The sequence below is a fragment of the Phyllobates terribilis genome, unplaced genomic scaffold (assembly GCF_046119375.1).
Source record: "Phyllobates terribilis strain yellow unplaced genomic scaffold, ASM4611937v1 Scaffold_6__1_contigs__length_29720123, whole genome shotgun sequence".
Classification (NCBI taxonomy): Eukaryota; Metazoa; Chordata; class Amphibia; order Anura; family Dendrobatidae; genus Phyllobates; species Phyllobates terribilis.
The window spans coordinates 18,386,064-18,530,242 of record NW_027362766.1 but is presented as its reverse complement, the minus strand read 5'-3'; the positions used below and the strand labels follow the sequence as shown (position 1 = coordinate 18,530,242).

The window sequence follows — 144,179 nt, the reverse complement described above, 5'->3', positions numbered from 1 at the left end:
CAGCTGAGACTGAGTTGAGACGTTTAAAACAAGGATCAGGTAATATGGAAAAATATTGTACACATTTTCGTCGTTGGTCCACTCAAACAGGGTGGAACGATTCTGCTCTGAAAAGTCTATTTCTTGCTGGGCTCAGTGAAAAGGTTAAAGACCTGCTAATTGCTTATCCTACACCTGAGGATTTGCAACAGGCTATGCAATTAGCTATACGGGTGGATAGAAGACTGCGTGCTAGGGTTAATGAGAGCAAATCCTCTGCTATGTCAGTTTCTGGTTATGATAATGTGTGTACTAACAGTGGTGAACCGATGGAGATTGGATCGGTGGCACCTCGCTCTCAAGAAAAACACCGTCGTTTTTCAGAAGGCTTGTGTTTCTATTGCGGGAAATCTGGTCATTTGATTAAAGGCTGTGAGCTTCGTATGAAGAAAGAAAAAAAAATGGTCAGTCACGCCCGTATTGCCTGTTTAAATTCCAAGGGTATATTTTTAGCTGCTTCCACGATTGCTCAGGAAACATTAATGGAATTTCGGGTGTTTGTTGATTGCGGGTCTACACTGAATGTTATTGATGGGGGATTCGTGGAAAAACTCAATTTAAAACCTGAACCTTTATCATCCCCCATTGCTGTGGTTTCTGTGGATGGCTCCCCTTTGAAGAATATTACTCTCAAGGTCAGTGAATTTCCTCTCACTATTAATGGTGTTCACCATGAGAAATTGGATTTGGTAGTGTTGAATAACTTGCCTTCTCCAGTAATATTGGGTTTGCCCTGGTTAAAATTTCACAATCCTGTACTGGATTGGTCTACCAGTGAAATTAAATCCTGGAGCCATAAATGTTATGACAAGTGTTGTAACGGGCGTATTGCAGCTTTGGATAGGGGAGAATTGCCTGTTCCTATTCAGGATTTTTGGAGAGTTTTTTCTGAGAAAGAATCGCAGGTTTTGCCTCCCCATAGAGACTATGATTGTTCTATTGAATTTGTCCCTGGAGCGACTCTTCCTAAAAGTCGTTTATTTAACCTTACTATTCCTGAGAGGAAGGCTTTGGAGGAATACATACAGACAAGTTTGGCCGCCGGTCACATTAGGCCCTCTAAGTCTCCTGTGGCGGTTGGATTTTTTTTTGTAAAAAAAAAGGACGGCGGTTTACGTCCTTGTCTAGATTTTCGTGAGATTAACAAAATTACGGTACGCAATCCTTACCCACTGCCATTGATTCCTGATCTGTTTAACCAGTTATTGGGGGCCAAGTGGTTCTCTAAAATTGACCTTAAGGGGGCATACAATCTGTTGCGCATGAAGGAGGGTGATGAATGGAAGACTGCTTTTAACACTCCTGTGGGTCATTTTGAGAATCTGGTTATGCCTTTTGGTCTTACTAATGCTCCTGCATTTTTTCAGAATCTGATTAATGACATCCTTAGACCTTTGATCGGTAAAAATGTGGTTGTGTATTTGGATGACATTTTGATTTATTCGCCAGATCTGGAGTCTCATTGGCGGAGCGTGCGTGAGGTATTACAGTTATTAATGGACAATTCGCTTTTTGCTAAGCTGGAGAAATGTGAGTTCGCTGTACAGAGAATTAGTTTTTTGGGCTACATTATCTCCAGCAAAGGTTTTGAGATGGATCCGGTTAAGGTTCAGGCTGTACAGGAATGGCCTAGGCCTATTGGTTTGAAATCGATACAGAGGTTTTTGGGTTTCGCCAATTACTATAGAAAATTCATAAAAAATTTTTCTAGTATTGTCAAACCTCTGACTGATCTCACCAGGAAAGGTGCTGATGCGGTTCAGTGGTCTTCTGAGGCCATTGAAGCTTTTGTGTATCTCAAGGAGAGGTTCACCTCTGCTCCCATCCTTATGCAGCCTGATGTTACTAGGCCGTTTTTGGTTGAGGTTGATGCTTCCTCTGTGGGGGTTGGCGCAGTATTGTCTCAGGATAACGGGGATGGATTACATCCCTGTGCATTTTTTTCAAAAAAATTTTCGGAGACTGAATTGAATTACGATATTGGTAATCGGGAATTATTGGCTATTAAACTCGCATTTGAACACTGGCGCCACTTCTTGGAAGGTGCGGAATTTCCCGTTCAGGTTCTTACGGATCATAAAAATCTGATATATCTTGACGCTGCCAAGCGCCTGAATGCCCGTCAGGCTAGGTGGGCACTGTTTTTCTCGCGGTTTAATTTCTCCGTTACTTACATCCCTGGTACTAAGAATGTTAAGGCGGATGCCTTGTCTCGCAGTTTTTCTCCCATAGTCGGTGCTGAGAAAGAGGAAAACATTTTACAAGAAGGTGTTGTGATAGCTGCTTTAGACTCCGTTTTGGAAGATGAGATTCTTAAAGCTCAGGAGAATGCCCCATCTAACACTCCTCATGGGAGGTTGTTTGTGCCTGGGACCTTTAGGAGAGATTTGTTTGTTGAGTGTCACGAATCTCGGTTGGCAGGTCATCCCGGAATCTCTGAGACCAAGAGACTGGTGGGTCGCAGTTTTTGGTGGCCTGGATGGCAGAAGGAAGTCATTAAGTGGGTGCGCCAATGTACTATATGTGCTAGATCTAAGTCCTCACATACTCCTGCTGCGGGGTTGCTTTGTCCTTTGGAGGTCCCCAGTGCTCCTTGGACACATTTGGCTATGGACTTTATAACTGACCTTCCCCCCTCTGAGGGTTTTACTGTCATCTGGGTGGTCGTGGACCGTTTTAGCAAGATGTGTCACTTGGTTCCCTTCGTCAAACTGCCCTGCGCTAAAACTCTCGCTAAGGCCTTTGTCAAGGAAATTGTCAGACTTCATGGCGTTCCTACTGACATTGTTTCTGATAGGGGTCCTCAGTTCGTGGCTCGTTTTTGGCGTGCCTTTTGTGACAGGTTGGGAATTCATTTGTCGTTTTCGTCCGGATATCATCCTGAATCTAATGGCCAGACAGAAAGGAAAAACCAGGATGTTGAGCAGTTCTTGCGTTGTTTTGTGGCAGACAATCAAGAGGGGTGGTCTGAGTTTCTGCCACTTGCCGAATTTGCTCTGAACAATCATACATCTTCTTCTGCTGGTTGTTCGCCTTTTTTTTGTTGTTCTGGGAGACATCCGTCGTTTGGGTCGTTCTCCAAGTTGGGATCTGCCGTGCCTGAGGAGGAGAATTTTTCCGGTGATTTGGAAAGAGTTTGGACGGATGTGCGTGGTAATCTTCAGGAGGCCAACAGAAAATCTAAAGACTACTTTGATAGGAAACGACAGGAGGTTTTGTTCGCTGTTGGTGACATGGTTTGGTTGTCCTCTAGGAATCTGCGGTTGAGGATTCCTTCTAAGAAATTGGGTCCCAAGTTTGTAGGGCCCTTTAAGGTGCTTCAGGTTGTCAACCAATCTGCTGTTAGGTTGGAGGTTCCTACCTCCTGGAGAATTAATCCGGTCTTTCATGTCTCCCTGTTAAAAAAAGCTGTTGTGTCGGATGGTGACGCCTCTGCCTCTGTTCCTCCGGTGGTGGAGGACGGGGAATATGAAATTTCTCGCATCCTTGACTCTAGACGGTATAGAGGTAGTTTGCAGTATCTTGTGGCCTGGAAAGGTTTCGGACCCGAGGATAACTCTTGGGTGAGGTCAGATGATGTTTCCGCGTCCAGACTTATCAGAGCGTTTCACAGGAGATTTCCTGATAAGCCTGGTCCTAGGGGATCCGGAGGATCCTCTTAGAAGGGGGGGTACTGTTAGAACCTTGCTGTTAGGTTTTTTTTCCTTTGCTGGTCACATGACCTTGTTGGCCTATTTAATCCTGCTCCGCCCTTCTGGCTTTGCTGGACTCCATTGTATATCTACTTTCTAGCTAGCCTGTGCTCTGTATCTAACTCTGTTAGTTTGCTTGGTCTACGGACCTCTATGTTCTATCTATTTTGTTTGTTCGTCTTTCTGCTACTATTTCTGTTAGGAGGTGTCCCATATTCCTCCCAGTCCTTAGTACTTGTAGGGATTCCCTCCCCAAATCTATAGGTCTCCGTACAGACTAGATTAGGACTTTAGCAGGTCTGATCGCAGGATCAGGTTCCCTGTTACATCGTAGGGATTCAGCTGAGTCTTATAGTAGGGACAGATCTCCTCTCTTTCCTTAGCTTTGGTAGCAGAACATAACAATTATACTGTATGGGGGACTATGTGGTGCCATTATACTGTATGGAGGACTATGTGGGGATCAATGTACTGTATGGAAGAGTATGTGGGGCCATTATACTGTATGGAGGATTATGTGGGGCCATTATACTGTATGGAGGACTATGTGGGGCCCATAGTACTGTATGGAGGACTATGTGGGGCCCATTATACTGTATGAAGGACTATGTGTGGCCATTATACTGTATGGAGGACTATGTGGGGCCATTATATTGTATGGAGGACTATGTGGGCCCATTATACTGTATGGAGGACTATGTGGGGCCCATTTTACTGTATGGAGGACTATGTGGGGCCATTATACTGTATGGAGGACTATGTGGGCCCATTATACTATATGGAAGACTATGTGGGGCCCATTATACTGTATGGAGGACTATGTGTGGCCATTATACTATATGGAGGTCTATGTGGAGCTCTTATTCTGTATGGAGTGACTATGTGGGGCCATTATGCTGTATGGAGGACTATGTGGGGCCCATAGTACTGTATGGGGGACTATGTGGGGCCCATTATCCTGTATGGAGGACTATGTGTGGCATTATACTGTATGGAGGACTATGTGGAGCCATTATTCTGTATGGAGGACTATGTGGGCCCATTATACTGTATGGAGGGCTATGTGGTGCCCATTGTACTGTATGGAGTACTATGTGGGGTCATTATACTGTATGGAGGACTATATGGGGCCATTATACTGTATGGAGGAATATGTGGGGCTATTATACTGTATGAAGGTCTATGTGGGGCTCATTATATTGTATGGAGGACTATGTGGGGTTATTATACTGTATGGAGGACTATGTGGGCCCATTATACTGTATGGAGGACTATATGGGCCCAGTATACTGTATGGAGGTCTATGTGGGCCCTTTTTACTGTATGGAGGGTTATGTGGGCCCATTATACTGTATGGAGGGCTATGTGGGCCCATTATACTGTATGGAGGACTAAGTGGGGCCCATTATACTGTATGCAGGACTATGTGGGGCCCATTATACTGTATGGAGGACTAAGTGGGGCCCATTATACTGTATGGAGGACTATGTGGGGCCCATTATACTGTATGGAGGACTATGTGGGGCCATTATACTGTATGGAGGGCTATGTGGGGTCCATTATACTGTATGGAGGACTATGTGTGGCAATTATAATGTATGTAGGACTATGTGGGGCCATTATACTGTATGGAGGACTATGTGGGGCCCATAGTACTGTATGGAGGACTATGTGGGGCCCATTACACTGTATGGAGGACTATGTGTGGCCATTATACTGTATGGAGGACTATGTGGGGCCATTATACTGCATGGAGGACTATGTGGGGCCATTATACTGTATGGAGGACTATGTGGGTCATTATACTGTATGGAGGTCTATGTGGGGCTCATTATACTGTATGGAGGGCTATGTGGGGTTATTATACTGTATGGAGGGTTATGTGGGGTCATTATACTGTATGGAGGGTTATGTGGGGCCATTATTCTGTATGGAGGGATATGTGGGCCCATTATACTGTATGGAGGATTATGTGGGGCCATTATTCTGTATGGAGGGCTATGTGGGGCCCATTATACTGTATGGAGGGCTATGTGGGGTCATTATACTATATGGAGGACTATGTGGGACCATTATTCTGTATGCAGGGCTATGTGGGGCCCATTATACTGTATGTAGGGCTATGTGGGGTCATTATACTGTATGGAGGACTATGTGGGGCTCATTATACTGTATGGAGGGCTATGTGGGGTCATTATACTGTATGGAGGGTTTTGTGGGGCCATTATTCTGTATGGAGGGCTATGTGGGGCCCATTATACTGTATGGCGGGCTATGTGGGGGGCATTATACTGCATGGAGGGCTATGTGGGGTCATTATACTGTATGGAGGACTATGTGGGGCCATTATACTGTATGGAGGGCTATGTGGGGCTATTATACTGTATGGAGGGCTATGTGGGGCCATTATACTGTATGGAGGGCTATGTGGGGCCATTATACTGTATGTAGGACTATGTGGGGCCATTATACTGTATGGAGGACTATGTGGGGCCATTATACTGTATGGAGGACTATGTGGGGACATTATACTATATGGAGGGCTATGTGGGGCGATTGTACTGTATGGAGGACTATGTGGGGCCCATATTACTGTATGGAGGACTATGTGGGGCCATTATACTGTATGGAGGACTATGTGGGCCCATTATACTATATGGAAGACTATGTGGGGCCCATTATACTGTATGGAGGACTATGTGTGGCCATTATACTATATGGAGGTCTATGTGGAGCTCTTATTCTGTATGGAGTGACTATGTGGGGCCATTATGCTGTATGGAGGACTATGTGGGGCCCATAGTACTGTATGGGGGACTATGTGGGGCCCATTATCCTGTATGGAGGACTATGTGTGGCATTATACTGTATGGAGGACTATGTGGAGCCATTATTCTGTATGGAGGACTATGTGGGCCCATTATACTGTATGGAGGGCTATGTGGTGCCCATTGTACTGTATGGAGTACTATGTGGGGTCATTATACTGTATGGAGGACTATATGGGGCCATTATACTGTATGGAGGAATATGTGGGGCTATTATACTGTATGAAGGTCTATGTGGGGCTCATTATATTGTATGGAGGACTATGTGGGGTTATTATACTGTATGGAGGACTATGTGGGCCCATTATACTGTATGGAGGACTATATGGGCCCATTATACTGTATGGAAGTCTATGTGGGCCCTTTTTACTGTATGGAGGGTTATGTGGGCCCATTATACTGTATGGAGGGCTATGTGGGCCCATTATACTGTATGGAGGACTAAGTGGGGCCCATTATACTGTATGCAGGACTATGTGGGGCCCATTATACTGTATGGAGGACTAAGTGGGGCCCATTATACTGTATGGAGGACTATGTGGGGCCATTATACTGTATGGAGGGCTATGTGGGGTCCATTATACTGTATGGAGGACTATGTGTGGCCATTATAATGTATGTAGGACTATGTGGGGCCATTATACTGTATGGAGGACTATGTGGGGCCCATAGTACTGTATGGAGGACTATGTGGGGCCCATTACACTGTATGGAGGACTATGTGTGGCCATTATACTGTATGGAGGACTATGTGGGGCCATTATACTGCATGGAGGACTATGTGGGGCCATTATACTGTATGGAGGACTATGTGGGTCATTATACTGTATGGAGGTCTATGTGGGGCTCATTATACTGTATGGAGGGCTATGTGGGGTTATTATACTGTATGGAGGGTTATGTGGGGTCATTATACTGTATGGAGGGTTATGTGGGGCCATTATTCTGTATGGAGGGATATGTGGGCCCATTATACTGTATGGAGGATTATGTGGGGCCATTATTCTGTATGGAGGGCTATGTGGGGCCCATTATACTGTATGGAGTGCTATGTGGGGTCATTATACTATATGGAGGACTATGTGGGACCATTATTCTGTATGCAGGGCTATGTGGGGCCCATTATACTGTATGTAGGGCTATGTGGGGTCATTATACTGTATGGAGGACTATGTGGGGCTCATTATACTGTATGGAGGGCTATGTGGGGTCATTATACTGTATGGAGGGTTTTGTGGGGCCATTATTCTGTATGGAGGGCTATGTGGGGCCCATTATACTGTATGGCGGGCTATGTGGGGGGCATTATACTGCATGGAGGGCTATGTGGGGTCATTATACTGTATGGAGGACTATGTGGGGCCATTATACTGTATGGAGGGCTATGTGGGGCTATTATACTGTATGGAGGGCTATGTGGGGCCCATTATACTGTATGGCGGGCTATGTGGGGGGCATTATACTGCATGGAGGGCTATGTGGGGTCATTATACTGTATGGAGGACTATGTGGGGCCATTATACTGTATGGAGGGCTATGTGGGGCTATTATACTGTATGGAGGGCTATGTGGGGCCATTATACTGTATGGAGGGCTATGTGGGGCCATTATACTGTATGTAGGACTATGTGGGGCCATTATACTGTATGGAGGACTATGTGGGGCCATTATACTGTATGGAGGACTATGTGGGGACATTATACTATATGGAGGGCTATGTGGGGCGATTGTACTGTATGGAGGACTATGTGGGGCCCATTATACTGTATGGAGGACTATGTGGGGCCCATTATACTGTATGGAGGACTCTATAGGGCCCATTATACTGTATGGAGGACTATGTGTGGCCATTATGCTGTATGGAGGACTATGTGGGGCCATTATACTGTTTGGAGGACGATGTCGGGCCCATTATACTGTATGGAGGACTATGTGGGGCCCATTATACTGTATGGAGGACTATGTGTGGCCATTATACTGTATGGAGGTCTATGTGGAGCCATTATTCTGTATGGAGGACTATGAGGGGCCCATTATACAGTATGGAGGACTATGTGGGGCCATGATACTGTATGGAGGACTATGTGGGGCCCATTATACTGTATGGAGGGCTATTTGCATTCCATTATACTGTATGGAGGACTATGTGTGGCCATTATACTGTATGGAGGGCTATGTGGGGTCCATTATACTGTATGGAGGACTATGTGTGGCCATTATAATGTATGTAGGACTATGTGGGGCCATTGTACTGTATGGAGGACTATGTGGGGCCCATAGTACTGTATGGAGGACTATGTGGGGCCCATTACACTGTATGGAGGACTATGTGTGGCCATTATACTGTATGGAGGACTATGTGGGGCCATTATACTGTATGGAGGACTATGTGGGGCCATTATACTGTATGGAGGACTATGTGGGGTCATTATACTATATGGAGGACTATGTGGGGCTCATTATACTGTATGGAGGGCTATGTGGGGTCATTATACTGTATGGAGGGTTATGTGGGGTCATTATACTGTATGGAGGGTTATGTGGGGCCATTATTCTGTATGGAGGACTTTGTGGACCCATTATACTGTATGGAGGACTATGTGGGGCCATTATTCTGTATGGAGGGCTATGTGGGGCCCATTATACTGTATGGAGGGCTATGTGGGGTCATTATACTATATGAAGGACTATGTGGGACCATTATTCTGTATGGAGGGCTATGTGGGGCCCATTATACTGTATGTAGGGCTATGTGGGGTCATTATACTGTATGTAGGGCTATGTGGGGTCATTATACTGTATGGAGGACTATGTGGGGCTCATTATACTGTATGGAGGGCTATGTGGGGTCATTATACTGTATGGAGGGTTGTGTGGGGCCTTTATTCTGTATGGAGGGCTATGTGGGGCCCATTATACTGTATGGCGGGCTATGTGGGGGGCATTATACTGCATGGAGGGCTATGTGGGGTCATTATACTGTATGGAGGACTATGTGGGGCCATTATACTGTATGGAGGGCTATGTGGGGCTATTATACTGTATGGAGGGCTATGTGGGGCCCATTATACTGTATGGAGTACTATGTGGGGCCATTATACTGTATGGAGGGCTATGTTGTGCTAATTATACTGTATGGAGGGCTATGTGTGGCCATTATACTGTATGTAGCACTATGTGTGGCCATTATACTGTATGGAGGACTATGTGTGGCCATTATACTGTATGGAGGACTATGTGTGGCCATTATACTGTATGGAGGACTATGTGGGGCCCATTATACTGTATGGAGGACTATGTGGGGCCATTATACTCTATGGAGGACTATGTGGGGCCCATTATACTGTATGGAGGGCTATGTGGGGTCCATTATACTGTATGGAGGACTATGTGGGGCCATTATACTGTATGGAGGGCTTTGTGAGGCCATTATACTGTATGAAGGTCTATGTGGGGCCATTATACTGTATGGAGGACTATGTGGGGCCCATTATACTGTATGGAGGACTATGTGGGGCCTTTATACTCTATGGAGTACTATGTGGGGCCATTATACTGTATGGAGGGCTATGTTGTGCCCATTATACTGTATGGAGGGCTATGTGTGGCCATTTTACTGTATGTAGCGCTATGTGTGGCCATTATACTGTATGGAGGACTATGTGTGGCCATTATACTGTATGGAGCACTGTGTTTGTCCATTATACTGTATGGAGACTATGTGTGGCCATTATACTGTATGGAGGACTATGTGGGGCCCATTATACTGTATGGAGGACTATGTGTGGCCATTATAGTCTATGGAGGACTATGTGGAGCCATTATTCTGTATGGAGGACTATGTGGGGCCCATTATACTGTATGGAGGACTATGTGGGGCCAATAAACTGTATGGAGGACTATGTGGGGCCCATTATACTGTATGGAGGGCTATGTGGGGTCCATTATACTGTATGGAGGACTATGTGGGGCCATTATACTGTATGGAGGGCTATGTGGGGTCCATTATACTGTATGGAGGACTATTTGTGGCCATTATACTGTATGGAGGACTATGTGGGGCCATTATACTGTATGGAGGACTATGTGGTGCCAATTATACTGTATGGAGGACTATGTGTGGCCATTATACTGTATGGAGGTCTATGTGGAGCCATTATTCTGTATCGAGGGCTATGTGGGGCCCATTATACTGTATGGAGGACTATGTGGGGACATTATACTGTATGGAGGACTATGTGGGGCCCATAATACTGTATGGAGGACTACGTGGGGCCCATTATACTGTATGGAGGACTATGTGTGGCCATTATACTGTATGGAGCACTATGTTGGGCCCTTATACTGTATGGAGGACTATGTGGGGCCATTATACTGTATGGAGGACTATGTGGGGCCCATTATACTGTATGGAGGACTATTTGGGGCCATTATACTGTATGGAGGACTATGTGGGCCCATTATACTGTATGGAAGATTATGTGGGGCCCATTATACTGTATGGAGGACTATGTGTGGCCATTATACTGTATGGAGGTCTATGTGGAGCCATTATTCTGTATGGAGGACTATGTGGGGCCATTATACTGTATGGAGGACTATGTGGGGCCATTATACTGTATGGAGGACTATGTGGGGCCATTATACTGTATGGAGGGCTATGTGGGGCTATTATACTGTATGGAGGTCTATGTGGAGCCATTATACTGTATGGAGGACTATGTGGGGCCATTATACTGTATGGAGGACTATGTGGGGCCATTATACTGTATGGAGGGCTATGTGGGGCTATTATACTGTATGGAGGGCTATGTGGGGCCATTATACTGTATGGAGGGCTATGTGGGGCCTTTATTCTGCATGGAGGACTATGTGGGGCCTTTATACTGTATGGAGGGCTATGTGCGGCCATTATACTGTATGGAGGGCTATGTGGGGCCATTATACTGTATGGAGGGCTATGTGGGGCCATTATACTGTATGAAGGGCTATGTGCGGCCACTATACTGTATGGAGGTCTATGTGGGGCCATTATACTGTATGGAGGGCTATGTGGGGCCATTATACTGTATGAAGGTCTACGTGGGGCCATTATACTGTATGGAGGACTATGGGGGGCCCATTATACTGTATGGAGGACTATGTGGGGCCATTATACTCTATGGAGGACTATGTGGGGCTCATTATACTGTATGGAGTACTATGTGGGGCCATTATACTGTATGGACGGCTATGTGGTGCCCATTATACTGTATGGAGGGCTATGTGTGGCCATTATACTATATGTAGCACTATGTGTGGCCATTATACTGTATGGAGGACTATGTGTAGCCATTATACTGTATGGAGCACTATGTGTGTCCATTATACTGTATGGAGGACTATTTGTGGCCATTATACTGTATGAAGGACTATGTGGGGCCATTACACTGCGTGGAGGACTATGTGGGACCATTATACTGTATGGAGGACTATGTGGGGCCTATTATACTGTATGGAGGACTATGTGGGGCCCATTATACTTTATGGAGGACTATGTGGGGCCATTATACTGTATGGAGGACTATGTGTGGCCATTATACTGTATGGAGGTCTATCTGGAGCCATTATTCTTTATGGAGGACTATGTGCGGCCCAATATACTGTATGGAGAACTATGTGGGGCCATTATACTGTATGGAGGTCTATGTGGGGCCCATTATTCTGTATGGAGGGCTATGTGGGGTCCATTATACTGTATGGGGGACTATGTGGTGCCATTATACTGTATGGAGGACTATGTGGGGATCAATGTACTGTATGGAAGAGTATGTGGGGCCATTATACTGTATGGAGGATTATGTGGGGCCATTATACTGTATGGAGGACTATGTGGGGCCCATAGTACTGTATGGAGGACTATGTGGGGCCCATTATACTGTATGAAGGACTATGTGTGGCCATTATACTGTATGGAGGACTATGTGGGGCCATTATATTGTATGGAGGACTATGTGGGCCCATTATACTGTATGGAGGACTATGTGGGGCCCATTTTACTGTATGGAGGACTATGTGGGGCCATTATACTGTATGGAGGACTATGTGGGCCCATTATACTATATGGAAGACTATGTGGGGCCCATTATACTGTATGGAGGACTATGTGTGGCCATTATACTATATGGAGGTCTATGTGGAGCTCTTATTCTGTATGGAGTGACTATGTGGGGCCATTATGCTGTATGGAGGACTATGTGGGGCCCATAGTACTGTATGGGGGACTATGTGGGGCCCATTATCCTGTATGGAGGACTATGTGTGGCATTATACTGTATGGAGGACTATGTGGAGCCATTATTCTGTATGGAGGACTATGTGGGCCCATTATACTGTATGGAGGGCTATGTGGGGCCCATTGTACTGTATGGAGTACTATGTGGGGTCATTATACTGTATGGAGGACTATATGGGGCCATTATACTGTATGGAGGAATATGTGGGGCTATTATACTGTATGAAGGTCTATGTGGGGCTCATTATATTGTATGGAGGACTATGTGGGGTTATTATACTGTATGGAGGACTATGTGGGCCCATTATACTGTATGGAGGACTATGTGGGCCCATTATACTGTATGGAGGTCTATGTGGGCCCTTTTTACTGTATGGAGGGTTATGTGGGCCCATTATACTGTATGGAGGGCTATGTGGGCCCATTATACTGTATGGAGGACTAAGTGGGGCCCATTATACTGTATGCAGGACTATGTGGGGCCCATTATACTGTATGGAGGACTAAGTGGGGCCCATTATACTGTATGGAGGACTATGTGGGGCCATTATACTGTATGGAGGGCTATGTGGGGTCCATTATACTGTATGGAGGACTATGTGTGGCCATTATAATGTATGTAGGACTATGTGGGGCCATTATACTGTATGGAGGACTATGTGGGGCCCATAGTACTGTATGGAGGACTATGTGGGGCCCATTACACTGTATGGAGGACTATGTGTGGCCATTATACTGTATGGAGGACTATGTGGGGCCATTATACTGCATGGAGGACTATGTGGGGCCATTATAGTGTATGGAGGACTATGTGGGTCATTATACTGTATGGAGGTCTATGTGGGGCTCATTATACTGTATGGAGGGCTATGTGGGGTTATTATACTGTATGGAGGGTTATGTGGGGTCATTATACTGTATGGAGGGTTATGTGGGGCCATTATTCTGTATGGAGGGCTATGTGGGCCCATTATACTGTATGGAGGATTATGTGGGGCCATTATTCTGTATGGAGGGCTATGTGGGGCCCATTATACTGTATGGAGGGCTATGTGGGGTCATTATACTATATGGAGGACTATGTGGGACCATTATTCTGTATGCAGGGCTATGTGGGGCCCATTATACTGTATGTAGGGCTATGTGGGGTAATTATACTGTATGGAGGACTATGTGGGGCTCATTATACTGTATGGAGGGCTATGTGGGGTCATTATACTGTATGGAGGGTTTTGTGGGGCCATTATTCTGTATGGAGGGCTATGTGGGGCCCATTATACTGTATGGCGGGCTATGTGGGGGGCATTATACTGCATGGAGGGCTATGTGGGGTCATTATACTGTATGGAGGACTATGTGGGGCCCATTATCCTGTATGGAGGACTATGTGTGGCATTATACTGTATGGAGGACTATGTGGAGCCATTATTCTGTATGGAGGACTATGTGGGCCCATTATACTGTATGGAGGGCTATGTGGGGCCCATTGTACTGTATGGAGTACTATGTGGGGTCATTATACTGTATGGAGGACTATATGGGGCCATTATACTGTATGGAGGAATATGTGGGGCTATTATACTGTATGAAGGTCTATGTGGGGCTCATTATATTGTATGGAGGACTATGTGGGGTTATTATACTGTATGGAGGACTATGTGGGCCCATTATACTGTATGGAGGACTATGTGGGCCCATTATACTGTATGGAGGTCTATGTGGGCCCTTTTTACTGTATGGAGGGTTATGTGGGCCCATTATACTGTATGGAGGGCTATGTGGGCCCATTATACTGTATGGAGGACTAAGTGGGGCCCATTATACTGTATGCAGGACTATGTGGGGCCCATTATACTGTATGGAGGACTAAGTGGGGCCCATTATACTGTATGGAGGACTATGTGGGGCCATTATACTGTATGGAGGGCTATGTGGGGTCCATTATACTGTATGGAGGACTATGTGTGGCCATTATAATGTATGTAGGACTATGTGGGGCCATTATACTGTATGGAGGACTATGTGGGGCCCATAGTACTGTATGGAGGACTATGTGGGGCCCATTACACTGTATGGAGGACTATGTGTGGCCATTATACTGTATGGAGGACTATGTGGGGCCATTATACTGCATGGAGGACTATGTGGGGCCATTATACTGTATGGAGGACTATGTGGGTCATTATACTGTATGGAGGTCTATGTGGGGCTCATTATACTGTATGGAGGGCTATGTGGGGTTATTATACTGTATGGAGGGTTATGTGGGGTCATTATACTGTATGGAGGGTTATGTGGGGCCATTATTCTGTATGGAGGGCTATGTGGGCCCATTATACTGTATGGAGGATTATGTGGGGCCATTATTCTGTATGGAGGGCTATGTGGGGCCCATTATACTGTATGGAGGGCTATGTGGGGTCATTATACTATATGGAGGACTATGTGGGACCATTATTCTGTATGCAGGGCTATGTGGGGCCCATTATACTGTATGTAGGGCTATGTGGGGTCATTATACTGTATGGAGGACTATGTGGGGCTCATTATACTGTATGGAGGGCTATGTGGGGTCATTATACTGTATGGAGGGTTTTGTGGGGCCATTATTCTGTATGGAGGGCTATGTGGGGCCCATTATACTGTATGGCGGGCTATGTGGGGGGCATTATACTGCATGGAGGGCTATGTGGGGTCATTATACTGTATGGAGGACTATGTGGGGCCATTATACTGTATGGAGGGCTATGTGGGGCTATTATACTGTATGGAGGGCTATGTGGGGCCATTATACTGTATGGAGGGCTACGTGGGGCCATTATACTGTATGTAGGACTATGTGGGGCCATTATACTGTATGGAGGACTATGTGGGGCCATTATACTGTATGGAGGACTATGTGGGGACATTATACTATATGGAGGGCTATGTGGGGCGATTGTACTGTATGGAGGACTATGTGGGGCCCATTATACTGTATGGAGGACTATGTGGGGCCCATTATACTGTATGGAGGACTCTATAGGGCCCATTATACTGTATGGAGGACTATGTGTGGCCATTATGCTGTATGGAGGACTATGTGGGGCCATTATACTGTTTGGAGGACTATGTCGGGCCCATTATACTGTATGGAGGACTATGTGGGGCCCATTATACTGTATGGAGGACTATGTGTGGCCATTATACTGTATGGAGGTCTATGTGGAGCCATTATTCTGTATGGAGGACTATGAGGGGCCCATTATACTGTATGGAGGACTATGTGGGGCCATGATACTGTATGGAGGACTATGTGGGGCCCATTATACTGTATGGAGGGCTATTTGCTGTTATGCACACGCCCGGGCTAAGCGGCGTGTGCGTGTGATTGGTAGTGATTCCACTGGACCGTGCCGGAGAGTGAATGCCTGGAGGGGCGTGACTAAGTATTCACCCGATCCGACCAGGGTAGCACGACGGCATACGACGCCAGTGCACCAAGGAGGAACCGAGCAGAGGGACCAGGTGCTACTCCAGGACAGACCCCGGACACGGCTGTTGACCCACACAGGGGAATACAGGAACAGGCTGGTAGGCTGGCACACAGACTGGTGGGTATAGGCAGGCACGACTGGTATGCAGGCAGGCGGGTATGCAGGCAGGGGGGTAAAGACAAGCACAGCTAGAGTGCAGACAGGGAGGCACTAGCAGGTAGGAACACAGGCGGGATAGGACCCAGTACACACCGGGACTCAGGAACAATACAGGCAGAGGGTTACAGGCAAGCACAGCTAGAGTGCAGACAAGGCTGAGCAGGGAGGACAGGGCTCTGTTCACACGGAACAGACAGGAAGGGAAAGACAGAGCCAGATACTCACACAGTACTTGCAGAGACAACAAGCAGGAGTTAGGTACGAGTTCAGACTCTGCAGAAAAAGGAAGGGAACGGACATAGAGGCAAAACAGGTAAAGGACAGGAGAGAGTTCAGACTGGAACTGAGTGTACGGAGGAGACCGACACTGCAGAGGGATACAGGAGCGGGTCTGGGAATACGGCCCCCAGAGAGGCAGGACGAACAGGCAAGGAGCGTGTTCAGACAGGACAGACCAGACACAGGAGCGGGTCTAGGAAATCGGCCACTAGAAGGCGAGAGGAACAGGCTAGGAGCGAGTACAGACAGGTCAGACAAGATACAGGAACGGGTCTAGGTAATCGGCCCCTAGAAGGCAGGAGGAACAGGCTAGGAGCGTGTTCAGACAGGACAGACAAGAGAACACAGAAAGGACTCAGTTCAGACACGGGAGCTGATACCGCAAAGCAGGAGACATACAGGACTCAGTTCAGACACGGGAACTGATACAAAAAGCAGGAGACAAGAGACGGGACCTGGCACCTTCAGAGTGCAAGCACACACTGAAGGAAACACTATGCTCAGGCAGGGATAGAAGGGAGCTGCTGAGCTATATACCAAGTGACAGACAGCAATAGGCTGAGGACGCACAAGGGGTGTGACCCACAGCAGGTACAAAAGGCAGGAAGTGATCGGGCGCCGCCCTTAAGCAGCAGAAACAGACACAAACAGACAGCATGGAGGGAAGCCAGAGAGACATTCTGAACAGGAGATCAAGTGCGCCCTCTTGCACAGTGGGAGATGGACCACCATGCAAGGACGCCGCCAGGTATGTTACAGTACCTCCCCCCTTACGCCCCCTCTTCTTCAGGCCTGCCAGAATCTTCCGCAGGGAATTCGAGGGCCAGTCGTTCACTGGGTTGGAGGGGGACAGAGACTTAAGGGTAATCTCTGCTTCGAGGTACATCTTGTCAAGCTCACAGGAAGAAATAGACGGGTTATCACGTACATAATGAGGAAAAGTCACTGTCTCTTTGTTATCTGGTGGTATCCCGGAGGATTCAGGAAACAACTGGAGGTCCTCCGCCGGGTCAGAAGAGTGCAGAGGCTCAGAGAAAACAACTGCTTCAGAGTACACTAGGTCGGACTCACTGGAGGAAGCAGGCGAGGTATCGGGTACCGAGTATAGGAAAGTCTCTGTCCATTCACCACCAGGTGGCACCCCGAAGGGTTCTGGAGACAGCTGGCGGTCCTCCGCCTGGTCAGAGGGGTGTAGAGACTCACGGGTAACCTCTGCTTCAGAGTACACTAGGTCGGACTCACTGGACGAAGCAAGCGAGGTATCAGATCCAGGATATAGGAAAGTCTCTGTCCATTCACCACCAGGTGGCACCCCGAAGGATTCTGAACACAACTGGAGGTCCTCCGCCTGGTCGGAGGGGTGTAGAGACTCAGGAGTAACCTCTGCTTCGGAGTACACTAAGTTGGACTCACTGGACGAAGCGAGCGAGGTATCAGGTACAGAGTATAGGAGAGTCTCTGTCCTTTCGCTACCAGGTAGCACCCCGAAGGGTTCAGGAGACAACTGGAGATCCTCCGCCTGGTCGGAGGGGTGTAGAGACTCGGAGGTAACTACCACTTTGGGGTACCCATTGTCAGGCTCACAGGACGAAGCGGACAAAGTATTGAGTACCGGGTGTAGAGAAGTCTCTCTCCATTTGTCATCGAGTGGTATCCCGGAGGGTTCAGGAGGCAACAGGGGATCCTCCGCCAGGTAGTAGAGGTGCACAGACTCTGAGGTAACCACAGCTTTGGAGCATCCTTGGACATGCACACCGGTTAAAGAGAAAGAAGCATCTGATGCCGGGTGCAGGAAGTTCTCCTGTGTGGAGTCTGGATGGGCAGAAGTCTCTTCGGCCAGGAGAACTGGTGCACTACCCACGCACATTACCCATTGGGGTTTCTCCGGGATACAGGGAGATGAAGCTTCAGTAGGGACTCCAAGGCTGGGGTCAGGAGGTCTCAGGGAGGACAGACCCTGGCGTGACGGCTTGCCTCTAAGTCTAGCACGTCTGGACTGCCTCTTGAGGTTGAGAGAAGTATTCCGGAAAGCGTAGTCACCCTGTGAGGATTCTGGGTGGGCAGTAGTCTCATTGGGCTGGAGGACTATTGCGCTACCCACACACATTACCCGTCGGGGCTGCTCCGGGATATTGGGAAGTGAAGCTTCAGCAGGGGCTTCAGAGTTAGGGTCCTCGAAGACCATACGAAAGGCCACCAGGAAGGCCTGCAGGTCAAGGATGACAGGATCCCATGCTTCCCATAGGGGGGTGACCCATTTCAAGGCATCACCCGCTAGGTAGTCAATCATAAAGGCCACTTTAGCCCAATCGGAAGGAAAATAGAGAGGGTAGGCCTTAAAGTGTAGCATGCATTGCTCCACAAATGCACGACACTGTCTTGGATCCCCATAGTAACGTGGCGGATCCGCAGGAACGAGGGCTGATAGATCCATCTGGACGGGTGCGTAATTCGCCTGGAACTCAGCTAAAGGGGGAAAAAAAATTTATTTATTTTATTTTAATGCATGTATTCGCTGGAAAAACTTCTCAAAGAGCGAAGGCCGTGGGGCTCAACGGGAACCATGGCCTGAGCATGCTGTTATGCACACGCCCGGGCTAAGCGGCGTGTGCGTGTGATTGGTAGTGATTCCACTGGACCGTGCCGGAGAGTGAATGCCTGGAGGGGCGTGACTAAGTATTCACCCGATCCGACCAGGGTCGCACGACGGCATACGACGCCAGTGCACCAAGGAGGAACCGAGCAGAGGGACCAGGTGCTACTCCAGGACAGACCCCGGACACGGCTGTTGACCCACACAGGGGAATACAGGAACAGGCTGGTAGGCTGGCACACAGACTGGTGGGTATAGGCAGGCACGACTGGTATGCAGGCAGGCGGGTATGCAGGCAGGGGGGTAAAGACAAGCACAGCTAGAGTGCAGACAGGGAGGCACTAGCAGGTAGGAACACAGGCGGGATAGGACCCAGTACACACCGGGACTCAGGAACAATACAGGCAGAGGGTTACAGGCAAGCACAGCTAGAGTGCAGACAAGGCTGAGCAGGGAGGACAGGGCTCTGTTCACACGGAACAGACAGGAAGGGAAAGACAGAGCCAGATACTCACACAGTACTTGCAGAGACAACAAGCAGGAGTTAGGTACGAGTTCAGACTCTGCAGAAAAAGGAAGGGAACGGACATAGAGGCAAAACAGGTAAAGGACAGGAGAGAGTTCAGACTGGAACTGAGTGTACGGAGGAGACCGACACTGCAGAGGGATACAGGAGCGGGTCTGGGAATACGGCCCCCAGAGAGGCAGGACGAACAGGCAAGGAGCGTGTTCAGACAGGACAGACCAGACACAGGAGCGGGTCTAGGAAATCGGCCACTAGAAGGCGAGAGGAACAGGCTAGGAGCGAGTACAGACAGGTCAGACAAGATACAGGAACGGGTCTAGGTAATCGGCCCCTAGAAGGCAGGAGGAACAGGCTAGGAGCGTGTTCAGACAGGACAGACAAGAGAACACAGAAAGGACTCAGTTCAGACACGGGAGCTGATACCGCAAAGCAGGAGACATACAGGACTCAGTTCAGACACGGGAACTGATACAAAAAGCAGGAGACAAGAGACGGGACCTGGCACCTTCAGAGTGCAAGCACACACTGAAGGAAACACTATGCTCAGGCAGGGATAGAAGGGAGCTGCTGAGCTATATACCAAGTGACAGACAGCAATAGGCTGAGGACGCACAAGGGGTGTGACCCACAGCAGGTACAAAAGGCAGGAAGTGATCGGGCGCCGCCCTTAAGCAGCAGAAACAGACACAAACAGACAGCATGGAGGGAAGCCAGAGAGACATTCTGGACAGGAGATCAAGTGCGCCCTCTTGCACAGTGGGAGATGGACCACCATGCAAGGACGCCGCCAGGTATGTTACATTTGCATTCCATTATACTGTATGGAGGACTATGTGGGGCCATTATACTGTATGGAGGGCTATGTGGGGTCCATTATACTGTATGAAGGACTATGTGTGGCCATTATAATGTATGTAGGACTATGTGGGGCCATTGTACTGTATGGAGGACTATGTGGAGCCCATAGTACTGTATGGAGGACTATGTGGGGCCCATTACACTGTATGGAGGACTATGTGTGGCCATTATACTGTATGGAGGACTATGTGGGGCCATTATACTGTATGGAGGACTATGTGGGGCCATTATACTGTATGGAGGACTATGTGGGGTCATTATACTGTATGGAGGACTATGTGGGGCTCATTATACTGTATGGAGGGCTATGTGGGGTCATTATACTGTATGGAGGGTTATGTGGGGTCATTATACTGTATGGAGGGTTATGTGGGGCCATTATTCTGTATGGAGGGCTTTGTGGACCCATTATACTGTATGGAGGACTATGTGGGGCCATTATTCTGTATGGAGGGCTATGTGGGGCCCATTATACTGTATGGAGGGCTATGTGGGGTCATTATACTATATGAAGGACTATGTGGGACCATTATTCTGTATGGAGGGCTATGTGGGGCCCATTATACTGTATGTAGGGCTATGTGGGGTCATTATACTGTATGTAGGGCTATGTGGGGTCATTATACTGTATGGAGGACTATGTGGGGCTCATTATACTGTATGGAGGGCTATGTGGGGTCATTATACTGTATGGAGGGTTGTGTGGGGCCTTTATTCTGTATGGAGGGCTATGTGGGGCCCATTATACTGTATGGCGGGCTATGTGGGGGGCATTATACTGCATGGAGGGCTATGTGGGGTCATTATACTGTATGGAGGACTATGTGGGGCCATTATACTGTATGGAGGGCTATGTGGGGCTATTATACTGTATGGAGGGCTATGTGGGGCCCATTATACTGTATGGAGTACTATGTGGGGCCATTATACTGTATGGAGGGCTATGTTGTGCCCATTATACTGTATGGAGGGCTATGTGTGGCAATTATACTGTATGTAGCACTATGTGTGGCCATTATACTGTATGGAGGACTATGTGTGGCCATTATACTGTATGGAGCACTATGTTTGTCCATTATACTGTATGGAGGACTATGTGTGGCCATTATACTGTATGGAGGACTATGTGGGGCCCATTATACTGTATGGAGGACTATGTGTGGCCATTATAGTCTATGGAGGACTATGTGGAGCCATTATTCTGTATGGAGGACTATGTGGGGCCCATTATACTGTATGGAGAACTATGTGGGGCCAATAAACTGTATGGAGGACTCTGTGGGGCCCATTATACTGTATGGAGGGCTATGTGGGGTCCATTATACTGTATGGAGGACTATGTGGGGCCATTATACTGTATGAAGGGCTATGTGAGGTCCATTATACTGTATGGAGGACTATTTGTGGCCATTATACTGTATGGAGGACTATGTGGGGCCATTATACTGTATGGAGGACTATGTGGGGCCCATAGTACTGTATGGAGGACTATGTGGGGCCCATTATACTGTATGGAGGACTATGTGTGGCCATTATACTGTATGGAGGACTATGTGGGGCCATTATACTGTATGGAGGACTATGTGGGGCCATTTTACTGTATGGAGGACTATGTGGGGCCATTATACTGTATGGAGGACTATGTGGGGTCATTATACTGTATGGAGGACTATGTGGGGCTCATTATACTGTATGGAGGGCAATGTGGGGTCATTATACTGTATGTAGGGTTATGTGGGGCCATTATTCTGTATGGAGGACTATGTGGGGCCATTATTCTGTATGGAGGGCTATGTGGGGCCCATTATACTGTATGGATGGCTATGTGGGGTCATTATACTGTATAGAGGACTATGCGGGGCCCATTATACTGTATGGAGGGCTATGTGGGCCCATTATACTGTATGGAGGACTAAGTGGGGCCCATTATACTGTATGGAGGAATATGTGGGCCCATTATACTCTATGGAGTACTATGTGGGGCCCATTTTACTGTATGGAGGACTATATGGGACCCATTATACTGTATGGAGGACTATGTGGGGCCCATTATACTGTATGGAGGACTATTTGGTGCCAATTATACTGTATGGAGGACTATGTGTAGCCATTATACTGTATGGAGGTCTATGTGGAGCCATTATTCTGTATGGAGGGCTATGTGGGGCCCATTATACTGTATGGAGGACTATGTGGGGCCATTATACTGTATGGAGGACTATGTGGGCCCATAAAACTGTATGGAGGACTACGTGGGGCCCATTATACTGTATGGAGGACTATGTGTGGCCATTATACTGTATGGAGCACTATGTTGGGCCATTATACTGTATGGAGGACTATGTGGGGCCATTATACTGTATGGAGGACTATGTGGGGCCCATTATACTGTATGGAGGACTATGTGTGGCCATTATACTGTATGGAGGTCTATGTGGAGCCATTATTCTGTATGGAGGACTATGTGGGGCCATTATACTGTGTGGAGGACTATGTGGGGCCATTATACTGTATGGAGGACTATGTGGGACCATTATACTATATGGAGGGCTATGTGGGATCATTATACTGTATGGAGGTCTATGTGGAGCCATTATACTGTATGGAGGACTATGTGGGGCCATTATACTGTATGGAGGACTATGTGGGGCCATTATACTGTATGGAGGGCTATGTGGGGCCATTATACTGTATGGAGGGCTATGTGGGGCCATTATACTGTATGGAGGGCTATGTGGGGCCATTATTCTGCATGGAGGACTATGTGGGGCCATTATACTGTATGGAGGGCTATGTGCGGCCATTATACTGTATGGAGGGCTATGTGGGGCCATTATACTGTATGGAGGGCTATGTGGGGCCATTATACTGTATGAAGGGCTATGTGCGGCCACTATACTGTATGGAGGGCTATGTGGGGCCATTATTCTGTATGGAGGGCTATGTGGGGCCATTATACTATATGAAGGTCTACGTGGGGCCATTATACTGTATGGAGGACTATGGGGGGCCCATTATACTGTATGGAGGACTATGTGGGGCCATTATACTCTATGGAGGACTATGTGGGGCTCATTATACTGTATGGAGTACTATGTGGGGCCATTATACTGTATGGACGGCTATGTGGTGCCCATTACACTGTATGGAGGGCTATGTGTGGCCATTATACTGTATGTAGCACTATGTGTGGCCATTATACTGTATGGAGGACTATGTGTAGCCATTATACTGTATGGAGCACTATGTGTGTCCATTATACTGTATGGAGGACTATGTGTGGCCATTATACTGTATGAAGGACTATGTGGGGCCATTACACTGTATGGAGGACTATGTGGGACCATTATACTGTATGGAGGACTATGTGGGGCCTATTATACTGTATGGAGGACTATGTGGGGCCCATTATACTGTATGCAGGACTATGTGGGGCCATTATACTGTATGGAGGACTATATGGGTCCCATTATACTGCATGGAGGACTATGTGGTGCCATTATACTGTATGGAGGACTATGTGGGGCCATTATATTGTATGGAGGACTATGTGGGCCCATTATACTGTATGGAGGACTATGTGGGGACCATTTTACTGTATGGAGGACTATGTGGGGCCATTATACTGTATGGAGTACTATGTGGGCCCAATATACTATATGGAAGACTATGTGGGGCCCATTATACTGTATGGAGGACTATGTGTGGCCATTATACTATATGGAGGTCTATGTGGAGCTCTTATTCTGTATGGAGTGACTATGTGGGGCCATTATACTGTATGAAGGACTATGTGGGGCCATTATACTGTATGGAGGACTATGTGGGGCCCATAGTACTGTATGGGGGACTATGTGGGGCCCATTATCCTGTATGGAGGACTATGTGTGGCATTATACTGTATGGAGGACTATGTGGAGCCATTATTCTGTATGGTGGACTATGTGGACCCATTATACTGTATGGAGGGCTATGTGGGGCCCATTGTACTGTATGGAGGACTATGTGGGGTCATTATACTGTATGGAGGACTATATGGGGCCATTATACTGTATGGAGGAATATGTGGGGCTATTATACTGTATGGAGGTCTATGTGGGGCTCATTATATTGTATGGAGGACTATGTGGGGTTATTATACTGTATGGAGGACTATGTGGGCCCATTATACTGTATGGAGGACTATGTGGGCCCATTATACTGTATGGAGGTCTATGTGGGCCCTTTTTACTGTATGCAGGGTTATGTGGGCCCATTATACTGTATGGAGGGCTATGTGGGCCCATTATACTGTATGGAGGACTAAGTGGGGCCCATTATACTGTATGCAGGACTTTGTGGGGCCCATTATACTGTATGGAGGACTAAGTGGTGCTCATTATACTGTATGGAGGACTATGTGGGGCCATTATACTGTATGGAGGGCTATGTGGGGTCCATTATACTGTATGGAGGACTATGTGTGGCCATTATAATGTATGTAGGACTATGTGGGGCCATTATACTGTATGGAGGACTATGTGGGGCCCATAGTACTGTATGGAGGACTATGTGGGGCCCATTACACTGTATGGAGGACTATGTGTGGCCATTATACTGTATGGAGGACTTTGTGGGGCCATTATACTGTATGGAGGACTATGTGGGTCATTATACTGTATGAAGGTCTATGTGGGGCTCATTATACTGTATGGAGGGCTATGTGGGGTTATTATACTGTATGGAGGGTTATGTGGGGTCATTATACTGTATGGAGGGTTATCTGTGGCCATTATTCTGTATGGAGGGCTATGTGGGCCCATTATACTGTATGGAGGATTATGTGGGGCCATTATTCTGTATGGAGGGCTATGTTGGGCCCATTATACTGTATGGAGGGCTATGTGGGGTCATTATTCTATATTGAGGACTATGTGGGACCATTATTCTGCATGGAGGGCTATGTGGGGCCCATTATACTGTCTGTAGGGCTATGTGGGGTCATTCTACTGTATGGAGGACTATGTGGGGCTCATTATACTGTATGGAGGGCTATGTGGGGTCATTATACTGTATGGAGGGTTTTGTGGGGCCATTATTCTGTATGGAGGGCTATGTGGGGCCCATTATACTGTATGGCGGGCTATGTGGGGGGCATTATACTGCATGGAGGGCTATGTGGGGTCATTATACTGTATGGAGGACTATGTGGGGCCATTATACTGTATGGAGGGCTATGTGGGGCCATTATACTGTATGGAGGGCTATGTGGGGCCATTATACTGTATGTAGGACTATGTGGGGCCATTATACTGTATGGAGGACTATGTCGGGCCATTATACTGTTTGGAGGACTATGTGGGGTCCATTACACAGTATGGAGGACTATGTGGAGCCCATTATACTGTATGGAGGACGATGTGTGGCCATTATACTGTATGGAGGTCTATGTGGAGCCATTATTCTGTACGGAGGACTATGTGGGGCTCATTATATTGTATGGAGGACTATGTGGGGCCATTATACTGTATGGAGGACTATGTGGGGCCCATTATACTGTATGGATGGCTATGTGGGGTCCATTATACCGTATGGAGGACTATGTGGGGCCATTATACTGTATGGAGGGCTATGTGGGGTCCATTATACTGTATGGAGGACTGTTTGGCCATTATACTGTATGGAGGACTATGTGGGGCCATTATACTGTATGGAGGACTATGTGGGGCCCATAGTACTGTATGGATGACTATGTTGGGCCCATTGTACTCTATGGAGGACTATGTGTGGCCATTATACTGTATGGAGAACTATGTGGGGCCATTATACTGTATGGAGGACTATGTGGGGCCATTATACTGTATGCAGGACTATGTGGGGTCATTATACTGTATTGAGGACTATGTGGGGCCCATTATACTGTATGGAGGACTATGTGGGGCCATTATACTGTTTGGAGGACTATGTGGGGCTCATTATACTGTATGGAGTACTATGTGGGGCCATTATACTGTATGGAGGGCAATGTGGTGCCCATTATACTGTATGGAGGGCTATTTGTGGCCATTATACTGTATGTAGCGCTATGTGTGGCCATTATACTGTATGGAGGACTATGTGCGGCCATTATACTGTATGGAGCACTATGTGTGGCCATTATACTGCATGGAGGACTATGTGTGGCCATTATACTGTATGAAGGACTATGTGGGGCCATTACACTGTATGGAGGACTATGTGGGACCATTATGCTGTATGGAGGACTATATAGGGCCCATTATACTGTATGGAGGACTATATGTGGTCATTATACTGTATGGAGGACTATGTGGGACCATTAAACTGTATGGTGGGCTATGTGGGGCAATTATACTGTATGGAGGACTATGTGGGGTCATTATACTGTATGGAGGACTATGTGGGGCCATTATACTGTATGGAGGACTATGTGAGGCCATAATACTGTATGGAAGGCTATGTGGGGCCATTATACTGTATGGAGGACTATGTGAGGCCATTACACTGTATGGAGGGCTATGTGGGGCCATTATACTGTATGGAGGTTTATGTGGGGCCATTATCCTGTATGGAGGACTATGTGGGGCCATTATACTGTAGGAAGGACTATGTGGGGCCATTATACTGTATGGATGACTATGTGGGGTCCATTACACAGTATGGAGGACTATGTGGAGCCCATTATACTGTATGGAGGACGATGTGTGGCCATTATACTGTATGGAGGTCTATGTGGAGCCATTATTCTGTACGGAGGACTATGTGGGGCTCATTATATTGTATGGAGGACTATGTGGGGCCATTATACTGTATGCAGGACTATGTGGGGCCCATTATACTGTATGGATGGCTATGTGGGGTCCATTATACCGTATGGAGGACTATGTGGGGCCATTATACTGTATGGAGGGCTATGTGGGGTCCATTATACTGTATGGAGGACTGTGTGGCCATTATACTTTATGGAGGACTATGTGGGGCCATTATACTGTATGGAAGACTATGTGGGGCCCATAGTACTGTATGGAGGACTATGTGGGGCCCATTATACTGTATGGAGGTCTATGTGTGGCCATTATACTGTATGGAGGACTATGTGGGGCCATTATACTGTATGGAGGACTATGTGGGGCCATTATACTGTATGGAGGACTATGTGGGGCTCATTATACTTTATGGAGGGCTATGTGGGGTCATTATACTGTATGTAGGGTTATGTGGGGCCATTATTCTGTATGGAGGGCTATGTGGGCCCATTATACTGTATGGAGGACTATGTGGGGCCATTATTCTGTATGGAGGGCTATGTGGGGCCCATTATACTGTATGGAGGGCTATGTGGGGTCATTATACTCTATAGAGGACTATGCGGGGCCCATTATACTGTATGGAGGGCTATGTGGGCCCATTATACTGTATGGAGGACTAAGTGGGGCCCATTATACTGTATGGAGGAATGTGTGGGCCCATTATACTGTATGGAGTATTATGTGGGGCCCATTATACTGTATGGAGGACTATATGGGACCAATTATACTGTATGGAGGACTATGTGGGGCCCATTATACTGTATGGAGGACTATGTGGTGCCAATTATACTGTATGGAGGACTATGTGGGGCCATTATACTGTATGGAGGTCTATGTGGAGCCATTATTCTGTATCGAGGGCTATGTGGGGCCCATTATACTGTATGGAGGACTATGTAGGGCCATTATACTGTATGGAGGACTATATGGGGCCCATAATACTGTATGGAGGACTACGTGGGGCCCATTATACTGTATGGAGGACTATGTGTGGCCATTATACTGTATGGAGCACTATGTTGGGCCATTATACTGTATGGAGGACTATGTGGGGCCATTATACTGTATGGAGGACTATGTGGGGCCAATTATACTGTATGGAGGACTATGTGGGGCCATTATACTGTATGGAGGACTATGTAGGCCCATTATACTGTATGGAAGATTATGTGGGGCCCATTATACTGTATGGAGGACTATGTGTGGCCATTATACTGTATGGAGGTCTATGTGGAGCCATTATTCTGTATGGAGGACTATGTGGGGCCATTATACTGTATGGAGGACTATGTGGGGCCATTATACTGTATGGAGGACTATGTGGGGTCATTATACTGTATGGAGGGCTATGTGGGGCTATTATACTGTATGGAGGTCTATGTGGAGCCATTATACTGTATGGAGGACTATGTGGGGACATTATACTGTATGGAGGACTATGTGGGGCCATTATACTGTATGGAGGGCTATGTGGGGCCATTATACTGTATGGAGGGCTATGTGGGGCCATTATACTGTATGGAGGGCTATGTTGGGCCATTATTCTGCATGGAGGACTATGTGGGGCCATTATACTGTATGGAGGGCTATGTGCGGCCATTGTACTGTATGGAGGGCTATGAGGCGCCATTATACTGTATGGAGGGCTATGTGGGGCCATTATATTGTATGAAGGGCTATGTGCGGCCATTATACTGTATGGAGGGCTATGTGGGGCCATTATACTGTATGGAGGGCTATGTGGGGCCATTATACTGTATGAAGGTCTACGTGGGGCCATTATACTGTATGGAGGACTATGGGGGGCCCATTATACTGTATGGAGGACTATGTGGGGCCATTATACTCTATGGAGGACTATGTGGGGCTCATTATACTGTATGGAGTACTATGTGGGGCCATTATACTGTATGGACGGCTATGTGGTGCCCATTATACTGTATGGAGGGCTATGTGTGGCCATTATACTGTATGTAGCACTATGTGTGGCCATTATACTGTATGGAGGACTATGTGTAGCCATTATACTGTATGGAGCACTATGTGTGTCCATTATACTGTATGGAGGACTAAGTGTGGCCATTATACTGTATGAAGGACTATGTGGGGCCATTACACTGTATGGAGGACTATGTGGGACCATTATACTGTATGGAGGACTATGTGGGGCCTATTATACTGTATGGAGGACTATGTGGGGCCCATTATACTGTATGGAGGACTATGTGGGGCCATTATACTGTATGGAGGACTATATGTGTCCCATTATACTGCATGGAGGACTATGTGGGGCCCATTATACTGTATGGAGGACTATGTGTGGCCATTATACTGTATGGAGGTCTATCTGGAGCCATTATTCTGTATGGGGGACTATGTGCGCCCCATTATACTGTATGGAGAACTATGTGGGGCCATTATACTGTATGCAGGTCTGTGTGGGGCCCATTATTCTGTATGGAGGGCTATGTGGGGTCCATTATACTGTATGGGCGACTATGTGGTGCCATTATACTGTATGGAGGGCTATGTGGGGATCAATGTACTGTATGGAAGAGTATGTGGGGCCATTATACTGTATGGAGGACTATGTGGGGCCATTATACTGTATGGAGGACTATGTGGGCCCATAGTACTGTATGGAGGACTATGTGGGGCCCATTATACTGTATGAAGGACTATGTGTGGCCATTATACAGTATGGAGGACTATGTGGGGCCATTATATTGTATGGAGGACTATGTGGGCCCATTATACTGTATGGAGGACTATGTGGGGCCCATTTTACTGTATGGAGGACTATGTGGGGCCATTATACTGTATGGAGGACTATGTGGGCCCATTATACTATATGGAAGACTATGTGGGGCCCATTATACTGTATGGAGGACTATGAGTGGCCATTATACTATATGGATGTCTATGTGGAGCTCTTATTCTGTATGGAGTGACTATGTGGGGCCATTTTACTATATGGAGTACTATGTGTGGCCCATAGTACTGTATGGGGGACTATGTGGGGCCCATTATCCTGTATGGAGGACTATGTGTGGCATTATACTCTATGGAGGACAATGTGGAGCCATTATTCTGTATGGAGGACTATGTGGGCCCATTATACTGTATGGAGGGCTATGTGGGGCCCATTGTACTGTATGGAGGACAATGTGGGGTCATTATACTGTATGGAGGACTATATGGGGCCATTATACTGTATGGAGGAATATGTGGGGCTATTATACTGTATGGAGGTCTATGTGGGGCTCATTATATTGTATGGAGGACTATGTGGGGTTATCATACTGTATGGAGGACTATGTGGGCCCATTATACTGTATGGAGGACTATGTGGGCCCATTATACTGTATGGAGGTCTATGTGGGCCCTTTTTACTGTATGGAGGGTTATGTGGGCCCATTATACTGTATGGAGGGCTATGTGGGCCCATTATACTGTATGGAGGACTAAGTGGGGCCCATTATACTGTATGCAGGACTATGTGGGGCCCATTATACTGTATGGAGGACTAAGTGGGGCCCATTATACTGTATGGAGGACTATGTTAGGCCATTATACTGTATGGAGGGCTATGTGGGGTCCATTATACTGTATGGAGGACTATGTGTGGCCATTATAATGTATGTAGGACTATGTGGGGCCATTATACTGTATGGAGGACTATGTGGGGCCCATAGTACTGTATGGAGGACTATGTGGGGCCCATTACACTGTATGGAGGACTATGTGTGGTCATTATACTGTATGGAGGACTATGTGGGGCCATTATACTGTATGGAGGACTATGTGGGGCCATTATACTGTATGGAGGACTATATGGGTCATTATACTGTATGGAGGTCTATGTGGGGCTCATTATACTGTATGGAGGGCTATGTGGGGTTATTATACTGTATGGAGGGTTATGTGGGGTCAATATACTGTATGGAGGGTTATGTGGGGCCATTATTCTGTATGGAGGGCTATGTGGGCCCATTATACTGTATGGAGGATTATGTGGGGCCATTATTCTGTATGGAGGGCTATGTGGGGCCCATTACACTGTATGGAGGGCTATGTGGGGTCATTATACTATATGGAAGACTATGTGGGACCATTATTCTGTATGGAGGGCTATGTGGGGCCCATTATACTGTATGTAGGCCTATGTGGGGTCATTATACTGTATGGAGGACTAAGTGGGGCTCATTATACTGTATGGAGGGCTATGTGGGGTCATTATACTGTATGGAGGGTTTTGTGGGGCCATTATTCTATATGGAGGGCTATGTGGGGCCCATTATACTGCATGGAGGGCTATGTGGGGTCATTATACTGTATGGAGGACTATGTGGGGCCATTATACTGTATGGAGGGCTATGTGGGGCTATTATACTGTATGGAGGGCTATGTGGGGCCATTATACTGTATGGATTGCTATGTGGGGCCATTATACTGTATGTAGGACTATGTGGGGCCATTATACTGTATGGAGGACTATGTGGGACGATTATACTATATGGAGGGCTATGTGGGGCTATTGTGCTGTATGGAGGTCTATGTGCAGCCATTATACTGTATGGAATACTATGTGGGGCCATTATACTGTATGGAGGACTATGTGGGGCCATTATACTGTATGGAGGGCTATGTGGGGCCATTATACTGTATGGAGGGCTATGTGGGGCCATTATACTGTATGTGGGCTATGTGGGGCCATTATTCTGCATGGAGGACTATGTGGGGCCATTATACTGTATGGAGGGCTATGTGGGGCCATTATACTGTATGGAGGGCTATGTGGGGCCATTATACTGTATGAGGGCTATGTGGGGCCATTATTCTGCATGGAGGACTATGTGGGGCCATTATACTGTATGGAAGACTATGTGGGGCCATTATACTGTATGGAGGGCTATGTGGGGTCATTATACTGTATGGAGGACTATGTGGGGCCATTATACTGTATGGAGGGCTATGTGCGGCCATTATACTGTATGGAGGGCTATGTGGGGCCATTATACTGTATGGAGGACTATGTGTGGCCATTATACTGTATGGAGGACTATGTGGGGCCCATTATACTGTATGGAGGGCTATGTGTTCCCATTATACTGTATGGAGGACTATGTGGGCCCATTATACTGTATGGAGGACTATGTGGGGCCCATTATACTGTATGGAGGACTATGTGGGGCCCATTATACTGTATGGAGGACTATGTGGGGCCCATTATACTGTATGGAGGACTCTATAGGGCCCATTATACTGTATGGAGGACTATGTGTGGCCATTATGCTGTATGGAGGACTATGTGGGGCCATTATACTGTTTGGAGGACTATGTCGGGCCCATTATACTGTATGGAGGACTATGTGGGGCCCATTATACTGTATGGAGGACTATGTGTGGCCATTATACTGTATGGAGGTCTATGTGGAGCCATTATTCTGTATGGAGGACTATGAGGGGCCCATTATACTGTATGGAGGACTATGTGGGGCCATTATACTGTATGGAGGACTATGTGGGGCCCATTATACTGTATGGAGGGCTATGTGCATTCCATTATACTGTATGGAGGACTATGTGGGGCCATTATACTGTATGGAGGGCTATGTGGGGTCCATTATACTGTATGGAGGACTATGTGTGGCCATTATAATGTATGTAGGACTATGTGGGGCCATTATACTGTATGGAGGACTATGTGGGGCCCATAGTACTGTATGGAGGACTATGTGGGGCCCATTACACTGTATGGAGGACTATGTGTGGCCATTATACTGTATGGAGGACTATGTGGGGCCATTATACTGTATGGAGGACTATGTGGGGCCATTATACTGTATGGAGGACTATGTGGGGTCATTATACTGTATGGAGGACTATGTGGGGCTCATTATACTGTATGGAGGGCTATGTGGGGTCATTATACTGTATGGAGGGTTATGTGGGGTCATTATACTGTATGGAGGGTTATGTGGGGCCATTATTCTGTATGGAGGGCTATGTGGGCCCATTATACTGTATGGAGGACTATGTGGGGCCATTATTCTGTATGGAGGGCTATGTGGTGCCCATTATACTGTATGGAGGGCTATATGGGGTCATTATACTATATGGAGGACTATGTGGGACCATTATTCTGTATGGAGGGCTATGTGGGGCCCATTATACTGTATGTAGGGCTATGTGGGGTCATTATACTGTATGTAGGGCTATGTGGGGTCATTATACTGTATGGAGGACTATGTGGGGTTCATTATACTGTATGGAGGGCTATGTGGGGTCATTATACTGTATGGAGGGTTGTGTGGGGCCTTTATTCTGTATGGAGGGCTATGTGGGGCCCATTATACTGTATGGCGGGCTATGTGGGGGGCATTATACTGCATGGAGGGCTATGTGGGGTCATTATACTGTACGGAGGACTATATGGGGCCATTATACTGTATGGAGGGCTATGTGGGGCTATTATACTGTATGGAGGGCTATGTGGGGCCATTATACTGTATGGAGGGCTATGTGGGCCCATTATACTGTATGTAGGACTATGTGGGGCCATTATACTGTATGGAGGACTATGTGGGGCCATTATACTGTATGGAGGTCTATGTGGAGCCATTATTCTGTATGGAGGACTATGTGGGGCCCATTATACTGTATGGAGGACTATGTGGGGCCATTATACTGTATGGAGGACTATGTGGGGCCCATTATACTGTATGGAGGGCTAAGTGGGGTCCATTATACTGTATGGAGGACTATGTGGGGCTATTATACTGTATGGAGGGCTATGTGAGGTCCATTATACTGTATGGAGGGCTATGTGTGGTCATTATACTGAATGGAGGACTATGTGGGGCCATTATACTGTATGGAGGACTATGTGGGGCCCATAATACTGTATGGAGGACTATGTGGGTCCATTATACTGTATGGAGGACTATGTGTGGCCATTCTACTGTATGGAGGACTATGTTGGGCCATTATACTGTATGGAGGACTATGTGGGGCCATTATACTGTATGGAGGACTATGTGGGGCCCATTATACTGTATGGAGGACTATGTGGGGCCATTATACTGTATGGAGGACTATGTGGGCCCATTATACTGTATGGAAGATTATGTGGGGCCCATTATACTGTATGGAGGACTATGTGTGGCCATTATACTGTATGGAGGTCTATGTGGAGCCATTATTCTGTATGGAGGACTATGTGGGGCCATTATACTGTATGGAGGACTATGTGCGGCCCATAGTACTGTATGAAGTACTATGTGAGGCCCATTATACTGTATTGAGGACTATGTGTGGCCATTATAATGTATGGAGGACTATGTTGGCCCTTTATACTGTATGGAGGACTATGTGGGGGCCCATTATACTGTATGGAGGGCTATGTGGGGTCATTATACTGTATGGAGGGCTATGTGGGACCATTATACTGTATGGAGGACTATGTGAGGCCATTATACTGTATGGAGGACTATGTGGGGCCATTATACTGTATGGAGGACTATGTGGGGTCATTATACTGTATGGAGGGCTATGTGGGGCCCATTATACTGTATGGAGGACTATGTGGGGCCATTATACTGTATGGAGGGCTATGTTCGGTCATTATACTGTATGGAGGACTATGTGGGGCCATTATACTGTATGGAAGGCTATGTGGATCCATTATACTGTATGGAGGGCTATGTGGGGCCATTATACTGTATGGAGGGCTATGTGTGGTCATTATACTGTATGGAGGACTATGTGGGGCCATTATACTGTCTGTAGGGATATGTGGAGCTATTATACTGTATGGAGGGATATGTGGGGCCATTATACTGTATGGAGGGCTATGTGGGGCCATTATACTGTATGGAAGACTATGTGGGGCCATTATTCTGTATGTAGGACTATGTGGGGCCATTATACTGTATGGAGGACTATGTGGGGCCATTATACTGTATGGAGGGCTATGTGGGGTCATTATACTGTATGGAGGACTATGTGGGGCCATTATACTGTATGGAGGACTATGTGGGGCCATTATACTGTATGGAGGGCTATGTGGGGTCATTATACTGTATGGAGGACTATGTGGCGCCATTATACTGTATGGAGGGCTATGTGGGGTCCATTATACTGTATGGAGGACTATGTGTGGCCATTATAATGTATGTAGGACTATGTGGGGCCATTATACTGTATGGAGGACTATGTGGGGCCCATAGTACTGTATGGAGGACTATGTGGGGCCCATTACACTGTATGGAGGACTATGTGTGGCCATTATACTGTATGGAGGACTATGTGGGGCCATTATACTGTATGGAGGACTATGTGGGGCCATTATACTGTATGGAGAACTATGTGGGCCCATTATACTATATGGAAGACTATGTGGGGCCCATTATACTGTATGGAGGACTATGTGTGGCCATTATACTATATGGAGGTCTATGTGGAGCTCTTTTTCTGTATGGAGTGACTATGTGGGGCCATTATACTGTATGGAGGACTATGTGGGGCCCATAGTACTGTATGGGGGACTATGTGGGGCCCATTATCCTGTATGGAGGACTATGTGTGGCATTACACTGTATGGAGGACTATGTGGAGCCATTATTCTGTATGGAGGACTATGTGGGCCCATTATACTGTATGGAGGGCTATGTGGGGCCCATTGTACTGTATGGAGGACTATGTGAGGTCATTATATTGTATGGAGGACTATATGGGGCCATTATACTGTATGGAGGAATATGTGGGGCTATTATACTGTATGGAGGTCTATGTGGGGCTCATTATATTGTATGGAGGACTATGTGGGGTTATTATAGTGTATGGAGGACTATGTGGGCCCATTATACTGTATGGAGGACTATGTGGGCCCATTATACTGTATGGAGGTCTATGTGGGCCCTTTTTACTGTATGGAGGGTTATGTGGGCCCATTATACTGTATGGAGGGCTATGTGGGCCCATTATACTGTATGGAGGACTAAGTGGGGCCCATTATATTGTATGCAGGACTATGTGGGGCCCATTATACTGTATGGAGGACTAAGTGGGGCCCATTATACTGTATGGAGGACTATGTGGGGCCATTATACTGTATGGAGGGCTATGTGGGGTCCATTATACTGTATGGAGGACTATGTGTGGCCATTATAATGTATGTAATACTATGTGGGGCCATTATACTGTATGGAGGACTATGTGTGGCCATTATACTGTATGGAGGACTATGTGGGGCCATTATACTGTATGGAGGACTATGTGTGGCCATTATACTGTATGGACGACTATGTGGGGCCATTATGCTGTATGGAGGACTATGTGGGGCCATTATACTGTATGGAGGACTATGTGGGGTCATTATACTGTATGGAGGTCAAAGGGGGGCTCATTATACTGTATGGAGGGCTATGTGGGGTCATTATACTGTATGGAGGGTTATGTGGGGTCATTATACTGTTTGGAGGGTTATGTGGGGCCATTATTCTGTATGGAGGGCTATGTGGGCCCATTATACTGTAAGGAGGATTATGTGGGGCCATTATTCTGTATGGAGGGCTATGTGGGGCCCATTATACTGTATGGAGGGCTATGTGGGGTCATTATACTATATGGAGGACTATGTGGGACCATTATTCTGTATGGAGGGCTATGTGGGGCCCATTATTCTGTATGTAGGGCTATGTGGGGTCATTATACTGTATGGAGGACTATGTGGGGCTCATTATACTGTATGGAGGGCTATGTGGGGTCATTATACTGTATGGAGGGTTTTGTGGGGCCATTATTCTGTATGGAGGGCTATGTGGGGCCCATTATACTGTATGGCGGGCTATGTGGGGGGCATTATACTGCATGGAGGGCTATGTGGGGTCATTATACTGTATGGAGGACTATGTGGGGCCATTATACTGTATGGAGGGCTATGTGGGGCTATTATACTGTATGGAGGGCTATGTGGGGCCATTATACTGAATGGAGGGCTATGTGGGGCCATTATACTGTATGTAGGACTATGTGGGGCCATTATACTGTATGGAGGACTATGTGGGGCCATTATACTGTATGGAGGAATATGTGGGGGCATTATACTGTATGGAGGGCTATGTGGGGCTATTGCACTGTATGGAGGTCTATGTGGAGCCATTATACTGTATGGAGGACTATGTGGGGCCATTATACTGTATGGAGGGCTATGTGGGGCCATTATTCTGCATGGAGGACTATGTGGGGCCATTATACTGTATGGAAGACTATGTGGGGCCATTATACTGTATGGAGGGCTATGTGGGGTCATTATACTGTATGGAGGACTATGTGGGGCCATTATACTGTATGGAGGGCTATGTGCGGCCATTATACTGTATGGAGGGCTATGTGGGGCCATTATACTGTATGGAGGGCTATGTGGGGCCATTATACTGTATGAAGGTCTACTTGGGGCCATTATACTGTATGGAGGACTATGTGGGGCCTATTATACTGTATGGAGGACTATGTGGGGCCATTATACTCTATGGAGGACTATGTGGGGCTCATTATACTGTATGGAGTACTATGTGGGGCCATTATACTGTATGGAGGGCTATGTGGTGCCCATTATACTGTATGGAGGGCTATGTGTGGCCATTATACTGTATGTAGCACTATGTGTGGCCATTATACTGTATGGAGGACTATGTGTAGCCATTATACTGTATGGAGCACTATGTGTGTCCATTATACTGTATGGAGGACTATGTGTGGCCATTATAGAGTATGAAGGACTATGTGGGGCCATGACACTGTATGGAGGACTATGTGGGACCATTATACTGTATGGAGGACTATGTGGGGCCTCTTATACTGTATGGAGGACTATGTGGGGCCCATTATACTGTATGGAGGACTATATTGGGCCATTATACTGTATGGAGGACTATATGGGGCTCATTATACTGCATGGAGGACTATGTGGGACCCATTATACTGTATGGAGGACTATGTGTGGCCATTATACTGTATGGAGGTCTATCTGGAGCCATTATTCTGTATGGAGGACTATATGCGGCCCATTATACTGTATGGAGAACTATGTGGGGCCATTATACTGTATGGAGGACTATGTGGGGCCATTATACTGTATGGAGGACTATGTGGGGCCATTATACTGTATGGAGGGCTATGTGGGGCCATTATACTGTATGGAGGGCTATGTGGGGCCATTATTCTGCATGGAGGACTATGTGGGGCCATTATACTGTATGGAAGACTATGTGGGGCCATTATACTGTATGGAGGGCTATGTGGGGTCATTATACTGTATGGAGGACTATGTGGGGCCATTATACTGTATGGAGGGCTATGTGCGGCCATTATACTGTATGGAGGGCTATGTGGGGCCATTATACTGTATGGAGGGCTATGTGGGGCCATTATACTGTATGAAGGTCTACGTGGGGCCATTATGCTGTATGGAGGACTATGTGGGGCCTATTATACTGTATGGAGGAATATGTGGGGCCATTATACTCTATGGAGGACTATGTGGGGCTCATTATACTGTATGGAGTACTATGTGGGGCCATTATACTGTATGGAGGGCTATGTGGTGCCCATTATACTGTATGGAGGGCTATGTGTGGCCATTATACTGTATGTAGCACTATGTGTGGCCATTATACTGTATGGAGGACTATGTGTAGCCATTATACTGTATGGAGCACTATGTGTGTCCATTATACTGTATGGAGGACTATATGTGGCCATTATACAGTATGAAGGACTATGTGGGGCCATGACACTGTATGGAGGACTATGTGGGACCATTATACTGTATTGAGGACTATGTGGGGCCTCTTATACTGTATGGAGGACTATGTGGGGCCCATTATACTGTATGGAGGACTATATTGGGCCATTATACTGTATGGAGGACTATATGGGGCTCATTATACTGGATGGAGGACTATGTGGGGCCCATTATACTTTATGGAGGACTATGTGTGGCCATTATACTGTATGGAGGTCTATCTGGAGCCATTATTCTGTATGGAGGACTATGTGCGGCCCATTATACTGTATGGAGGGCTATGTGGGGTCCATTATACTGTATGGGGGACTATGTTCTGCCATTATACTGTATGGAGGGCTATGTGGGGATCAAAGTACTGTATGGAAGAGTATGTGGGGCCATTATACTGTATGGAGGACTATGTGGGGCCATTATACTGTATGGAGGACTATGTGGGGCCCATAGTACTGTATGGAGGACTATGTGGGGCCCATTATACTGTATGAAGGACTATGTGTGGCCATTATACTGTATGGAGGACTATGTGGGGCCATTATATTGTATGGAGGACTATGTGGGCCCATTATACTGTATGGAGGACTATGTGGGGCCCATTTTACTGTATGGAGGACTATATGGGGCCATTATACTGTATGGAGGACTATGTGGTCCCATTATACTATATGGAAGACTATGTGGGGCCCATTATACTGTATGGAGGACTATGTGTGGCCATTATACTATATGGAGGTCTATGTGGAGCTCTTATTCTGTATGGAGTGACTATGTTGGGCCATTATACTGTATGGAGGACTATGTGGGGCCCATAGTACTGTATGGGGGACTATGTGGGGCCCATTATCCTGTATGGAGGACTATGTGTGGCATTATACTGTATGGAGGACTATGTGGAGCCATTATTCTGTATGGAGGACTATGTGGTCCCATTATACTGTATGGAGGGCTATGTGGGGCCCATTGTACTGTATGGAGGACTATGTGGGGTCATTATACTGTATGGAGGACTATATGGGGCCATTATACTGTATGGAGGAATATGTCGGGCTATTATACTGTATGGAGGTCTATGTGGGGCTCATTATATTGTATGGAGGACTATGTCTGGTTATTATACTGTATGGAGGACTATGTGGGCCCATTATACTGTATGGAGGACTATGTGGGCCCATTATACTGTATGGAGGTCTATGTGGGCCCTTTTTACTGTATGGAGGGTTATGTGGGCCCATAATACTGTATGGAGGGCTATGTGGGCCCATTATACTGTATGGAGGACTAAGTGGGGCCCATTATACTGTATGGAGGACTATGTGGGGCCCATTATACTGTATGGAGGACTATGTGGCCATTATACTGTATGGAGGACTATGTGAGGCACATTATACTGTATGGAGGACTATGTGGGGCCCATTATACTGTATGGAGGACTATGTGGGGCCATTATACTGCATGGAGGACTATGTGGGGCCATTATACTGTTTGGAGGACTATGTGGGGTCCATTACACAGTATGGAGGACTATGTGGAGCCCATTATACTGTATGGAGGACGATGTGTGGCCATTATACTGTATGGAGGTCTATGTGGAGCCATTATTCTGTACGGAGGACTATGTGGGGCTCATTATATTGTATGGAGGACTATGTGGGGCCATTATACTGTATGGAGGACTATGTGGGGCCCATTATACTGTATGGATGGCTATGTGGGGTCCATTATACCGTATGGAGGACTATGTGGGGCCATTATACAGTATGGAGGGCTATGTGGGGTCCATTATACTGTATGGAAGCCTGTGTGGCCATTATACTGTATGGAGGACTATGTGGGGCCATTATACTGTATGGAGGACTATGTGGGGCCCATAGTACTGTATGGATGACTATGTGGGGCCCATTATACTGTATGGAGGACTATGTGTGGCCATTATACTGTATGGAGGACTATGTGGGGCCATTATACTGTATGGAGGACTATGTGGGGCCATTATACTGTATGCAGGACTATGTGGGGTCATTATACTGTATGGAGGACTATGTGGGGCCCATTATACTGTATGGAGGACTATGTGGGGCCATTATACTGTTTGGAGGACTATGTGGGGCTCATTATACTGTATGGAGTACTATGTGCGGCCATTATACTGTATGGAGGGCTATGTGGTGCCCATTATACTGTATGGAGGGCTATGTGTGGCCATTATACTGTATGTAGCGCTATGTGTGGCCATTATACTGTATGGAGGACTATGTGCGGCCATTATACTGTATGGAGCACTATGTGTGGCCATTATACTGTATGGAGGACTATGTGTGGCCATTATACTGTATGAAGGAATATGTGGGGCCATTACACTGTATGGATGACTATGTGGGACCATTATACTGTATGGAGGACTATATGGGGCCCATTATACTGTATGGAGGACTATATGTGGTCATTATACTGTATAGAGGACTATGTGGGACCATTAAACTGTATGGTGGGCTATGTGGGGCAATTATACTGTATGGAGGACTATGTGGGGTCATTATACTGTATGGAGGATTATGTGGGGCCATTATACTGTATGGAGGACTATGTGAGGCCATTATACTGTATGGAGGGCTGTGTGGGGCCATTATACTGTATGGAGGACTATGTGAGGCCATTATACTGTATGGAGGGCTATGTGGGGCCATTATACTGTATGGAGGTTTATGTGGGGCCATTATCCTGTATGGAGGACTATGTGGGGCCATTATACTGTAGGAAGGACTATGTGGGGCCATTATACTGTATGGAGGACTATGTGGGGTCCATTACACAGTATGGAGGACTATGTGGAGCCCATTATACTGTATGGAGGACGATGTGTGGCCATTATACTGTATGGAGGTCTATGTGGAGCCATTATTCTGTACGGAGGACTATGTGGGGCTCATTATATTGTATGGAGGACTATGTGGGGCCATTATACTGTATGGAGGACTATGTGGGGCCCATTATACTGTATGGATGGCTATGTGGGGTCCATTATACCGTATGGAGGACTATGTGGGGCCATTATACTGTATGGAGGGCTATGTGGGGTCCATTATACTGTATGGAGGACTGTGTGGCCATTATACTGTATGGAGGACTATGTGGGGCCATTATACTGTGTGGAGGACTATGTGGGGCCAATAGTACTGTATGGATGACTATGTGGGGCCCATTATACTCTATGGAGGACTATGTGTGGCCATTATACTGTATGGAGGACTATGTGGGGCCATTATACTGTATGGAGGACTATGTGGGGCCATTATACTGTATGCAGTACTATGTGGGGTCATTATACTGTATGGAGGACTATGTGGGGCCCATTATACTGTATGGAGGACTATGTGGGGCCATTATACTGTTTGGAGGACTATGTGGGGCTCATTATACTGTATGGAGTACTATGTGGGGCCATTATACTGTATGGAGGGCTATGTGGTGCCCATTATACTGTATGGAGGGCTATGTGTGGCCATTATACTGTATGTAGCGCTATGTGTGGCCATTATACTGTATGGACGACTATGTGCGGCCATTATACTGTATGGAGCACTATGTGTGGCCATTATACTGTATGGAGGACTATGTGTGGCCATTATACTGTATGAAGGACTATGTGGGGCCATTACACTGTATGGAGGACTATGTGGGACCATTATACTGTATGGAGGACTATATCGGGCCCATTATACTGTATGGAGGACTATATGTGGTTATTATACTGTATGGAGGACTATGTGGGACCATTAAACTGTATGGTGGGCTATGTGGGGCCCATTATACTGTATGTAGGACTATGTGGAACCATTATACTGTATGGAGGACTATGTGGGGCAATTATACTGTATGGAGGACTATGTGGGGTCATTATACTGTATGGAGGACTATGTGGGGCCATTATACTGTATGGAGGACTATGTGAGGCCATTATACTGTATGGAGGGCTATGTGGGGCCATTATACTGTATGGAGGTTTATGTGGGGCCATTATCCTGTATGGAGGACTATGTGGGGCCATTATACTGTAGGAAGGACTATGTGGGGCCATTATACTGTATGGAGGACTATGTGGGTCCATTATACTGTATGGAGGACTATGTGGGGCCATTATACTGTATGGAGGGCTTTGTGTGGCCATTATACTGTATGCAGGGCTATGTGGGTCCATTATACTGTATGGAGGGCTATGTGGGGCGATTGTAATGTATGAAGGTCTATGTGGGGCCATTATACTGTATGAAGGACTATGTGGTGCCCATTATACTGTATGGAGGACTATATGGGGCCATTATACTGTATGGAGGACTATGTGGCGCTCATTATACTTTATGGAGTACTATGTGGGGCCATTATACTGTATGGAGGGCTATGTGGTGCCCATTATACTGTATGGAGGGCTATGTGTGGCCATTATACTGTATGTAGCGCTATGTGTGGCCATTATACTGTATGGAGGACTATGTGCGGCCATTATACTGCATGGAGCACTATGTGTGGCCATTATACTGTATGGAGGACTATGTGTGGCCATTATACTGTATGAAGGACTATGTGGGGCCATTACACTGTATGGAGGACTATGTGGGACCATTATACTGTATGGAGGACTATGTGGGGCCCATTATACTGTATGGAGGACTATGTGTGGCCATTATACTGTATGGAGGACTATGTGGGGCCATTAACCTGTATGGTGGGCTATGTGGGGCCATTATACTGTATGTAGGACTATGTGGAACCATTATACTGTATGGAGGACTATGTGGGGCCATTATACTGTATGGAGGACTTTGTGGGGTCATTCTACTGTATGGAGGACTATATGGGGCCATTATACTGTATGGAGGACTATGTGAGGCCATTATACTGTATGGAGGGCTATTTGGGGCCATTATACTGTATGGAGGTCTATGTTGGGCCATTATACTGTATGGAGGACTATGTGGGGCCATTATACTGTATGGAGGACTATGTGGGGCCATTATACTGTATGGAGGGCTATGTGGGGCCATTATACTTTATGGAGGACTATGTGGGGCCATTATACTGTATGGAGGACTATGTGGGGCTCATTATACTGTATGGAGTACTATGTGGGGCCATTATACTGTATGGAGGGCTATGTGGTGCCCATTATACTGTTTGGAGGTCTATGTGTGGCCATTATACTGTATGGAGCACTATGTGTGGCCATTATACTGCATGGAGGACTATGTGTGGCGATTATACTGTATGGAGAACTATGTGTGGCCATTATACTGTATGGAGGACTATGTGTGGCCATTACACTGTATGAAGGACTATGTGGGGTCATTACACTGTATGGAGGACTATGTGGGACCATTATACTGTATGGAGGACTATGTGGGGCCCATTGTACTGTATGGAGTACTATGTGTGGCCATTATACTGTATGGAGGACTATGTGGGGCCCATTATACTGTATGGAGGACTATGTGGGGCCCATTATACTGTATGAAGGTCTATGTGGAGTCATTATTCTGTATGGAGGACTATGTGGGGCCCATTATACTGTATGGAAGACTATGTGGGACCATTATACTGTATGGAGGACTATGTGGGGCCCATTATACTGTATGGAGGGCTATGTGGGGTCCATTATACTGTATGGAGGACTATGTGGGGCCATTATACTGTATGAATGGCTATGTGGGGTCCATTATACTGTATGGAGGACTATGTGTGGTCATTATAATGTATGGAGGACTATGTGGGGCCATTATACTGTATGGAGGACTATGTGGGGCCCATAGTACTGTATGAAGGACTATGTGGGTCCCATTATACTGTATGGAGGACTATGTGTGGCCATTATACTGTATGGAGGACTATGTTGGGCCATTATTCTGTATGGAGGACTATGTGGGGCCATTATACTATATGGAGGACTATGTGGGACCCATTATACTGTATGGAGGACTATGTGGGGCCCATTATACTGTATGGAGGACTATGTGGGCCCATTATACTATATGGAAGATTATTTGGGGCCCATTATACTGTATGGAGGACTATGTGTGGCCATTATACTGTATGGAGGTCTATGTGGAGCCATTATTCTGTATGGAGGACTATGTGGGGCCATTATACTGTATGGAGGACTATGGGGGGCCCATAGTACTATATGGAGGACTATGTGAGGCCCATTATACTGTATGGAGGACTATGTGTGGCAATTATACTGTATGGAGGAGTATATGGAGCCATTATTCTGAATGGATGACTATGTGGGCCCATTATACTGTATGGAGGACTATGTGTGGCCCATTATACTGTATGGAGGGCTATGTGGGGTCATTATACTGTATGGAGGGCTATGTGGGGCCATTATACTGTATGGAGGACTATATGGGGCCATTATACTGAATGGAGGACTATGTGGGGTCATTATACTGTATGGAAGGCTATGTGGGGCCCATTATACTGTATGGAGGACTATGTGGGGCCATTATACTGTATGGAGGGCTATGTGGGGCTATTATACTGTATGGAGGGCTATGTGGGGCCATTATACTGTATGTAGAACTATGTGTGGCCATTATACTGTATGGAGGACTATGTGGGGCCATTATACTGTATGGAGGACTATGTGGGCCCATTATACTGTATGGAGGACTATGTGGGGCCCATTTTACTGTATGGAGGACTATGTGGGGCCATTATACTGTATGGAGGACTATGTGGGCCCATTATTCTGTATGGAAGACTATGTGGAGCCATTATACTGTATGGAGGGCTATGTGGGGCCATTATACTGTATGGAGTGCTATGTGGGGTCATTATACTGTATGGAGGACTATGTGGGGCCGTTATACTGTATGTAGGGCTATGTGGAGCCATTATACTGTATGGAGGGCTATGTGGGGCCATTATACTGTATGGAGGGCTATGTGGGGCCATTATTCTGTATGTAGGACTATGTGGGGCCATTATACTGTATGGAGGACTATGTGGGGCCATTATACTGTATGGAGGGCTATGTGGGGTCATTATACTGTATGGAGGGCTATGTGGGGCTCATTATACTGTATGGAGGGCTATGTGGAGCCATTATATTGTATGGAGGACAATGGGGGGACATTATACTGTATTGAGGGCTATGTGGGGTGATTATACTGTATGGAGGGCTATGTGGGGTCATTATACTGTATGGAGGGCTATGTGGGGCCCATTATATTGTATGGAGGACGATGTGGGGCCATTATACTGTATGGAGGGCTATGTGGGGCCATTATACTGTATGGAGGGCTATGTGGGCCCATTATACTGTATGGTGGACTATGTGGGGTCGTTATACTGTATGGAGGGCTATGTGGGGCCATTATTCTGCATGGAGGGCTATGTGGGGCCATTATACTGCATGGAGGGCTATGTGTGGCCATTATTCTGCATGGAGGGCTGTGTGGGGCCATTATACTTTATGGAGGGCTATGTGTGGCCATTATACTGTATGGAGGGCTATGTGTGGCCATTATTCTGCATGGAGGGCTATGTGGGGCCATTATACTGTATGGAGGGCTATGTGGGGCCATTATACTGTATGGAGGGCTAAGTGGGGTCATTATACTGTATGGAGGTCTATGTGGGGCCATTATACTGTATGGAGGGCTATGTGGGGTAATTATACTGTATGGAGGGCTATTTGGGTCCCATTATATTGTATGGAGGACGATGTGGGGCCTTTATACTGTATGGAGGGCTATGTGGGGCCATTATACTGTATGGAGGGCTATGTGTGGCCATTATTCTGCATGGAGGGCTATGTGGGGCCATTATACTGTATGGAGGGCTATGTGGGGTCATTATACTGTATGGAGGGCTCTGTGGGGCCCATTATATTGTATGGAGGACGATGTGGGGACATTTTACTGTATGGAGGGCTATGTGGGGCCATTATACTGTATGTTGGGCTATGTGGGCCCATTATACTGTATGGAGGACTATGTGGGGTCATTATACTGTATGGAGGGCTATGTGGGGCCATTATTCTGCATGGAAGGCTATGTGGGGCCATTATACTGCATGGAGGGCTATGTGTGGCCATTATTCTGCATGGAGGGCTATGTGGGGCCATTATACTTTATGGAGGGCTATGTGTGGCCATTATACTGTATGGAGGTATATGTGGGGCCCATTATATTGTATGGAGGACGATGTGGGGCCATTATACTGTATGGAGGGCTATGTGGGGCTATTATACTGCATGGAGGGCTATGTGGGGCCCATTATATTGTATGGAGGACGATGTGGGGCCATTATACTGTATGGAGGGCTATGTGGGGCCATTATACTGTATGGAGGGCTATGTGGGCCCATTATACTGTATGGTGGACTATGTGGAGTCGTTATACTGTATGGAGGGCTATGTGGGGCCATTATTCTGCATGGAGGGCTATGTGGGGCCATTATACTGCATGGAGGGCTATGTGTGGCCATTATTCTGCATGGAGGGCTATGTGGGGCCATTATACTTTATGGAGGGCTATGTGTGGCCATTATACTATATGGAGGGCTATGTGTGGCCATTATTCTGCATGGAGGGCTTTGTGGTGCCATTATACTGTATGGAGGGCTATGTGGGGCCATTATACTGTATGGAGGGCTAAGTGGGGTCATTATACTGTATGGAGGTCTATGTGGGGCCATTATACTGTATGGAGTGCTATGTGGGGTAATTATACTGTATGGAGGGCTATTTGGGTCCCATTATATTGTATGGAGGACGATGTGGGGCCTTTATACTGTATGGAGGGCTATGTGGGGCCATTATACTGTATGGAGGGCTATGTGTTTCCATTATTCTGCATGGAGGGCTATGTGGGGCCATTATACTCTATGGAGGGCTATGTGGGGTCATTATACTGTATTGAGGGCTCTGTGGGGCCCATTATATTGTATGGAGGACGATGTGGGGACATTTTACTGTATGGAGGGCTATGTGGGGCCATTATACTGTATGTAGGGCTATGTGGGCCCATTATACTGTATGGAGGACTATGTGGGGTCATTATACTGTATGGAGGGCTATGTGGGGCCATTATTCTGCATGGAGGGCTATGTGGGGCCATTATAGTGCATGGAGGGCTATGTGTGGCCATTATTCTGCATGGAGGGCTATGTGGGGCCATTATACTTTATGGAGGGCTATGTGTGGCCATTATACTGTATGGAGGGATATGTGGGGCCCATTATATTGTATGGAGGACGATGTGGGGCCATTATACTGTATGGAGGGCTATGTGGGGCTATTATACTGCATGGAGGGCTATGTGGGGCCCATTATATTGTATGGAGGACGATGTGGGGCCATTATACTGTATGGAGGGCTATGTGGGGCCATTATACTGTATGGAGGGCTATGTGGGCCCATTATACTGTATGGAGGACTATGTGGGGTCATTATACTGTATGGAGGGCTATGTGGGGCCACTATTCTGCATGGAGGTCTATGTGGGGCCATTATACTTTATGGAGGGCTATGTGTGGCCATTATTCTGCATGGAGGGCTATGTGGGGCCATTATACTTTATGGAGGGCTATGTGTGGCCATTATACTGTATGGAGGGCTATGTGGGGCCCATTATATTGTACGGAGGATGATGTGGGGCCATTATACTGTATGGAGGGCTATGTGGGGCCATTATACTGTATGGAGGGCTATGTGGGCCCATTATACTGTATGGAGGACTATGTGGGGTCATTATACTGTATGGAGGGCTATGTGGGGCCATTATACTGTATGGAGGGCTATATGTGGGCCCATAGTACTGTATGGAGGGCTATGTGGGGGCCATTATACTGTATGGAGGGCTATGTGGAGCCATTATACTGTATGGAGGGCTATGTGGGGTCATTATACTGTATGGAGGGCTATGTGGGGCCATTATAATGTATGGAGGACTATGTGGGGCCATTATACTGTATGGAGGGCTATGTGGGGTCATTATACTGTATGGAGGGCTATGTGGAGCCATTATAATGTATGGAGGACTATGTGGGGCCATTATACTGTATGGATGGATATGTGGGGGCCATTATACTGTATGGAGGACTATGTGGAGCCATTATAATGTATGGAAGACTATGTGGGGCCATTATACTGTGTGGATGGCTATGTGGGGGCCATTATACTGTATGGAGGGCTATGTGGGGCCATTATACTGTATGGAGGGCTATGTGGGCCCATTATTCTGTATGGAGGGCTATGTGGGGCCATTATACTGTATGGAGGTCTATGTGGGGCCATTATACTGTATGGAGGGCTATGTGGGGCCATTATACTGTATGGAGGACTATGTGGACCCATTATACTGTATGGAGGACTATGCGGGGCCATTATACTGTATGGATGACTATGTGGGGCCCATTATACTGTATGGAGGACTATGTGGGGCCATTATACTGTATGGAGGGCTATGTGGGGGCATTATACTGTATGGAGGGCTCTGTGGGGCCATTAAACTGTATGGAGGGCTATGTGGGGTCATTATACTGTATGGAGGACTATTTGGAGCCATTATACTGTATGGAGGACTATGTGGAGCCATTATACTGAATGCAGGACTATGTGGAGCCATTATACTGTATGGAGGACTATGTGGAGCCATTATACTGTATGGAGGGCTATGTGGAGCCATTATACTGTATGGAGGACAATGTGGGGTCATTATACTGTATGGTGGACTATGTGAGGGCCATTATACTGTATGGAGGACTATGTGGGGCCATTCTACTGTATGGAGGACTATTTGGGGCCATTCTACTGTATGGAGGACTATGTGGAGCCATTATACTGTATGGAGGGCTATGTGGAGCCATTATACTGTATGGAGGACTATGTGGAGCCATTATACTGTATGGAGGACTATGTGGAGCCATTATACTGTATGGAGGGCTATGTGGGGCCATTATACTGTATGGTGGACTATGTGGGGCCATTATTCTGTATGGAGGACTATGTGGGGCCATTATCCTGTATGGATGACTATGTCGGGCCCATTATACTGTATGTAGGACTATGTTTGGCCATTATACTGTATGGAGGACTATTTGGTGCCCATTATACTGTATGGAGAGCTATGTGGGGCCATTATAGTGTATGGAGGACTAAGTGGTGCCCATTATACTGTATGGAGGACTATGTGGGGCCATTATACTGTATGGAGGGCTATGTGAGGCCATTATACTGTATGGAGCACTATGTGGGGCCATTATACTGTATGGAGGACTATGTGGGCCCATTATACTGTATGGAGGACTATGTGGGGCCATTATTCTGTATGGAGGACTATGTGGGGCCATTATTCTGTATGGAGGACTATGTGGGGCCATTATACTGTAAGGAGGACTATGTGGGGGCAATATACTGTATGGAGGACTAAGTGGGGCCCATTATACTGTATGGAGGGCTATGTGTGGGTATTATACTGTATGGAGAACTATGTGAGGCCATTATACTGTATGGAGGACTATGTGGGGCCAGTGTACTGTATGGAGGGCTATGTGGGGCCCATTATACTGTATGGAGGACTATGTTGGGCCATTATTCTGTATGGAGGACTATATGGGGCCATTATACTGTATGGAGGACTATGTGGGGGCATTATACTGTATGGTGGACTATGTGGGGCCCATTATACTGTATGGAGGGCTATGTGGGGACCATTATACTGTATGGAGGACTATGTGGGGCCATTAGAGTGTATGGAGAACTATGTGGGGCCATTATACTGTATGGAGGACTATGTGGGGCCAGTACACTGTATGGAGGACTATGTGGGGCCATTATACTGTATGGAGGACTATGTGGGGCCAGTATACTGTATGGAGGACTATGTGTGGCCATTATACTGTATGGAGGGATATGTGGAGGCCATTATACTGTATGGCAGGCTATGTGCGGCCATTATACTGTATGGAGGGCTATGAGGGGGCCATTATACTGTATGGAGGGCTATGTGGAGCTATTATACTGTATGGAGGACTATGTGGGGCCATTATACTGTATGGAGGACTATGTGGGGCCATTATACCGTATGGAGGACTATGTGGGGGCCATTATACCGTATGGAGGGCTATGTGGAACCATTATTCTGCATGGAGGGCTATGTGGGGACATTATACTGTATGGAGGGCTATGTGGGGGCCATTATACTGTATGGAGGACTATGTGGGGCCATTATACTGTATGGAGGGCTATGTGAGGCCATTATACTGTATGGAGGACTATGTGGGGCCATTATACTGTATGCAGGACTATGTGGGGCCCATTATACTGTATGGAGGACTATGTGGGGCCATTATTCTGTATGGAGGACTATGTGGGGCCATTATACTGTATGGAGTACTATGTGGGGGCATTATACTGTATGGAGGACTATGTGGGGCCCATTATACTGTATGGAGGGCTATGTGGGGGCATTATACTGTATGGAGATCTATGTGGGGCCATTATACTGTATGGAGGACTATGTGGAGCCATTATAATGTATGGAAGACTATGTGGGGCCATTATACTGTGTGGATGGCTATGTGGGGGCCATTATACTGTATGGAGGGCTATGTGGGGCCATTATACTGTATGGAGGGCTATGTGGGCCCATTATTCTGTATGGAGGGCTATGTGGGGCCATTATACTGTATGGAGGTCTATGTGGGGCCATTATACTGTATGGCGGGCTATGTCGGGCCATTATACTGTATGGAGGACTATGTGGACCCATTATACTGTATGGAGGACTATGCGGGGCCATTATACTGTATGGATGACTATGTGGGGCCCATTATACTGTATGGAGGACTATGTGGGGCCATTATACTGTATGGAGGGCTATGTGGGGGCATTACACTGTATGGAGGGCTCTGTGGGGCCATTAAACTGTATGGAGGGCTATGTGGGGTCATTATACTGTATGGAGGACTATTTGGAGCCATTATACTGTATGGAGGACTATGTGGAGCCATTATACTGAATGCAGGACTATGTGGAGCCATTATACTGTATGGAGGACTATGTGGAGCCATTATACTGTATGGAGGGCTATGTGGAGCCATTATACTGTATGGAGGACAATGTGGGGTCATTATACTGTATGGTGGACTATGTGAGGGCCATTATACTGTATGGAGGACTATGTGGGGCCATTCTCCTGTATGGAGGACTATTTGGGGCCATTCTACTGTATGGAGGACTATGTGGAGCCATTATACTGTATGGTGGGCTATGTGGAGCCATTATACTGTATGGAGGACTATGTGGAGCCATTATACTGTATGGAGGACTATGTGGAGCCATTATACTGTATGGAGGGCTGTGTGGGGCCATTATACTGTATGGTGGACTATGTGGGGCCATTATTCTGTATGGAGGACTATGTGGGGCCATTATCCTGTATGGATGACTATGTCGGGCCCATTATACTGTATGTAGGACTATGTGGGGCCATTATACTGTATGGAGGACTATTTGGTGCCCATTATACTGTATGGAGGGCTATGTGGGGCCATTATAGTGTATGGAGGACTAAGTGGTGCCCATTATACTGTATGTAGGACTATGTGGGGCCATTATACTGTATGGAGGGCTATGTGAGGCCATTATACTGTATGTAGGACTATGTGGGGCCATTATACTGTATGGAGGGCTATGTGAGGCCATTATACTGTATGGAGGACTATGTGGGGCCATTATACTGTATGGAGGACTATGTGGGCCCATTATACTGTATGGAGGACTATGTGGGGCCATTATTCTGTATGGAGGACTATGTGGGGCCATTATACTGTAAGGAGGACTATGTGGGGGAAATATACTGTATGGAGGACTAAGTGGGGCCCATTATACTGTATGGAGGGCTATGTGTGGGTATTATACTGTATGGAGAACTATGTGAGGCCATTATACTGTATGGAGGACTATGTGGGGCCAGTGTACTGTATGGAGGGCTATGTGGGGCCCATTATACTGTATGGAGGACTATGTTGGGCCATTATTCTGTATGGAGGACTATATGGGGCCATTATACTGTATGGAGGACTATGTGGGGGCATTATACTGTATGGTGGACTATGTGGGGCCCATTATACTGTCTGGAGGGCTATGTGGGGACCATTATACTGTATGGAGGACTATGTGGGGCCATTAGAGTGTATGGAGAACTATGTGGGGCCATTATACTGTATGGAGGACTATGTGGGGCCAGTACACTGTATGGAGGACTATGTGGGGCCATTATACTGTATGGAGGACTATGTGGGGCCAGTATACTGTATGGAGGACTATGTGTGGCCATTATACTGTATGGAGGGATATGTGGAGGCCATTATACTGTATGGCAGGCTATGTGCGGCCATTATACTGTATGGAGGGCTATGAGGGGGCCATTATACTGTATGGAGGGCTATGTGGAGCCATTATACTGTATGGAGGACTATGTGGGGCCATTATACTGTATGGAGGACTATGTGGGGCCATTATACCGTATGGAGGACTATGTGGGGGCCATTATACCGTATGGAGGGCTATGTGGAATCATTATTCTGCATGGAGGGCTATGTGGGGACATTATACTGTATGGAGGGCTATGTGGGGGCCATTATACTGTATGGAGGACTATGTGGGGCCATTATACTGTATGGAGGGCTATGTGAGGTCATTATACTGTATGGAGGACTATGTGGGGCCATTATACTGTATGCAGGACTATGTGGGGCCCATTATACTGTATGGAGGACTATGTGGGGCCATTATTCTGTATGGAGGACTATGTGGGGCCATTATACTGTATGGAGTACTATGTGGGGGCATTATACTGTATGGAGGACTATGTGGGGCCCATTATACTGTATGGAGGGCTATGTGGGGGCATTATACTGTATGGAGATCTATGTGGGGCCATTATACTGTATGGAGGACTATGTGGGGCCAGTATACTGTATGGAGGGCTATGTGGGGCCCATTATACTGTATGTAGGACTATGTGGGGACATTATTCTGTATGGAGGACTATGTGGGGCCATTATAGTGTATGGAGAACTATGTGGGGCCATTATACTGTATGGAGGACTATGTGGGGCCAGTATATTGTATGGAGGACTATGTGGGGCCATTATACTGTATGGAGGACTATGTGGGGCCAGTATACTGTATGGAGGTCTAGGTGTGGCTTTATACTGTATGGAGGGATATGTGGGGGCCATTATACTGTATGGAGGGCTATGTGGGGCCATTATACTGTATGGAGGGCTATGTGGGGGCCATTATACTGTATGGAGGGCTATGTGCGGCCATTATACTGTATGGAGGGCTATGTGGGGGCCATTATACTGTATGGAGGGCTATGTGGAGCCATTATACTGTATGGAGGACTATGTGGGGCCATTATACCGTATGGAGGGCTATGTGGAGCCATTATTCTGCATGGAGGGCTATGTGGGGACATTATACTGTATGGAGGGCTATGTGGGGGCCATTATACTGTATGGAGGACTATGTGGGGACATTATACTGTATGGAGGGCTATGTGGGGGCCATTATACTGTATGGAGGACTATGTGGGGCCATTATACTGTACGGAGGGCTATGTGAGGCCATTATACTGTATGTAGGACTATGTGGGGCCATTATACTGTATGGAGGACTATGTGGGGCCCATTATACTGTATGGAGGACTATGTGGGGCCATTATTCTGTATGGAGGACTATGTGGGGCGATTATACTGTATGGAGGACTATGTGGGGGCATTATACTGTATGGAGGACTATGTGGGGCCCATTATACTGTATGGAGGGCTATGTGGGGGCATTATACTGTATGGAGAACTATGTGGGGCCATTATACTGTATGGAGGACTATGTGGGGCCAGTATACTGTATGGAGGGCTATGTGGGGCCCATTATACTGTATGTAGGACTATGTGGGGCCATTATTCTGTATGGAGGACTATGTGGGGCCATTATACTGTATGGAGGACTATGTGGGGGCATTATACTGTATGGAGGACTATGTGGGGTCATTATACTGTATGGAGGGCTATGTGGGGGCATTATACTGTATGGAGGACTATGTGGGGCCATTATCCTGTATGGAGGGCTATGTGGGGCCCATTATACTGTATGGAGGACTATGTGGGGCCATTATAGTGTATGGAGAACTATGTGGGGCCATTATACTGTATGGAGGACTATGTGGGGCCAGTATACTGTATGGAGGACTATGTGGGGCCATTATACTGTATGGAGGACTATGTGGGGCCAGTATACTGTATGGAGGACTAGGTGTGGCCATTATACTGTATGGAGGGATATGTGGGGGCCATTATACTGTATGGAGGGCTATGTGGGGCCATTATACTGTATGGAGGGCTATGTGGGGGCCATTATACTGTATGGAGGGCTATGTGGAGCCATTATACTGTATGGACGACTATGTGGGGCCATTATACTGTATGGAGGGCTATGTGGGGCCATTATACTGTATGGAGGGCTATGTGGGGCCATTATACTGTATGGAGGGCTATGTGGGCCATTATACTGTATGGAGGGCTATGTGGGGCCCATTATACTGTATGGAGGGCTATGTGGGCCTATTACACTGTATGGAGGGCTATGTGGGGCCATTATACTGTATGGAGGGCTATGTGGGCCATTATACTGTATGGAGGGCTATGTGGGGCCATTATACTGTATGGAGGGCTATGTGGGCCCATTACACTGTATGGAGGGCTATGTGGGGGCATTATACTGTATGAAGGACAATGTGTAGTTTGGAAGCTTTCCCCTTTCTTCTGGACAGGGGGTGTCTTTCCTTTTGCGGTGGATCTGACCTATGGACCCTCATGATCCTGATAGCAGAGCTCTGTAGAGCACCATGTACATGGAGCTGGGGTTGATCATATGCACTGTTGCGCCATTTACATCTGGCTCTTCAAATAATTCCTTTAAGAGAGTGATGAGGGGCAGACAAAATATAGCAGAATCCACTGATCGGCGGTAATGAGTGTCATAGCATGTGGTTTGTGCGGCAGGGCCGCTTTCATGTCCCAGTCCGGGACTGGACCTGAGCCCTACTTATATTACATAGTAAATGGTCCACAGCAAATATTTCTCTATCAGTTCGGGACGGATTTCGGCTTGTGCGCATGCGTCAAACACCTGTTGGTACGCATGTACGGAATGCCAGTAACTAGCACGGCGCATGCGCCATGTCCCCTTGCCCCGGCTTTCCCTTAACTCTCCGCGCATGCGCAATGTATATGTCTGAAGTCTGGGAGACTCCCGCGTCACTGCCCCGACACTCGGAGCGCGGAGAAACAACGACTCGGATCACGGGAGTCTGCGGGGAGCAAGGTGGAGGGTGAGTGAGGGGAGAGCCGGGGACCCCTGCAAGTGGCAGCAGGTCCTGGTTGCTGGGAGTTGTAGTTCCCGGCTGGCTGCAGTCAGCTGTTCCTGTGCTTATTCCTGTGGGGGAGGAGGGGGGCTGTGTAATGGTGTCTTGTAGTGTGTGCTGTGCTATGTGCTATGTGCTGGGCTCTGCATGATTTCTGGGTCCCATTCACAGGTCCGAGCTGCTAAAACCTCTGCTGACCCCGACAGTGAGTGGTGTGAGGGTCTCCTGGGGGCTGCCCCCTTCATGATGCTGCAGGTGGGGGGTCTGCTAACTGTCAATCAGGGGCTAAGACCCGTAATTGTGGGCTCTGGTCATGTGACTGCGGACGGAGCAACCGGATCCCTGGGATCATTCAGGGGCCCAATGTCCCCGCAGGGCCGCGCTCCCCGGGATCTGGGGCCCGACGTCCCCGCAGGGCCAGGCTCCCCGGGATCTGGGGCCCGACGTCCCCGCAGGACCAGGCTCCCCGGGATCTGGGGCCCGACGTCCCCGCAGGACCAGGCTCCCCGGGATCCGGGGCCCGACGTCCCCGCAGGGCCGCGCTCCCCGGGATCCGGGGCCCGACGTCCCCGCAGGGCCGCGCTCCCCGGGATCCGGGGCCCGACGTCCCCGCAGGGCCGCGCTCCCCGGGATCCGGGGCCCGACGTCCCCGCAGGGCCGCGCTCCCCGGGATCCGGGGCCCGACGTCCCCGCAGGGCCGCGCTCCCCGGGATCCGGGGCCCGACGTCCCCGCAGGGCCGCGCTCCCCGGGATCCGGGGCCCGACGTCCCCGCAGGGCCGCGCTCCCCGGGATCCGGGGCCCGACGTCCCCGCAGGGCCGCGCTCCCCGGGATCCGGGGCCCGACGTCCCCGCAGGGCCGCGCTCCCCGGGATCCGGGGCCCGACGTCCCCGCAGGGCCGCGCTCCCCGGGATCCGGGGCCCGACGTCCCCGCAGGGCCGCGCTCCCCGGGATCCGGGGCCCGACGTCCCCGCAGGGCCGCGCTCCCCGGGATCCGGGGCCCGACGTCCCCGCAGGGCCGCGCTCCCCGGGGCCCGACGTCCCCGCAGGGCCGCGCTCCCCGGGGCCCGACGTCCCCGCAGGGCCGCTCTCCCCGGGGCCCGACGTCCCCGCAGGGCCGCTCTCCCCGGGGCCCGACGTCCCCGCAGGGCCGCTCTCCCCTGTGTCAGGGGCCCGACGTCCCCGCAGGGCCGCTCTCCCCTGTGTCAGGGGCCCGACGTCCCCGCAGGGCCGCTCTCCCCTGTGTCAGGGGCCCGACGTCCCCGCAGGGCCGCTCTCCCCTGTGTCAGGGGCCCGACGTCCCCGCAGGGCCGCTCTCCCCTGTGTCAGGGGCCCGACGTCCCCGCAGGGCCGCTCTCCCCTGTGTCAGGGGCCCGACGTCCCCGCAGGGCCGCTCTCCCCTGTGTCAGGGGCCCGACGTCCCCGCAGGGCCGCTCTCCCCTGTGTCAGGGGCCCGACGTCCCCGCAGGGCCGCTCTCCCCTGTGTCAGGGGCCCGACGTCCCCGCAGGGCCGCTCTCCCCTGTGTCAGGGGCCCGACGTCCCCGCAGGGCCGCTCTCCCCTGTGTCAGGGGCCCGACGTCCCCGCAGGGCCGCTCTCCCCTGTGTCAGGGGCCCGACGTCCCCGCAGGGCCGCTCTCCCCTGTGTCAGGGGCCCGACGTCCCCGCAGGGCCGCTCTCCCCTGTGTCAGGGGCCCGACGTCCCCGCAGGGCCGCTCTCCCCTGTGTCAGGGGCCCGACGTCCCCGCAGGGCCGCTCTCCCCTGTGTCAGGGGCCCGACGTCCCCGCAGGGCCGCTCTCCCCTGTGTCAGGGGCCCGACGTCCCCGCAGGGCCGCTCTCCCCTGTGTCAGGGGCCCGACGTCCCCGCAGGGCCGCTCTCCCCTGTGTCAGGGGCCCGACGTCCCCGCAGGGCCGCTCTCCCCTGTGTCAGGGGCCCGACGTCCCCGCAGGGCCGCTCTCCCCTGTGTCAGGGGCCCGACGTCCCCGCAGGGCCGCTCTCCCCTGTGTCAGGGGCCCGACGTCCCCGCAGGGCCGCTCTCCCCTGTGTCAGGGGCCCGACGTCCCCGCAGGGCCGCTCTCCCCTGTGTCAGGGGCCCGACGTCCCCGCAGGGCCGCTCTCCCCTGTGTCAGGGGCCCGACGTCCCCGCAGGGCCGCTCTCCCCTGTGTCAGGGGCCCGACGTCCCCGCAGGGCCGCTCTCCCCTGTGTCAGGGGCCCGACGTCCCCGCAGGGCCGCTCTCCCCTGTGTCAGGGGCCCGACGTCCCCGCAGGGCCGCTCTCCCCTGTGTCAGGGGCCCGACGTCCCCGCAGGGCCGCTCTCCCCTGTGTCAGGGGCCCGACGTCCCCGCAGGGCCGCTCTCCCCTGTGTCAGGGGCCCGACGTCCCCGCAGGGCCGCTCTCCCCTGTGTCAGGGGCCCGACGTCCCCGCAGGGCCGCTCTCCCCTGTGTCAGGGGCCCGACGTCCCCGCAGGGCCGCTCTCCCCTGTGTCAGGGGCCCGACGTCCCCGCAGGGCCGCTCTCCCCTGTGTCAGGGGCCCGACGTCCCCGCAGGGCCGCTCTCCCCTGTGTCAGGGGCCCGACGTCCCCGCAGGGCCGCTCTCCCCTGTGTCAGGGGCCCGACGTCCCCGCAGGGCCGCTCTCCCCTGTGTCAGGGGCCCGACGTCCCCGCAGGGCCGCTCTCCCCTGTGTCAGGGGCCCGACGTCCCCGCAGGGCCGCTCTCCCCTGTGTCAGGGGCCCGACGTCCCCGCAGGGCCGCTCTCCCCTGTGTCAGGGGCCCGACGTCCCCGCAGGGCCGCTCTCCCCTGTGTCAGGGGCCCGACGTCCCCGCAGGGCCGCTCTCCCCTGTGTCAGGGGCCCGACGTCCCCGCAGGGCCGCTCTCCCCTGTGTCAGGGGCCCGACGTCCCCGCAGGGCCGCTCTCCCCTGTGTCAGGGGCCCGACGTCCCCGCAGGGCCGCTCTCCCCTGTGTCAGGGGCCCGACGTCCCCGCAGGGCCGCTCTCCCCTGTGTCAGGGGCCCGACGTCCCCGCAGGGCCGCTCTCCCCTGGGGTCAGGGGCCCGACGTCCCCGCAGGGCCGCTCTCCCCTGGGGTCAGGGGCCCGACGTCCCCGCAGGGCCGCTCTCCCCTGGGGTCAGGGGCCCGACGTCCCCGCAGGGCCGCTCTCCCCTGGGGTCAGGGGCCCGACGTCCCCGCAGGGCCGCTCTCCCCTGGGGTCAGGGGCCCGACGTCCCCGCAGGGCCGCTCTCCCCTGGGGTCAGGGGCCCGACGTCCCCGCAGGGCCGCTCTCCCCTGGGGTCAGGGGCCCGACGTCCCCGCAGGGCCGCTCTCCCCTGGGGTCAGGGGCCCGACGTCCCCGCAGGGCCGCTCTCCCCTGGGGTCAGGGGCCCGACGTCCCCGCAGGGCCGCTCTCCCCTGGGGTCAGGGGCCCGACGTCCCCGCAGGGCCGCTCTCCCCTGGGGTCAGGGGCCCGACGTCCCCGCAGGGCCGCTCTCCCCTGGGGTCAGGGGCCCGACGTCCCCGCAGGGCCGCTCTCCCCTGGGGTCAGGGGCCCGACGTCCCCGCAGGGCCGCTCTCCCCTGGGGTCAGGGGCCCGACGTCCCCGCAGGGCCGCTCTCCCCTGGGGTCAGGGGCCCGACGTCCCCGCAGGGCCGCTCTCCCCTGGGGTCAGGGGCCCGACGTCCCCGCAGGGCCGCTCTCCCCTGGGGTCAGGGGCCCGACGTCCCCGCAGGGCCGCTCTCCCCTGGGGTCAGGGGCCCGACGTCCCCGCAGGGCCGCTCTCCCCTGGGGTCAGGGGCCCGACGTCCCCGCAGGGCCGCTCTCCCCTGGGGTCAGGGGCCCGACGTCCCCGCAGGGCCGCTCTCCCCTGGGGTCAGGGGCCCGACGTCCCCGCAGGGCCGCTCTCCCCTGGGGTCAGGGGCCCGACGTCCCCGCAGGGCCGCTCTCCCCTGGGGTCAGGGGCCCGACGTCCCCGCAGGGCCGCTCTCCCCTGGGGTCAGGGGCCCGACGTCCCCGCAGGGCCGCTCTCCCCTGGGGTCAGGGGCCCGACGTCCCCGCAGGGCCGCTCTCCCCTGGGGTCAGGGGCCCGACGTCCCCGCAGGGCCGCTCTCCCCTGGGGTCAGGGGCCCGACGTCCCCGCAGGGCCGCTCTCCCCTGGGGTCAGGGGCCCGACGTCCCCGCAGGGCCGCTCTCCCCTGGGGTCAGGGGCCCGACGTCCCCGCAGGGCCGCTCTCCCCTGGGGTCAGGGGCCCGACGTCCCCGCAGGGCCGCTCTCCCCTGGGGTCAGGGGCCCGACGTCCCCGCAGGGCCGCTCTCCCCTGGGGTCAGGGGCCCGACGTCCCCGCAGGGCCGCTCTCCCCTGGGGTCAGGGGCCCGACGTCCCCGCAGGGCCGCTCTCCCCTGGGGTCAGGGGCCCGACGTCCCCGCAGGGCCGCTCTCCCCTGGGGTCAGGGGCCCGACGTCCCCGCAGGGCCGCTCTCCCCTGGGGTCAGGGGCCCGACGTCCCCGCAGGGCCGCTCTCCCCTGGGGTCAGGGGCCCGACGTCCCCGCAGGGCCGCTCTCCCCTGGGGTCAGGGGCCCGACGTCCCCGCAGGGCCGCTCTCCCCTGGGGTCAGGGGCCCGACGTCCCCGCAGGGCCGCTCTCCCCTGGGGTCAGGGGCCCGACGTCCCCGCAGGGCCGCTCTCCCCTGGGGTCAGGGGCCCGACGTCCCCGCAGGGCCGCTCTCCCCTGGGGTCAGGGGCCCGACGTCCCCGCAGGGCCGCTCTCCCCTGGGGTCAGGGGCCCGACGTCCCCGCAGGGCCGCTCTCCCCTGGGGTCAGGGGCCCGACGTCCCCGCAGGGCCGCTCTCCCCTGGGGTCAGGGGCCCGACGTCCCCGCAGGGCCGCTCTCCCCTGGGGTCAGGGGCCCGACGTCCCCGCAGGGCCGCTCTCCCCTGGGGTCAGGGGCCCGACGTCCCCGCAGGGCCGCTCTCCCCTGTGTCAGGGGCCCGACGTCCCCGCAGGGCCGCTCTCCCCTGGGATCCGGGGCCCGACGTCCCCGCAGGGCCGCTCTCCCCTGGGATCCGGGGCCCGACGTCCCCGCAGGGCCGCTCTCCCCTGGGATCCGGGGCCCGACGTCCCCGCAGGGCCGCTCTCCCCTGGGATCCGGGGCCCGACGTCCCCGCAGGGCCGCTCTCCCCTGGGATCCGGGGCCCGACGTCCCCGCAGGGCCGCTCTCCCCTGGGATCCGGGGCCCGACGTCCCCGCAGGGCCGCTCTCCCCTGGGATCCGGGGCCCGACGTCCCCGCAGGGCCGCTCTCCCCTGTGTCAGGGGCCGGACGTTCCCGCAGGGCCGCGCTCCCCGGGATCCGGGGCCGGACGTCCCCGCAGGGCCGCTCTCCCCTGTGTCAGGGGCCGGACGTCCCCGCAGGGCCGCGCTCCCCTGTGTCAGGGGCCGGACGTCCCCGCAGGGCCGCGCTCCCCTGTGTCAGGGGCCGGACGTCCCCGCAGGGCCGCGCTCCCCTGTGTCAGGGGCCGGACGTCCCCGCAGGGCCGCGCTCCCCTGTGTCAGGGGCCGGACGTCCCCGCAGGGCCGCGCTCCCCTGTGTCAGGGGCCGGACGTCCCCGCAGGGCCGCGCTCCCCTGTGTCAGGGGCCGGACGTCCCCGCAGGGCCGCGCTCCCCTGTGTCAGGGGCCGGACGTCCCCGCAGGGCCGCGCTCCCCTGTGTCAGGGGCCGGGTGTCCCCGCAGGGCCGCGCTCCCCTGTGTCAGGGGCCGGGTGTCCCCGCAGGGCCGCGCTCCCCTGTGTCGGGCCGGGCGTCCCCGCAGGGCCGGGATCCGGGGCCGGACGTCCCCGCAGGGCCGCGCTCCCCTGTGTCAGGGGCCCGGACGTCCCCGCAGGGCCGCGCTCCCCTGTGTCAGGGGCCGTGACGTCCCCGCAGGGCCACGCTCCCCAGGGTCAGGGGCCGGACGGCAGAAAGTATCCGCAGAGCCAGGCTCCCCAGGATCAGGGGCCAAACGTCAGAATCTCGGTGCAGGAGGTTGTGCCAACATCTGGGAGATATGAGATCCTCTGTGGGTGAGGCTGGTGCAGATCCTTCCGGCTCCTACAGGCTGGTTGATGTGAGATCAGGGCTCCGTGGCCGGATCATCACCTCCAGGACTCCTCGTTCTTCTTGGCTGGATGTTTGGGATTGGTGCCCGGCTGCAGAATAAATTTGGAGCCAGTCGGATGCGTCCCTGATGGGCAAGTACTTCTCAGCATTGAGGGCACCAATGAAGACCGTAGACACATTGGTCGGCCAAGGAGTGTGACAGTCACATCATTCTTACTTCCTTCCAAAATCAGAAGATGTCCAGCAGTGCCATCAACTCAGAACTGGGAGGACTAGAGGGACCAGCTGCTGCCACCTGGGCGGAGACGTCTGGCCAGAAGTGTCTTCATGGATGAATTGTGACCAATATCCAGAGCTTCTACACAGAAACAAGCCAAATGATAATCGATGCACAAAAATATAGGAACTGGGGTGCAGAAAAAAATGGCAGCAGGTGTTGTGGACTGATGGGTCAAAATGTGAAATGTTTGGCTAACAGAAGGCAGTGTGCTGCCGAAGGGCCGGAGAGCGGCACAGTAAGGAAGCGCGGTGGAGGCCCTGCAAGGTTCTGGCTACATTTCAGTAAATGATGTTGGGGATGTGTTCATGGTGTCCTCAGTGCTGAGAAATACAGGCAGATACTTAACCATCATGTAACACCATCAGGAGGCGTCTGATCGGTCTGGTAGCCGAACAACAACACCAAACATTCAGCCAATGTCATTAAGGACTATCATCATTGTAAAGAAGAATGAGGAGTCCTGGAAATGATGATTTTGTCCCCACAGAGCCCCACTCTCTCATCATCCAGTCTGTATGGGATCACATGCAGGATCCCTGCAAGCCTCATACACAGAGGATCTGGGGTCGGTGCTCCAAGATGTTTGGCATAACCTCCTACCGAAAGCCTTCAAAAACTGCACGAGTGTAACTAGAGGAAGGCAAAGGGCGGTCAACAGACATTGGTGTGATTTGCATTTGTCTTATTTCATTCTTTTCATTTTGTTTATTGATGAAAGTAAATATTACTGATCCAATAAATAACGCTTTTATTCAGAAAACGTCTCACTCCGCAGCTTCACTCATCGCATCTGCGCTGACACTGACCTGCACGGGGGTCATAACTGTCCTCTACACAGAGTATGTCACCGTTTTCATTGCATAGGATGAAATCCACACCCAGATATGTGATTGTTCACGCCGGTTTTGGTGCTGATTTGTTCACGCCGGTTTTGGTGCTGATTTGTTCCCGCCAGCTTTGGTGCTGATTTTTATGATCATTCAGAGGGGATTTTCTCCACTTTGCGTCCCATTGTGACACATCCTTACAGCTTTCTTACGGTACACACATTTGGTGAATTTGCTGGGAAGGCGTCTGGCATCTTCGCTACCGTGCATCAGAGTCCTTTATTCTCCCCACCTATTTATGGGAAAGTAATGTCTTCTGCGCTTTCCTGTGCAGAGGCCTTGATAGTAGTCAGATATAAGGGGTGACGTCCTTAAGGAATTATTCTGGCACATACCCTGCAGTGGTGGACGTATTGCAGGACTCGCTGACTCTTAGCGGGTCATTGATCTAGCTGGGGGCGCCCTGCATAATCTCTATGATGGGAATTAAAGCAAATCTGTCACCATGCTTTTGCATAATGTAGAGGCAGAGACCCTGATTCCAGCAATATATGACATACTGGACTGTTTGCTGTAGTTTTGTTAAAATCGTTTTAATTAGTTATCACTAGAGTACTAGTTGTCTTGAGCCATCTAGTCTGTGTAACCTGCCCCAGCATGGCCTTTCTGCCTATGCGCAGTGTGGGTTGGTCATACAGGGCTACGTATTCAGAGCTCTGCTAGATCTGCAGCAGAGATGACAGGGATTTTTTAGACCGTAAGTTTCCATTCACACACCCATTCCATCCAAGAGAATTGGAGCATTTTTTTCTTTTGCAGGAGTCGTCTTCGTTGCTTCCGTTGTGGGGGGTCCTCTTACAGCCTTAGATGTTTGTCAGGAGACCCCGCTGACAGTTTGCACATGGCGTTCCTTGCTCAGACCATGGCACCCCGCAACGGAGATAAATGATTGTCCCGTTTCTCTTGGTCGGTGACACTACATGGAAGTGTGACTGTAGCCACCACTCTGACACTAGCCCTTCTCGCTGCGCCCAATTTCTCTTTTTGCTCTTCTTAGTTTTCTGCTCTTCTTCGTTTTCTCCTCCCGTTCCTCCAACCTTTTGCTGTTTCTGCCTGCGTCACCCTGCAAGACCTTGCTTTCAATGACTCCATTCACATTATCAGTATAATGTACGGACAGTCGGGAGATGCATTCCAGTGAGGTGGTGGGTAATGCAAAAATACCATTCCTGCAAAGCCTTTCTGGATTCTTCAGGCCCATACCATTACGGCAGTGCTAAGCTGCATAGAGTTTTGTTCTATAAAAAGGGATAATATATATTCTTGTACCATGTTAGCCAGTAGATAGAAAAATATTTAGATTTGAGAGTCCTCAGTGGTTGATACCTTTTAATGGCTAACTGAAAAGATGGTAACAAATTGCAAGCTTTGGAGACTACGCAGGTCTCTTCATCAGGCTAGTATAGTATATAGGTATACTAGCCTGATGAAGAGACCTGCGTAGTCTCGAAAGCTTGCAATTTGTTACCATCTTTTCAGTTAGCCATTAAAAGGTATCAACCACTAACTGAAAAGATGGTAACAAATTACAAGCTTTCGAGACAACGCAGGTCTCTTCATCAGGCATAGTATAGTGTATAGGTATATAAGCCTGATGAAGAGACCTGCGTAGTCTCGACAGCTTGCAGTTTGTTACCCAGCACATGATGAAGGCTGATGCCCCCATACAGCGGGCAGGTCTCAGGCTCCCCTCCTGAGCCCGCTGCAGTAGTATGTCCTATGTTGGGAAGGGGCCTTACACTTGGGGCACGTTCACACTTTTCTGCTACAAATTTCACCTAATTCATTGCCAAGGATATTTTTCCTTGGTGCATAGAATAAGATTTCGACAATGTACGGCAATGCCGCTCGGTGTAGGGGCGGCGGGCACACCCCAGTATCAGTAGATCTAGATGATGGTGCACTTTGCGGCTCGAGAAGCGTAATCGTGGGGAGAAGATCAGACACCAGTGAATTGGCTGAATTTGATGCATGGCTAAGCGGGCGCAGATAAATGGTGGTCTCATGTTGGTGGTGTGGGGGCAGGGAAGGTGCTGCGGAGTAGCTTGTACAGGGGAGATAGGAGAATCGGTGATGGATGGTCCTACAGAGGGGAGGGGGGACATGTCTGCCTCCTTACAGCCGAGTGCTCTAGCCCCCTATGGAAACTAATATATGGATCGCATTAGTATCCTCAGGACATAGGCTATATACCACCTCTGACTTCACCTAGCCATGATGATGATCTATAAATCCCAAAACTCTAAAATACACAATATACAGAAGATGTAAGAAAAAAGCAAATAGGTATGCCCTAAAACCCATCCCCACTCCTACGGCTGGGCAAACGGGAGCAGCTAAACGTGCCATACATACAGTTAGGTCCACAAATCTTTGGACAGTGACCTGATCTTTGTGATTTCAGCTCTGCAGGCCGCTATTTTGCAATTTTTGGTTTATAATGAAACAACTGAGATGCGATTTGAAGTGGAGACTTTCAGGTTTAATTGAAGGGGTTGAACAGAAGTCTCCTGTGAAATGTTTAGGAATTGCAGCCATTTTTCTACAAAGCCTCCTTATTTTCAGGGGCTCAGAAGTAATTGGACAAATTCACTTTCTTATAAATAAAATGTCCATGTTTAACCATTTGTAGAGAATCCTTTGCAGCAATGACGGCCTGTAGTCTGGAGGCCATGGCCGTCACCATCGCTGGTCTCCTTCGGTGTGAGGCTTTGCAGCAATGACGGCCTGAGGTCTGGAGGCCATGGGTGTCACCATCGCTGGTCTCCTCTGGTGTGAGGATTTACAGCAATTACGGCCTGAGGTCTGGAGGCCATGGACGTCACCATCGCCGGTCTCCTCTGGTGTGAGGCTTTGCAGCAATGACGGCCTGAGGTCTGGAGGCCATGGCCCTCACCATCGCTGGTCTCCTCCGGTGTGAGGCTTTGCAGCAATGACGGCTTGAGGTCTGGAGGCCATGGACGTCACCATCGCTGGTCTCCTCCGGTGTGAGGCTTTGAAGCAATGACGGCCAGAGGTCTGGAGGCCATGGATGTCACCATCACTGGTCTCCTCTGGTGTGAGACTTTGCAGCAATGACGGCCTGAGGTCTGGAGGCCATGGACGTCACCATCGCTGGTCTCTGGTGTGAGGCTTTGCTGCCTTTATTGCAGTGACTTTAGTTCTCGGTTGTTGATCTTTCTGCCTTTTGTCTTCAGCCTGTGAAATACGTCTCGATGAGCTGAAATCTGGTGAGGACTCGACCATTGCACAATATTCCACTTCTTTGTTTTCGCAGTATATTTTGGGTCATTGTCCATCTGTCCTGTGAAGCATCAACCAATCATCCTTGCTGAATGTGGTTGAATCTGAGCAGAAAGTCTCGCCCTGTACACACAGAATTCATCCGGCTGCTTCTCCCTTCAGTCACATCATCAATAACCACTAGTGACCTGATGCCATTGGAAGCCGTGCATGCCCGCACCATCACACCGCCTCCACCATGTGTTAGAGAGGATGTGCCGAGGATCAGGAGCCGCTCCAACCCTTCTCCAGACTTTTCTTTTACTATCATTCTGGTGCAGGTTGATCTTAGTTTTGCTTTCCCAGAACTGGGCGGCTTCTTTAGATGTTTTTTTTTTGTCAAAGTCTAACCTGACCTTTTTATTTTCACGCTGATTAATGGTTTGCACCTTGTGGTGATCCCTCTGTATTTGCTCTCATGAAGTCTTCTCTTCATGGTAAACTTAGATACTCAAACACAGACTCCTTGGGGAGTTTTCTTCACTTTGGTGGATGTTGTGAAGGGGTTTTTCTTCAGCATGGAAAGGATTCTGCAATCATCCACCACTGTTGTCTCCTGTGGATGTTTAGACCATTTTCAATTCCCAAGCTCACCAGTGTGCCTTTCTTCTTTTTTTTTTTTTTTGCAGAATGTGCCAAACTGTTTAGTTTGACTCTCCTAACATTTCTATCTCTCTAATGGATTTCTTCTTTTTTTTTTTTGCCTAATAATGGTCTGTTCTCTTCCATTGAGAGCTCCTTTATCTGCATGTTGTGGGTCCACAGCAACAGCTTCCAAATGCAAATGCCACACCTGGAATCCGCTCCAGACCTTTAACAGGCTTAACTGATAATGGATTAATGAGAGAAAAGCCCATGCAGCCCACTTAAGAGCTTTTGAGATAATTGTCTAATTACTTTTGGTCCCTTTAAAATGAGGCATCTGAAAGTAAAGCTGAGAGTAGGCACTTTAAGCCCGTATTGATTACATAACTATCATGAATGTGTTTTGGTAAACAGCTAAAATGACAAAACTTATCACTGTCCAAATACTTCTGGAGCTAACTGTATGTTGCTTATCATGCTCATGGACTGAACTGTAACTGTCATGGGGATACCGCGACAGAGGAGGGGCCAAACAATCGCTGCATCTAGTTTCTTGAGCTCCTGCACTGGTTAGAAGTACTTCACCATCTTTTTTTCCTTGTTAGTAGTGCAAGGGTTAATCTGCTCAGTTGAAGCTCCTGGAGCTTTCCTACCTGGATTGTCTCAGCTGTTCAGTGTTGGCCTCTTCCCTCTGCTATATATGCTCCCCACTGGCTCTTAGCGATTTCCAGTGTGTGTTCTTACTGCCTGGTTCTGGAGTTGGAGGTGTAGTTTGTGGTTGGAGTTGGCGTTTAGAGATTGTTACTTGAAGTTCTTTGTGTGCACATCTTCATCCTCTCCTATTTGGTTTCTCCTTCCTTTTACTCCCCTGTGTTCCACTCTGTTGTTTGGTGAGTGTATTTTGTATGATTGTTATTTTATTTACCCCTGTCCCATCTTCCCTTGTTTGTCTGATTTAGTATATTCCTGTACACTTCGTCTTCCCTCGTCCCTGGGTGGGGTAGGGTACAGATGAGGGTTAATTTAGGAGCTTAGTAAGGCATGTGAACCCAGCGTCTCCACCTTCAGGAGTAATCCGGGGCACAGGGATGGACTAGGGTGTCCCTAGTTCTAGGGACCTGGTTAGTGCTCACAGTCCCAGGGCACTGTGTAACAGTAACACTGGGCACAGCTACTAGGCAGGGTGTGAGCTGCAGCCTAAAATGCTAAATTTCGGGGGTGTACGGAGCTCATACCATACCTATGCCACCGAGCCCTCATCTGCCTGTAACAGCAGTGAGCCTAAATGCCGCGATCAGTCACTGCAGCCTTTATATAGCTGGGCTGCTGCTGCACGCATACACCCCCACCCAGGGCGACCACAAGATGCCAGTAGAGGGCTCTGCTATGTTAGTCCTCCTATGAAGCTCAGCCATGTGTCTTGGCTTCACAGGAGAACCTTAAATTATAAGTACAGTGCAATACTACAGTATTGCTGGATATAGTATAAGCGATAGAACGATCAAGTGCGCCTATGGGAACTGTGGACTAAAAATAATACAGATAAAATATCAATATTTTTCACCCTTTTAAAAGTTAAAAAAAATTGCCATGACTGTATGAAATTTTTTTAAAATTGCCCATTCTTGAAGGGTTAAACAATGAGGCTGACCTGGTGCTGGAGCACGCTGACCCTTAATCTGCTGATCAGAGGGGGCTGTTAGTTCCTAGGGTAGGCCGGCCATCAATATCAAATCCCCCAAAAACGTGTTTTTTTTTTTTTTTTTTAACAGGCCATAGCAGGACGCTATCAGATCCTGGCTGTACTCGATAGCGGATTCAGCATGTTAGATTTCAACATGCCTGGTCCTATTGGCATGCTTACTTTAAAAACAATATTTCTGCATTTTAAAGAGGGTAGTTCTGATGACGTGACCCCTTTAGCGACTTCCATCAAGACTAATTTTCAATATGTCCAATTCTATTAGATTGGGACACCTGGTGGTTGAGGTCCATGTGGTTCCCGCAGTCGCCGAGAGCAGTCTCTTCAGGGCCCAGCAGATGGTGGAGGATGCGGGCAGCTTGGTGTCTGTACAGCCCGTCTTAGCTCCAGGACAAGGGGCCGCTCCTGCTTCTTATTGTGTAGTGACTAAGTGCGGAGGAGACTCCCTACACTAATAACAGCTCCGTGCCAAGACATTGTTTATCCGGCACATTCAGGATTCCTTCCTCGGCCTTTGCCACTTCCGATCTGTGGTCTGGGGCTCCGTGCCAGTGACCGTTCCCTGCTGAGGTCCAGAGTCGGTGGCGCCGCCACTGTCTATAATGGCCGGGGCTGCGGAGACACCTGAGCAGGACCAACGAGCCACCAACGAGCGCGCCGGGACTTGTACTAATTATTCGGATCCATCACTGATAGCTTGTGGCTTGCATCAGACATCTTGTCATACAGGTCTTCAGAGATCACTCCCCACCAGACGTCCGGTGCTTCCGGTAGTTTGGTCAGAATTTATATATAGATAGATAGATAGATAGATAGATAGATATAGAGAGAGAGATAGATGTATCTATCTCTCTGGTGAAACAAGTGCTTTACACGGGGGCTCGGTGCTGCGGCCCCTGTACCCTGGCGTTCCCTGGCTTGCCCACCAGTTGCTATAGGAACTAATGGTCTTGACCTGAGGAATGAATGTGGAATGCTAATCTCTTGTAAGGAGAACTGGGAAAGTGTCGGGCGTCAGGAGATGGAGGGCCGCACCGCCGTACGTGGGGGGCTCCTCTGCACCTCGGGGAAGATTTATGGAAGAACAGCTGCTCTCTTCCTATGATAGATAAGGGGCTGGCTGGGCTATTGTAATCAGCCTGCAGCCAGCTCCCTTAAGCTGGAAGCTGAGCTGACACTTATTTTTTGGGGGGGAATGGAAGGAATGGTTTTTATTGCATTTTTAAAGATTGCAGCAACAAGGAAACTTCATCGGCCCCTGGCAGCATTGGCGGCCCCCTGGCAGCACTGGCGGCCCCCCGGCATCCTGTGATTGTGCACCCTGTGGCGTCTAGATGGTTAACCAGCAGCGATGGGCGCCAGCTCTTGTCGCTGCTGTTACAGGCGGTGCATTCTGCTGGGCACTAGCCGGTCCGGCCGCCTCTGCTTCCAGGTCACGTCTGGATGAGGGCTGCGCAGCGGATACTTTCCACGTCTTGTACTTGAGGGACATTGAGTAGAAAATGATAATTTTCCAGGCTGCCCTGTGATAATATTTTGTTTGCTAAAAGCAAGTAAAATATTCTGTGTTTTTTTTTTTTTTTTTCTTCCTGATTTATGTGGAAGGAGCCTGCAAACAAGAGCGACTGAAGTATAAAGTATGGAGGAGGGGGGCAGAGAAGCGGCCTGACCATCAGAGATAAGGGTTTATTATATCGATATGCTCTTATTTAGTAAAGCTAGTACCTTTTTTCTTGGTTTATCTGGTTTTGGAGGAAGCCTGGCCCTGTTCCTGGCCGCCCCTCTTGTGTGCTCTGTGTCTGCACAGTGTCAGGCTGCAGATCAGCAGCCGCATTCTTCACATATTTCTCCCATTCCACCTTGTTCCCGGGAGTCTGCTCTCCTCAGGTGGAGGAGCTGGCACCATTTCTGGAGGAGGCCTTGCATCATACCTGTACACAGAGGCTTCACCTCCTGTGACTAGAAGATTACAGCTTTTCCCGGCCAGCACCGCCCAGTGCATGCGTTCATCACATTATCCCATTCACTGATTATCTGTAATCTTCATCGCCCACCATTCATTATTCCATTCTCTATGCACTTGGATGGGTTTTTTTTTTGGAAAAGCTTTTTATGCAATGAACAAAACCCGTCTATTAGTCCCTTTGGCGGACCACCGGTGTCTTGTTATTGCAAAAGTAATTTCAATTTTCCACTTGGAGCTGGTTTCGTGGAGCTGTACTTTTTCCTGGGACATCAAATGCCATTTCTTCCTGTAGAAGCCGTCACTGACCGATCCTTCTGAGCATCATAAGCAAATGCTCCACAGCAAAATAAAAAGGCTTTCCGGGACCACGGGGAACCGGGCCAGATTTACAACATAGGGAGGCTTTCCGGGACCACGGGGAGCTGGGCCAGGCTTACAACATAGGGAGGCTTTCCGGGACCACGGGGAGCTGGGCCAGGCTTACAACATAGGGAGGCTTTCCGGGACCACGGGGAGCTGGGCCAGGCTTACAACATAGGGAGGCTTTCCGGGACCACGGGGAGCTGGGCCAGGCTTACAACATAGAGAGGCTTTCCGGGACCACGGGGAGCTGGGCCAGGCATACAACATAGGGAGGCTTTCTGGTACCACGGGGAGCCGGGCCAGGCTTACAACATAGGGAGGCTTTCTGGGACCACGGAGAGCCGGGCCAGACTTACAACATAGGGAGGCTTTCCGGGACCACGGAGAGCCGGGCCAGGCTTACAACATAGGGAGGCTTTCCGGGACCACGGAGAGCCGGGCCAGGCTTATTACATAGGAGGCTTTCCGGGACCACGGGGAGCCGGACCAGGCTTACAACATAGGAAGGCTTGACGGGACCATGGGAAGCCGGGCCAAGCCACCCTGCCGGAGACGTCTCTGCGGCCCCTCCCCACCCTGCCGGAGGCGTCCCCGTGCCCCCCTCCCCGCCACCCTGCCGGAGGCGTCCCCGTGCCCCCCTCCCCGCCACCCTGCCGGAGGCGTCCCCGTGCCCCCCTCCCCGCCACCCTGCCGGAGGCGTCCCCGTGCCCCCCTCCCCGCCACCCTGCCGGAGGCGTCCCCGTGCCCCCCTCCCCGCCACCCTGCCGGAGGCGTCCCCGTGCCCCCCTCCCCGCCACCCTGCCGGAGGCGTCCCCGTGCCCCCCTCCCCGCCACCCTGCCGGAGGCGTCCCCGTGCCCCCCTCCCCGCCACCCTGCCGGAGGCGTCCCCGTGCCCCCCTCCCCGCCACCCTGCCGGAGGCGTCCCCGTGCCCCCCTCCCCGCCACCCTGCCGGAGGCGTCCCCGTGCCCCCCTCCCCGCCACCCTGCCGGAGGCGTCCCCGTGCCCCCCTCCCCGCCACCCTGCCGGAGGCGTCCCCGTGCCCCCCTCCCCGCCACCCTGCCGGAGGCGTCCCCGTGCCCCCCTCCCCGCCACCCTGCCGGAGGCGTCCCCGTGCCCCCCTCCCCGCCACCCTGCCGGAGGCGTCCCCCTGCCCCCCTCCCCGCCACCCTGCCGGAGGCGTCCCCCTGCCCCCCTCCCCGCCACCCTGCCGGAGGCGTCCCCCTGCCCCCCTCCCCGCCACCCTGCCGGAGGCGTCCCCCTGCCCCCCTCCCCGCCACCCTGCCGGAGGCGTCCCCGTGCCCCCCTCCCCCCCCACCCCGCCACCCTGCCAGAGACATCTCTGCGGCCCCCCTCCACAGTGCTGGAGGTGATTATCTCCTCAGCTTTGTAGGTAAGCTCATTATGCAGCATGGCCGCCCAGCCGGACTTGTGATCAGCGGGGGGCAATGTGATTTTTAATTAGCCGCCATACAGTGGCTTTATTGTCTTCCTTGCTCGGGTTGTGCTCTCATGGGGGACAGCTCAATCTCTTGACACGTAGGTCGCCAACGTGCCCTAAAGTTTACAGCTCGGCTCCCAACACTGTGTTCATGTCTTCTCTTACGGGTGGGCGGCTACTAATAAATCCCGGCGCGGGGTGCCTCCTGTGGCGCGGTGTGCCTCCTCCAGTGTTCCTCTGTTACTCCTCCTGGCAATGCATGAATACATTAAAAACTTGGTGTTTCTATGCCAAAGGGGCGTGTCCCAATAGTCTGCTTTTGCCGACACTGATTGGACCACAACGGTTTTGTTGGTCACTCCCAGGTGTCAGTTTATTCAGTTTTTAGCGTTCTGATAAAAGCCATTACTTTGTCTTCTCCACCTGATGGTATGTTTGTCTTTTTGTAGGTTGGCGGCCATTCTGAGGAATCCTGTTGCCTGCGTTCCCTGGAAGTGACGATGGTCCAGGATCTAGATGGTCGGGCTCTCCTCCGCCTATAGAGCCAGCGCCGGGCCCTCTCGGAAGCCATGACCACGTCCCATGTGAACGGCCACGTAGCGGAGGACTCTGACAGCGAGAAGCAGAGCGCAGATCTCTCTCCGGACGAGCCGCAGAAGCACAGAGAGATGGCGGTGGACTGCCCGGGGGAGCTGGGCACCAGGGCAATGCCCGTACGGAGGAGCGCTCAGCTGGAGCGGATCCGCCAGCAGCAGGATGACATGAGACGCAGACGCGAAGAGGAGGGGAAGAAGCAGGATCTGGATGTGAACTCTTCCATGAGACTCAAAAAGTTGGCCCAGACCTTTCCTAAGACTGGAATCGATAACCCTATTTTTGATACGGACGAAGGACTTGTTCTAGAAAGTGCAAGCCAAGCGGTAAAAGTATTAGGTAAGGACGCGATTGTATCTTATTTATACACCTGGGGGTGTGCAGACCCTCTTAAGAAACCCACCATTGTGCATCATGGATCCGCGGTAGCATACCGCGTGCAATTGCTCCATAAAGTGCCACACTCGCCCTAGGGGGGACCCTAATGAGACTACAAGAATGAGGGTCCCGTGTACACAGGTTGGCAGCCACTTTAGTCATTATCTATAGGACTGAGGACGATAACTGAGCTCTGTATCTAGGACAATCAGGGGGACTGCCCCATAGAAATCAGGGACGCAAGACTCTGTAATTCCAGCGACCAGACACATCACCTGTCCTGTGCATTGATGAGAAAATGTAATTGCGGGGGCTCCTTACAAATAAAACAGCCCCCACCACAGCAGTCCTCATTTACATTAACTGGTGCAGACAAAGTAGAGGAGCCGACGACTGGAGTCTGCTGGAATTCATGATTTTTATTTTACAATTTGGAGGGAAAGTTCACACTACGTTATAACTGTATGCCAGCCATGAAGCTGAGAAAGCCCTTCCAACGACATACGATGTACATGAGCGTCTTGTACCTGGTGCAAATATACGGGCTCGGAGACTGAGCCTGCTTCATGCAGGAGAGGTGGCCATGCTATGAGGGATCCCATTACAGCCAGCCTCCAAACCATGCCCAAATAACATGTCTCCTGATAGACCAGGGGTCTGATTGTGCTCTAAAAGGAAGAAAAAACACGTACTCTGCCGCCGCTCCTTGTACCACTACAGCCATCAGTTGACTGCACTGGCACAAAAGGAGACTGGTGGGTACCCTCCTAGGTCCTCCGTAACCCTGGCTCGTAACTGGGTGCAGTGTGCCCTCTACAACGTGTACCCTCCTAGTTCCTCTCTAACCCTGTCAGGTAACTGGGTGCAGTGTACCCTCCTAGTTCCTCTCTAACCCTGTCAGGTAACTGGGTGCAGTGTACCCTCCTAGTTCCTCTCTAACCCTGTCAGGTAACTGGGTGGACTATGCCCTCTACGATATGTGTACCCTCCTAGGTCCTCTGTAACCCTGGCAGGTAACTGGGTGCAGTGTACCCTCCTAGGTCCTCCGTAACCCTGTCAGGTAACTGGGTGCAGTGTACCCTCTACGACATGTGTACCCTCCTAGGTCCTCTTTAACCCTGGCAGATAACTGGGTGCACTGTGCGCTCTACGACATGTGTACCCTTCTAGGTCCTTCATAACCCCGGCAGGTAACTGGGTGCACTGTGCACTCTACGACATGTGTACCCTCCTATGTCCTCTGTAACCCTGGCAGGTAATTGGGCGCAGTGTATCCTCCTAGGTCCTCTGTAACCCTGTCAGGTAACTGGGTGCAGTGTACCCTCCTAGCTCTTCTGTAACCCTGGCAGGTAACTGGGTGAACTATGCCCTCTACGACATGTGTACCCTCCTAGGTCCTCCGTAACCCTGTCAGGTAACTGGGTGCAGTGTACCCTCCTAGCTCCTCTGTAACCATGGCAGGTAACTGGGTGAACTATGCCCTCTACGACATGTGTACCCTCCTAGGTCCTCCTTAACCCTGTCAGGTAACTGGGTGCAGTGTACCCTCCTAGCTCCTCTGTAACCATGGCAGGTAACTGGGTGGACTATGCCCTGTACGACATGTGTACCCTCCTAGGTCCTCTGTAACCCTGGCAGGTAACTGGGTGCAGTGTATCCTCCTAGCTCCTCTGTAACCCTGGCAGGTAACTGGGTGGACTATGCCCTGTACGACATGTGTACCCTCCTAGGTCCTCTGTAACCCTGGCAGGTAACTGGGTGGACTATGCCCTGTACGACATGTGTACCCTCCTAGGTCCTCTGTAACCCTGGCAGGTAACTGGGTGCAGTGTATCCTCCTAGCTCCTCTGTAACCCTGGCAGGTAACTGGGTGGACTATGCCCTGTACGACATGTGTACCCTCCTAGGTCCTCTGTAACCCTGGCAGGTAATTGGGTGGACTATGCCCTGTACGACATGTGTACCCTCCTAGGTCCTCTGTAACCCTGGCAGGTAACTGGGTGCAGTGTATCCTCCTAGCTCCTCTGTAACCCTGGCAGGTAACTGGGTGGACTATGCCCTGTACGACATGTGTACGCTCCTAGCTCCTCTGTAACCCTGTCAGGTAACTGGGTGGACTATGCCCTGTACGACATGTGTACCCTCCTAGCTCCTCTGTAACCCTGGCAGGTAACTGGGTGGACTATGCCCTGTACGACGTGTACCCTCCTAGGTCCTCTGTAACCCTGGCAGGTAACTGGGTGCAGTGTACCCTCCTAGGTCCTCTGTAACCCTGGCAGGTAACTGGGTGCAGTGTGCCCTCCTAGGTCCTCCGTAACCCTGGCAGGTAACTGGGTGCAGTGTACCCTCCTAGTTCCTCTGTAACCATGTCAGGTAACTGGGTGCAGTGTACCATCCTAGGTCCTCCGTAACCCCGGCAGGTAACTGGGTGCAGTGTGCCCTCTACGATATGTGTACCCTCTAGGGTTTTTACTCTGGTGCAAGCATGTTCCTTGAAAGGTTTATTGCTTCATAAACCTAGAAGCCAAAAGGAAAAACAAACAGCCTTTGGTTCAGGCAAACAAAGTAAAATGTCCTTAACAGTTCTCTGCTCAGCCAGTCCTGTGGGCACACAGGCTGGGTAGCGTCCAATATCCTGGCTCGGTCTGGAGACAACCATACACAGGAGGCCTTCTCCCTCCAAACAAAGACCATGTGTCAAACAGCCGCCTCCGTTTTAAAGGCTGTTAACCACATCCAGAGGTGAGGTATGTGGGTAGCTGGACCCGCCCAATTCTCCTAGCAGCCCATAACCGGGTCACAGGTGTCGGCACCAAACGATCCTCTTAGTGCTTACCTGCAGTAGAGTAACACTCATCTCTTGTGACACATACCTCCCATCGACTATGCGACCATTAGCCATCTTACACCTCCTAGGTGTGGCTGTGGCCTTAACTTATAATTAGTTATTTATTAACTTGGTATTACAGTATATCCTTAAATCTAATGTGTTATCGGGCCACCATATTGCTCCAAAGTAAGGTGACATATGTTGTTTTACACCGGTTAAAGGGACATACGGACTGGACAACCCTAAGCGGAGTCTTCTTCATCTGAACAGTTGACGTGCAGTACTACATTTCACCAGCAGTGGCTGCTGAACCATTTTGGTGCTAGGATCAGGGTTCACAGCGATCAGTTGATCTGGCTTATAGAGGAAACGGTTTGTTTCTGATGATCCATCCTGGAGCAGGAGGGGGCAGCGCCGGTCCGGCTCAGTCAGCTGACAGTAGAGCGGGGTGTTCTCGCAGACCCCCATTAGAAGTGTGAGGTGTGACCCCATACGATCAACTAATGTTCCCAGGAGAAGCCCCTTAGATGGTTTCCTGACGTGTGGGATTTCCTGACGTGTGGCATCCTTGTGTCGTGTAGTTCTCCAGCTCGAGATTAGTGCGACCTTCACTGTTACATTTTCGGATCTTCTCCTACATCTGAGCGTTCCCACGGCTGAGCCTCGGCTACATTGTATAATGCAGTGTAAATCTCATGCCCATTGTCGTACCGGCCACAATGCACTGCTCCGAGTATAGAGAACGGCAGCTGTAACCGCACCCCCGGCCCTGACCGACCCCAATGCAGAGGGGAGTGTCAGTCATGGAGGCATTGCTCCGAGTATAGAGAGCGGCAGCTGTAACCGCACCCCCGGCCCTGACCGACCCCAATGCAGAGGGGAGTGTCAGTCATGGAGGCACTGCTCCTAGTATAGAGAGCGGCAGCTGTAACCGCACCCCCGGCCCTGACCGTCCCCAATGTAGAAGGGAGTGTCAGTCATGGGGGCACCGCTCCGAGTATAGAGAGCGGCAGCTGTAACCGCACCCCCGGCCCTGACCGTCCCCAATGCAGAGGGCAGTGTCAGTCATGGGGGCACCGCTCCGAGTATAGAGAGCGGCAGCTGTAACCGCACCCCCGGCCCTGACCGGCCCCAATGCAGAGGGGAGTGTCAGTCATGGGGGCACCGCTCCGAGTATAGAGAGCGGCAGCTGTAACCGCACCCCCGGCCCTGACCGACCTCAATGCAGAGGGGAGTGTCAGTCATGGGGGCACTGCTCCGAGCATAGAGAGCGGCAGCTGTAACCGCACCCCCGGCCCTGACCGACCCCAATGCAGAGGGGAGTGTCAGTCATGGGGGCACCGCTCCGAGTATATAGAGAGCGGCAGCTGTAACCGCATCCCCGGCCCTGACCGACCCCAATGCAGAGGGGAGTGTCAGTCATGGAGGCATTGCTCCGAGTATAGAGAGCGGCAGCTGTAACCGCACCCCCGGCCCTGACCGACCTCAATGCAGAGGGGAGTGTCGGTCATGGGGGCACTGCTCCGAGCATAGAGAGCGGCAGCTGTAACCGCACCCCCGGCCCTGACCGACCCCAATGCAGAGGGGAGTGTCAGTCATGGGGCCACCGCTCCGAGTATAGAGAGCGGCAGCTGTAACCGCACCCCCTGCCCTGACCGTCCCCAATGCAGGGGGCAGTGTCAGTCATGGGGCCACCGCTCCGAGTATAGAGAGCGGCAGCTGTAACCGCACCCCTGGCCCTGACCGACCCCGGCCCCAATGCAGAGGGGAGTGTCAGTCATGGGGGCACTGCTCCGAGTATAGAGAGCGGCAGCTGTAACCACACCCCCGGCCCTGACCGACCCCAATGCAGGTGGCAGTGTCAGTCATGGGGCCACGGCTCCGAGTATAGAGAGCGGCAGCTGTAACCGCACCCCCGGCCCTGACCGACCCCTATGCCGAGGGCAGTGTCAGTCATGGAGGCACTGCTCCGAGTATATAGAGCGGCAGCTGTAACCGCACCCCCAGCCCTGACCGGCCCCAATGCAGAAGGGAGTGTCAGTCATGGGGGCACCGCTCCGAGTATATAGAGAGCGGCAGCTGTAACCGCATCCCCGGCCCTGACCGACCCCAATGCAGAGGGGAGTGTCAGTCATGGAGGCATTGCTCCGAGTATAGAGAGCGGCAGCTGTAACCGCACCCCCGGCCCTGACCGACCCCAATGCAGAAGGGAGTGTCAGTCATGGGGGCACTGCTCCGAGTATAGAGAGCGGCAGCTGTAACCGCACCCCCGGCCCTGACCGGCCCCAATGCAGAAGGGAGTGTCAGTCATGGGGGCACCGCTCCGAGTATATAGAGAGCGGCAGCTGTAACCGCATCCCCGGCCCTGACCGACCCCAATGCAGAGGGGAGTGTCAGTCATGGGGTCACTGCTCCGAGTATAGAGAGCGGCAGCTGTAACCGCACCCCCGGCCCTGACCGACCCCCAATGCAGAGGGCAGTGTCAGTCATGGAGGCATTGCTTCGAGTATAGAGAGCGGCAGCTGTAACCGCACCCCCGGCACTGACCGACCCCCAATGCAGAGGGCAGTGTCAGTCATGGAGGCATTGCTCCGAGTATAGAGAGCGGCAGCTGTAACCGCACCCCCTGCCCTGACCGACCCCAATGCAGAGAGCAGTGTCAGTCATGGGGCACCGCTCCGAGTATAGAGAGCGGCAGCTGTAACCGCACCCCTGGCCCTGACCGGCCCCAATGCAGAAGGGAGTTTCAGTCATGGGGGCACCGCTCCGAGTATAGAGAGCTGCATCTGTAACTGCACCCCCGGCCCTTACCGACCCCAATGCAGAGAGCAGTGTCAGTCATGGAGGCATTGCTCCGAGTATAGAGAGCGGCAGCTGTAACCGCACCCCCGGCCCTGACCGACCCCCAATGCAGAGGGCAGTGTCAGTCATGGAGGCATTGCTCCGAGTATAGAGAGCGGCAGCTGTAACCGCACCCCCGGCACTGACCGACCCCCAATGCAGAGGGGAGTGTCAGTCATGGAGGCATTGCTCCGAGTATAGAGAGCGGCAGCTGTAACCGCACCCCCTGCCCTGACCGTCCCCAATGCAGAGGGCAGTGTCAGTCATGGGGCCACCGCTCCGAGTATAGAGAGCGGCAGCTGTAACCGCACCCCTGGCCCTGACCGACCCCGGCCCCAATGCAGAGGGGAGTGTCAGTCATGGGGGCACTGCTCTGAGTATAGAGAGCGGCAGCTGTAACCACACCCCCGGCCCTGACCGACCCCAATGCAGGGGGCAGTGTCAGTCATGGGGCCACGGCTCCGAGTATAGAGAGCGGCAGCTGTAACCGCACCCCCGGCCCTGACCGACCCCTATGCCGAGGGCAGTGTCAGTCATGGAGGCACTGCTCCGAGTATATAGAGCGGCAGCTGTAACCGCACCCCCAGCCCTGACCGGCCCCAATGCAGAAGGGAGTGTCAGTCATGGGGGCACCGCTCCGAGTATATAGAGAGCGGCAGCTGTAACCGCATCCCCGGCCCTGACCGACCCCAATGCAGAGGGGAGTGTCAGTCATGGAGGCATTGCTCCGAGTATAGAGAGCGGCAGCTGTAACCGCACCCCCGGCCCTGACCGACCCCAATGCAGAAGGGAGTGTCAGTCATGGGGGCACTGCTCCGAGTATAGAGAGCGGCAGCTGTAACCGCACCCCCGGCCCTGACCGGCCCCAATGCAGAAGGGAGTGTCAGTCATGGGGGCACCGCTCCGAGTATATAGAGAGCGGCAGCTGTAACCGCATCCCCGGCCCTGACCGACCCCAATGCAGAGGGGAGTGTCAGTCATGGAGGCATTGCTCCGAGTATAGAGAGCGGCAGCTGTAACCGCACCCCCGGCACTGACCGACCCCCAATGCAGAGGGCAGTGTCAGTCATGGAGGCATTGCTCCGAGTATAGAGAGCGGCAGCTGTAACCGCACCCCCTGCCCTGACCGACCCCAATGCAGAGAGCAGTGTCAGTCATGGGGCACCGCTCCGAGTATAGAGAGCGGCAGCTGTAACCGCACCCCCGGCCCTGACCGGCCCCAATGCAGAAGGGAGTTTCAGTCATGGGGGCACCGCTCCGAGTATAGAGAGCTGCATCTGTAACTGCACCCCCGGCCCTTACCGACCCCAGTGCAGAGGGCAGTGTCAGTCATGGAGGCATTGCTCCGAGTATAGAGAGCGGCAGCTGTAACCGCACCCCCGGCCCTGACCGACCCCCAATGCAGAGGGCAGTGTCAGTCATGGAGGCATTGCTCCGAGTATAGAGAGCGGCAGCTGTAACCGCACCCCCGGCCCTGACCGACCCCAATGCAGAGAGCAGTGTCAGTCATGGGGCACCGCTCCGAGTATAGAGAGCGGCAGCTGTAACCGCACCCCCGGCCCTAATGCAGAAGGGAGTTTCAGTCATGGGGGCACCGCTCCGAGTATAGAGAGCTGCATCTGTAACTGCACCCCCGGCCCTTACCGACCCCCGGCCCCAATGCAGAAGGGAGTGTCAGTCATGGGGTCACTGCTCCGAGTATAGAGAGCGGCAGCTGTAACCGCACCCCCGGCCCTGACCGGCCCCAATGCAGAAGGGAGTTTCAGTCATGGGGGCACCGCTCCGAGTATAGAGAGCTGCATCTGTAACTGCACCCCCGGCCCTTACCGACCCCAGTGCAGAGGGCAGTGTCAGTCATGGAGGCATTGCTCCGAGTATAGAGAGCGGCAGCTGTAACCGCACCCCCGGCCCTGACCGACCCCCAATGCAGAGGGCAGTGTCAGTCATGGAGGCATTGCTCCGAGTATAGAGAGCGGCAGCTGTAACCGCACCCCCGGCCCTGACCGACCCCAATGCAGAGAGCAGTGTCAGTCATGGGGCACCGCTCCGAGTATAGAGAGCGGCAGCTGTAACCGCACCCCCGGCCCTAATGCAGAAGGGAGTTTCAGTCATGGGGGCACCGCTCCGAGTATAGAGAGCTGCATCTGTAACTGCACCCCCGGCCCTTACCGACCCCCGGCCCCAATGCAGAAGGGAGTGTCAGTCATGGGGTCACTGCTCCGAGTATAGAGAGCGGCAGCTGTAACCGCACCCCCGGCCCTGACCGACCCCCAATGCAGAGGGCAGTGTCAGTCATGGAGGCATTGCTCCGAGTATAGAGAGCGGCAGCTGTAACCGCACCCCCGGCACTGACCGACCCCCAATGCAGAGGGCAGTGTCAGTCATGGAGGCATTGCTCCGAGTATAGAGAGCGGCAGCTGTAACCGCACCCCCTGCCCTGACCGACCCCAATGCAGAGAGCAGTGTCAGTCATGGGGCACCGCTCCGAGTATAGAGAGCGGCAGCTGTAACCGCACCCCCGGCCCTGACCGGCCCCAATGCAGAAGGGAGTTTCAGTCATGGGGGCACCGCTCCGAGTATAGAGAGCTGCATCTGTAACTGCACCCCCGGCCCTTACCGACCCCCGGCCCCAATGCAGAAGGGAGTGTCAGTCACCCTTCGGGTGCTGCACAGATTGCGCCCTAATGTTGCCCACAGAGTACATCCTGAGGCCGGCACTGGTGTCAGGACGTAATACTTCATTGCACGCGCCTCAGCACATGCTCACAGAGCAAGAAGAAATTATAAGGCCAGTGGCCGTCAAAATCCAGCTGCCGGCCCAACAACCGCGGTCCCCGGAAATCTGCCCGGGCCGGAGAAAAGATCTTCGTGAGCCGTAAATGGCCCGCGGACCTGAGGTTCCCACCCCTGCATTAGGGGATAACTTGCTATCTCCTATCCTTTGCTTTTGTGGAATTAACCCTTTAAGACTTTTTAAGTAGTCATAGATCAGAAGTCAACAGCCAAAATCTGCACCCTATGTGTGGAGGCTGAGGATGTGTCGTGAGCTGCATTACTACCGTAGACTTAACATATCGACCAGTGTTTGTGTCCCATTGTAGATGGGAGCCTACTCCATTAAATTGGCCTGTCCTGGGCCGAGGCCTATAGATGATAAAGGGCAGGGAGCATCCTGGAGTGGTCAGCCGACTATGAAGGCATGGTCATCTCCAAATGTATGCTACAATCACACAACTGACCAGAACGAAGCAAGTGTGAATAGGCGCATGCTGCTGTGCCACACATCCCTGGCCGAGCTGGTCTAGGACCGCTGTGACCCAGCAGCTGTGCTGTGCCGGCAGACATTCGGTGATCACCAGATGCTCCGGCGGTGCCCATACGTCTGTGTGGTGGGGGATATACTGGATGCAGCAGCTGTGCTGTGCCGGCAGACATGCCGTGATCACCAGATGCTCCGGCGGTGCCCATACGTCTGTGTGGTGGGGGATATACTGGATGCAGCAGCTGTGCTGTGCCGGCAGACATGCCGTGATCACCAGATGCTCCGGCGGTGCCCATACGTCTGTGTGGTGGGGGATATACTGGATGCAGCAGCTGTGCCGGCAGACATGCCGTGATCACCAGATGCTCCGGCGGTGCCCATACGTCTGTGTGGTGGGGGATATACTGGATGCAGCAGCTGTGCTGTGCCGGCAGACATACCGTGATCACCAGATGCTCCGGCGGTGCCCATACGTCTGTGTGGTGGGGGATATACTGGACGCAGGAGCTGTGCTATGGCGGCAGAGATCCGGTGATCACCAGGTCCTCCAGACGCTCCGGCGATCCCCATACGTCTGTCCGGTGCTTAGCGCTCTGTGTAGTGGGGGATATACTAGACATGGCCGGACGCAGGAGCTGTGCTATGGCGGCAGAGATCCGGTGATCACCAGGTCCTCCAGACGCTCCGGCGGTCCCCATACGTCTGTCCGGTGCTTAGCGCTCTGTGTAGTGGGGGATATACTAGACATGGCCGGACGGTAGGACGCAGCAGCTGTGACCCTGCGCCTGTAAATGTCACATTTCCATGACTCTGGAGCAGCGCTCTGTGTGTGGCCGCACGTGTAGACAGTCGCATCACCATTGGCAGCCATGTGGAATTGCATCTGATTATTGCCCACATAACAGGCTCCCGTTTATTGTACACAGCTGCCTTTTATTCCTGCCACTCAAAGACGCATTGTGAGTTTACTGCTTGTTGCTTTCTGGAGACGCGCTGCCCCTCCTTACCTTCCCCTCCTTCAGTCCGCGCGGCTGACCAGCTCCTGTATGTGACAGCTGTAGGGAAGGTCCGCTGTGCCGTCTCAGCTCACTCCTCATGACGCCAGATTCTGGCTGCCCACACACCCTGCCCTTCTTGTATTCATCTCGTTGGGTTAATAAAAGGTGTCGTTTCTCCATCTTTTGCAGAATTGGAAGATTTGTTAAGCTCGCTGAAGGAGATCCAGCACACTCTGGTGGACTGTCAGAGCCAGGAGGACCTCAGCTTACTCCTTCATTTAGCGCAGAATGTCGACTTCCAAAATGCGTTCAAAATCCACAATGCTGTTGCCGTGCACATGAACAAAGCCAGCCCCCCATATCCGCTGTCCCCCAGTGTGCAGGAGCTGAGCCACGAGGTAGGTGCCCTGCGTGGTTCCCCCGCCCTGCGTGGTTCCCCCGCCCTGCGTGGTTCCCCCGCCCTGCGTGGTCCCCCCGCCCTGCGTGATCCCCCGCCCTGCGTGGTTCCCCCGCCCTGCGTGATCCCCCCGCCCTGCGTGGTTCCCCCGCCCTGCGTGGTCCCCCCGCCCTGCGTGGTTCCCCCCGCCCTGCGTGGTCCCCCCGCCCTGCGTGGTCCCCCCGCCCTGCGTGGTCCCCCCGCCCTGCGTGGTTCCCCCGCCCTGCGTGGTTCCCCCTGCCCTGCGTGGTTCCCCCTGCCCTGCGTGGTTCCCCCTGCCCTGCGTGGTTCCCCCTGCCCTGCGTGGTTCCCCCTGCCCTGCGTGGTTCCCCCTGCCCTGCGTGGTTCCCCCTGCCCTGCGTGGTTCCCCCTGCCCTGCGTGGTTCCCCCTGCCCTGCGTGGTTCCCCCTGCCCTGCGTGGTTCCCCCTGCCCTGCGTGGTTCCCCCTGCCCTGCGTGGTTCCCCCTGCCCTGCGTGGTTCCCCCTGCCCTGCGTGGTTCCCCCTGCCCTGCGTGGTTCCCCCTGCCCTGCGTGGTTCCCCCTGCCCTGCGTGGTTCCCCCTGCCCTGCGTGGTTCCCCCTGCCCTGCGTGGTTCCCCCTGCCCTGCGTGGTTCCCCCTGCCCTGCGTGGTTCCCCCTGCCCTGCGTGGTTCCCCCTGCCCTGCGTGGTTCCCCCTGCCCTGCGTGGTCCCCCTGCCCTGCGTGGTCCCCTCCCCCTTCGTTCAGGGGAGGAAGCTTGGCAGCAGCTTCACCAAAAGTTTAAAGTAAGTGTCAGTGGCTCCTTCTGTTCGGTGCGTCCAAGCCCGGGGGCACGTGGTCACATATGGTGCCACCATAGATGGCTGTGTGCATCGCAGATAATGCAATGGGCGAGGTGCTCACACACGCATGCCCCCATTCCCCTGTGTGGATACTACAGCCATCTTCCACCAAGCAACCGGTTTGTAGCTGAAATTGGCGTGTAGCCCACCCAAAGATTAGTGTCCAGTGTCTATGCATCTGGACGACAGAAAGATGGAGGTTTCCTACTCAAGACCTGTCTGCAGGAATGGAGAGCGACGGGAAGGAAGCGCGTGGCTGGCGGTGGGAGTTAGTAAAGCCAAAACAGTGACATTGCGGGGATACGCCAGATGGTGCATACATGGGCGAAACCCATCAGAGGTCGTCTAAGCTTTATACCGCACCAATGTAATCCACAGAGTATAGCAGGACAGTGAACCGCTCTGCCCCCACGTACCTCAGTGCAGGATGTATTCCCATAAGGATGCATGGAGGTATGACCCCCCCCCCCCACCCACCCACCCACCATGGAAGAATGACCCTCTTTCCCCCCCATGGAGGAATGACCCTCTTTCCCCCCCATGGAGGAATGACCCTCTTTCCCCCCCATGGAGGAATGACCCTCTTTCCCCCCCATGGAGGAATGACCCTCTTTCCCCCCCATGGAGGAATGACCCTCTTTCCCCCCCATGGAGGAATGACCCTCTTTCCCCCCCATGGAGGAATGACCCTCTTTCCCCCCCATGGAGGAATGACCCTCTTTCCCCCCCATGGAGGAATGACCCTCTTTCCCCCCCATGGAGGAATGACCCTCTTTCCCCCCCATGGAGGAATGACCCTCTTTCCCCCCCATGGAGGAATGACCCTCTTTCCCCCCCATGGAGGAATGACCCTCTTTCCCCCCCATGGAGGAATGACCCTCTTCCCCCCCCATGGAGGAATGACCCTCTTTCCCCCCCATGGAGGAATGACCCTCTTTCCCCCCCATGGAGGAATGACCCTCTTTCCCCCCCATGGAGGAATGACCCTCTTTCCCCCCCATGGAGGAATGACCCTCTTTCCCCCCCATGGAGGAATGACCCTCTTTCCCCCCCATGGAGGAATGACCCTCTTTCCCCCCCATGGAGGAATGACCCTCTTTCCCCCCCATGGAGGAATGACCCTCTTTCCCCCCCATGGAGGAATGACCCTCTTTCCCCCCATGGAGGAATGACCCTCTTTCCCCCCCATGGAGGAATGACCCTCTTTCCCCCCCATGGAGGAATGACCCTCTTTCCCCCCATGGAGGAATGACCCTCTTTCCCCCCCATGGAGGAATGACCCTCTTTCCCCCCCATGGAGGAATGACCCTCTTTCCCCCCCATGGAGGAATGACCCTCTTTCCCCCCCATGGAGGAATGACCCTCTTTCCCCCCCATGGAGGAATGACCCTCTTTCCCCCCCATGGAGGAATGACCCTCTTTCCCCCCCATGGAGGAATGACCCTCTTTCCCCCCCATGGAGGAATGACCCTCTTTCCCCCCCATGGAGGAATGACCCTCTTTCCCCCCCATGGAGGAATGACCCTCTTTCCCCCCCATGGAGGAATGACCCTCTTTCCCCCCCATGGAGGAATGACCCTCTTTCCCCCCCATGGAGGAATGACCCTCTTTCCCCCCCATGGAGGAATGACCCTCTTTCCCCCCCATGGAGGAATGACCCTCTTTCCCCCCCATGGAGGAATGACCCTCTTTCCCCCCCATGGAGGAATGACCCTCTTTCCCCCCCATGGAGGAATGACCCTCTTTCCCCCCCATGGAGGAATGACCCTCTTTCCCCCCCATGGAGGAATGACCCTCTTTCCCCCCCATGGAGGAATGACCCTCTTTCCCCCCCATGGAGGAATGACCCTCTTTCCCCCCCATGGAGGAATGACCCTCTTTCCCCCCCATGGAGGAATGACCCTCTTTCCCCCCCATGGAGGAATGACCCTCTTTCCCCCCCATGGAGGAATGACCCTCTTTCCCCCCCATGGAGGAATGACCCTCTTTCCCCCCCATGGAGGAATGACCCTCTTTCCCCCCCATGGAGGAATGACCCTCTTTCCCCCCCATGGAGGAATGACCCTCTTTCCCCCCCATGGAGGAATGACCCTCTTTCCCCCCCATGGAGGAATGACCCTCTTTCCCCCCCCCCCATGGAGGAATGACCCTCTTTCCCCCCCCCCCATGGAGGAATGACCCTCTTTCCCCCCCCCCCATGGAGGAATGACCCTCTTTCCCCCCCCCCCATGGAGGAATGACCCTCTTTCCCCCCCCCCCATGGAGGAATGACCCTCTTTCCCCCCCCCCCATGGAGGAATGACCCTCTCCCCCCCCCATGGAGGAATGACCCTCTCCCCCCCCCCCCCATGGAGGAATGACCCTCTCCCCCCCCCCCCCATGGAGGAATGACCCTCTTCCCCCCCCCCATGGAGGAATGACCCTCTTCCCCCCCCCCCATGGAGGAATGACCCTCTTTCCCCCCCCCCATGGAGGAATGACCCTCTTCCCCCCCCCCCATGGAGGAATGACCCTCTTCCCCCCCCCATGGAGGAATGACCCTCTTCCCCCCCCCCCCATGGAGGAATGACCCTCTTTCCCCCCCCCCCCCATGGAGGAATGACCCTCTTTCCCCCCCCCCATGGAGGAATGACCCTCTTTCCCCCCCCATGGAGGAATGACCCTCTTCCCCCCCCCCCATGGAGGAATGACCCTCTTCCCCCCCCCCCATGGAGGAATGACCCTCTTCCCCCCCCCCCATGGAGGAATGACCCTCTTTCCCCCCCCCCCCATGGAGGAATGACCCTCTTTCCCCCCCCCCATGGAGGAATGACCCTCTTTCCCCCCCCCATGGAGGAATGACCCTCTTTCCCCCCCCATGGAGGAATGACCCTCTTTCCCCCCCCATGGAGGAATGACCCTCTTCCCCCCCCCCATGGAGGAATGACCCTCTTCCCCCCCCCCATGGAGGAATGACCCTCTTCCCCCCCCCCATGGAGGAATGACCCTCTTCCCCCCCCCCCATGGAGGAATGACCCTCTTCCCCCCCCCCCATGGAGGAATGACCCTCTTTCCCCCCCCCCCATGGAGGAATGACCCTCTTTCCCCCCCCCCATGGAGGAATGACCCTCTTCCCCCCCCCCATGGAGGAATGACCCTCTTCCCCCCCCCCCCATGGAGGAATGACCCTCTTTCCCCCCCCCCCCATGGAGGAATGACCCTCTTTCCCCCCCCCCCCCATGGAGGAATGACCCTCTTTCCCCCCCCCCATGGAGGAATGACCCTCTTTCCCCCCCCCCATGGAGGAATGACCCTCTTTCCCCCCCCATGGAGGAATGACCCTCTTCCCCCCCCCCCATGGAGGAATGACCCTCTTCCCCCCCCCCCATGGAGGAATGACCCTCTTCCCCCCCCCCCATGGAGGAATGACCCTCTTTCCCCCCCCCCATGGAGGAATGACCCTCTTTCCCCCCCCCCATGGAGGAATGACCCTCTTTCCCCCCCCCCATGGAGGAATGACCCTCTTTCCCCCCCCCCATGGAGGAATGACCCTCTTCCCCCCCCCCATGGAGGAATGACCCTCTTCCCCCCCCCATGGAGGAATGACCCTCTTCCCCCCCCCCCCATGGAGGAATGACCCTCTTTCCCCCCCCCATGGAGGAATGACCCTCTTCCCCCCCCCATGGAGGAATGACCCTCTTTCCCCCCCCATGGAGGAATGACCCTCTTTCCCCCCCCCCATGGAGGAATGACCCTCTTCCCCCCCCCCATGGAGGAATGACCCTCTTCCCCCCCCCCATGGAGGAATGACCCTCTTCCCCCCCCCATGGAGGAATGACCCTCTTCCCCCCCCCCCCATGGAGGAATGACCCTCTTTTCCCCCCCCCATGGAGGAATGACCCTCTTTCCCCCCCCCCATGGAGGAATGACCCTCTTTCCCCCCCCCATGGAGGAATGACCCTCTTTCCCCCCCCCATGGAGGAATGACCCTCTTTCCCCCCCCCATGGAGGAATGACCCTCTTTCCCCCCCCATGGAGGAATGACCCTCTTTCCCCCCCCCATGGAGGAATGACCCTCTTTCCCCCCCCCATGGAGGAATGACCCTCTTTTCCCCCCCCATGGAGGAATGACCCTCTTCCCCCCCCCCATGGAGGAATGACCCTCTTTCCCCCCCCCATGGAGGAATGACCCTCTTTCCCCCCCCCATGGAGGAATGACCCTCTTTCCCCCCACCATGGAGGAATGACCCTCTTTCCCCCCCCCATGGAAGAATGACCCTCTTTCCCCCCCCCATGGAGGAATGACCCTCTTTCCCCCCCCCATGGAGGAATGACCCTCTTCCCCCCCCCCCCATGGAGGAATGACCCTCTTCCCCCCCCCCCATGGAGGAATGACCCTCTTTCCCCCCCCCATGGAGGAATGACCCTCTATGGACACAGTTATTTCCTGTGCCTCTCGCTGTATTACTCTTTCTCGTCCTCGTTCTTAGGTACAGCACGTCTTAAAAGCGAGGAGTCATCACAAAGAAAGCCAAGAGCTCGCCGATCTGCTGAGCACACCGCACCTTCAGGTACGGCCATCGCTGCTGCTGATGAGACATGGAGGGGGGATTCTTCATTCTTACAATTAATTTCATTTTATTCATTTGTATTATACATTTTTATTTTTATATTATTATTAGATAATATAAATGAGTGTTTGTTAAAGACTTTCCATCTCGTTCACTAATGGCTAATATTGGGGTACGTTTCTATATGCGGAGAGGAGAGGTAGCCGGGATTACAGGCCGCTTCTCTCCTCCCAGTGGCTGACATTGGAATATCCCTTTTATTAAAGTGATCAAGTTTGCAGAACCTGGTTTCATGTAAACGTCTGCACCACAGTGCCCCCTCCTCCACCACCGCCCCAGTGCCCCCTCCTCCACCACCGCCCCAGTGCCCCCTCCTCCACCACCGCCCCAGTGCCCCCTCCTCCACCACCGCCCCAGTGCCCCCTCCTCCACCACCGCCCCCTCCTCCACCAGTGCCCCCTCCTCCACCAGTGCCCCCTCCTCCACCAGTGCCCCCTCCTCCACCACTGCCCCCTCCTCCACCACTGCCCCCTCCTCCACCACTGCCCCCTCCTCCACCACTGCCCCCTCCTCCACCACTGCCCCCTCCTCCACCACTGCCCCCTCCTCCACCACCGCCCCAGTGCCCCCCCCCCTCCTCCACCACCGCCCCAGTGCCCCCCCCCTCCTCCACCACCGCCCCAGTGCCCCCCCCCTCCTCCACCACCGCCCCAGTGCCCGGTATCCTCTTATCCATAGGTTAGGGGATAACCTCCCAATCATGGAGACTCCCATCAATCTGGTGATTGGGGTGCTGAAGAGTCCTGTGTGAGTGGAACGAGGCCTCGGCTCCATTCGTTCTCAGTGGGACGGGCAGCGGTAGCTGAGCGCTGCTCTGGGCTGATTGTTGGCGCTCCCATTAAGTGCAGAGATGCGCATGCTCCGATCTCCAGACCAGCGGGGGTCTCGGCTCTGGATAGGCAATGGCGTCCAACTGGGCAGTAAGCCCTTTAACACCTCTATGGCTGACGTGTAAGTAGGAAGGCTGCTGTGTGACTGACGGTTTCCCTCGGGCACAGGCTCTCCTTTTGGCCCATGACAAGGTGGCGGAGCAGGAGATGATGCCAGAATCTGTTTCTGAAGATCGCTTTTATGAGAACATTGCCCAGTATGGAGATGAAACGGTGAAGATTGTAAGGATAGAGAAGGCGAGAGACGTCCCCCTAGTGAGTACAGTGCACCTCACCTGGCCGGCTATTGGCACAATCTTTGACGTTCAGACATTGTGTCCGCTGGTTTTATAGCCGCCTTTCTATTTATCCTTTACGTGGATCAGGGCGCCACGGTGAGAAACGAACTGGACTCTGTTATCATCAGTCGCATTGTGAAGGGCGGCGCAGCGGAGAAGAGCGGCCTGCTGCATGAAGGAGACGAGATCCTGGAGATTAACGGCATCGAGATTCGGGGGAAAGATGTCAATGACGTGTTTGAGCTGCTGGTGAGTGAGGACGTGATGTTTGCTGCCACTAGGGCTGTGTAACCTTTCATTTTTTGATGAAAGTGGTCTGCGGCGATCAGCACAAAGCCGACTACAAGAAAACAGAATCAGTCCTTGTTATTGGTAAAATGTAGAATTAAATGCACTTGGAGCATTGCCTGCTCTAAATCCCCAGCCCTGCATGAGCCGAGAGAGCTGACGGCCGGCGCCGGTGTGCGGCATGAGCCGAGAGAGCTGACGGCCGGCGCCGGTGTGCGGCATGAGCCGAGAGAGCTGACGGCCGGCGCCGGTGTGCGGCATGAGCCGAGAGAGCTGACGGTCGGCGCCGGTGTGCGGCATGAGCCGAGAGAGCTGACGGCCGGCGCCGGTGTGCGGCATGAGCCGAGAGAGCTGACGGCCGGCGCCGGTGTGCGGCATGAGCCGAGAGAGCTGACGGCCGGCGCCGGTGTGCGGCATGAGCCGAGAGAGCTGACGGTCGGCGCCGGTGTGCGGCATGAGCCGAGAGAGCTGACGGTCGGCGCCGGTGTGCGGCATGAGCCGAGAGAGCTGACGGTAGGCGCCGGTGTGCGGCATGAGCCGAAAGAGGTCGGCGCCGGTGTGCGGCATGAGCCGAAAGAGGTCGGCGCCGGTGTGCGGCATGAGCCGAAAGAGGTCGGCGCCGGTGTGCGGCTGGAGCAGAGAGCTCGCGACGCCAGTATGCGGCAGGAGCGTTCTCACCCTTCTCCTGTGTGTAGTGGCCGCTCGCTGCACACAGGAACACACAGCAGTGGGTGTCGATGCCGGCAGAGGAGGAACATGAGAACACTCACTATGACACTGCGTCCGCCCGCTCTCGTCTCCCTTTGCCGCGTAGCATCCGCCCGCTCTCGTCTCCCTTTGCCGCGTAGCGCCCGCCCGCTCTCGTCTCCCTTTGCCGCGTAGCGCCCGCCCGCTCTCGTCTCCCTTTGCCGCGTAGCGCCCGCCCGCTCTCGTCTCCCTTTGCCGCGTAGCGCCCGCCCGCTCTCGTCTCCCTTTGCCGCGTAGCGCCCGCCCGCTCTCGTCTCCCTTTGCCGCGTAGCGCCCGCCCGCTCTCGTCTCCCTTTGCCGCGTAGCGCCCGCCCGCTCTCGTCTCCCTTTGCCGCGTAGCGCCCGCCCGCTCTCGTCTCCCTTTGCCGCGTAGCGCCCGCTCTCGTCTCCCTTTGCCGCGTAGCGCCCGCCCGCTCTCGTCTCCCTTTGCCGCGTAGCGCCCGCCCGCTCTCGTCTCCCTTTGCCGCGTAGCGCCCGCCCGCTCTCGTCTCCCTTTGCCGCGTAGCGCCCGCCCGCTCTCGTCTCCCTTTGCCGCGTAGCGCCCGCCCGCTCTCGTCTCCCTTTGCCGCGTAGCGCCCGCCCGCTCTCGTCTCCCTTTGCCGCGTAGCGCCCGCCCGCTCTCGTCTCCCTTTGCCGCGTAGCGCCCGCCCGCTCTCGTCTCCCTTTGCCGCGTAGCGCCCGCCCGCTCTCGTCTCCCTTTGCCGCGTAGCGCCCGCCCGCTCTCGTCTCCCTTTGCCGCGTAGCGCCCGCCCGCTCTCGTCTCCCTTTGCCGCGTAGCGCCCGCCCGCTCTCGTCTCCCTTTGCCGCGTAGCGCCCGCCCGCTCTCGTCTCCCTTTGCCGCGTAGCGCCCGCCCGCTCTCGTCTCCCTTTGCCGCGTAGCGCCCGCCCGCTCTCGTCTCCCTTTGCCGCGTAGCGCCCGCCCGCTCTCGTCTCCCTTTGCCGCGTAGCGCCCGCCCGCTCTCGTCTCCCTTTGCCGCGTAGCGCCCGCCCGCTGCTTTGTGATCCTGTGTGCAGCCGCTGCACACAGGAGAGCGGTGAGAACGCTCCTGCTGCATGCTGACGCTGCTGTGTTACCGGCTCCCCACCATCGTGATTATGAGGAATACAACCTCCTGCAGCTTTACCTTCCTGATTAATAGGAGTATTCTCTCTCCTAGGCTGAAATGCATGGGACGCTGTCTTTTGTGCTTATCCCCAGCCAGCAGGTCAGACCGCCTCCAGCCCGGGAGACCGTGGTAAGTCCTGGAGAAGTCATCGCAATATTGCTCCATCGGTGTCCTCTCGTGTCAGGCCATATGCTGGCGGGCGGTCTTGGGTCACTGGGCGCTCGGACATATTGTACCTGGGAGTAGGCGGTGTATTTAATGATCTTACAGCAGATCTCTAATCTATGCTATGACGTGATCTGCATCTCTCCATTCAAGTTAGTGGGGATTTTGAGGGTCCGGGGGACCCGGCAGACCTGCGGTTACACCAAGGACTGGTGACGGCTGAGCGGTTAGTCGGCACCGTCCTGGGTGCAGGTTGTCCCTGTGACCGTCTCCATCGCTCTTCACCTTGGAGTAGCTCACTGATCCTCTTGGCTCCTCATCAGACTCGCTTCTCTCCCTTCTTGTTCATATTTCAGCTCCTTTAGGAGACGGTGATATTTTATCATCTGCCTCCAATCACATTTCCATTTTCTGCAGTAATTATTTTCTCACTTTCTGCCCAGGTCCACGTGAAGGCACACTTCGACTATGACCCCACAGACGACCCCTATGTCCCATGTCGAGAGCTGGGCCTTTCCTTCCAGAAGGGAGACATTCTCCACATCATCAGTCAAGATGACCCCAATTGGTGGCAGGCGTATCGAGATGGAGATGAAGATAATCAGCCTCTTGCAGGACTTGTGCCAGGTAATGTCTCCATCTTTAGTGTCTTGATTTATTGGAAAAAGAAATAAACATTTCTCGTCTTATTAATTGTTCTGATTTTTTTTTTCCCGGCTTCCCCTACAGGAAAAAGTTTTCAGCAGCAACGCGAGGCAATGAAGCAGACTATAGAAGAGGATAAAGAGCCCGAAAAGTCAGGTAGGTGTTCAGACATGTCAGATAGGCTTCCAGGGGTAAATTGTAGATCGGTGGGACCCCCATCACTATGCTACTTCCAGGGGTAAATTGTAGATCGCTGGGACCCCCCATCACTATGCTACTTCCAGAGGTAAATTGTAGATCGCTGGGACCCCCCATCACTATGCTACTTCCAGGGGTAAATTGTAGATCGGTGGGACCCCCATCACTATGCTACTTCCAGGGGTAAATTGTAGATCGCTGGGACCCCCCATCACTATGCTACTTCCAGAGGTAAATTGTAGATCACTGGGACCCCCCATCACTATGCTACTTCCAGGGGTAAATTGTAGATCGGTGGGACCCCCGATCACTATGCTACTTCCAGGGGTAAATTGTAGATCGGTAGGACCCCCATCACTATGCTACTTCCAGGGGTAAATTGTAGATCGGTGGGACCCGTCATCACTATGCTACTTCCAGGGGTAAATTGTAGATCGGTGGGACCCCCGATCACTATGCTACTTCCAGGGGTAAATTGTAGATCGGTGGGACCCCCGATCACTATGCTACTTCCAGGGGTAAATTGTAGATCGGTGGGACCCGTCATCACTATGCTACTTCCAGGGGTAAATTGTAGATCGGTGGGACCCCCGATCACTATGCTACTTCCAGGGGTAAATTGTAGATCGCTGGGACCCCCGATCACTATGCTAGGGCACTTCTATCCCTCCCTATGACCACTTCTGATCGCCACTCCAATGTTCCCTGTGGAACTGCTGGAGAAATGCGAGTACAGTCCAGTACAGAGAATAGTTGGAGGGGGTCCCAGCGGATAAGCAGCCACCGGTTATAGATGTCATCACCTATCCTTTATATGGATGATTACTTCTTCCTGTGGAATACCCCTTACAACACTACTCCATGCTGAGGACTGTGCCAGCATATACAATGGCTTAGTGGTGGCTGAGACCCGCAGATTGCGCTCCACACCGCAGCTCTACCGTCGGCTTTTAGTCAAGGGAGCGCGGTTTGCGTTCCACGTTGGTTATTTACAGCTGCTATCTGGCGGAGGTGAGGTGCGCAGGTGCGCTTGTGTTTCGTCACATCCAGGTGGAGCGCATTACACGTTCCAGATACTCATACGACAGAGGTGACGTCTGCCGCATGACCTACTGATAGCTGCCGCCTCGGCGTCCCTCACCATGGGCACTGTGCCCTTGTGGCCAGAGGGGACTGAGCGCAGTATTATCGGCCCTCCTGCCCATACTCCAGTCCCCTGAGGAACCCCTGAAGAAAGGGGAGAAACGCATTGGGACAAAGGGATTGGGCGCTAGCCATGAAGGCTCTTTCCTGGGAGAGTACGAGTTCCCGGGGTTTCTTTATATATGGCTGGCTATTTCCTTTTCCTCTATTTGTGGTTGCATTCCTGGGAAACATTTATGGTCACCTTATGTAAGATAGGTCATGTGTAATTTATGATGATGATTACCTATTGTGGTTTCCTCATATGGCCACCAATTTAATTTGAGATCAGCCACTGACGTGTGGAGGAACTCGCATGTTCGCGTCTGATTTATTATTTTATGCCGGGTTTTTGTTACTTATTCTCTTCTCGTAAATCATTGAGAGAGTTGTTTGCAATTTCAGGGAGTTGTGTGGATTACGGTAATAATTATAATACCGTCAAATGTCTTGTGTCCAGGGAAGGAGAAGTTGTCGTGGGGCAAGGTCCAAGTAAAATCCTGAGAAAAAAGCAACCGCAGCGAAGGTTCAGCAACCCTTTATATATTTTTCCTGCATTTCTAATGTCTACCTTTTTCCTTTACAGGGAAATTGTGGTGTGCGAAGAAAAACAAGAAAAAGAGGAAAAAAATCTTATATAATGCAAATAAGAATGATGGTGCGTACCGGGGATTACACAGGGGAGCGTTGACATCAGCTTAACCCCAAGTACTTCTGGTGGTCAGTGTTTGTCAAGTTCAATTGTCTTGCCAGGTTTTCTGCCTCTGAACAGCAGAGACTGGAGGCAGCGCTGATCGCTGCTGTCCGTCTCTGACAGCGGCGTTTACAGGGTCTTAGACTTAGTTTACAGTATAATTTTGGAACGTCCTGGGTGCTCTACCGCAAGATTGTTCGCAACAAAGGATAAGAGAGAAGGCGGCACTGGCCATTTCCGTAAAGACAGTCCTTTATTTCATATGTGGGACTTGGACACGGTGTGGAAATAAAGGACTAAGATGTTTTTATGGAAATGGTGAGTGCCGCCTTGTGTCTTATTCTTCGTTGCTTCATTAGGGTGTGTTTCTTGCATATTCAGCACACACCTTTCTAAGATTTTGTATTGATTGCTCATTCTTCTGATTGATCGTCATAGTAAACCCTTAAAGGGAGATGAGTTGTACCGATGATGTCCCAACTACTCACCGGTACCGTGCAATAAAGGAAAAATTTCCATCCATCGTCACCTGTGCCCAAAGAAAAAAGGTTTATTTAGAATAAAGTTCCAAGTAAAAGGATATAGTTAAGGATGAAAGGCCATATACGTAGCCAATCACCTGCGAAGACGGATGTTTGAAAGTCTTGGAGAATGCGGACATCTAACAAGGAATATACTGTATATAATAAACATATATAGGCAAATGATGGATAATAATAACTGTACTGATCACTTTATCCCATGTTCTAGTCATTAGACAAGGACACGTGCACATCCCAGCCAGGCAGGTGTAGATATGACAATCATCAGCTCTGCTAACATGAAAGTGAGACGCACTGGAGAAACATTTTTTTTAAAGGGGAATTGTCTGGTTGGATGCGGTTCAGTCTGGGAGTCGCACTGGAGAGTGTCTGGTTGGGGGCGGTTCCAGTCTGGTTGGGGGCGGTTCCAGTCTGGGAGTCGTTCTCGTGTGGTTGGGTGCGGTTTCGGTGTGGTTGGGTGCGGTTTCGGTGTGGTTGGGTGCGGTTCAGTCTGGGAGTTGCACTCGAGTGTCTGGTTGGATGCGGTTCAGCCTGGGAGTCGCACTCGAGTGTCTGGTTGGATGCGGTATAGCCTGGTTGGATGCGGTTCAGTCTGGGAGTCTCACTGGTTAGTGTCTGGTTGGAAGCGGTTCAGTCTGGGAGTCGCACTTGAGTGGTTGGATCCGGTTCTCTCTGGTTGGATCCGGTTCACTCTGGTTGGATGCGGTTCACTCTGGTTGGATGCGGTTCAGTGTGGGAGTCTCACTGGAGAGTGTCTGGTTGGGTGCGGTTCAGTCTGGTTGGATGCGGTACTGTCTGGATGCAGTTCAGCCTGGTTGGATGCGGTGCAGCCTGGGAGTTGCACTCGAGTGTCTGGTTGGATGCGGTTCACTCTGGTTGGATGCGGTTCAGTGTGGAAGTCTCACTGGAGAGTGTCTGGTTGGATGCGGTTCAGTCTGGGAGTCGCACTTGAGTGGTTGGATGCGGTTCACTCTGGTTGGATGCGGTTCACTCTGGTTGGATGCGGTTCACTCTGGTTGGATGCGGTTCACTGGTTGGATGCGGTTCACTCTGGTTGGATGCGGTTCACTCTGGTAGTCACACTGGAGAGTGTCTGGATCCGGTTCAGTCTGGTTGGATCCGGTTTTTAGTCTGGTTGGGTGCGGTTCAGTCTGGGAGTCGCACTGGAGAGTGTCTGAATCCAGTTTAGTCTGGATGCAGTTCAACCTGGGAGTCGCACTCGAGTGTCTGGATGCGGTTCAGTCTGGGAGTCTCACTGGAGAGTGTCTGACTGGATGCGGTTCAGTCTGGGAGTCGCACTGGAGAGTGTCTGGTTGGAAGCGGTTCAGTCTGGGAGTTGCACTCGAGTAGTTGGATGCGGTGCAGTCTGGCTGGATGCGGTGCAGTCTGTCTGGATGCGGTGCAGTCTGGCTGTCGCACTTGAGAGAGTCTGGTTGGATGCGGTTCAGTCTGGGAGTCGCACTTGAGTGGTTGGATGCGGTTCACTCTGGTTGGATGCGGTTCACTCTGGTTGGATGCGGTTCACTCTGGTTGGATGCGGTTCACTCTGGTAGTCACACTGGAGAGTGTCTGGATCCGGTTTTTAGTCTGGTTGGGTGCGGTTCAGTCTGGGAGTCGCACTGGAGAGTGTCTGAATCCAGTTTAGTCTGGATGCAGTTCAACCTGGGAGTCGCACTCGAGTGTCTGGTTGGATGCAGTTCGCTCTGGTTGGATGTGGTTCAGTCTGGGAGTCTCACTGGAGACTGTCTGGTTGGAAGCGGTTCAGTCTGGGAGTTGCACTCGAGTGGTTGGATGCGGTGCAGTCTGGCTGGATGCGGTGCAGTCTGTCTGGATGCGGTGCAGTTTGGCTGTCGCACTTGAGAGTGTCTGGTTGGATGCGGTTCAGTCTGGGAGTCGCACTCGAGTGGTTGGATGCAGTTCACTCGAGTGGTTGGATGCGGTTCACTCGAGTGGTTGGATGCGGTTCACTCGAGTGGTTGGATGCGGTTCACTCGAGTGGTTGGATGCGGTTCACTCGAGTGGTTGGATGCGGTTCACTCTGGAAGTCGCACTGGAGAGTGTCTGGATCCGGTTCAGTTTGGTTGGATCCGGTTTTTAGTCTGGTTGGGTGCGGTTCAGTCTGGGAGTCGCACTGGAGAGTGTCTGAATCCGGTTCAGTCTGGTTGGATGCGGTTTTTAGTCTGGTTGGATGCAGTTCAGTCTGGATGCAGTTCAACCTGGGAGTCGCACTCTAGTGTCTGGTTGGATGCGGTTCAGTCAGGGAGTCTCACTGGAGAGTGTCTGGTTGGAAGCGGTTCAGTCTGGGAGTCGCACTGGAGAGTGCCTGGTTGGCTGCGGTGCAGTCTGGTTGGCTGCGGTGCAGTCTGGTTGGCTGCGGTGCAGTCTGGTTGGCTGCGGTGCAGTCTGGTTGGCTGCGGTGCAGTCTGGTTGGCTGCGGTGCAGTCTGGTTGGCTGCGGTGCAGTCTGGTTGGCTGCGGTGCAGTCTGGTTGGCTGCGGTGCAGTCTGGTTGGCTGCGGTGCAGCCTGGTTGGCGCGCTGGAGAGTGTCTGGTTGGCTGCGGTGCAGTCGGGCTGGCGCGCTGGAGAGTGTCTGGTTGGGTGCGGTGCAGTCGGGCTGGCGCGCTGGAGAGTGTCTGGTTGGGTGCGGTGCAGTCGGGCTGGCGGGCTGGAGAGTGTCTGGTTGGGTGCGGTGCAGTCGGGCTGGCGGGCTGGAGAGTGTCTGGTTGGGTGCGGTGCAGTCGGGCTGGCGCGCTGGAGAGTGTCTGGTTGGGTGCGGTGCAGTCGGGCTGGCGCGCTGGAGAGTGTCTGGTTGGGTGCGGTGCAGTCGGGCTGGCGCACTGGAGAGTGTCTAGTTGGGTGCGGCTCGGGTCGGGCTGGAGGCGGCGGCTCGGGTCGGGCTGGAGGCGGCGGCTCGGGTCGGGCTGGAGGCGGCGGCTCGGTCCTGCTGATGTACACTGCTGCACAGTTTTGGAGAAGCGAAGTCTAGCTTGTGTTTTATTCTCCGGCTCTTTTTATTGTTAGGAGTCCAGTAGGTGGCCATATTGAGCCAGCGTTGGCTTTCCTTGTAAGATGCCCACCAGCCACTTAGGCTTAGAGAATATTAAAATGCAAGTTATACTGATTGTTTTCCTATAAAACAATCCTTGTTTTTAGTACGGTTAGGGACTCTGCCGCCGGGGTACAGACCCTGCCACCTCTTGGCTGACGATAGTTTTTGGTCTGCCCGGTGTCTGTACCCTCTACTGGGGTACGCTGGTGTCCTTACCTGCGAGCATGCTCCGGTCACCCACCCCAGCTGCTGCAGCAGAGTGAGCAGGATCCCACACTAATCACGGCTGATGCCCGCAGCTGGACCCTCTTCATGCCCCTGTTACTTGTCTTATTTACTCACTTATATTGTGCCATTAATTCCACATCTCTTTATCCTCACTGTCCCCATCGGAGCTCACAATCTAGATTCTGTATCAGTATGGTCTTTGCAGTGTGGGAGGAAACCGGAGAACCTGGAGGAAACCCAGCAAACACAGGGAGAACCTACAAACTCCTTGCAGATGTCGTCCTTGGTTTCTCTTCATCCATTTCTGCCATTTTTGTAGGTCTCTGAGCTGTAGGGAGACCCCCCGTTTTGAGCCCCTGGTCTTGTTTTTTGATTGGTCTTCTCCCTCAGACTTGAGCAGCAGTGGTGCCTCGTTGGTGGGAGACCTGACCACTCCAGGCCCCGGTTTTGCAGGTGGCTTTGTCTGAGATCTGAGCTCCTTTTGGGGGCACTTGTTGCTAAATAGTCGCTTCCTGCCCCTTTTGATACAGTGATCTCTCGTTTCTCCCAAGTCACCACTTCGCCTCTGTCCAATGCAGCCCCCCAATGTGACCTTGTAGACCATAACATGGGCACCCTGGGGTATCATGGTCAGCCTATCCGTGCTCCTCCAGAAAAATCCTTAACTGCCTTCACTTTCATAGGGGGAAGACTGGGCAATCTGGATGAAATCACCTTGGATACTCTCAGATCCTTTCTGGTTGGACACATTGGGGGGACACCACTCCCACCTTGTTGTTGTGTGCTTCCTCCCGGGTCAGTTCTGATCGGCTTTGGGCATTATTATCTTCCCGTGTTCAGGTCCTGTGTCCCCCCCATTGTTAATAACCAGAGAGGGATTTTACAGGAGGCACAAAGTCCAAGTATGGATAATTTTGTCCAATATAGAAAGTTCTGAAACTTTGCAAGTGGTTACTTCCAAGCCTCGCCTTTTCACCAGTTTATTATTTCCCTGCCTTCAGCGGGATTGATATTAGATGGGGCTCACTTGGAGTACAGATGATGGCAGTGGTGGTTCAGCACCTGTGTCACACTGAGGCCACGTTCACACGTTCAGTATCTGGTCAGTATTTTACATCAGTATTTGTATCCAAAACCAGGAGTGGAACAATCAGAGGAGAAGTATTATAGAAACACGTCACCTCTTCTGTATTTATCACCCACTCCTGGTTTTGGCTTACGAATACTGATGTAAAATACTGACCAAATACTTAGTCTGGGGATAAGCTACTGCAGGAGGTTGTCCTGATGAGTACAACACTGAGGAGGAGACCGGCTGACCCATCACTGCCATCATCTGTACTCCACGTGAGTACGGAGGACATCTGCAGCTGAAGGAGCAGATTGGGAAGGCAGATGAGCACGGTCTTACTGTATGCGATCGAAGCCTGGGACCATCCTATTGCTCATGGACCCTTGCCGGTAGACCCTTTGCTGCTTTTATATAAAAGTTTACTTCTGATTCCTCTAGATTACGACAATGAAGAGATTCTGACCTACGAAGAAATGTCTCTGTACCACCAGCCGGCAAACCGGAAGCGGCCCATAGCTCTCATCGGGCCGCAGAACTGCGGGCAGAACGAGCTGCGCCAGCGCCTGATGGCCAGTGAGGCCGAGAGATTTGCTGTGGCCGTACCGCGTGAGTATTGGGCTCCCGCCTCTCTGAGCAGTCTATGTTTTTTTTTAATTTTTGCTCCTGTCAGATTCCATCAAGCTGGCCCGGTGGAGCCCCCGCCGCTTGGTCGGGGGAGCCCCCGCCGCTTGGTCGGGGGAGCCCCCGCCGTTGCCGCTTGGTCGGTGGAGCCCCCGCCGCTGGCCCGGTCACTACAGCAGGATGGTGTCAGCACACTCACTGGTGGAATCGCTCACGGTCAGACCGGTTAGGCCAGTTTCTGTTATGACAGATGACTGGTTACATGCAGATACTTCCTTCACACACTCACCGCCGTCACCCTGCCTGCAGCTGTGCTGTCATCCCTCTGTGCTGCTGTGACACCAGCTGCAGGCGGCCTGCAGCCGTGCTGTCATCCCTCTGTGCCGCTGTGACACCAGCTGCAGCCGTGCTGTCATCCCTCTGTGCCGCTGTGACACCAGCTGCAGGCCGCCTGCAGCCGTGCTGTCATCCCTCTGTGCCGCTGTGACACCAGCTGCAGGCCGCCTGCAGCCGTGCTGTCGTCCCTCTGTGCTGCTGTGACACCAGCTGCAGGCGGCCTGCAGCCGTGCTGTCATCCCTCTGTGCCGCTGTGACACCAGCTGCAGGCGGCCTGCAGCCGTGCTGTCATCCCTCTGTGCCGCTGTGATACCAGCTGCAGGCCGCCTGCAGCCGTGCTGTCATCCCTCTGTGCCGCTGTGACACCAGCTGCAGGCGGCCTGCAGCCGTGCTGTCATCCCTCTGTGCCGCTGTGACACCAGCTGCAGGCGGCCTGCAGCCGTGCTGTCATCCCTCTGTGCCGCTGTGACACCAGCTGCAGGCGGCCTGCAGCCGTGCTGTCATCCCTCTGTGCCGCTGTGACACCAGCTGCAGGCGGCCTGCAGCCGTGCTGTCATCCCTCTGTGCCGCTGTGACACCAGCTGCAGGCGGCCTGCAGCCGTGCTGTCATCCCTCTGTGCCGCTGTGACACCAGCTGCAGGCCGCCTGCAGCCGTGCTGTCATCCCTCTGTGCCGCTGTGACACCAGCTGCAGGCGGCCTGCAGCCGTGCTGTCATCCCTCTGTGCCGCTGTGACACCAGCTGCAGGCGGCCTGCAGCCGTGCTGTCATCCCTCTGTGCCGCTGTGACACCAGCTGCAGGCGGCCTGCAGCCGTGCTGTCATCCCTCTGTGCCGCTGTGACACCAGCTGCAGGCGGCCTGCAGCCGTGCTGTCATCCCTCTGTGCCGCTGTGACACCAGCTGCAGGCCGCCTGCAGCCGTGCTGTCATCCCTCTGTGCCGCTGTGACACCAGCTGCAGGCCGCCTGCAGCCGTGCTGTCATCCCTCTGTGCCGCTGTGACACCAGCTGCAGGCCGCCTGCAGCCGTGCTGTCATCCCTCTGTGCCGCTGTGACACCAGCTGCAGGCGGCCTGCAGCCGGGCTGTCATCCCTCTGTGCCGCTGTGACACCAGCTGCAGGCCGCCTGCAGCCGTGCTGTCATCCCTCTGTGCCGCTGTGACACCAGCTGCAGGCCGCCTGCAGCCGTGCTGTCATCCCTCTGTGCCGCTGTGACACCAGCTGCAGGCCGCCTGCAGCCGTGCTGTCATCCCTCTGCCGCTGTGACACCAGCTGCAGGCCGCCTGCAGCCGTGCTGTCATCCCTCTGTGCCGCTGTGACACCAGCTGCAGGCCGCCTGCAGCCGTGCTGTCATCCCTCTGTGCCGCTGTGACACCAGCTGCAGGCCGCCTACAGCCGTGCTGTCATCCCTCTGTGCTGCTGTGACACCAGCTGCAGGCGGCCTGCAGCCATGCTGTCATCCCTCTGTGCTGCTGTGACACCAGCTGCAGGCGGCCTGCAGCCGTGCTGTCATCCCTCTGTGCTGCTGTGACACCAGCTGCAGGCGGCCTGCAGCCGTGCTGTCATCCCTCTGTGCCGCTGTGACACCAGCTGCAGGCGGCCTGCAGCCGTGCTGTCATCCCTCTGTGCCGCTGTGACACCAGCTGCAGGCCGCCTGCAGCCGTGCTGTCATCCCTCTGTGCCGCTGTGACACCAGCTGCAGGCCGCCTGCAGCCGTGCTGTCATCCCTCTGTGCCGCTGTGACACCAGCTGCAGGCCGCCTGCAGCCGTGCTGTCATCCCTCTGTGCTGCTGTGACACCAGCTGCAGGCCGCCTGCTGTTTATAGAGGGATTGACCAGTCTTGGCTTATGTGAGTTTGTGCACAATCTAAGGTGTGATTTGCGTCCCATGAAAACCTTTTTAGCACCTGGATGACTGATAAATGTTTGGTGGTCCGTCCTTTTAGCATCCCGCTGTTCTTTGAATAGAGCCATATTGTGCATGCTGGACCACTGCTCCATTCACTTCTATGGGTCTAGTTGTGTATGGGATTGGTGGTCGCACATGCTCAGTGAGCGGAGCAGCGGTCATGCATGCGCACTACCTCTCCATTCACACAGGGAGCACAGAACCCACACTCACTCAATCGCTGGGGGTCCCAGCAGTTGGACGCCCACCCCCCCAATCATACATTTATCAGATGTTTGTGTCTTCTTCCACTCTAGTCCATGGGCTTCGTCAGACCAACTCTCTTCACTTGAGTAGACTCGGATATTCTGAGCCTAAAAAAAAAATGGAAAACCTTGATGGACCCAATAGATTTTATCAATCTGACAAGTAAAGGAATCTGTCAGCAGTTTTGCTTTGTAATGTGAGAGCAGCATGATGTAGGGGCAAAGACCCTGATTCCTGCGATGTCACTAACTGCGCTGTGTGTTGCTGTTTCAATAAAATCCAGTGTTTTATCAGCAGGAGATTATCACTACAGGACTAGGTGTCTCATGCCTCCTAGTCCTACCACACCCCAGCACTGATCAGCAGCTTTACTATACAGTGTACACAAAGCAGCCAATCATTGGTGTAGGCGGGGTTATACACACAAAGCAACCAATCAGTGGTGTGGGTTGGATTATACACACAAAGCAGCCTATCAGTGGTGTGGGCGTGGTTAGCTGCTTTTTGTATATAACCACACCCACACCACTGATTGGTTGCTTTGTGTGTATAATCAGTGTTGTTGGTGCCGTTATATACACAAAGCAGCCAATCAGTGGTGTGGGTGTGGTTATATACACGCACAGCAGCCAGTCAGTGGTGTGGGTGGGATTATACACACACACAGCAGCCAATCAGTGGTGTGGGTGGGATTATACACACACAGCAGCCAATCAGTGGTGTGGGTGTGGTTATATACACACACAGCAGCCAGTCAGTGGTGTGGGTGGGATTATACACACACACAGCAGCCAATCAGTGGTGTGGGTGGGATTATACACACACAGCAGCCAATCAGTGGTGTGGGTGGGATTATACACACACAGCAGCCAATCAGTGGTGTGGGTGGGATTATACACACACACAGCAGCCAATCAGTGGTGTGGGTGGGATTATACACACACAGCAGCCAATCAGTGGTGTGGGTGGGATTATACACACACAGCAGCCAATCAGTGGTGTGGGTGTGGTTATATACACACACAGCAGCCAATCAGTGGTGTGGGTGGGATTATACACACACAGCAGCCAATCAGTGGTGTGGGTGTGGTTATATACACACACAGCAGCCAGTCAGTGGTGTGGGTGGGATTATACACACACACAGCAGCCAATCAGTGGTGTGGGTGTGGTTATATACACACACAGCAGCCAATCAGTGGTGTGGGTGGGATTATACACACACAGCAGCCAATCAGTGGTGTGGGTGGGATTATACACACACACAGCAGCCAATCAGTGGTGTGGGTGGGATTATACACACACAGCAGCCAATCAGTGGTGTGGGTGGGATTATACACACACAGCAGCCAATCAGTGGTGTGGGTGGGATTATACACACACACAGCAGCCAATCAGTGGTGTGGGTGGGATTATACACACACAGCAGCCAATCAGTGGTGTGGGTGGGATTATACACACACACAGCAGCCAATCAGTGGTGTGGGTGTGGTTATATACACACACAGCAGCCAATCAGTGGTGTGGGTGTGGTTATATACACACACAGCAGCCAATCAGTGGTGTGGGTGGGATTATACACACACAGCAGCCAATCAGTGGTGTGGGTGGGATTATACACACACAGCAGCCAATCAGTGGTGTGGGTGGGATTATACACACACAGCAGCCAATCAGTGGTGTAGGCGAGGTTATGCACAGCTCAGCATTCATTGTGATTGTATCAGAATGACCGCATGCAGACTAGCAAGTGACACCTTTCTGGAATCGGGGTCTTTGCCCCTACGTCAGATTACATAGCAAAAACCTGCTGACAGATTCCCTTTAAATGGTTATATCAGAACTGAAAAGCTGCCCATTATCCTTAGGATGGGGCATAACTCCCGATGACCCCTGAAACCTCCAGAGAATGCGGCTGTATTCCTGGGCACCATGCCCTGCAGAGCCTTGTTCTGGAGCAGATCTGTGCATGCTCGGCCTCCACTGCATTCTTTGCATGGGACTGCTGGAGCAGATGCCGGCCAGCACTGCTCCTCTTCTGCCGTCACTTCCGCACACAGTGACTGAGCGCAGTTTGAGCATGTGTACCTTCGCCCCATTGAACAGTAGATTCTGCCGAGACTTTGGGTCTGACTGCTGGGACCTCCCATGATTAAGAAGGTGACCTATTGATGAGGGATACTCTGATTCTGGGAATAGCCCTTTTACACTGAGCCATTGATGGTACCTGTATAATTTGGGCCATATTCACTGCCATCTGTTTTGTCTGTCCAGATACTACTCGGAGTAGACGCGATAATGAAGTGGCGGGCAGAGACTATCACTTTGTCTCCAGGCAAACATTCGAGTCCGACATTGCTTCTGGAAAGTTCATCGAGTACGGGGAGTATGAGAAAAACCTCTACGGCACCAGCGTGGACTCCGTGCGACAAGTCATTAATTCTGGCAAAATTTGCCTTTTAAGTCTTCACACACAGGTGAGGTGACAGCGCGGCGCTGAAGGTCTTCTGGATCGTGCTCTCACGGCATTCGCTCATTACGTTTTTACAACTTTTTCTGAAAGTCAAAAACTTTATTTTGTTGCAGTTTCATATGTGGAGTTCACAGCTAATAAGTTACCATGAACCTTAAGGCCATGTTCCCACTATCTGGCTATAGCAGCACTTTGGACACAGTGTATTGTCGCTGCGTCCGATCACACAGGTGAATCTGCATGTGTTCATTGAACAATTACTGCATCCTATACATTCTATTGGGGACATTCCTAATTCAGAGACGAGCGTCTCCGGAGCAGAAATTAACATGCTGCGTAAAGCCGCGGCGTCAAATAGAAGCACAGTGGGCATGGGATTTCTATAAATCCATCCACTGTGCTTCTACTGTACAACACAGCGTTTTCGACACAGCGCAGGTGAGCTGCTACTCCGGATCGCCGACACGTAGCGCAGGTGAGCTGCTACTCCGGATCGCCGACACGTAGCGCAGGTGAGCTGCTACTCCGGATCGCCGACACGTAGCGCAGGTGAGCTGCTACTCCGGATCGCCGACACGTAGCGCAGGTGAGCTGCTACTCCGGATCGCCGACACGTAGCGCAGGTGAGCTGCTACTCCGGATCGCCGACACGTAGCGCAGGTGAGCTGCTACTCCGGATCGCCGACACCTAGCGCAGGAGAGCTGCTACTCCGGATCGCCGACACGCAGCGCAGGTGAGCTGCTACTCCGGATCGCCGGCACGTAGCGCAGGTGAGCTGCTACTCCGGATCGCTGGCACGTAGCGCAGGTGAGCTGCTACTTCGGATCGCCGGCACGTAGCGCAGGTGAGCTGCTACTCCGGATCGCCGGCACGTAGCGCAGGTGAGCTGCTACTCCGGATCGCCGACACGTAGCGCAGGTGAGCTGCTACTCCGGATCGCCGACACGTAGCGCAGGTGAGCTGCTACTCCGGATCGCCGACACGTAGCGCAGGTGAGCTGCTACTCCGGATCGCCGGCACGTAGCGCAGGTGAGCTGCTACTTCGGATCGCCGGCACGTAGCGCAGGTGAGCTGCTACTCCGGATCGCCGACACGTAGCGCAGGTGAGCTGCTACTCCGGATCGCCGACACGTAGCGCAGGTGAGCTGCTACTCCGGATCGCCGACACGTAGCGCAGGTGAGCTGCTACTCCGGATCGCCGACACGTAGCGCAGGTGAGCTGCTACTCCGGATCGCCGACACGTAGCGCAGGTGAGCTGCTACTCCGGATCGCCGACACGTAGCGCAGGTGAGCTGCTACTCCGGATCGCCGACACGCAGCGCAGGTGAGCTGCTACTCCGGATCGCCGGCACGCAGCGCAGGTGAGCTGCTACTCCGGATCGCCGGCACGTAGCGCAGGTGAGCTGCTACTCCGGATCGCCGGCACGTAGCGCAGGTGAGCTGCTACTCCGGATCGCCGGCACGTAGCGCAGGTGAGCTGCTACTCCGGATCGCCGGCACGTAGCGCAGGTGAGCTGCTACTCCGGATCGCCGGCACGTAGCGCAGGTGAGCTGCTACTCCGGATCGCCGGCACGTAGCGCAGGTGAGCTGCTACTCCGGATCGCCGGCACGTAGCGCAGGTGAGCTGCTACTCCGGATCGCCGGCACGTAGCGCAGGTGAGCTGCTACTCCGGATCGCCGGCACGTAGCGCAGGTGAGCTGCTACTCCGGATCGCCGGCACGCAGCGCAGGTGAGCTGCTACTCCGGATCGCCGGCACGCAGCGCAGGTGAGCTGCTACTCCGGATCGCCGGCACGCAGCGCAGGTGAGCTGCTACTCCGGATCGCCGGCACGCAGCGCAGGTGAGCTGCTACTCCGGATCGCCGGCACGCAGCGCAGGTGAGCTGCTACTCCGGATCGCCGGCACGTAGCGCAGGTGAGCTGCTACTCCGGATCGCCGGCACGTAGCGCAGGTGAGCTGCTACTCCGGATCGCCGGCACGTAGCGCAGGTGAGCTGCTACTCCGGATCGCCGGCACGTAGCGCAGGTGAGCTGCTACTCCGGATCGCCGGCACGTAGCGCAGGTGAGCTGCTACTCCGGATCGCCGGCACGTAGCGCAGGTGAGCTGCTACTCCGGATCGCCGGCACGTAGCGCAGGTGAGCTGCTACTCCGGATCGCCGGCACGTAGCGCAGGTGAGCTGCTACTCCGGATCGCCGGCACGTAGCGCAGGTGAGCTGCTACTCCGGATCGCCGGCACGTAGCGCAGGTGAGCTGCTACTCCGGATCGCCGGCACGTAGCGCAGGTGAGCTGCTACTCCGGATCGCCGGCACGTAGCGCAGGTGAGCTGCTACTCCGGATCGCCGGCACGTAGCGCAGGTGAGCTGCTACTCCGGATCGCCGGCACGTAGCGCAGGTGAGCTGCTACTCCGGATCGCCGGCACGTAGCGCAGGTGAGCTGCTACTCCGGATCGCCGGCACGTAGCGCAGGTGAGCTGCTACTCCGGATCGCCGGCACGTAGCGCAGGTGAGCTGCTACTCCGGATCGCCGGCACGTAGCGCAGGTGAGCTGCTACTCCGGATCGCCGGCACGTAGCGCAGGTGAGCTGCTACTCCGGATCGCCGGCACGTAGCGCAGGTGAGCTGCTACTCCGGATCGCCGGCACGCAGCGCAGGTGAGCTGCTACTCCGGATCGCCGACACGCAGCGCAGGTGAGCTGCTACTCCGGATCGCCGGCACGCAGCGCAGGTGAGCTGCTACTCCGGATCGCCGGCACGCAGCGCAGGTGACTGCAGGGATATTGTGCGCAGGCGCCGGGACAGTGACTGGGCCGCGCACAAGATCCTTGCAGTACTATGACAGCATAGTACACAGTAGAAGTGCGTGGGATCTAAACATGGCGACTGCAGGTCATAGGGCACTGTGATGTGCAGGGAGGGGGGAAATATTTTAATTACCACAGTAGGTGGGGATTTATTCCCGACCCCGGAAGCATTGGAATCTTCAATGAATATAAAGACATTTTACAGCAACCAGACCTCTAATATGGCCATACAGGTAGAAATGTGAATCTATACCTACCTGTATGGCCATATTAGAGGTCAGGTAAGTGCCAGGGGGTGACAGATTCCCTTTAAAATTTGTAGTCCCCAATTTAGATAGTGTGCAAGGATCAGGAGGCAGTTGTTGCACTTGGCAATGTGCATGATGCCAAACAGCGAGCCGATCTTAGACATGGCCGCCGGTGGCCTCATATCTGGACCAGCTGATTCAGAGGAGTTATTTTATGTCCTTTTCTATTTTGAGGATCTCTCAAAGTGCGAATATGTGGAGTCATTGGTTTCCTGCCTGTAGGTTGCTTTGCTTTTAGATATTTTGTTAACGGCTATAGAATGTGCATAGATAGAGATCTGACCACACTCACTCACACAGAAAGAAACTTTCCACTACTTCACTGTATGTTTGTATGTATGGTGGGTGAGTGATCTGTACTGTGATGAGACGCCCGTGTGGTAGGCCTGGGGGAAGGAAATCTGTAGGTGGGTGAAGCATTCTAGGGAGTGACGCTGGTGTGGTGAGTGGGTGAAGCATTCTAGGGGAGGATGCCGGTGCGGTGAGTGGGTGAAGCATTCTAGGGGAGGACGCCGGTGCGGTGAGTGGGTGAAGCATTCTAGGGGAGGATGTCTGTGTGGTGAGTGGGTGAAGCATTCTAGGGGAGGATGTCGGTGTGGTGAGTGGGTGAAGCATTCTAGGAGAGGACGCCGGTGCGGTGAGTGGGTGAAGCATTCTAGGGGAGGACGCCGGTGCGGTGAGTGGGTGAAGCATTCTAGGGGAGGACGCCGGTGTGGTGAGTGGGTGAAGCATTCTAGGGGAGGACGCCGGTGCGGTGAGTGGGTGAAGCATTCTAGGGGAGGATGCCGGTGCGGTGAGTGGGTGAAGCATTCTAGGGGAGGACGCCGGTGCGGTGAGTGGGTGAAGCATTCTAGGGGAGGACGCCGGTGCGGTGAGTGGGTGAAGCATTCTAGGGGAGGACGCCTGTGCGGTGAGTGGGTGAAGCATTCTAGGGGAGGACGCCGGTGCGGTGAGTGGGTGAAGCATTCTAGGGGAGGACGCCGGTGCGGTGAGTGGGTGAAGCATTCTAGGAGAGGACGCCGGTGTGGTGAGTGGGTGAAGCATTCTAGGGAAGGACGCCGGTGTGGCGAGTGGGTGAAGCATTCTAGGGAAGGACGTCGGTGTGGTTAGTGGGTGAAGCATTCTAGGGGAGGATGTCGGTGTGGTGAGTGGGTGAAGCATTCTAGGAGAGGACGTCGGTGTGGTGATTGGGTGAAGCATTCTAGGGGAGGACGTCGGTGCGGTGAGTGGGTGAAGCATTCTAGGGGAGGATGTCGGTGCGGTGAGTGGGTGTAGCATTCTAGGGAAGGACGCCGGTGCGGTGAGGGGGTGAAGCATTCTAGGTGAGGATGTCGGTGTGGCGAGTGGGTGAAGCATTCTAGGTGAGGATGTCGGTGTGTTGAGTGGGTGACGCATTCTAGGAGAGGATGTCGGTGTGGTGAGTGGGTGAAGCATTCTAGGAGAGGATGTCGGTGTGGTGAGTGGGTGAAGCATTCTAGGGGAGGACGTCGGTGCGGTGAGTGGGTGAAGCATTCTAGGGGAGGACGTCGGTGCGGTGAGTGGGTGAAGCATTCTAGGGGAGGACGTCGGTGCGGTGAGTGGGTGAAGCATTCTAGGGGAGGACGTCGGTGCGGTGAGTGGGTGATGCATTCTAGGGGAGGACGTCGGTGCGGTGAGCGGGTGAAGCATTCTAGGAGAGGACGCCTGTGCGGTGAGTGGGTGAAGCATTCTAGGAGAGGACGCCTGTGCGGTGAGTGGGTGAAGCATTCTAGGAGAGGACGCGGTGTGGTGAGTGGGTGAAGCATTCTAGGGGAGGATGCCGGTGTGATGAGAGGGTGAAGCATTCTAGGGAAGGACGTCGGTGTGGTGAGTGGGTGAAGCATTCTAGGGGAGGAAGCCGGTGTGGTGAGTGGGTGAAGCATTCTAGGTGAGGATGTCGGTGTGGTGAATGGGTGAAGCATTCTAGGGGAGGACGCCGGTGTGGTGAGTGGGTGAAGCATTCTAGGGGAGGATGTCGGTGCGGTGAGTGGATGAAGCATTCTAGGGGAGGACGTCGGTGCGGTGAGTGGATGAAGCATTCTAGGAGAGGACGTCGGTGTGGTGAGTGGGTGAAGCATTCTAGGGGAGGACGTCGGTGTGGTGAGTGGGTGAAGCATTCTAGGGGAGGACGTCGGTGTGGTGAGTGGGTGAAGCATTCTAGGAGAGGATGTCGGTGTGGTAAGAGTGGGTGAAGCATTCTAGGAGAGGACGCCGGTGTGGTGAGTGGGTGAAGCATTCTAGGGGAGGACGTCGGTGTGGTGAGTGGGTGAAGCATTCTAGGAGAGGATGTCGGTGTGGTGAGTGGGTGAAGCATTCTAGGGGAGGACGTCGGTGTGGCGAGTGGGTGAAGCATTCTAGGAGAGGACGCCTGTGCGGTGAGTGGGTGAAGCATTCTAGGAGAGGACGCCGGTGCGGTGAGTGGGTGAAGCATTCTAGGGAAGGACGTCGGTGCGGCGAGTGGGTGAAGCATTCTAGGGAAGGTTTTCGGTGTGGCGAGTGGGTGAAGCATTCTAGGGGAGGACGCCGGTGTGGTGAGTGGGTGAAACATTCTAGGGAAGGACGCCGGTGTGGTGAGTGGGTGAAGCATTCTAGGGAAGGACGCCGGTGTGGTGAGTGGGTGAAGCATTCTAGGGAAGGACGCCGGTGTGGTGAGTGGGTGAAGCATTCTAGGGGAAGACGTCGGTGTGGTGAGTGGGTGAAGCATTCTAGGGGAGGATGTCTGTGTGGTGAGTGGGTGAAGCATTCTAGGGGAGGATGTCGGTGTGGTGAGTGGGTGAAGCATTCTAGGAGAGGACGCCGGTGCGGTGAGTGGGTGAATCATTCTAGGAGAGGACGCCGGTATGGTGAGTGGGTGAAGCATTCTAGGGGAGGACGTCGGTGTGGTGAGTGGGTGAAGCATTCTAGGGGAGGACGTCGGTGTGGTGAGTGGGTGAAGCATTCTAGGGGAGGACTCCGGTGTGGTGAGTGGGTGAAGCATGCTGGTGTGATGGCAAGGATGTCGGTGTGGTGAGTGGGTGAAGCATTCTAGGGGAGGACGCCGGTGTGGTGAGTGGGTGAATCATTCTAGGGGAGGACGCCGGTGTGGTGAGTGGGTGAATCATTCTTGAGGAGGACGCTGGTGTGGTGAGTGGGTGAAGCATTCTAGGGGAGGACGCCGGTGTGGTGAGTGGGTGAAGCATTCTAGGAGAGGACGTCGGTGTGGTGAGTGGGTGAAGCATTCTAGGAGAGGATGCCGGTGTGATGAGAGGGTGAAGCATTCTAGGGAAGGACGCCGGTGTGGTGAGTGGGTGAAGCATTCTAGGGGAGGACGCTGGTGTGGTGAGTGGGTGAAGCATTCTAGGGAAGGACGCCGGCGTGGTGAGTGGGTGAAGCATTCTAGGGAAGGACGCTGGTGTGGTGAGTGGGTGAAGCATTCTAGGGGAGGACGTCGGTGTGGTGAGTGGGTGAAGCATTCTAGGGGAGGATGTCGGTGTGGTGAGTGGGTGAAGCATTCTAGGAGAGGATGCCGGTGTGATGAGAGGGTGAAGCATTCTAGGGAAGGACGTCGGTGCGGTGAGTGGGTGAAGCATTCTAGGAGAGGACGCTGGTGTGGTGAGTGGGTGAAGCATTCTAGGGGAGGATGCCGGTGCGGTGAGTGGGTGAAACATTCTAGGAAAGGACGCCGGTGCGGTGAGTGGGTGAAGCATTCTAGGAGAGGATGTCGGTGTGGTGAGTGGGTGAAGCATTCTAGGTGAGGAAGTCGGTGTGGTGAGTGGGTGAAGCATTCTAGGGGAGGACGTCGGTGTGGTGAGTGGGTGAAGCATTCTAGGGGAGGACGCCGGTGTGGTGAGTGGTGAAGCATTCTAGGGGAGGATGCCGGTGTGGTGAGTGGGTGAAGCATTCTAGGGGAGGATGTCGGTGTGGTGAGTGGGTGAAGCATTCTAGGAGAGGATGTCGGTGTGGTGAGTGGGTGAAGCATTCTAGGAGAGGACGCCGGTGTGGTGAGTGGGTGAATCATTCTTGGGGAGGACGCCGGTGTGGTGAGTGTGTGAATCATTCTTGGAGAGGACGCCGGTGTGGTGAGTGGGTGAATCATTCTAGGGGAGGACGTCGGTGCGGTGAGTGGGTGAAGCATTCTAGGAGAGGACGCCTGTGCGGTGAGTGGGTGAAGCATTCTAGGAGAGGACGCCTGTGCGGTGAGTGGGTGAAGCATTCTAGGAGAGGACGCCTGTGCGGTGAGTGGGTGAAGCATTCTAGGAGAGGACGCCTGTGCGGTGAGTGGGTGAAGCATTCTAGGAGAGGACGCGGTGTGGTGAGTGGGTGAAGCATTCTAGGGGAGGATGTCGGTGTGGCGAGTGGGTGAAGCATTCTAGGGAAGGACGTCAGTGTGGTGAGTGGGTGAAGCATTCTAGGAGAGGATGTCGGTGTGGTGAGTGGGTGAAGCATTCTAGGAGAGGACGCCGGTGCGGTGAGTGTGTGAATCATTCTTGGGGAGGACGCCGGTGTGGTGAGTGGGTGAAGCATTCTAGGAGAGGACGCCGGTGTGGTGAGTGGGTGAAGCATTCTAGGGGAGGACGCCGGTGTGGTGAGTGGGTGAAGCATTCTAGGGAAGGACGTCGGTGTGGCGAGTGGGTGAAGCATTCTAGGGAAGGTTTTCGGTGTGGCGAGTGGGTGAAGCATTCTAGGGAAGGTTTTCGGTGTGGCGAGTGGGTGAAGCATTCTAGGGGAGGATGTCGGTGTGGTGAATGGGTGACGCATTCTATGGGAGGATGTCGGTGTGGTGAGTGGGTGAAGCGTTCTAGAGGAGGACGTCGGTGTGGTGAGTGGGTGAAGCATTCTTGGAGAGGATGTCGGTGTGGTGAGTGGGTGAAACATTCTAGGAGAGGATGTCGGTGTGGTGAGTGGGTGAAGCATTCTAGGGGAGGACGTCGGTGCGGTGAGTGGGTGAAGCATTCTAGGGAAGGACGTCGGTGCGGTGAGTGGGTGAAGCATTCTAGGAGAGGACGCCTGTGCGGTGAGTGGGTGAAGCATTCTAGGGGAGGATGCCGGTGTGGTTAGTGGGTGAAGCATTCTAGAGGAGGATGCCGGTGTGGTGAGTGGGTGAAGCATTCTAGGAGAGGACGCCGGTGCGGTGAGTGGGTGAAGCATTCTAGGGAAGGACGTCGGTGCGGCGAGTGGGTGAAGCATTCTAGGGAAGGTTTTCGGTGTGGCGAGTGGGTGAAGCATTCTAGGGGAGGACGCCGGTGTGGTGAGTGGGTGAAACATTCTAGGGAAGGACGCCGGTGTGGTGAGTGGGTGAAGCATTCTAGGGAAGGACGCCGGTGTGGTGAGTGGGTGAAGCATTCTAGGGAAGGACGCCGGTGTGGTGAGTGGGTGAAGCATTCTAGGGGAAGACGTCGGTGTGGTGAGTGGGTGAAGCATTCTAGGGGAGGATGTCTGTGTGGTGAGTGGGTGAAGCATTCTAGGAGAGGACGCCGGTATGGTGAGTGGGTGAAGCATTCTAGGGGAGGACGTCGGTGTGGTGAGTGGGTGAAGCATTCTAGGGGAGGACTCCGGTGTGGTGAGTGGGTGAAGCATGCTGGTGTGATGGCAAGGATGTCGGTGTGGTGAGTGGGTGAAGCATTCTAGGGGAGGACGCCGGTGTGGTGAGTGGGTGAATCATTCTAGGGGAGGACGCCGGTGTGGTGAGTGGGTGAATCATTCTTGAGGAGGACGCTGGTGTGGTGAGTGGGTGAAGCATTCTAGGGGAGGACGCCGGTGTGGTGAGTGGGTGAAGCATTCTAGGGGAGGACGTCGGTGTGGTGAGTGGGTGAAGCATTCTAGGAGAGGATGCCGGTGTGATGAGAGGGTGAAGCATTCTAGGGAAGGACGCCGGTGTGGTGAGTGGGTGAAGCATTCTAGGGGAGGACGCTGGTGTGGTGAGTGGGTGAAGCATTCTAGGGAAGGACGCCGGCGTGGTGAGTGGGTGAAGCATTCTAGGGAAGGACGCTGGTGTGGTGAGTGGGTGAAGCATTCTAGGGGAGGACGTCGGTGTGGTGAGTGGGTGAAGCATTCTAGGGGAGGATGTCGGTGTGGTGAGTGGGTGAAGCATTCTAGGAGAGGATGCCGGTGTGATGAGAGGGTGAAGCATTCTAGGGAAGGACGTCGGTGCGGTGAGTGGGTGAAGCATTCTAGGAGAGGACGCTGGTGTGGTGAGTGGGTGAAGCATTCTAGGGGAGGATGCCGGTGCGGTGAGTGGGTGAAACATTCTAGGAAAGGACGCCGGTGCGGTGAGTGGGTGAAGCATTCTAGGAGAGGATGTCGGTGCGGTGAGTGGGTGAAGCATTCTAGGTGAGGAAGTCGGTGTGGTGAGTGGGTGAAGCATTCTAGGGGAGGACGTCGGTGTGGTGAGTGGGTGAAGCATTCTAGGGGAGGACGCCGGTGTGGTGAGTGGGTGAAGCATTCTAGGGGAGGACGTCGGTGTGGTGAGTGGTGAAGCATTCTAGGGGAGGATGCCGGTGTGGTGAGTGGGTGAAGCATTCTAGGGGAGGATGTCGGTGTGGTGAGTGGGTGAAGCATTCTAGGAGAGGATGTCGGTGTGGTGAGTGGGTGAAGCATTCTAGGAGAGGACGCCGGTGTGGTGAGTGGGTGAATCATTCTTGGGGAGGACGCCGGTGTGGTGAGTGTGTGAATCATTCTTGGGGAGGACGCCGGTGTGGTGAGTGGGTGAATCATTCTAGGGGAGGACGTCGGTGCGGTGAGTGGGTGAAGCATTCTAGGAGAGGACGCCTGTGCGGTGAGTGGGTGAAGCATTCTAGGAGAGGACGCCTGTGCGGTGAGTGGGTGAAGCATTCTAGGAGAGGACGCGGTGTGGTGAGTGGGTGAAGCATTCTAGGAGAGGACGCGGTGTGGTGAGTGGGTGAAGCATTCTAGGGGAGGATGTCGGTGTGGTGAGTGGGTGAAGCATTCTAGGGGAGGACGTCGGTGTGGTGAGTGGGTGAAGCATTCTAGGGGAGGACGTCGGTGTGGTGAGTGGGTGAAGCATTCTAGGGGAGGACGTCGGTGTGGTGAGTGGGTGAAGCATTCTAGGGGAGGACGTCGGTGTGGTGAGTGGGTGAAGCATTCTAGGGGAGGACGTCGGTGTGGTGAGTGGGTGAAGCATTCTAGGGGAGGACGTCGGTGTGGTGAGTGGGTGAAGCATTCTAAGGGAGGACACCGGTGTGGTGAGTGGGTGAAGCATTCTAGGGTAGGACGCCGGTGTGGTGAGTGGGTGAAGCATTCTAGGGGAGGACGCCGGTGTGGTGAGTGGGTGAAGCATTCTAGGGGAGGATGTCGGTGTGGTGAGTGGGTGAAGCATTCTAGGGGAGGACGCCGGTGTGGTGAGTGGGTGAAGCATTCTAGGGGAGGACGCCGGTGTGGTGAGTGGGTGAAGCATTCTAGGGGAGGATGTCGGTGTGGTGAGTGGGTGAAGCATTCTAGGGGAGGACGTCGGTGTGGTGAGTGGGTGAAGCATTCTAGGGGAGGACGCCGGTGTGGTGAGTGGGTGAAGCATTCTAGGGGAGGACGTCGGTGTGGTGAGTGGGTGAAGCATTCTAGGGGAGGATGCCGGTGTGGCGAGTGGGTGAAGCATTCTAGGGCAGGATGCCGGTGTGGTGAGTGGGTGAAGCATTCTTGGGGAGGATGCTGGTGTGGCGAGTGGGTGAAGCATTCTAGGGCAGGATGCCTGTGTGGTGAGTGGGTGTAGCATTCTTGGAGAGGATGCTGGTGTGGTGAGTGGGTGAATCATTCTAGGAGAGGACGTCGGTGTGGTGAGTGGGTGAAGCATTCTAGGAGAGGACGCCTATGCGGTGAGTGGGTGAAGCATTCTAGGAGAGGACGCCTGTGCGGTGAGTGGGTGAAGCATTCTAGGAGAGGACGCCTGTGCGGTGAGTGGGTGAAGCATTCTAGGAGAGGATGTCTGTGTGGTGAGTGGGTGAAGCATTCTAGGAGAGGACGCTGGTGTGGTGAGTGGGTGAATCATTCTAGGGGAGGACGCCTGTGTGGTGAGTGGGTGAAGCATTCTAGGAGAGGACGCCGGTGTGGTGAGTGGGTGAATCATTCTAGGGGAGGACGTCGGTGTGGTGAGTGGGTGAAGCATTCTAGGAGAGGACGCCTGTTTGGTTAGTGGGTGAAGCATTCTAGGAGAGGACGCTGGTGTGGTGAGTGGGTGAAGCATTCTAGGAGAGGACGCCGGTGTGGTGAGTGGGTGAAGCATTCTAGGAGAGGACGCCGGTGTGGTGAGTGGGTGAAGCATGCTGGTGTGATGGGAAGGATGCCGGTGCGGTGAGTGAGTGAAGCATTCTAGGGGAGGACGCCTGTGTGGTGAGTGGGTGAATCATTCTTGGGGAGGACGCCGGTGTGGTGAGTGGGTGAATCATTCTTGGGGAGGACGCCGGTGTGGTGAGTGGGTGAATCATTCTTGGGGAGGACGCCGGTGTGGTGAGAGGGTGAATCATTCTTGGGGAGGACGCCGGTGTGGTGAGTGGGTGAATCATTCTTGGGGAGGACGCCGGTGTGGTGAGTGGGTGAAGCATTCTAGGGAAGGACGCCGGTGTAGTGAGTGGGTGAAGCATCCTAGGGAAGGACGCCGGTGTGGCGAGTGGGTGAAGCATGCTGGTGTGATGGGAAGGATGCTGGTGTGGTGAGTGTGTGAAGCATTCTAGGAGAGGACATCGGTGTGGTGTGTGTGAAGCTATGCTGGTGTGATGGGAAGGACGCCGGTGTGGTGAGTGTGTGAAGCTATGCTGGTGTGATGGGAAGGACGCCGGTGTGGTGAGTGTGTGAAGCTATGCTGGTGTGATGGGAAGGACGCCGGTGTGGTGAGTGTGTGAAGCTATGCTGGTGTGATGGGAAGGACGCCGGTGTGGTGAGTGGGTGAAGCATTCTAGTTTAGGATGCCGGTGTGGTGAGTGGGTGAAGCATGCTGGTGTGATGGGAAGGATGCCGGTGTGGTGAGTGGGTGAAGCATTCTAGGAGAGGACGCCGGTGTGGTGAGTGGGTGAATCATTCTTGGGGAGGACGCCGGTGTGGTGAGTGTGTGAATCATTCTTGGGGAGGACGCCGGTGTGGTGAGTGGGTGAATCATTCTAGGGGAGGACGTCGGTGCGGTGAGTGGGTGAAGCATTCTAGGAGAGGACGCCTGTGCGGTGAGTGGGTGAAGCATTCTAGGAGAGGATGCCTGTGCGGTGAGTGGGTGAAGCATTCTAGGAGAGGACGCGGTGTGGTGAGTGGGTGAAGCATTCTAGGAGAGGACGCGGTGTGGTGAGTGGGTGAAGCATTCTAGGGGAGGACGTCGGTGTGGTGAGTGGGTGAAGCATTCTAGGGGAGGACGTCGGTGTGGTGAGTGGGTGAAGCATTCTAGGGGAGGACGTCGGTGTGGTGAGTGGGTGAAGCATTCTAGGGGAGGACGTCGGTGTGGTGAGTGGGTGAAGCATTCTAAGGGAGGACGCCGGTGTGGTGAGTGGGTGAAGCATTCTAGGGTAGGACGCCGGTGTGGTGAGTGGGTGAAGCATTCTAGGGGAGGACGTCGGTGTGGTGAGTGGGTGAAGCATTCTAGGGGAGGACGCCGGTGTGGTGAGTGGGTGAAGCATTCTAGGGGAGGATGTCGGTGTGGTGAGTGGGTGAAGCATTCTAGGGGAGGACGCCGGTGTGGTGAGTGGGTGAAGCATTCTAGGGGAGGACGCCGGTGTGGTGAGTGGGTGAAGCATTCTAGGGGAGGATGTCTGTGTGGTGAGTGGGTGAAGCATTCTAGGGGAGGATGTCGGTGTGGTGAGTGGGTGAAGCATTCTAGGGGAGGACGTCGGTGTGGTGAGTGGGTGAAGCATTCTAGGGGAGGACGCCGGTGTGGTGAGTGGGTGAAGCATTCTAGGGGAGGACGTCGGTGTGATGAGTGGGTGAAGCATTCTAGGGCAGGATGCCGGTGTGGTGAGTGGGTGAAGCATTCTTGGGGAGGATGCTGGTGTGGCGAGTGGGTGAAGCATTCTAGGGCAGGATGCCGGTGTGGTGAGTGGGTGTAGCATTCTTGGAGAGGATGCTGGTGTGGTGAGTGGGTGAATCATTCTAGGAGAGGACGTCGGTGTGGTGAGTGGGTGAAGCATTCTAGGAGAGGACGCCTTTGCGGTGAGTGGGTGAAGCATTCTAGGAGAGGACGCCTGTGCGGTGAGTGGGTGAAGCATTCTAGGAGAGGACGCCTGTGCGGTGAGTGGGTGAAGCATTCTAGGAGAGGATGTCTGTGTGGTGAGTGGGTGAAGCATTCTAGGAGAGGACGCCGGTGTGGTGAGTGGGTGAAGCATGCTGGTGTGATGGGAAGGATGCCGGTGTGGTGAGTGAGTGAAGCATTCTAGGGGAGGACGCCTGTGTGGTGAGTGGGTGAATCATTCTTGGGGAGGACGCCGGTGTGGTGAGTGGGTGAATCATTCTTGGGGAGGACGCCGGTGTGGTGAGAGGGTGAATCATTCTTGGGGAGGACGCCGGTGTGGTGAGTGGGTGAATCATTGTTGGTGAGGACGCCGGTGTGGTGAGTGGGTGAAGCATTCTAGGGAAGGACGCCGGTGTAGTGAGTGGGTGAAGCATCCTAGGGAAGGACGCCGGTGTGGTGAGTGGGTGAAGCATGCTGGTGTGATGGGAAGGATGCCAGTGTGGTGAGTGGGTGAAGCATGCTGGTGTGATGGGAAGGATGCTGGTGTGGTGAGTGGGTGAAGCATCCTAGGGAAGGACGCCGGTGTGGTGAGTGTGTGAAGCATTCTAGGAGAGGACATCGGTGTGGTGAGTGTGTGAAGCTATGCTGGTGTGATGGGAAGGACGCCGGTGTGGTGAGTGTGTGAAGCTATGCTGGTGTGATGGGAAGGACGCCGGTGTGGTGAGTGTGTGAAGCTATGCTGGTGTGATGGGAAGGACGCCGGTGTGGTGAGTGTGTGAAGCTATGCTGGTGTGGTGAGTGGGTGAAGCATTCTAGTTTAGGATGCCGGTGTGGTGAGTGGGTGAAGCATGCTGGTGTGATGGGAAGGATGCCGGTGTGGTGAGTGGGTGAAGCATTCTAGTTTAGGATGCCGGTGTGGTGAGTGGGTGAAGCATGCTGGTGTGATGGGAAGGATGCTGATGTGGTGAGTGGGTGAAGCCTGCTGGTGTGATGGGACGGATGCTTGTACGGCGGGATGCCTCGCTGCCTTCCTATTGCCTGTGTGATGGGATTCTCTCTCCCCCTGTGGATTTCTCGTAAGATTCTCCGATCCGGTGATGAATATTAGTGGTTATATTAATCCCAGTAATGTGCAGAGTGTTCCTCGGCAATGTGCGCTGTCAGCCCACACCGACACAAAGGGAGTGAGATACTATAAACATTGTGTGTTTCTTCTGAAATTCCTGGAGACTCCTTTGCTTCTTGTAGAACAGCTGGCGGGCGAGATATCACCCGTCTGATAGCTGCGGACATGAAGAGGAATGGCGGGGTAGCAGCTGCCAGCGACTGCTGACGTCCTGGGTGGGTGTGGGGGGTATGTCTGCACTTTTACCCTTCCACAGTTTAGTGTCAGTGCCTAGTAATACATTCAGTTCAGACCCCACTTTGAAGTCACGTCTTTAGGTCAATGGCGTTTTTTTCCCCCACAAACAGCGCCTCTCTTGTCCATGGGCTGCATCTGGTATTGCAGTTTTTTTCAAACATGTATGTTTTTAGGATTTTCTTTTTTTTACTTTTCCTTTCCAATAATGTATAATAAAGCTCACAACTTGCTATCAGCAGTGGATAAGAGTTTGGCAGGAAAGACGCAATTCTATTTCCCACTGCGAAGTGTTGCGACATTTAGGGGAATTACTAACTGGATTATATAGCGACTGTGTCTCCAGGGGCTTGTCGATGTGTCTGGGGGTCTCTGGCTCAGGCCGTTTTTATGCCATTATTAGAGGAAGAATGGGGTCATGTCTTCAGGTCTGCCAAATCTCATAAAATGTTAGTAATTCACATTAGGACACACTGACACAAAGACTTGGTGAGGGCTGTGACTAAGCTGGGAGGGTGGACATGGGCAGTATCTTTACTCATTCTGCAGCTGTGGATTCTGCTATTCGCTATTATGTAAGAAGCACCTGTATTCATGAAGAGTATAAATATACGGACACTCCAGAACTCTCTAAAGAATGTTGGAGATCACAAGCCGGTGTATTTCTCTCTGCTCACCGGCTGTCAACTGAAGGTCTGAAGCTTCTAAATTTGAGATATAACACCATTAAAGGCACCATGGGGCACAGTCGCAATTTATCAGAAAAACTGAGATCTGTGGAGTTTCTCACTTCCAAAAGTCAAGCAGCGCTGATGTGAATTGGTAGATGTCTGCTACAAGTGCATGATGAGCAGATGTCATCCCCACCACTAAACCGCCTGAGGAATTGAGCGGCAATGGAGATGCCTTTAACAGTAGCAATGGAGATGCCTTTAACAGTACATTAGAATACCGCCAAAGCTTTCATGATGCTCATGGTCTTTCTTTTTTTTTCTGATCAGGCTCTTAAAACACTGCGAAATTCAGATTTAAAGCCGTACATTATCTTCATCGCACCACCATCTCAGGAGCGGCTGCGCGCACTACTAGCAAAAGAGGGTAGAAACCCAAAGGTGAGTGGCTGTGCGTCATGGCTGTATGTGTCTTTGTGTGACTAGAAGTACAGACCAGCCCTGGCTCTGTCTGCTGGCCCAGCCCTGGCTCTGTCTGCTGGCCCAGCCCTGGCTCTGTCTGCTGGCCCAGCCCTGGCTCTGTCTGCTGGCCCAGCCCTGGCTCTGTCTGCTGGCCCAGCCCTGGCTCTGTCTGCTGGCCCAGCCCTGGCTCTGTCTGCTGGCCCAGCCCTGGCTCTGTCTGCTGGCCCAGCCCTGGCTCTGTCTGCTGGCCCAGCCCTGGCTCTGTCTGCTGGCCCAGCCCTGGCTCTGTCTGCTGGCCCAGCCCTGGCTCTGTCTGCTGGCCCAGCCCTGGCTCTGTCTGCTGGCCCAGCCCTGGCTCTGTCTGCTGGCCCAGCCCTGGCTCTGTCTGCTGGCCCAGCCCTGGCTCTGTCTGCTGGCCCAGCCCTGGCTCTGTCTGCTGGCCCAGCCCTGGCTCTGTCTGCTGGCCCAGCCCTGGCTCTGTCTGCTGGCCCAGCCCTGGCTCTGTCTGCTGGCCCAGCCCTGGCTCTGTCTGCTGGCCCAGCCCTGGCTCTGTCTGCTGGCCCAGCCCTGGCTCTGTCTGCTGGCCCAGCCCTGGCTCTGTCTGCTGGCCCAGCCCTGGCTCTGTCTGCTGGCCCAGCCCTGGCTCTGTCTGCTGGCCCTCTCATAACACCATCTCTGGGGAGACTAGCAATTGAAGGCAGTCTGTCAGCACAAAGTGACAGCTAACAAGGCACAGGCACTGAGCAGATCCATCCTCTCTCCCACCTACTTCCACCCTTCTCTTCCTTAATTTTTTTTTTTTTCTTTTACAAGGCCTTCTGCAGGGGAGGCGTGGGGGCGGCCTTCTGCGGGGAGGCGTGGGGGCGGCCTTCTGCAGGGGAGGCGTGGGGGCGGCCTTCTGCGGGGAGGCGTGGGGGCGGCCTTCTGCAGGGGAGGCGTGGGGGCGGCCTTCTGCAGGGGAGGCGTGGGGGCGGCCTTCTGCGGGGAGGCGTGGGGGCGGCCTTCTGCAGGGGAGGCTTGGGGGCGGCCTTCTGCAGGGGAGGCGTGGGGGCGACCTTCTGCAGGGGAGGCGTGGGGGCGGCCTTCTGCAGGGGAGGCGTGGGGGCGGCCTTCTGCAGGGGAGGCGTGGGGGCGGCCTTCTGCAGGGGAGGCGTGGGGGCGGCCTTCTGCAGGGGAGGCGTGGGGGCGGCCTTCTGCAGGGGAGGCGTGGGGGCGGCCTTCTGCAGGGGAGGCGTGGGGGCGGCCTTCTGCAGGGGAGGCTTGGGGGCGACCTTCTGCAGGGGAGGCGTGGGGGCGGCCTTCTGCAGGGGAGGCGTGGGGGCGGCCTTCTGCAGGGGAGGCGTGGGGGCGGCCTTCTGCAGGGGAGGCGTGGGGGCGGCCTTCTGCGGGGAGGCGTGGGGGCGGCCTTCTGCGGGGAGGCGTGGGGGCGGCCTTCTGCAGGGAGGCGTGGGGGCGGCCTTCTGCAGGGGAGGCGTGGGGGCGGCCTTCTGCAGGGGAGGCTTGGGGGCGGCCTTTTGCGGAGAGGCGCCAATCTTACACTTTTTTTCTATTTGCTACGCAGCCGGAGGAGCTCAGAGACATCATTGAGAAAGCGAGAGAAATGGAGCAAAACAACGGGCACTTCTTTGACATGGCCATTGTGAACACCGACGTAGACAAGGCCTATCAGGAGCTGGTGCGACTAATCAACAAGCTGGACACGGAGCCACAGTGGGTGCCCTCTTCCTGGCTGCGGTGAACCAGGACAGTCAGTCGCGGGGCACAGGACACGGCTGAGTATCCCGGGGCTGGGGAACCAGTTCAGTTCTGTTTTTCGGGTTAGGAGGCCGGAGGACTTGGCCTCACGTAGAAGCAGCAGTTCAGGGTTAGTCTGGAGACTGCATTACCAGCGCCATGGTAGGGAGCGTGCAGCTTGTTGACTTGCCCGGAGGGCGGACATGTTCAGCGTTTCCTGTTAGGAGTGATGGCAGAGTCTGGATGTTTTTATGTTTTCCTTTTTCTTCCTTCTCCCCATCGGCAGCTGATCTGTTGTATATGAGCCGACATCTGCGCGGGTGGAATTACATATAACACAATGGCTGCCCTCGCCTGCTTGGTGTGTGCGGATCAGAGATTGTGTTTTAGCAATACACTGTGATACTCCGTCTCCACCTCGCATCGGAGGGCGCGGACTTCCGCGCTGTTTTTTATCGGCCGCGGACTGTACACATTCCATTTTCTAGTTGACGCCAGCAGCGATTCCTGTCTTACGAGTTGCAATGATTGTAAACTTTTTTTTTTTTTTCTCAAAATAAACTTGGGCTTTGTAGTTTTACAGGTGGAGAATGCCGTCATCCTTCCACGCGGGACGTCCCCGTTGTCCCCATCGTATCCATCCGTACCGTATCCATCTTCTCCGATCAGTTGAGATTTATCTTTTGGTGGGGCTGGTCTAGAAAAGCCGGCTACATGTTCCTATAGTGCACCCCCATGTAATCAGGGCCGCCCTGGAGAGGGGGGCTGCTTACTATCACTGTATGATTGCTGGGGGTCCAGCTTTAATGATCCCACCCACCAATAAAGTGACTGAAAGAGCTGCCAATTGGTGCCGCCTGCGATCCCTGTGCACAGCCGTGTCACTTGCCAGAGCCAGCCCCCCCGCTCGCCAGAGCCGGCCCCCCGCACGCCAGAGCCGAGCTGTGCTGCAGTTCTCAGCAGAGGGGATGGTCTCGTGTTTCACCCACAAGCACTGGATATACGATATAGATTGATGCATTCTGACGACCTGTATTATAAGCTTGTCAGTATTAGACTACCCTGATTAGTCCTTACATAAAAGGAGCCCGTCAGCATGATTTACCCCTTTAATGCACTCGCCCCACCGCATCAGCCTCCCATCATGGTCTTATTATATAGCAATGACTCCGGCGATAAGCCTGTATTGTATGGCGAGTAGTCACGAGGGTGGCGCCTCATCCAGGAACAAATCCGCACAATCCGCAATACTCACGCCTCCGGCTTCCCAGCATTGCAGAGCATCCTGCTGACAGGTTCCCTTTTTCTGTGTATATATATATATATTTAATAGCCGGCTGTTGGATTTATTCTTTAGTCCCCCGTGTGTGTGAGATACAGACATGTTAATGGTCAGAGTCAGTAGTTAGGTGGTGTATGTCCAGCAAGAGAGAAAATGTGCTAAGATGGCTTAATGGTGGATATTTAGAGAGACTGTGTCTCCTTCCATTATACTGGGGGTATGTTATAGAGCAGGAGGAGCGGAGCAGACTGATATATAGGTTTGTGGGAAAAGATTCAGTATAAACAGTGGTTTATTAGTTTATACCCATGCACTTTGCATGCTTATGGGTCCAGTGGGCGGCTCCGCAGTTGGGGTCCAGTGGGCGGCCCCGCAGTTGGGGTCCAGTGGGCGGCCCCCTTCAGAACAGGGATGTCAGTGAATCAAGTTATAACAAAGCTTTTCCCATATGTATGTGTGTATAGATTATATTATATTATATATATATCCATCTCCATCTATCTGCTGAGCTTCTCCTGCGCTCTACCATGATGACCAGACTGTTTCATGTGAGTCTTCCCTTTAGGGCCCTTTTCCCTCTTTATGGAGGACCTCTGTATGTGAGTCTTCCCTTTAGGGCCCGGTTCCCTCTTTATGGAGGACCTGTGTATGTGAGTCTTCCCTTTAGGGCCCGGTTCCCTCTTTATGGAGGACCTGTGTATGTGAGTCTTCCCTTTAGGGCCTGGTTCCCTCTTTATGGAGGACCTGTGTATGTGAGTCTTCACTTTAGGGCCTGGTTCCCTCTTTATGGAGGACCTGTGTATGTGAGTCTTTCCTTTAGGGCCCGATTCCCTCTTTATGGAGGACCTGTGTATGTGAGTCTTCCCTTTAGGGCCTGGTTCCCTCTTTATGGAGGACCTGTGTATGTGAGTCTTTCCTTTAGGGCCCGATTCCCTCTTTATGGAGGACCTGTGTATGTGAGTCTTCCCTTTAGGGCCCGGTTCCCTCTTTATGGAGGACCTGTGTATGTGAGTCTTCCCTTTAGGGCCCGGTTCCCTCTTTATGGAGGACCTGTGTATGTGAGTCTTTCCTTTAGGGCCCGGTTCCCTCTTTATGGAGGACCTGTGTATGCGAGTCTTCCCTTTAGGGCCCGGTTCCCTCTTTATGGAGGACCTGTGTATGTGCGTCTTCCCTTTAGGGCCCGGTTCCCTCTTTATGGAGGACCTGTGTATGCGAGTCTTCCCTTTAGGGCCCGGTTCCCTCTTTATGGAGGACCTGTGTATGTGCGTCTTCCCTTTAGGGCCCGGTTCCCTCTTTATGGAGGACCTGTGTATGTGACTCTTCCCTTTAGGGCCCGGTTCCCTCTTTATGGAGGACCTGTGTGCTCTCCTGGCTCGTCTGTTTTGGGTGATTTTTTTTTATTACTTTCAGCTCTGCTTTTTGGGGTTCCTCCGTTTTCCCCTTTAGAAATGGATGTATAGACTGACAATTGTTATCTTTCCGTGGCCAGGGGAGTCTCTACACAGACCGCCATCTGTTTCGATGGTGTCAGGTCGTAGGGACAAACCTTACTAACAAGGTTTAGTAACACCCAGATTAGTCAGAAACTTTCAGGAGGAATAATAGGAACCTACAATCCAGAAAAGTGTTGTAGTATTTCATGCTGAATGCAAAAACAGAAATGTCCGGACGGCTGCCTGGTCTTTGTGAAGGAGTTTAGTGATCTGTGATTAGACAGGTGAGGCCGTGACATTACTATTATTCTTCCTTGATGCATAGTAGAGATGAGCACATCTGACTAAGGTCCCTTTTTTGGAAGGTGAATTTCCCATTTTAGAGCCCTATGCTCCATACATTACAAGGGAGGAAGAAATGGAAAATCAGATCCATGGATTATAAGTACATTTGCTAACATCTTTAAGGTTTGCGAAACCCTTACCCTTCACAAGATCCGACACCATGTCCTCCTTTACACAAGGTTTGAAAAAAACTCTTCCGCCATATTCCAGTGCCAAGTATCCCCCTCAGAAGCCATGAGAAATCTCCCCATTACAGTACTTCAGACCATGTCCCAGTGTGTTCCCTATGAGAGCACTGAAGCATAAGGGTTGAAATGTTTCGCAGTCTTCTTCAGGGGTCTATGGCGCAGGAATAACCTACTAAGAGGACGCGGATCCTACCGGACAAAGTCATTACTGTTCTGTATAAAATCAGGTTTCGGATGCAGTTTTGCTGAAGTTATGACTGCGAATTTTGGTCAATTATATTCCTCATTCATTATTTTGAAGGATCTTACTGTAGGGAAACACGTTATCAGGACAGATCTGTATAGGAAGTGTCTGGCGGATGTGCATATTTGCTGAATTTTTTGGAGCTTTCTATGATATGTAGGTACCGTATACATTAATGTATCATCCTTTGGGGCGTAATTAACCCAGAACAAAAGGGTGTGGCTTCTGGCTTTGCTAATATCTCTCGTTGAATATTGACTTGCAAGGTGGCTGCCTCCACTAGGTGGCAGTAGAGCGCCTTCTGGTCTGACCTGCCTGCAGGCGTCTCCCCTTCCCCATACACCACCTATCCCCCAATAATGTTTCTCTGTGTGGATATTCATTGATTTCTTCTTTCTTAGGTAGAGAAAATTACTGTATCAAAATTATATATATATATATATATATATATATATATATATATATATATATATATATAATTAAAATAATATTATTATATATATATATATATATATATATATATATATATAATTAAAATAATATTATTATTATATATATATATATATAATAAAATATTATATATATAATAAAATAAAATATTATATATATATATAATAAAATAAAATATTATTATTATATATATATATATATAATAAAATAAAATATTATTATATATATATATATAATAAAATAAAATATTATTATATATATATATATATATATATATATATATATATAATAAAATAAAATATTATATATATAATAAAATGTGTGTGTGTGTGTATATATATATATATATTAAAATGTGTATATATATAATAAAATAAATATATATAATAAAATATATATATTATATATATATATATATATATATATATATATATATATAATAAAATATATATATTATATATATATATAATAAAATATATATAATATATATATATATATATATATATATATATATATATATATATATATATATATATATATATATATATATATATATATAATAAAATATATATATTATATATATATATATATATATAATAAGATAATATTATATATATATATTATATATATATATATATATATAATAAAATATATGTGTATATATATATATATATATATATATTTTTTTTTTTATTTTTTTTTTTTGCAAACCTATTTATTTCAGCCATTTTTGGGGCAGGGAAACACTGGATAATGAGAATTTGTACTTACACTGAATACTAGTAGCCGGGTCACACTGTTCATCAAGTGATTGACTCTGAAGACGGTGGGGGCTGAAAAAAAACTGCTGCACAGAACGAGCCCACCGCTTGCCCCCGTAGTCATTCGCTTCCAGGGTTTTGTGTTTTCGCTCCTCGAGATCCTTTTGACAATAAAAGCAATCTATACTATATATACTGTATATAGGCCACGCGTTTTATACTCCTGAGCACAGTGTATTATCCGATCCTTTCAGTCCCATTAGTGATATTTCACTAATATATTGTTGATAACATGGAAATACAAATATATTCTATTTTATGTGAATATTTTTACTTGATTGGCTCCACTAATAGGGGGTTCGCATGATTGGGTATTACATTTCTTGGTTACATTGGATTACCATTTTTATATAACAGCTCCTGTGTCTAGATGCTTCTTATACAGTTGTGATCAAAAGTTTACATACCCCGGCAGAATTTTTCCTTTCTTGGCCTTGTTTCAGAGAATATGGATAACAAAAAAACCTTTTTCTCCCCTCATGGTTATTGGTTGGGTGAAGCCATTTATTGTCATACTACTGTGTTTTCTCTTTATAAACCTTAATGACAACCAAAAACATCCAAATGACCCTGATCAAAAGTTCACATACCCTGGTGATTTTGGCCTGATAAAATGCACAGAATTTGACACAAATGGGCTTGAATGGCTACTAAAGGTAACATCCTCACCTGTGACCTGTTTGCTTGTAATCAGTGTGTGTGCATAAAAGCTGAGTGAGTTTCTGGGATGCAGACAGACTCTTGCATCTTTCATCCAGCCACTGACGTTTCTGGATTGTGAGTCATGGGGAAAGCAAAAGAATTGTCAACAGATCTACGGGAAAAGGTAGTTGAACTGTATAACACAGGAAAGGGATACAAAAAGATATCCAAGGAACTGATAATGCCAGTCAGCAGCGTTCAAACTGTGATTAACAAATGGAAAATCAGGGGCTCTGTAAAAACCAAACCACGGTCAGGTAGACCAACAAAGATTTCAGCCACAACTGCCAGGAAAATTGTTCAGGATGCAAAGAAAAACCCACAAATAACATCAGCTGAAATTCAGGACTCTCTGAAAACTAGCGGTGTGGCTGTTTCAAGCTGCACAATAAGGAGGCACTTGAAGAAAAATGGGCTGCATCGCCAGAAGAAAGCCATTACTGCGCAAATGCCATAAAATATCTCGCCTACAATACGCCAAACAGCACAGAGACCAGCCTCAAAACTTCTGGAACAAGGTAATTTGGAGTGATGAGACCAAAATTGAACTTTTTGGCTACAACCATAAACGTTACATTTGAAGAGAGGTCAACAAGGCCTATGATGAAAGGAACACCATACCTACAGTAAAGCACGGAGGTGGATCGCTGATGTTTTGGGGATGTGTGAGCTACAAAGGCACAGGAAACTTGGTTAAAAATTGAAGGAAAGAAGAATGCAGCACGTTATCAGCAAATACTGGAGGCAAATTTGCACTCATCAGCCTGGAAGCTGCGCATGGGACGTACTTGAACGTTCCAACATGACAACGATCCAAAACACAAGGCCAAGTCGACCTGTCATTGGCTACAGCTGAACAAAGTGAAGGTTCTGGAGTGGCCATCTCAGTCTCCAGACCTCAATATCATTGAGCCACTCTGGGGAGGTCTCAAGCGCGCAGTTCATGCTAGACAGCCCAGGAATTTACAGGAACTGGAGGCTTTTTGACAAGAGGAATGTGCAGCTTTACCATCTGAGAAGATAAAGAACCTCATCCACAACTACCACAAAAGACTTCAAGTTGTCATTGATGCTAGAGGGGGCAATACACGGTATTAAGAACTGGGGTATGTGAACTTTTGATCAGGGTCATTTTGATGTTTTTGGTTGTTATTAAGATTTAAAAAGAGAAAACACAGTAGTTTGACAATAAATGGCTTCACCCAACCAATAACCATGAGTGGAGGAAAAGTTTTTCTTGTTATCTTTCATATTTTCTGAAACAAGATCAAGAAAGGAAAAATTCTGCCGGGGTATGTAAACTTTTGAGCACAACTGTAGCTCCCCGTGGTGCTCTATACATTGTGTAGACCCTTCTTATAGCTCCCCGTGGTGCTCTATACATTGTGTAGACCCTTCTTATAGCTCCCCGTGGTGCTCTATACATTGTGTAGACCCTTCTTATAGCTCCCCGTGGTGCTCTATACATTGTGTAGACCCTTCTTATAGCTCCCCGTGGTTCTCTATACATTGTGTAGACCCTTCTTATAGCTCCCCATGGTGCTCTATACATTGTGTAGACCCTTCTTATAGCTCCCCATGGTGCTCTATACATTGTGTAGACTCTTCTTATAGCTCCCCATGGTGCTCTATACATTGTGTAGACCCTTCTTATAGCTCCCCGTGGTGCTCTATACATTGTGTAGACCCTTCTTATAGCTCCCCATGGTGCTCTATACATTGTGTAGACCCTTCTTATAGCTCCCCATGGTGCTCTATACATTGTGTAGACCCTTCTTATAGCTCCCCATGGTGCTCTATACATTGTGTAGACCCTTCTTATAGCTCCCCGTGGTGCTCTATACATTGTGTAGACCCTTCTTATAGCTCCCCGTGGTGCTCTATACATTGTGTAGACCCTTCTTATAGCTCCCCATGGTGCTCTATACATTGTGTAGACCCTTCTTATAGCCCCCATGGTGCTCTATACATTGTGTAGACCCTTCTTATAGCTCCCCATGGTTCTCTATACATTGTGTAGACTCTTCTTATAGCTCCACATGGTTCTCTATACATTGTGTAGACCCTTCTTATAGCTCCCCATGGTTCTCTATACATTGTGTAGACTCTTCTTATAGCTCCCCATAGTGCTCTATACATTGTGTAGACCCTTCTTATAGCTCCCCATGGTGCTCTATACATTGTGTAGACCCTTCTTATAGCTCCCCATGGTGCTCTATACATTGTGTAGACCCTTCTTATAGCTCCCCATGGTGCTCTATACATTGTGTAGACCCTTCTTATAGCTCCCCATAGTGCTCTATACATTGTGTAGACCCTTCTTATAGCTCCCCATGGTGCTCTATACATTGTGTAGACCCTTCTTATAGCTCCCCATGGTGCTCTATACATTGTGTAGACCCTTCTTATAGCTCCCCATGGTGCTCTATACATTGTGTAGACCCTTCTTATAGCTCCCCGTGGTGCTCTATACATTGTGTAGACCCTTCTTATAGCTCCCCATGGTTCTCTATACATTGTGTAGACCCTTCTTATAGCTCCCCGTGGTGCTCTATACATTGTGTAGACCCTTCTTATAGCTCCCCATGGTTCTCTATACATTGTGTAGACCCTTCTTATAGCTCCCCATGGTTCTCTATACATTGTGTAGACCCTTCTTATAGCTCCCCATGGTTCTCTCTACATTGTGTAGACTCTTCTTATAGCTCCCCATGGTGCTCTATACATTGTGTAGACCCTTCTTATAGCTCCCCATGGTTCTCTATACATTGTGTAGACCCTTCTTATAGCTCCCCGTGGTGCTCTATACATTGTGTAGACTCTTCTTATAGCTCCCCATGGTGCTCTATACATTGTGTAGACCCTTCTTATAGCTCCCCGTGGTGTCTATACATTGTGTAGACCCTTCTTATAGCTCCCCGTGGTGCTCTATACATTGTGTAGACCCTTCTTATAGCTCCCCATGGTGCTCTATACATTGTGTAGACCCTTCTTATAGCTCCACATGGTTCTCTATACATTGTGTAGACCCTTCTTATAGCTCCCCGTGGTGCTCTATACATTGTGTAGACCCTTCTTATAGCTCCCCATGGTGCTCTATACATTGTGTAGACCCTTCTTATAGCTCCACATGGTTCTCTATACATTGTGTAGACCCTTCTTATAGCTCCCCATGGTTCTCTATACATTGTGTAGACTCTTCTTATAGCTCCCCATGGTGCTCTATACATTGTGTAGACTCTTCTTATAGCTCCCCATGGTGCTCTATACATTGTGTAGACCCTTCTTATAGCTCCCCATGGTGCTCTATACATTGTGTAGACCCTTCTTATAGCTCCCCATGGTGCTCTATACATTGTGTAGACCCTTCTTATAGCTCCCCATGGTGCTCTATACATTGTGTAGACCCTTCTTATAGCTCCCCATGGTGCTCTATACATTGTGTAGACCCTTCTTATAGCTCCCCATGGTGCTCTATACATTGTGTAGACCCTTCTTATAGCTCCCCATGGTGCTCTATACATTGTGTAGACCCTTCTTATAGCTCCCCGTGGTGCTCTATACATTGTGTAGACCCTTCTTATAGCTCCCCGTGGTGCTCTATACATTGTGTAGACCCTTCTTATAGCTCCCCGTGGTGCTCTATACATTGTGTAGACCCTTCTTATAGCTCCCCATGGTGCTCTATACATTGTGTAGACCCTTCTTATAGCTCCACATGGTGCTCTATACATTGTGTAGACCCTTCTTATAGCTCCACATGGTTGTCTATACATTGTGTAGACCCTTCTTATAGCTCCCCATACATTGTCTGAGTGCCCACCTCTTGTGGACCGAGCTGGTGGTCTCACCTGCTCCGTAGATCAGACCCCTGGTGGTAGAGGTGCTCACTGCGATTGTATTTTCTTGGCACCATAACAAGTGTCTAGCCGCAGTATCTACACCCTGGAGATGAATTGATGACTATTATAAGCTTCCACAGAGATGTTATATTTAAAGTCAACCTGTCACTTGCCATAAATTATGTATTTTTTAACCTGAGCAAATGCCGCTGTTCTCCTGAATCTGGCGCCGTCTTTCTTTTGTTTCTGCTCCTCTCTGTTCCTGAGATATGGCTCCTTGTTTCTTATATATAAATCTAGTCTTATTTGCCATGGGGGCGTGGTACACATGAAGACACCCACTTGGCTAACAAGACTAGATTTATATTCAGGGAGAAGGGGGCAATATCTCAGGAACAGAGAGACGCAGAAACAAAAGAGAGACGGCGTCGGATTCAGGAGACCAGAGGCTTTTACATAAAGTAAAAAAGGCCATAGTTCTGGTAAGCGGCAGGTGGTCTTCTATCATGCGACAGCCCTTTCGTTCTTTGAACATATCTGGTTCTAGTATGAACAGGTAACAGCTATCTTCACATAATGGAGGGCGTGAAGCCTTAGTGATTCTCTCCTCCATGTTCTGTCGCTCATGAATCTGCACTGTCTCTGGACGACATGTCACAAGCTGCACAACTCTGTACAAATGTAAGATTCTGTTCTAGATGTTGAATAAAATCACTGTTGTACATCTGAGTGTTTCTTTTTACATAGATCGCACTGGCCATTATTCATACATGGACTACCTGACTACTGTAACTGACAACAGGGCGTGACCGTTACTTATGCTGATTTATAGATACATTTCCGATAAGAATAACAGGCAGATGACATCACGTTTTCATTTCATGGTAAACAAATTTTTTTTAAAGTGATTTTTCTTGTAAATTCCCTTAATAATAACAAAAAAACAACAACCACATTGAGCTTTACTCACCCTCCCCAGGTTCAATGCTGAGTCCCCGGCTCAGCAGCTGGCATCTGTTAAGTTGACAGTATTGCAGCCATTCTGTGAGTTCAGCAGCTGAGTAACTTGTGCCATCAGCCACTAATTGCCTGCAGTTCTGACTGAGACTCAGCTTTGGACCTGAGAAGGGTGAGGAAAGCACAATTTGTTCAAATAAAAAAAATTGCAGCCAGGCAGCCAGAGGTGAGCTGACTGTCAGTCATTACATGTCTCACACTGGTAACTCTTTTCAAATAAAATAAGGAGGCAGATTCTTGGCGAGATCTATGTCCGGCCCATAGATCTTAACAGCTCATTTACATATTAAGAGAGAAAAAAATGGATTTCTCTGGAATAAGACAGCGAATCACAGATATCAAGGTGTCGTTTTATTCAGCTTTCTGATGGACGGATCTTTCTGACGGATTCCCTTTTAAATGCATATATTTTGAGTTAAAAATCTATTTTGAAATAAGTTTTAATTAAAAATGTTGCACTTTTTTAAATTTTTTTTTTACATTTTATAACCTCTGTGTTGCACGATCTACTGCTGGATGCAGAGTAAACTGAGAATACGTCAGTGAGCTCGTTGCGATGCTCTGACGGTGATTTTTGTATCTCCATTGCCTGTCTTCTTCTGAGCTCCTCAGCTGATTAATGACCACATTAAAGTTGAATGTGATTGATAAATATCATTTTTTTCACCGATCGTCATTTTTAGGCTGTCATTAAACAAATATCATTATCCCCAAAGAATGCAGAAAGTGTTGTTATTTGAAGAGCGCTGGGCAGCCATCCCGAGGCTGGGGCGGCATTCAGCACATTTGAAAAAATTCCAAAACTAAACCGCTGCCGGATCAGGTTTTGGTTCATAGACATCTATAATATAACCGGGGATGCGTGTCTCTGTCTGAAGCCTCGATAGACTGCGCATGCGCGACTCGCAGTCTGGCTACAGACAGAAGCAGGCATCCAGCCGTTACAGGTAAGAGGAGTGTATGGCGCTGGAGATTGCGGGATGCTTAGACACTGAACGCATACCGCGATCTCCGGCGCCATACTTACATACTTACTTGACGGGGAGGAGCGTTGCCGCGGCGCCTCTCTTCTCACTGGAGACTGGGGGCAGGAGTGAGGCGTCGGACCAGCGCATGCGCATAGCGCCATTTAGGGTGTGTCTTCAGCAAAATGGCGCCGGACAGCGCGGTGCTCCGGCTCCGCACTCCTCCCCCGGCAGAACAGGACGCTGCAGCGATGGAGCACAGAGAAGAAAGGGGAGTATAACTCTTTATTTTTTTTGTATGTGTGTACAGTGTGAAAGGGATGAGGGGACCATGCATACCAGGATTGGGGGGGGGGTGAGGGGGACAATGCATACCAGGATTGGGGGGTGAGGGGGACAATGCATACCAGGATTGGGGGGTGAGGGGGACAATGCATACCAGGATTGGGGGGTGAGGGGGACAATGCATACCAGGATTGGGGAGGGTGAGGGGGACTACGCATACCAGGATGAGAGGGACCACGCATATCAGGATTGGGGGGGGTGAGGGGGACCACGCATATCAGGATTGGGGGGGGGTGAGGGGGACCACGCATATCAGGATTGGGGGGGTGAGGGGGACCACGCATATCAGGATTGGGGGGGTGAGGGGGACCACGCATATCAGGATTGGGGGGGGTGAGGGGGACCACGCATATCAGGATTGGGGGGGTGAGGGGGACCACGCATATCAGGATTGGGGGGGGTGAGGGGGACCACGCATATCAGGATTGGGGGGGGGGTGAGGGGGACCACGCATATCCGGATTGGGGGGGGGTGAGGGGGACCACGCATACCAGGATGAGAGGGACCACGCATACCAGGATTGGGGGGTGAGGGGGACCACGCATACCAGGATTGGGGGGTGAGGGGGACCACGCATATCAGGATTGGGGGGGTGAGGGGGACCACGCATATCAGGATTGGGGGGGTGAGGGGGACCACGCATATCAGGATTGGGGGGGTGAGGGGGACCACGCATATCAGGATTGGGGGGGTGAGGGGGACCACGCATATCAGGATTGGGGGGGGAGGGGTACCTCGCATACCAGGATTGGGGGGGGAGGGGTACCTCGCATACCAGGATTAGGGGTACCTCGCATACCAGGATTGGGGGGTGAGGGGGACCTCGCATACCAGGATTGGGGGGTGAAGGGTGCCATGCATACCAGGATTAGGGGGTGAGGGGGACGACGCATACTAGGATAGGAATGCGGGGCACCATGCATACCAGGATGAGGGGTACCATGCATACCAGGATAGGATGATGGAGATAGAATGGGGGCAGCGCAAATACCAGGAGGGGGGCAGCACATAACAGCATGGGAGACCATATACCAATAAAAATTCTCGCCACCCGGGCGTAGAACGGGTTCAATAGCTAGTAATTATGTACAGCTGGTGTAACCCTGGCATCTTCAGTATATAATTATATATATATATATATATATATATATATATATATATATATATATATATATATATATATATATATATATATATATATATATATATATAGCTGGTATAACCTGGGTATCTCCTGTGTATATGTATATAGTACAGACCAAAAGTTTGGACACACCTTCTCATTTAAAGATTTTTCTGTATTTTCATGACTATGAAAATTGTACATTCACACTGAAGGCATCAAAACTATGAATTACCACATGTGGAATTATATACTGAACAAAAAAGTGTGAAACAACTGAAAATATGTCTTATATTCTAGGTTCTTCACAGTAGCCACCTTTTGCTTTGATGACTGCTTTGCACACTCTTTGCATTCTCTTGATGAGCTTCAAGAGGTAGTCACTAGTGTTGAGCGAGCATGCTCGACACTGCTCGGTACTCGCCCGAGCATCACGCTACTCGGGATGTTCGGCGAGCACCGAGCATTTCCGGGTTACTCGGGCGGGAGCTCGGGTCTCCGCCCTGCATGTTTGGCGCTCTTTACAGAGCCAATGAACATGCAGGATTGCCAGCCAGTCACTGTAATGCCGCAGTCATGTTGGTTGTGGGCATTACAGTGATTGGCTGGCCGCACAGCGTCACCTCGAGTATTTAAAACTGGGCGCCGCCATCTTGGACACAGTCGCTCCGGATCAGACAGTGTACGGACAGCGCTGCTGAGTTAGGGAGAGATTTTTCCTGCGAAATAGTTAGTGTAGGGTCTGTAAAGGCTGCCAGAACAAACAAACAGTCCTTTTCAGGACTAATATCCATCCCAGATATCAGGCATCAGGCAGGCAGGCTGTATAGGAGACACAGTGGTTATACCAGCAAACACTGCATTACAGTCCTTTGTGCTCCTGTTTCTGAAATTTCTGGACTTAGCTCCAGGTCCCGGGGGCCAGTGAAAATCCTTTTTTTTTCATCTAAATCCTCTTTTTTTTTCCTCCTACACACTGTACAAATACCCATCTTATTAACCTATTGGTGCCCCCCCCCCCCCCCCCCCCAAAAAAAAAGTGTGTCTCTGATTTTTCAGACACAAATATATCTGTTGAAAATAGTCTGGTATAGGCCACAGAAACAGAAGTGTGGTTTTGCAGTTCCACTGCTAAAATCTCTGTAGTATCCAGTTTTGGGCCTTTGGTATCTAAAAAAAAACCCAGTTTGAGTGTGTCGCTCACCGTTCACCCGCAAATATATATTTTTAAAAAAGTCTGGTATGTACACCAGTAAAATTAAAACTGTGGTTTTGCAGTTCCACGGTAAAAAAAATCTCTTTTATCCTGCTTTTTGCAGTTTTTGCAGTAAAAAAAAAACCAGTAGTGTCTCCTGAGTGTTCTGACACAAAAATATATCTGTTGAAATTAGTCTGGTGTACGCCCGACAAATCCCAGTGTGGTTTTGCAGTTCTACTGGTCAAATCTCTGTAGTATCCAGTTTTGGGCCTTTGGTATCTAAAAAATAACAACAGTTTGAGTGTGTCGCTCACTGTTCAGCCGCAAATCTATATATTTTAAAAAAGTCTGGTATACACCAGTAAACAATAACTGTGGTTTTGCTGTTCCACGGTAAAAAATCTCTATTATTCAGGTTTTGGTATTTTTTCCGTAAGGAAAAACAGTAATAGTTTCTCCCTGATTGTTCTGATTGTTTAAAAGATTCTGGTGTAGGCCAGAGCAATAGAACTGTGGTTTTCCTCTTCCACGGTTCTAATCTACTTTCTATTGCCCTTTTTCCATTGATAGTGCGCGTGTAAGCTATTTTACTTCCTTTACAATGGCCAAAGCGCGTGGCAAGGGACGTGGAAGTGGACGTTCTGGTGATGGTGTGTGCAGAGGCCAAGGTGAAAATGTGCCACAACCAACAGCCACATCTTCTCGCTCCCACTTCTTGACCGAATTACTAGGGAAGCACAGAACAACACCAGTATTGCGAACTGATCAGTGTGAACAGGTTATTAATTGGATAGCAGATAATACTTCCAGTTACCTGGGCACCACCACCTCCGGTCTGTCTTCCACACGGTCAACTCTTAGTAGCCGTGAGTCTCGACTGCATATTCCTCCTCACCCTGATGCTCCTTCCTCCCACCATGCCGAGTGTCGTCATCCAGCAACTGATCCCACACTTGGACACTCTGAAGAGCTGTTCACTGGTCCATTTCCATATTTGTGCCCCTCGCCTGCTCCGCTTGAAGTGGTGGAAGAGGAGATCCCATGTAGCGATGCCCAAATATTTGAACAGCCACGGCCACAGGAAGTCGACGTTGGCAATCTGTCACAAGAGGTGGACGATGACAAGACACAATTGCCAGGAAATGAGGAGGAGGATCGTGGTGCGCAAGTGGAAGAGGAGGAGGAGGTAGTGGATGATCTAGTAACTGACCCAACGTGGCAGGAGGACACGCAGAGCGAGGCCAGCAGCACACAGGGGGAGGGAGGCAGAGTACCCCAACTGGCAGGAAGACGCAGTGTGGTGGCCGCAGACAGAAGGCGGGCAACCGTTCCCCGTAACACCAACACGAGGGACGTTGCCAGTACAAGAGGTAGGTCTTCCAGAGTGTGGAATTTTTTTAAAGACTCTGCTGATAACCCCAAAAAGGGCATTTGTACCACCTGCCAGACCAGCATCAGCAGGGGTGACAAAACTACCAGCCTGACCACCAGTATTCCACACAAAAAGCTCCAGCGGAAGCAGCCCAGCTTCAAAGGAAGATACATAAAATTGTAAGTAAAAGAGTAAATTTTATTTCCAATTTTAAAAACAACAAATAATTAAAAATGATAAAAAACAGAGACCTTCGGGTTCCATCCATCAACATGATACATAAATAACAGGAAACACAGGTTGGAAACCCAAACGGTGTTCTCAAAGTAGATGCAAAATTAATTGTATAACATAGCCCCATTAAATATCAAGTCATCCTATACCAGCCAAGAGGTAACAAGGTAAATATGCCCAAAAATTGTAGACTAAATAGCAGTGCTAAACTCGGTTACTTCTCTCAAACATAGAAAGTGCAAAGTGCATATATCAGGGAAGTCCCCTTGTTATGGATTGAGACAGCTAGATATAAATAAATAGATAATGAATTATAAAAGGACTAGAAGATATGTATATGTACTCACATGAAGAGGGATGGAACCTGCTCCACCACCAGCATGATCAGGCACATGGCAGCAAAGCACCCGACTTTGTGGGGCGAAACCCAGGGTCCACGACCAGTGTCAGCGGGTGTCACCACTGCTTCTTCTGCTGTTGTGCGTGCAATAGAACCCCCTGTTGTGTGTGCAAGGCAATCCCCTGTCCATACTGCATGTAAAGATGCCCCCTCCTCTCAGTCTTCACTTGTTATGGGAGTTTCTCAAGAAACAGCATCCACGTCCACGTCCCACCGCATCGTTCAATTGTCCATATCCCAGACCTTTGAACGAAAGCGGAAATTCGCAGCTAACGCCCCACATGCCACAGTCCTAAATTCGCACATTTCACGACTGCTTGCATTGGAAATGCTGCCTTTTAGGCTGGTGGAGATGGAATCCTTCCGCAACCTTATGGCGGTGGCCGTCCCTCGGTACTCGGTCCCCAGCCGACACTATTTTGCCCGGTGTGCCATCCCCGCACTACACAAGCACGTGTCCCAAAACATCTGCCGTGCCCTCAACAACGCATTTACTGGGAGATTCCACCTGACAACGGACACGTGGACAAGTGCTTGTGGCCAGGGATGGTACATCTCCCTGACGGCCCACTGGGTAAACATAGTGGAAGCCGGGACCTTGGGACGGAACACATCCTCCCCACACCAAGGATTGCGGGCCCTATGTCAGTCAGAGTTGCCCGCACAGTGTACAGCTCCTGTGCATCATCTTCCTCCTCCTCCTCCTCCTCATGTTCAGTCTCCATCTCAGATATCACCACATCAGTTACAAGCTGGAAGCACTGCAGTACTGCCTCAGCCAAGCGGCAACAGGCTGTGCTGAAACTCATAAGCGTAGGTGATAAACCTCACACTGGTTGTGAGTTGTGGACAGCTGTGAAAGAGCAGGCAGATCTGTGGCTGAGACCACTGAACCTACATCCAGGCATGGTCGTGTGTGACAATGGCCGTAACCTGGTGGCTGCTCTGAGGCGAGGCGAGATCACACACGCACCATGCCTGGCTCATGTGCTTAACCTCGTGGTTCAGCGGTTTCTTAAATCGTACCCCGAGTTGCCAGATCTGCTCGTGAAAGTATGCCGCCTGTCAGCTCATTTTTGCAAGTCGGCTACAGCTTCCGCCGCCCTTGCTGTGTTGCAGCAGCATTTGCAGCTTCCGGCACACCGACTGGTGTGTGATGTCCCCACACGTTGGAACTCTACCCTCCACATGTTGCAAAGGATTTGTGAGCAGAATAGAGCAGTTGTGGAGTACCAGCTGCAACAAGGCCGTCGATATTCTGGTCAGACTCCACACATAAGACCTCATGAGTGGACCTGGATGTCTGACATATGTACCATCCTGACAAACTTTGAGGAAGCCACCAAGATGGTGAGTGGCGATGACGCCATCATTAGTGTCAGCATCCAACTTGTCTATCTTTTGCAACTTCTGCAGAGAATTAAAGAGGAGGCATTGCAGCCAGAGTATGATGAGATGGATCAAGAAGCAGTAGCGGGTGATTACACACAGCCCAGCCTCATCTCATCCCAACGTGCATTGGGGGACCATGAGGGAGAGGAGGAGGAGGAGAAGGAAGAACAGGAGCTGTTATCATGCGCTGTAGACGGTAGTACCTGTACAAGTGTCATACCGTCGGTTCAGCATGGGTGGCCTGAGGACAGGGGGGAGGAGGAGAAGGAGGAGGAGGAGAGCATGGTCAGTCGTCATCTTGGTGAGGACACGGAAATCTTGCCCGTTACCAGTCTGGCACGCATGGCTGACTTTGTTGCGCTGCCTTAACCGTGACCCTCGCGTTGTCAAAATGTTGGGTGACAGTCATTACTGGTTGGTGACACTTGTAGACCCTCGCTACAAGGAGAACTTTCACTCTCTTATTCCTGAGGTGGAGAGGTCTACAAAAATGGGCCAGTACCAGAAGGTCCTTGCTGCAGAACTGTTAAAAAAATTCCCATCTGAACACGCTAGCGGCAGAGGTCACAGTTCGTTGACCAACCAAAGCGTACAAGCGAGAGAGAGGCAACTCCAATCCAGCAGAGGCAGGGGAACACTGTCAACGTTCTGGGACAGTTTTCTCAGACCCTCCCTTCGGACAGACCCTGAGGCGCGGGGTACTCTCACAAGGAGTGGAAAGTTTCAAAAGATGGTGAGGGAGTACCTTGCCGACCGTACCAGCATCCTCCGTGATTCCTCTGTGCCTTTTAATTATTGGGTATCCAAGCTGGACACTTGGAATGAACTCGCTCTGTACGCCTTGGAGGTCCTGGTCTGCCCTGCCGCTAGCGTGTTATCGGAGCGTGTTTTTAGTGCCGCTGGAGGAATTATAACTGATAAGCGCACTCGCCTGTCAACTGACAATGCTGACAAGCTGACCCTTATCAAAATGAACAAGGGCTGGATTGGGCCTGACTTCTCATCACCACCAAATGACAGCAGAGTAACATAAAGTCAAATCCATTGTGTTATTTTGGGAGGTGTATTCACATGCACCGCTTCACACCCACACATGGGTATACGCTTCCTCATTTCGGCTGTTTTATGTTCTTCTCCTTATCCTCAGCCTCCACCACCACTATACCACCAGGGTGACCGTGGTCCGTGTTGCCATTATTGAAAGTTCCTCTGTCCTTATTTTTGTCAGCTTTTGCTTGGAAGGCATAAGCAAAGACTGTGGGATACCCACTCCCCAATAATGGGAATAATATTTTTAAGATGCTGTACTGTATGGCTCTTGTAAGGGGCATTAAAACCGTCTTGTTATACCACTCTGACCTCCACGTCTCTTGTAAGGGGCATTAAAAGCGTCTTGTTATACCACTCTGACCTCCACGTCTCTTGTAAGGGGCATTAAGAGCGTCTTGTTATAGCACTCTGACCTCCACGTCTCTTCTGAGGGGCATTAAAACCGTCTTGTTATACCACTCTGACCTCCACGTCTCTTGTAAGGGGCATTAAAAGCATCTTGTTATACCACTCTGACCTCCACGTCTCTTTTAAGGGGCATTAAAAGCGTCTTGTTATACCACTCTGACCTCCACATCTCTTGTAAGGGGCATTAAAAGCACCTTGTTATACCACTCTGACCTCAACGTCTCTTGTAAGGGGCATTAAAAGCGTCTTGTTATACCACTCTGATCTCCACGTCTCTTGTAAGGGGCATTAAAAGCGTCTTGTTATACCACTCTGACCTCAACGTCTCTTCTGAGGGGCATTAAAAGCGTCTTGTTATACCACTCTGACCTCCACGTCTCTTGTAAGGGGCATTAAAAGCGTCTTGTTATACCACTCTGACCTCCACATCTCTTCTGAGGGGCATTAAAAGAGTCTTGTTATACCACTCTGACCTCCACGTCTCTTGTAAGGGGCATTAAAACTGTCTTGTTAAGCTACTGGGACCTCCACGAGTCTTCGAACGGGCATTGCATTTCCTCCTAATTTTTGGAAGCTTTTGCTTGGAAAGCATAAGCAAATACTATGGGAGACCCACTCCCCAATAATGGGAATAATATTTGTAATATGCTGTACTGCATGGCTCTTGTAAGGGGCATTGCAAGTTGCTCCGTCTTAATTTTTGGAAGCTTTTGCTTGGAAGGCATAAGCAAATACTATGGGAGACCCACTCCCCAATAATGGGACTTATGTTTGTAATATGCTGTACTGCATGGCTCTTGTAAGGGGCATTGCAAGTTGCTCTGTCCTAATTTTTGGAAGCTTTTGCTTGGAAGGCATAAGCAAATACTATGGGAGACCCACTCCCCAATAATGGGAATAATATTTTTAAGATGCTGTACTGTATGGCTCTTGTAAGGGGCATTAAAAGCGTCTTGTTAAGCTACTGTGACCTCCACGTCTTTTCCGAGGGGCATTAAAACCGTCTTGTTAAGCTACTGCGACCACCACCACTTTTCCGAGGGGCATTAAAACCATCTTGTTAAGCTACTGTGAC

At 52.0% G+C, this 144,179-nt stretch overlaps 1 protein-coding gene across 1 annotated transcript; it reads left to right on the top strand.

Annotated features, from left to right (window-relative positions):
- Positions 1 to 56,585: 56,585 nt before the first annotated feature.
- On the top strand, positions 56,586 to 124,873 carry PALS1 (protein associated with LIN7 1, MAGUK p55 family member). The gene is made up of 14 exons (XM_073637406.1): positions 56,586 to 56,741; positions 73,814 to 74,297; positions 84,457 to 84,665; positions 89,993 to 90,073; positions 91,132 to 91,278; positions 91,389 to 91,550; positions 93,494 to 93,571; positions 94,051 to 94,234; positions 94,337 to 94,408; positions 96,219 to 96,290; positions 101,655 to 101,822; positions 106,599 to 106,801; positions 122,428 to 122,538; positions 124,121 to 124,873. The coding sequence occupies exons 2-14, from the start codon at positions 73,934 to 73,936 to the stop codon at positions 124,295 to 124,297; spliced, it is 2,028 nt and encodes a 675-aa protein (XP_073493507.1). The 5' UTR covers positions 56,586 to 56,741; positions 73,814 to 73,933; the 3' UTR covers positions 124,298 to 124,873.
- The last annotated feature ends 19,306 nt before the right edge of the window (positions 124,874 to 144,179 follow it).

What these genes read in the sequence shown, in the direction of transcription:
- PALS1 (XM_073637406.1), top strand. Translation starts at nt 73,934, where the DNA reads ATGACCACGTCCCATGTGAACGGCCACGTAGCGGAGGACTCTGACAGC. An exon ending in TAAAGAGCCCGAAAAGTCAG is followed by an intron (nt 94,409 to 96,218) that starts GTAGGTGTTCAG and finishes TTTCCTTTACAG; the next exon opens with GGAAATTGTGGTGTGCGAAG. An exon ending in TTTTAAGTCTTCACACACAG is followed by an intron (nt 106,802 to 122,427) that starts GTGAGGTGACAG and finishes TTTTCTGATCAG; the next exon opens with GCTCTTAAAACACTGCGAAA.